Source organism: Boleophthalmus pectinirostris, unplaced genomic scaffold, assembly GCF_026225935.1.
Source record: "Boleophthalmus pectinirostris isolate CB_2022bp ecotype Guang Dong unplaced genomic scaffold, ASM2622593v1 HiC_scaffold_21, whole genome shotgun sequence".
Taxonomy (NCBI): Eukaryota; Metazoa; Chordata; class Actinopteri; order Gobiiformes; family Gobiidae; genus Boleophthalmus; species Boleophthalmus pectinirostris.
In genome coordinates, this window is record NW_026571175.1 from 11,041,235 (window position 1) to 11,185,413 (window position 144,179).

Here is a 144,179-nt window from a genome sequence, read left to right on the forward strand (position 1 = left end):
ATTTTAGAAGTAAAACCAACCTTGCATTTGAAGGATTTATGTCTGAGCTGCAGCAGTGAGTTGTATTTCCTGATAGAAAGCTTGACAGTGGCGGACTGATATCATCTAGCATCTGTCTTACCGGCAAAGTAAAATTCCGCTGCTGTTGAGAAAATAGTCCCTCGACTTGCGACGATTCATGTGATGCAAGGTTAGTTTTATTTCAAACAGTCTGGTGACAGTCTGGTGTAATGATAGATTTGTTTTGGGTGTTTTGTGGAGTGGGTAAGACTGTTTTAAGTGGCAGGGTAACTATGGACATTGACATGCACTAGCCTAGCACCAGCGACCTCTACAAATACAAGGACTGGATGGAATATTTCAAAAAGTGTCTCCACACGTCTCCAACACTCTGGCTCACTAGGAAATTAGGCCCTATGTCCAAAATTCTGAACTGTCCCTTTAAAAATTCATTATGGTGAATAATTAGGTAAGTGAGAATTTTGTCCTCTGCAAGTCTCATATCCTGAAGACAGTAAAAATCAGATACAGTGCTTTTAAAACAAAACACCTAAACGCAAACACTTGAACTCAATATTAGTAGATACTTTATTTCTAGAGTAGAATAACATTTTAAATTTATTAAAGGTGCATTATGTAACTCTTCTGGTGGAGGGTCTGTCACCTGCTTTTGTCCATGTAGATGTTATTTCTTTGTCTGGAATGTTTCACAGTATGGCATTAAACCTTTCTATCTTCACAGAGACCAAACCAGATCAAGTTACAGGTCAGCTCTGTGGCGAGACTGTCAGAATGCATGTTTTTCTATGAGCAAAAAAAAACCCATCTGTAATTGAATAAATAAAGTAGAGCTGTTTAATGTCATACTGTGCAAAGTTCCAAGCAGAGAAATGACATATCCATAAAAAGAAGCAGATGACAGACCCCCAACAAAAAAGTTGCACAGTGCACCTTTAAACTTAAAAAATAATTAAATAAAAATTACAGCTCCAAAATCAGACGCAGATGTTTGTCCTATTTACAAAAAGTATGAGGGGGCCTAGAGTGTGAATTTGAGCTTTGCCAAACGACTGTTAATTTTACAGCCAGACTTTAAAACAGCGCAAACCAGCGGAAAACACACAGCCAAAATACCACTTCAAATGCACTTCATAATTTCAGAATTTTAAACCAAAATAGCCACTTTTATGTTCTTTGAAGCTTCACTGTGTCTAGATTTAACGAGTCGCAGATTGGCAAAACTTTGATAAATAATAAATCAAATCAATAATTATCTATTTTCAAATTTAGCATTTCATGAATAATTCAGTTCATATTTGATAAACTGTGTACATTTGCATTAGTTATGTTTTACCACATGCAGACAAAAGTATCGGCCACTAACAATGGGGTAAATCTGTTTCTTAGAGGAAAACTTGGAAGGACAATGAAGCTCAGCAATGACCTGCTCTGCTTCTGAAAGTACATTTTCCATTTATTTTCCCAATACACTTTTCCAAAAAATCTAATATTAAGAGTTCAAAGACATCGCGGAGGCTAATCAGCTTGTGCCAACTCATATCCATAACGCGCTTGTTTTAATGTGGTTGTTCAGGGCAACAGTAGCTCAGCTGGCACTGTTTGTCCACTGATCCAAAGGTTGGCGATGCGATTCCAGTTCCTGCAGATGAATGCTGTTGTTGTGTCCTTGGGCAAGACACTTAACCCCCTTGGCTCCCAGTGTCTGTGTACACTGGTGTATGAGTGCGTGTGAATGGGTGAGTGGTTCCTTGATGTAAAGCGCTTTGGTGCCTTGAAGGTGGAAAAGCGCTGTATTACCATTTAAATCCAAAAACATGTTTAAAACACAAGATTCTTTGAAATGTTTTAATAACTTTGTGGTTAAAAAGTTGTAGAAAAATACTTAAAATGATAAGTTTTGTGCTCATTAGTCACCATGTAGCTGATTAGCCCTGCGCAAGAATAAACAGGGTGTGGGCGGTCACTGTTGAGCTCCATATAGCCCATTTAATGCAAACAGAATCATTTGGGATTTGGTCACCGATTAGTGCAAAATGTAAATTTTGGGGGGAGCAAAGAAAGGAGAGACTAACTATACTTTTTTTGGGTTGATTTTTACCCATGTATTTATCCTTGTATTGTGTAGCTACAATTCTAGGCACTTGTATTCGAGCTACAGAACACAAACCCCATTGTCCCAGTGCACAGTTGTCCCACCTCTGTCTCTGCTCCTTTCTGCAAACCCATTCGTAGCTGCACTGCACTGCCGACTCTAACTGGTCACAGTAAAGTCAACATGGAGTTTGAGGTTTAAAACAATGTATTCATCTTTAAACAGTTAAATGATGATGAGCTATAAGCCATGTTATCATGCTGTTACCTCCTCGACAACATACCCAGAGTTGTGTTATGTTTCATTCCCATATTTGAGTAACTCTTTAGTATTAGTCTGATTACATGTCCAAAGCACAAAATGCTCTGTTCCATCTTGTGATGTCATGATAGTTTTCAAGTTTTACCTTTAGTTCACTAGAGATTGGCATTTTCAGAGCTGAAATCATTGGAATGATTCCAGTGAAGGTGTATGGAGTTTAAAAACACAGTAGAGCACTTTCTGTATTACCACATGACATGAAGGTGGAACAGAGTGTTTTCTGTTTGAGAAGAGCCTAAATATGCAGGGTTTGTGTGTTAAACATATGTGAATAAAACAAACAAAACTCCAGGTCTGTTTGTGGTGAGGAAATATTATAACATAGATGAGAAAATTGTGAAATCTGGGCCCTTTAAAATTGCGAAAATAAAATAGGCCTATCTGATACTTTGACTTGCTCATGTAGCCTCTATACTTTTACTTAATTACAATTTAGGCAGTAGAGTGAAGGCTATCGAGCACATTTTTAGTTATATAATTGTGTAACTTACAGATTTTCAGTACTCTTCCACCGCTGGTATTAATAATGTAGATGTACATAATCTGGTCTACTGAGCATTTCGCGCAACATCTCCCCTGATTGGTCTTTGTCGGAGCTTTGTGCGTGTACACTGGCCCCGTATTCCGCCTGCCGTGCGCTCGCAGACAGCCCGGTGCTGTTGTGGAGGGAGGGGAGTGACTGAATCCGTGCGCTCGTCCAATTACACGGAGGCAGCAGCAGCAGAGCCACTTCTTTTCACTTCTTTCCCTTCAGCTTAAGTGGCTCCAAACCTTCCGAGACGCACACACACGCACGAACTTGCGACGCACACACGTACACGTACGCGCACATGCCGGTCTCGTAGTGGAACGGGGAGCTGCGTCGCGATAGGAGGAGAGCCGCTGCCCATGTGACACGTGCGCAAAGACAAAGGTAGATTTCTGTGCCTCTGTCAAACGGCGTGCTTGGATCAGACGCGCGCGGGGGGAAGATGCTCCAGCTCCAAAACCAACGGGGATTTTTGACGCTCGGAGCTGCGTGCGTGTATAGTAAATGATTCATGAGGTTTCTTTTAAAGCGCGAGGACTCGACTTGGAGGAGTAGAAACCAGTGAGAGAAAGAAAGAATAGTGGAGTTTGGTTCCGAGAGGTTTTTATCAACTGTTGCTGCGGACACGTTGAGTGATATTGTCGTGCGTAAGAGCGAGGCATCATGGAAGAGATTTTGAAGAAAGCGGTTTGGATACGCGTTCCCCTGCCCTGACGTGGTGGAGAATATCCCACAATTGAACAGATTTATAACGTGTGAACAATACAATAAGGACGCAGTTGTTTTCGGGCGTTTTGTGACAGTGACCTTGCCTCACACCATGCTCATGATGATGGAGAGCGGAGCGATGGGCGCGCACTCGGAATTCGACGCTCTCTCGCACTCGCAGCCGTGCGCTTGGCCGCTCCTGGACGAGGCCACCCGGGGTCTGCAGGGTCTGGCCACGGTCAAGCTGGAGCCGCCGGACCACCTCAGCTACGACGTGCCCTCCTCGTGCAGTCGCGCCGAGCGGAAAGGCGGCGCGCCGGCAGACATCAAGCCGCCCATAGTGGCTTCGGCTCCGGCCACAGCATCGTGCATGTCCGCTGTGGCCGCGCTGGACGTGGCCGGTCAGCTGCGTAAAGCCAAGTCGTCCCGGCGGAACGCGTGGGGGAACCTGTCGTACGCGGACCTGATCACACGCGCCATTGAGAGCACTCCGGAGAAGAGGCTGACGCTCTCGCAGATCTACGACTGGATGGTGCGCTTTGTGCCGTATTTCAAGGATAAAGGAGACAGCAACAGTTCCGCCGGCTGGAAGGTAAGGGTGCACGTGAGGCTGTCTGACTGTCGCACGCACGCACACACGAACAGGTTAATTACAGTGGACAAGAGGCGCACGTCCCCAATGACCAATCCACAATCAAACCGAATAACCCTTAGCACTAACAATAAGAATTCTTCTAATATGATCATACGAAGTCACACGCTTTATCTTTGTTCTGCGTAAATCCGGAGAGACGAATGCCAGGCTCATGTAGTGTGGACAAAATGGACATGTCCACAGTATGAATTATGAAATGAGTTATAAGCTTCTGTATTCTTCAGAAGAATACAACGTCTTACACAATGTTTATGACAACTAAAACACAGGCTATATTTTAAACTATATTTGGTTCTCAATGAAATGATTCCCATTCAACGATCTTCTACATAAGCACGTTCTGTTCCAAAGTTTATAATGCATTTTAATAAGACTTTGGTAACATCAGGACGTTGCACTTGCATGTGAAAACAAACTGTCAACCTGTTAAGCTGATTATTTTATCAGGTAAATCTACGTCTGTACCATTTTCCATCTTGAGAACTTAAATACTTTAAATGCAAATTACAACGAAAATCTGGCTTTGATTTTGAATATTAAAGACTTCATTTTGCCTTAGTTAAATCAGGAACAGATTGTACTCCTCATGAACTAACTTTGATTACACGCATATGATGTAATGTAGTTATTAAAATTAATTTGTCAACATTATATATTCATTTGTTGTGTCAGATATCTCAAATCATATCATCGAATGGCCTTTTTTCATAGCCGCTACACTGTCTTCTACTTTTCCAGTCTATAGGGAAAAGAAATAGACTTTATGGACATATGTTTTCAATGACTGTCAGAGTAAAATTAATTCTGGGTGACCTAGAATGACATTTCTTCTGTCAGAGGTACCATTTCAAGTAAAAAAGTGTTCTAAACTTGCCAGAAATAGTTGTCTCTCAATTCGTTGATTCTGCAAACTCTTAAGTGGTTTTGTCATGTGTTTCTGATATCAATGTGAATAACTATGTTTATTTGATTTATTTTTTAAATTTAAGAACAGATGCGCACAATATTTTAACATTTCAATACTCCGAAGTCATCATCTAAGACACTATTTTTGATTTCAACGTAAAGGTGCAGTGTGGAACTTTTATTTTGGAGGGGCTGCCACCTCATTGTCTTCATGGATGTGTTATTGCTTTGCTTGAAATGTTCCAGAATATGGCTTTAAACTTACCTTACTTAATGGAGACAAGTGGAGAACAACAATAGGCCAAGTGACAGGCCAGATCACATTTTTTCATGGTATTTTTCAGCAATCTGTAACAAATGCAAGAAAGAAAAGAGAAGTTTAACGCCAGATTGTAAAACACTCCAGGCAAGATACTAACATCACCAAGTTGATGACGGGCTCTCCACCAAAAAAGTTACATATTGCACCTTTAAAAAACATCACGCTTTCAACATTGCACTCATTCCACTCTGCTATTTGGACGCTAAACTGCATTAGAGTGAATGGAAGCCTATATTTAGTCTTGGCCTGCTGTCTCTTCCTACTATCATTTAGCATAGTTGTTGGCTACATAATGCAGGCCTTTGGAGGTATGGAGCGTGTGTGCGTGCTGTGTCCCGGTGTGACCAGGCCTGTGAATGTCTCCAAAGGTTCAATGGGTTCAGCTTCAGCTCCTTTAGCGTGAGGAGAGCGCAAGCCACAAGAAAGAAAAGGAGAAAAAAAAAGAAAAGAAACACTCCTCTCTCTGTCTGTTTCGTGCTCTGTCGCTTTCGCCAAGTCTTCCGATGCATTCCTTAAAGGTCCTGTACCCGATTTATTTCAAAATTGTTTTGTATTCCGGTACAGATATATTGTTTTAGGAGTGTTGCGTGGTGTCCGCTTCGAATTAGAAAGCGTTTTATTGTTTGATGATCAGGAAGTGCACATTAGCATGCTAGTTGTCACGTCCAAAAACTCCGGTCTCCGAAAGTTGCGAGAAGCACTTATAAACTCATTCCGGTTGAAATTTAAGACGCTCGGAATGCATAAGGTAAGTGAGGAATAACTTTGGATCAATGCAAAGTAAAACGAACTAGCTCTGTTTTTTCTGTTTTTAAGCTGGTAAAAATCAGGTACTGTGCCTTTAAATTGTGCTTAAGGGTTAGGGTAGGGACAAAATTATTGTTGTTCAACATCCGTCATTACGTAACCTTATCAACATGGAACAATGAACTTGATTTTAGACATTGCGTAATATCAGAGACTAACTGGCCTATTGTCCATTCCTTAAATTAGATTGAACAGAATATTTCTGTTTGCGACGTTTGACCAAGAAAATAATATAATACTTGCATGACCGCTAAACAGTTTCTCAGTTACCCGCAAGAAAGAAAGGAGAAAAAAAAAAAAAAAGAAAGAAGAGAAAGAAATATTACTCTGTTTTCATGCTGTCTCTTTTTCCAAACTATTCCGATGCATTCCTTAAATTTTCTGACCGGAGCGTTTGTGGGTCAGGGCAGAGACAGGGCAAGCCTCGGAGATTCCTGACCCCAGCGTCACCCTGTCTTCACTTGGCCCTGATCTCGGGATTAATCATTGCAGAAAAAGAGGAAAAGAAAAGGAAAACATCATAAACCACTGTCACTTCATGGCTGATAATAACACGGGTAACAGGGGTGTTCAAATGGGGTGGGAAAATGGGGCGCAATATAGGGTGCCCTTTTTTGTGTGTGTGTTTATCTTGTTTTGTCAAAATGTAGGGAGAGTAAAGTCAAGCGTTAGTAGGCACTAACGCTTAACTTTTTCACTTTTTTGTTATGAAAATTATGATTATTTATATATGTTGTTGTAGAAATTGGTTTAAGCAAGTGCAATTACACAATCCGCAATCACAATAAAACAAAAATAGATGTCATCACTTAGTTTATAATACATACATTTTTATTCCTGTCTTGTTTTTCTTAAGGATGTATAGAATAAATGTGCATCTATGGAGAAAACAATTACCAGAGTTTTTTTTTTTTAAATCTTGATATTTGACTTGATTTTATTTTGTCTTTTCAAAAATACAACTGAAATTTGAATGTGTGCTATTTAAAGAACAAACAAACAAACAAGAAAACAAAATCGATTATATGTTTAGACATCACAGACTCACAATCTTTCAATCTTTTACAATTTAATTAATCAACTGTTATTGCTAGACATGTTGTAAAAGTACAAGTACATTTTTGGGGTACGTTTTTTGGTATTAATGTATGTACTTATGTTTACCACCTTCTGAAAACTGACAGTGCATTTAACAAATTTAACAAAACAAAACAAACTAAAAAGAGTAAAACTGTAAAATTAAACTTTATTTACTCTTATTTATTATGACTTACATCCCACTTCCTGTCATTTCTACACAGTTTACCTCTAATGGACAATTTTCAAAGAACAAAAACAAACAGCACGACTCGGGTGTCAAGGCCAACAGATGTAACTCCAGATTATCCCTTAAACTCAAATTAATATGAGGTTAATCTAATAGATGACTGCCGGTAATCCCTTTAGCTTTACCACTACCCATTCTGCTCCTGCTGCTGTTACTGGATTAGGCTCTTTGTTTCCCATCTTGACTGTGCTCCGAGCTCGCATGGGAAAGTTGAGTTCCCCTGGTGTTCTTGCACTAAAGCACTTATTCCAGTGTCCGGTGCCAAAAACACTCACCGCCAGCTTCAATCAAGGCCCTATCGTAATAAACTGAGCGCTAACAGATGAGCTAATCGCGTAGCCGTCGTAAAAGCAAATAGGTGAGTTTACAGTAGTTTACAATGAAATAAAAATGCGTGCTAACTGATGTAGATGGCGCAATTGTTGTGGAGTGGAGTTTTGGCGATGTGTTCAGGGTTAGGCGAAAATTGGAATCTGCGCTGGTTTCCATTTCAAGGGGGGTTTGTACAATTTAACTACTTATTGTCGGAACGTTACAAACACAAAACCTGCACTTAACGACAGTGGATCAGTAGTTAAGAGCACTTGTCCAACCAACCTGAAGGTTAGAGGCTTGATTCCTACTTGGACCGAGTTATATCACTTTGTCCTTAGGCAAGACACTTCAGTGAATGAATGTATGAATGTGATGGGTGCATAAATGATTGGTGGTGGTCGCAGGAGGACGATGGCGTATTCATAATTTAACAGATGTGAAAAACTGTGCTATAAAAGCCAATATTTTCGACCTAAAGTGTGTACAGTTTGCTCCTGTTCCATGTCAAATGATGTCAGAATTGTTGGATTAACCCCATACAAAGAACTCTCTGTAAAGCTCCTAAAATTTCTAAAAACACTATACTAATTTGTCTCTGTCTCAAAAATTGTAACTTAACCAGGACATTGGGTTTTTTAAAATAAAAAAAAATAAGGCAAAATATTATTGTTCAACTCATTACGCGAACTTATATTTTTATCAGAATTTAGAGATTGCATCAAGTAACTCATAAATGGACTAATCTCCGTAGTCTATATCAAATTAAATCATTATCATTTTGATCGAACCATTGAAAAGATTGTAGTGTAATTATACAAGATATTTAGCATATTCCCACTTGCTTGATCACTACAACAGATTTAGTTAGCCTTATTAAAAGCGACATGTACCAAACCCATCATTAGATCCCTTACTCGCTCAGTCCCTATGGAAGGCCTCACCAGGGAGTGCTTCGTTTAAAGACAGCACCTGTGTACCGCGGAAAAAGTTCCCATGACAACAATGAATACAAATCGTTCCATGTCTCCTGTCACTTTAATTATATTGTAATTAACCAGTATGGAACCATGTTTAATAGCTTAAAATTACTTTTAAGTTTTGAAAGCATTAGCCTACGATACAAAAAATGAACTGCAAACCCCTATGACTTTTTAAAATGGCACTTATCTGTTTTTTGTTGTTGTTGTTATATATTGTTAAATTATAATTACAATTTGATTAGTTATTACTTTTTATTATAATTCTTAACATATATATATATATTTTTTTTTATTTTATTTTGCAGAACATTACCTCCAATAGCACCAAACATGCTTTATAATGAAGGTTCACCATTTAATGACGGTTGCTCTCCCTGTTTGTTTGGGTAGATTTCCTATGGGTGTTCTGGCAGCTAAACTAATCCTGCACCGTGGTACTCCTAACCAGACTGCTTATACAATAAGGGCAAAACAAAGTTTGCTCAAATGGAAAATGTAATGTTTTTCCCCAAATTATGCAAATTTTGTACGCTAAAAGACCACGTTTAAGATTTTTGTGACATAAAATAAACTTGTAGCGAGCGGTGTTGTTCAAAATTGGCTACTTTCGATCCCTTATTGACTACCAGTGGTGCATCCTAATGAAGTAAAAGTAGTAAAGTACTGTGCTTAAGTAAAAATTCTAGGTATCTTGAGTAATTTTTACTTTTACTTCACTATACAGAGAGCATGTATCTGTAGTTTCTACTCCACTACATTATGACAAGACTGAAAAGTAAAAATCTGTTGACCTGCTGAAAAGGCTGAAGGGTTTGTTTTTAACAGGTTTGTAATTTGAGCAAACAAAAAAATACAAATAAAAACACCTAGAAAAAAATCTATTGTTTCTGTTGAACAAAATTCAGCACGCATCTTTATTAAAATCACGAAATTTGAAGCCTTATAAGATCTCAAAATCTTTTCAAGCAGGTTCTTTAATACTTTTATTTAAAGTTGCACTGTGAAAGTTTTTGAGGGCAGGGTCTGTTAAGTATTTGTCTTCACGGGAGACATTATTACTTTGCCTAAAATGTTCCACCGCACGGCATATTTTTATTGTCTTAAAAACATGCATTCTTACTGAGAGCAGCGTCACTTATCCATGGATCTGACTTGTAACTTGGCCTAGTAGCGTCGCCTGTTTGAGTCCATGGAGATAGCTGGTTAATGTCGTACTATGGGACATTTCAGCAAAAACATTTCCATGAAGACGAGCAGATGACCTTCTACCAGAAAAGTTACACAATGCACCTTAAAGGATATTTTTCCATGAGACACTTTTACTTGAGTATTTTTTTATTTATTTTTTGCTCAGTTATCTCTACTTTTACTTTTGCAAAACTGAGCCTTTCTTTCACCTCTGTTGACCACCACACTCTCGTAGTTAGTTAGTCTTTTTAAATTGTCCACCGCAGCTTTGCCTCTACCTACAATACGAGGTGCAAACCGATTCCACTTTACACCCGGCCAGTGGCTCATTTTGGAAGCGAGCACTATCTGATGTGTCTGTGGGAGTTTAATCAGAGGACTACCAGGGTCAACAGCTCTGCATTAATAGGATTTTTAAAAAGGCTCCAACACATTGCTACTTTAATAAAACAACACAAGCCGCTCGCAGATTTTGATTAATTATGAAATTTGGCGAGGCTTACCGGTGCTGTTCTTTTATAAAAACCAGATGAGAAGTGGAGGAAGTGAAATAAGTTTTTGAATTGCAGAATTGTAATTATCAGACTTCCTTTTTTCAGAATGTGCTGGCTTTGTTTCAGCAACAACAAGCCATATTACAGTTATGTGAGGCTGTGGGGGTGAAGTGTCTTGCTAAAGGACATGGTGACACGCAATCTTCTGTTTCTTATCACCCTATTTATTTCGATACATACATTGGAATTTTAATGTACTTCTGAAAAAAAAAAAAACAAGAACATAGACATTTGATTTCTTGTGGTCTTCGCAGCACTTTTCTCATGGGATGTGGTTAGATGCTTGAGCCGGGGCATCTGGATTAAAACCTCTCCACCGACATTTGTTTTTTCATTGCTGCAAATCCTCACATCTGTTTTACTAAATGAGAAAAATCAAGACCTGAGCTGATGAGTTGGAGGTCGAAGAGAGGGTGAAGAGGCTGAGGGTTCTACTGCTGCTGCAGTGGTGTTTCAAAAATGAAAAGCTTGTGAGATCGTGATGTCTGTGATTGGCTTACAACAGCAGAAGTGAAGGGAGGCAGAGATGGGACGTAGAGAATATTGTTGATATTTTCGCACTAATATTTCTTTCTAGGCCACACTAGACTCTGCGTGTCCATGCGTCATTCCCCGATTGTCGTCAGAGCATCCGATGTGTCTTTTTGAACAGACTAATGAGCAAAATAGGAAATAGAAGAGTGTTATATGACTGTCTCATAGAACTATAATAAAATCTGGAAGGTGAACCCAAGATGGCGTTGTATTGTTTTCAGTGGCCTGTGCGCAAAATTCATTTTCTCTTCCGCATTTACATCCTCAATACGAACTAGCGCGTCCCAACCATGTGATACCTGTAGCGTGCACGGCGTGGAGCGTTTGGACCAATCAGAGCGAGAGCTGCTAGAGCGTGTCACGTTTAGAGCAGAAATGGAACCCAAAATGTAAGACTGCATTTCCGAAGTTATTTAATCAAACAAAGAATGACCAAACACAAAAATCCAAACAGACGTGAAACTGATCATGACAAATGAACCAACAAAGGACAGAGAGAACACAGGGTATAAATGCACACAGATAAATAAGACACAGGTGAGACACACTAGGGCGGGGGAAACAATCAATACAACAGAAAGAAAAACTCAAAAACACACAGCTGGAGAAATAACATACAACCAGGTCAAGAATAATAAAATAATTCAATGAAAATTAACACCATGACAGACACACAAAACTAACTTTTAGATTCTTTGAGGATTTAAAAATGTTAAAAACTTTATGTTGTGAAAATATAAAAGATTCCTACAAAATCCAGCCCTTTTGAAAATTGTGGATACCCTGTCAGCCAAACACGGGCAGTTTGAATTCCCAGAAAACGCATTCTGTATGAGAGAATTCTTTCTGAGCCCAAGCTCTCTGGAGCTGCAGTACCTGGAGCGGCCACTAGTCGGTCTGTAGCTGAGACAGAGGGGGAATTCCTTATCCAGGTTTTATTATATATCCATGGGTTGTATGTTTAATTAAGGCAATGTAACAAATTATTTTAAATACCAGATAAATTTAGTTGAGATTCACATTTTGACAAAAGTGAAAAGTGAATATGTGAACTTGACATACATTTGTAATCCTTGTCTCAATCTCTGTATCAGTATCAGCAAATATAGTAATATTGGACACAGCAAATATCTGCAAATATTGATTGTTGGCTCAAACAGCCCATATCAGAGAAAAGGATTGTTGTATGATAAATTGAAAGTAGCCTGACAGATCAGTACTCTCCATTCCAGTCTCAATCTCTCTATCGAGGTCGAAATGGAATCCATTAGTCCTTTGGTGAAATTTTATTTTATGTAGACAAAAATAACATTAAAAAGTGTTTCTAAAAATAGCTCCTCACTCGTGGACGGAGCAAAGTGAATAAGTTGATATGTATTTAAGTGGTACAATTAAACTCACAGGCTCACCCTCGCTCTCCCCTCTGCTATGGAGACGTATTAGGACTCCCATTAATCTCAATCAAATCACCATCCTATTCAGCTCAACAGCGCACTCCGGTCTTATCGCTGAGGGCTTTTTCAAATTGGATTTTAAGGCAGGGGCTTAATTCGCGGGGCCTTGTTTGTGTTCTGTCCCAAAGATGCCCGGCGACTGCCCTTCCCAGCTTTGAACAGGCCGTCTGATTGGTCAGTGTTTAGGCGGAATCTGATAGGTCGCGGAGTGAAAGCAAAACAACGTGATTTGGTGAAAACAACACAGCTTAATATTAACGGAAAAGAACTTGTGATGTCACTATTGGTGCAACAACATGTTTTGATGGTATCTGAATGTTTTTTGGTAGTTCATTGTAGATTAAAGCGGTATTTGGGAACTTTATGGTTAGCCTGTCTACGTCAAAACAAGAGTGTTATCTCTCTTTGTGGCGGTTGAGAAAAAGCACTATGTAACTTGAATGACTTCCTGTTTTGGGACTTAAAATTTTTTGGGGGGAATGTTCATAGATATTCTTTGAACATGTGATTCAAATTTATATATTTTGTTAGAATACATAGATACAATTGTCTTTGCCAAACAAATTCAGCAAATATATATCAGCGCCAGTAAACCAAAATATTAGTTTATTAGTTAGCCATAGTTTTGATGATTTTTTTTCTCAAATGTAGTCAGCAAACTCAACGCAAATCTTCTTATTCAATGTTAAATAAACCATAGCTGCGATGTCCAACTGTATTTCACAACTTCAAATGCACAGTGCAGTACATCTTATTTGCTCCGACTGAAGACTGGCATTGAGGGAGGAGAGGGGGTGGTCGGGCGCTGTACATGGGGCAGCGTGGGAGGAAAATAAGATCCAGTTGGTCTATTAAAAGCAGTCTTTAAGAGCGCTTGTGTAATCCTGTCTGAAAGCCCCATTCAGCCAAGGGCCCCTTTGTCTTCATCAGAACCAACCAGTGTCCTTGGAGCCGCCATAAACACAGACACTTTTACACTGTTCTAATCGTCCGTGCATACAGGAGCCACTCAGTCGCTTTGGTGTCATGAGCTATACGTTGATAGATAAAAAAAAAAAGTATTACTGTATTGCTCCATTTATTTCATTTTATTTTATTTGTCTATGCACTAATGTAATGAGTGCCAGCCACCTAATTTGCCCAGAATGTTGCGCAGTTTGGCATTAAACTTATCGATCTCCACTGAGACTAGAACGCGACACCACCAGGTCAAGTTACAAGTCAGATCTGCAGAGGGACGACCTATGTCGTGGTAAAAATTAATTTTTCAGCAATAAATAAATCATTTATTAAGTTAATAAAAGTTTATACCACTGTGGGACATTCGAGGTAAATCAATAATATCTCCATGGAGACATTTGTACCAGAAAAACGGCATAATGCAGTGGACCTGTCTTGTACTTTTTAGTACCAAGGTTTGAATTTATTTCTGAGATCGAATTGAAGCATCTGTAGTCTGCTGTTTTCAGATCTGTGTTATAATGTTGTTTCCTCATCACAAACATACATGGAGTTGAGTTTTTGTTGTGTTGTGTGTTGTTGGCAACGATTCCCGAGATCGAGGATTTAAAGCTGGAACAAAGAGAATGTTCAGTGAATTTTATCAAGGGAAAGACGTTATTGCCCTTCTTCCTACGGGATTTGGGAAAAACTTAATAGACTCTTTAGCGGTGCATTACATACGTCACGACCAAATAGCAGCGATTGGTTAATGAAAAAAAGTACCCGCCTACCGTCGAGCAAACAAATTCTAACGTTGTGAGGTCAGACGGTTTCTACGAAGTGAAACCGGCTGATGAATCAGCCTACCTTTTCATGATATCAGAAGGTGAAACATTGAGCAGTGAGCATTTTGAGATGTAGACAGACTCAGGGTCTGTTTACACGAGAACCCTTGTGGGTAAAAATGACAAAATATTTTAGACAGTGATGGCGTTTTGGGCCTTAGAAGCACAAAAATCTGAAACCACCCTCCAGAGTGGAAAAGTTGAATACACTCCCCTGTAGCGTTTCCGTCTACACTGCCCAAGACGTAGAACTCTGATCAGATCTGCTCACGTCACGTACACGTTTATGTCACATACATACAGTACACAGAAACAAAAATGTCGGATGGCATGCATACCCAATCCAATACCAAACACATTTGCATCACCGTATGCACGCAGATTTTCTCCTAAAAATGCTTGTCTAAATGCAGAATAAAAAGTGAAGACGCCACTTTTGCATCTTCTGTTCAGACTGTCATCATATAAACGTAGTCTAATAATAAAGAAATACTCAAACATGTGAATGAAAGAAAACACAACTCCAGGTTTGTTTCTGAGGAGGTAACACCGTTCTAACATGTCTTAAAGCTCACTAGAGTCAACTTTGGTAATACGGGACCTTTACACCCAGAGGTGCCACTCATTTGTTTGCGCGTTTTTTTTCCCACCCTCCTTTTTTCACACGTCACATTGTCTATCGCAGTGCCAGTGTTACACCTCATTGACTGCGGCTTGGCAAGTATCAGATTTACAAGTGTTAAGAGGTACCTTTACATAGCCCCATGCATCAATACCAGTTGGTTTGCCAGCGCTTGTCAGATAGGTACAGAACACGATTAGAGGTGTTTTGATTGCCAAAGCGGGCACTAGGAGTCGTAATCATTTCAGTTTGCAATATGGTCATACAGCTAAGCAATTTTTTGTTCGTTTTTATTGCTGCTATGAGAAGATTAAAGGCGTTGCACTTGTTTTTTTTTTATTGAACTATTTCATTTTAAAGAGGAGGTATTACACTTCTATTGAGTATTAATTGCTAGCAAATAACATGTAGATCATCATGTTATCTTTTATTGTTTTAAAAAGACAATATTCACCACAAACTAGAGATCTGTGCGGGACAGAATTCTCAGGCCCGTTCCCGCCCGTGCCTGCAAAGAATTGTAATTTTCATTCCCGCTCCCGCCTGCATCTGCGATATTTTGTCCCGCTCCCGCCCACAAGTCCCACAAGACGGGGACATTTGCTTTATTAAGCTCAATCAAACACAAATAAGTGGAAAGGAATTGTCTAAAATGTGCGCAAGATTGGACCACGTCTGCAAATTTAGGCTGCTTAAAATGTTTTTATTAATGTCAAATAACATATCCAGCACAAATGATGTATGATAGGCAAACATTAATCATTTGAATATTTTACTTTACACTCATTTAGTTTGCAGGACTGCAGTTTATCATCCCCCCCGCCTGCTCCTGCATATGCCCGCAATGAGCTTTCATAATGTGTCCCGCGCCGCACTGTTTTGCGTTGCGTCCCACAGGTCCTGCTGGTTATATCGCAAACAACATATGAACATTTTCAATAGGTTTCACTTTTTGCTGTCCTCGCTAAGTCATTTCCCATTCAGAGCGCTGTCACATTACAATCCACATGCATTCCAGAATAAAACTATTGAACATCACATCAGGTTTGTGAAGTTGTAGTGTATTTTTTATCTTTTTGTATCCTGCTTTTGTATATTTATGGGAAATTGTCATGCCAGAGAATAGGTGATATAACTTGTTGGCTGAGCACTGGACAGATCACAAGATTACTCAAACATGCATGGATGACAAATAAGATCACTCCGGACATGTTTTTGAGCAATGTTATAACTTAATTATTATAATTTTGCATAATACCACTTTTTTAAAGAGGTTGCGGCGGTCCAGTGTTACTCCTTACTTATCTTATATATTCTGAGCATCCTAATTAATCACCGCAATGAGTTTCTAAACACTTTCCAAACTTTTAGCAGAGTTTTGTCTTCAGAGTAACGCTAACAACAGCTTCGCAGCGCACTTCCTGATTCTCGGATTATAAAAGCGTATTATACTTACATGCAGACAGCGTTCAATTTACTTATTTTGACCTGAAGAGCTACTTATACAATATATCTGTACTGGGGGAAAATGTTACACAATTAGAGCAGTTCTGATTGCCAAAAGGGGCACTAGGAGTTGTAATCTTTTCAGTTTCCAATATGGTCCGTGCAGCTAAACATTTTTTTTTATTGTTACTCTAAAAAGATTAAGAATGCGGGCTTTGGCAGTCATGTGCGAAACATTTTGGAAAACAATGTAGGCATTATTAGCAACAGCTGTTTCCAGTCTTGGATCCAGTTGGCATGTTATTGGTTATGCCTGTTGAATTAAAAAGCCCATTTGATACATTGCAAAAAGATGAGAAGAGCTTCGAGCCTTGCCTACTGACACTGTGTCCTCTGGCAAGACACTTTATCTAGTTTGCGTGTGGAGATGTGTGTGTGATTGAGGCTAAAATAAAAATGCTTCTGTAAACTGGGGTATCCGATAAGCACTAAGGCCATTACTTTATTATTATTTGATCATATTTAAAGGTGCACTGTATAACTTTTCTGGTAGAATATGAACCACCTGCTTGTCTCCATGGAGATATTTTTATTGTTATTGTTATGTTCTCCACAGTACGGCATTCAATGTATTTACGGCATTTATTGTTTTGCTCAACTGTTTATCAAAAACATGTATTCTTACCATAGACTGTAGAAAGAAGTGGACAAAGGAAGTGTGGCGTTATCCCTAGCATTTGGTTCCAGTCAAATGAGGCTCACAAGGCTAGCATTTAAAGGGATTGATCTGGAGCAGAGTTACATGGTGAAATAAAAACATCAGGATAATGTAGAGAGGATTAATAGGAACATTTTAAAGGGACAGTTTGGAATTTTGGACATAGGACCTCATTTTCGAGATGTGTGGGAGACACTTTTTGAAATATTCCATCCAGTCCTTGTATTTGCAGAGGTCGCTGGTGTTAAACTAGTGCATATCAATGGCCATAGTTATCCTGCCATTAAACTTACCCACTCCACAAAACACCCGAAGCAAATATTATTATGCCAGACTGTCGATGTGAATGTCTGTGTTGATATAATAATGTTTGAAAAAAATAATAACTTCACATCGCATGAATCGTCGCATGTTGAGGGACTGTTTTCTCAACAGCAGAGGAATTTTACTTTGCCGGTAAGATAGGTGTGAGGTGATATCAGTCCGCCGCTGCCAAGCTTTCTATCAGGAAGTACAACTCGCTGCTGCTGCTGCTCAGACATAAATCCTTCAAATGCAAGGTTGGTTGTGCTTTTTAAATGATTCTATCGACACAGACATTTACATCGACAGACTGAAGTAATAATAGATTTGCTTCAGGTGTTTTGTGGAGTGGGAAATACTGTTTTTAGTGGCAGGCTAACTATGGCCATTGACATGCACTAGCCTATACAATATTCTATCCCTCCAAATACAAGGAGGGATAGAATATTTTCAAAAAGTGTCTCCACTTGTCTCACACTCTGGCTAACTAGGAAATGAGGTCCAAAATTCTGAACTGTCCCTTTAAGACCAAAATGACGAAGATGACTGGAGCAGTTACAGAGAGAGGGGTGACAATTTTTCAATGTAAAGTCACTTGGAGCCATAGTTGATGGAGCTGGAAGCACCACCATGAACACTTCCTATTTGGAACGCAACGGCCAGCGGGTTAGCAATGTCCATTTATTTATATAGTCTATGATTCTTATTGTGCCTCTCCGCAGATCTGTCTTCTAACTCAACTGTGAATCAATCCAATTTAGGCCTACATTCCAAATCATAATTTTCTTTTCATAACATTTGGTCTTTCCTAATAACATTTGGTTTTCTTGGACAATTTGACTTAATAATTTGGGGCTGGTCTTGCGATATTGCAAACAAAAGCCAGTATGCAAAATCACTATGTACAACAATTTTATTTCCAACTGTCGTATCAACCAATTATAAGTTAGTCAAGTGTGAACAATGTTAATGCAATAATAAAATGTGGTAATCAAACGTTACACCAAATTGTTCCATGGCAGTAGCATCCATTCCTGTTAACTGCCGTGGGCCATGTGGACTCAAGAATGGTGATTTGCACGTCACTTTATTTGTTGTTATCGTTGTGATTAATTATTACCTGATTTTTACTCTTAAAACGTGAAAAACAGAACTAGTTAATTTCTTCAGTCAGGATTCTGGGCATCCTAATTATTCAAAGTGATGAGTTTATAAGCTTTTCTTTCAAATTCAGAGACCAGAGTAAACAATAACTAGCATGCTAACTTGCACTTCCTGATTATGGGACAGTAAAAATGCTTAATGGTAACAGTAGAAGTACACAGTGGACATATTTGCTGCATCTATGCTGGGGCAAAACAAAAAATGGTACTTTTAATGATTTTCTTTATTAGAAGACAAAGCATTTAAAATATCAAAAATCTATGCACTAGGGAGCTTGTCTGTAAAAATTTTTTTTTAATCCAAATTTATTTCTGAGTACCTATTGTATTATGTAAATGTATCTTAAACCACGATCAATCCAATCCAATTATACAATATGGAGTATGCAGATGTTTGTTGTCTCTGCCAAAGAGTTGAAATAGTCTCATTTCAGACACATTCCTTTATTAATATAGATCTTTACACGCATCTGTCCCACTGTGATCATGCACTAATGGAGTTTGGGAAGAACATGGCAAATTGATGGGCAGGAGGATGCATTCAGATGTTATTCATGATTTTATTACAAGTTAGAAGAGGGGTCATCAAACTAAGGCCTGCGCACCGACTCCAGCCCTCCACACTTCTTTGAGCTGCTCCCACCACTTGAACTGGCTCTATGAGGCAATCCTCAAAAGTTGTCATGGCCTGTTTTTTAAAGACAAGTCTGTATCTTGCATTTTGTTGATTTTTTTCAATTTAAAAAATGATATTTATATAAAGTATTTATATTTATATTTAAATAATTATATGACGTATTTACATTTGCTGCCGAATTTTCGTGACCTGACAAGGTCAGTGAGTTGTGAGAGTGAGAGTAGTGCAGTGAAGGGCAGCAAAATGGCGAGTGTTAAAGTACGAAAACTTGACAGAGAGTGCTGAGTTTTAAAAGAACAGTGGATAACAGATTATTTTTTTGTTCAGTGTAAGAACTATGCAGTTTGTCTGATATGTAAAGAAAGTGTGGCGATTTTCAAAGTATATAATCTGCGTCCTCAGGGTCATACAGTTATGTTATACGGTCTAACCAACCCTGGCTCCCCATCACAGTCAGGAGAGATAATGTGACCTCTAGAGAAAAAAGTTTGGTGATCGTTGTATTAGAAGCAAGATTGAGAAAATTTATACTACCTCTAAAAGTCTACAAAAATATGTGATTATAGAATTGGTAAACAATATAGCTACATAAATTATGTTATTTTATTTACATAAAAATGTAGAAATGTAGAATCTAATATTGGTGACAGGGCTCTTTTTGTCCAAAAACACCACAAATATTTCACTGTCTCTTGTTAAAATTCACTGTTTCATATTGATTAATGTATTCTCAATTTACTTACCTGGTTAAATATTTAATAAATAAAATAAAATAATTAAAACAAAATTAGAATTAGAATCAGGTGATCTTATTATAATACAGCACAGCAATTCATGAGTCTCAGCTTTCTTCTATATGCAACATTTTTTACTGACCGAATATTTAATCACTATGGCAACTGTCCTAATTATTCATCATTCTGAAATCCATCGATAGAATGTTGTAATGTCAGAAAGAACAACATTTTATACACACACACACAAAATAATAATACTATTGTAGATACTGAAGTAAATAAAAAATAATTAATAAAAGCATTGTATTCTAAGCTATATTTATCCCTCCACACCACATAATCTGCATACTAACACATTTCTACCTGCCCCCATTGCAATTAAACACTACACACTTATACAGAACGCTGCAACACCAAACACAACCCACTAGCAAATCAACAACATCAGCGCACCAACTCTACTGTACTCCTATAGACCCAGAGTTACCTAATCCTTCTCACTGAGTAACTTTCACGACCGACTATTCGCGGGGTAATTGCGGTCAAGTGTGGTGTCCGTGTTTGTTATTTGAGGTGGAGAGGAGATCCGTAGGAGGACAGGGAGCAGAGGGAGGGAGGGAGGGATGAGAGAAGGGAGGGATGAGGGAGGAGGGAGGGAGGGGAGGGAGGGGAGGGAGGGCAGTGTGCGTGGGCCTGATGCGGTACAGAGCCAGTCCACAGTCCAGCCGGCAGGTAGGAGCGCACTGGCACCACACGAGCACCGCGCAAAACATGTGAAAGCCACCATTTGGTTACATAAAGCTGCTTTGTTTATAAAAGAGTTGATATGCAGTGTTTTTAATAACAGCGGTTGAAGTTATATTGTATTGTAAACTATTGAATGTATATACTGTATATTGAAGAGCTCATTTGCAAAAACAAGTGCCATTTGAAAAAGTCATCAGAGGCTTGTACTTAACTCTTAGTTTAGTAGTATTTTCGAAAGCCATATCTCTTTTACTGCTATCAAAATATAATTCCATTCTGTCTTGATAAAATCCACATTGCTAAGAAACCATAACAAAATGGTAAAAAAATAAATAAATAAAATTTAATCTTTGGACATTTTTCAAAACAGAGTGACTAACTGAAAAATCACTGGCAAATGGCAGCTAGTTTGGGATGTAATTTTCTTTGAGATGGACTTTTATAACAATTCAGAATCTGCTCACCTGTTGTAGTTCCAACTAAAACAGTTGTTTCTGGTCAGACTGAGTTGATATAAAATCTAACTGGAGTAATCTCAGACAGAGCAGTGCCTTATGTTGGCATCTTATCCCCGGAGAATGCTGATTACATCAAATGTAAGTACTTTTCGGTTTGTTTACAAAATGATTAAGTGACAGAACTACAATTGTGTTGCTTGTCTAGAGAGAGGAAATGAGTTTATGCAATACATTTGACATATTCATTGGTCGGATGATTAGTGACAGAGAAACTGTCTTTCTGTGCTGTGCCAGCCTCACGCTGCCAGCTCAGTCCTGCATCATCAGGGGTATAATACTCCCCACAACACAAGCATAGCCAGACTAGAAACTCTCTGCTACTTCAATTTAATCTGCAACAATTAGAATGCATGTATAACCACTTTGTGCAATGATCTTGTTAAAATGAATTTGGTTCTTAAAAGATCATATGTAAGACAAATGGGGGCTTATAGGAATCTTTTAATCCTGTTGGTAAATATATTTCACTTTCCCTTTGAATGCTTGGATGATGTGGTCTACTGGGAATGGCTTCAGATATGAAAAAATCATAGTTTAATAGTATATAAATAAGTACACTCCATTTGCTTAGCCTATTTATCTGATCCAATCTTATGTGAAATGCACTTACAAAACTCCGACCAATGTGTTATTAAGCCTCAGGCCTGTTAATTAGATGATGTATTTTGAAATTAGTTTCTCTCAGCCGCAGTCATTCTCTATCTGCTCAAGTTTTCTAATATGACGCACGCTCTAATTAGAATTTTATATTTATAAGTTAGAAATATATTACATTTACTCCTTATACTATTACTGACTGTAGTATAAAACATATACATCAGTGCTGGATCGGCTCAGAGGCAGCAAAGGTCGGGAAAGGTCTTCAGGCATATTGTTGTGGTTGTGTCTCTGGGCAAGACACTTCACTGTGTATCATAGTGTTAATGAGACTGTGACAACGGTGGCAATTGGAGGAGTCTTTGGCACATTGGCTGCCATGTTCCTCTCAATAGCCCCAAGGCAGTACATAGGAATAATACTATATAATACGCTTTAGTTATATAAAGACACTTCCCAAATCCCAGCAGTTAATACAATCATTACATAATTGTGCTCATTACAACTACATCAGTGGATGCACAAACTAAATTCCAATTCACAAACCTTAAAGGATCTGTCCCTGATTTTCTTAAAAACGTGAAAAACAAAACTAGTTCGTTTTAAACGGTTTGCAACAGTCCAAAGTTATTCCTCGCTTTCAAAACACATTCTAATTATTCACGGCATTCGCTACATTCTCTCCACTCACGGTAAAGCAGCTAGAGCAGGAACAACTAGCATGCTAACAGTGCACTTCCTGATTCTCGGACGTTAAAACACTATAATTGGATGCAGACAGTACACAGTGGCCAAATTTTGCTCAAAAAACACAGAGTACAGACACTAAATACTTCTAAATCTCTCATCTGTGTAGCTGCATTTTAAAAATAAAAATCAAGGTTACAAAATATCGATTCAGACAACCAAACTTTGCCACAACTGTTACTCAGAGGACATTAGGTGCCTCGAATGTAGATCTCATATCCAGTTAATCTTGTTTCAACTAGCTGAAGTGATCTATTAAAAGTGTTAGCCAAGCACTCACACTCCTCTGTATCACTCCAAAGATACACGGGCTAATCTAGCAACTTAACTTGATTTCCACTTGTCTGCGTCCTTAATTACCAGCAGCAAAGTGGATCTCTCCTTCTCGTGTGTCTCTATAATCTGTCTGTAGAGTTTTACAATAGGTTTGGTTCACAGGGCATCATAACATTTTAGCATCTCTGTAGCTTAAAATTGAGTTGGAGGACAGGTCAGGATTTTCTGTGGTGGAATTTGCTGTTTATCTGTCAGATTGCAGATTTGTTCACTTGGTTTGTGGGTAATATCTCTGTAATTACATGGCCTATCCACAAGAAACAAAAAGTGAACAAAAGAGACTTGACTTTTTCACAGTATCATCTGAAAGTTTTGCTTTTATTTAATCCCAAAGACAAGTTTGCAGAGTTGATTCTAGCAAATAATTATGAGGTTCAATTCAACATTTGTCTATCCTAACCATCATATCATACCAAAAGAGTGAATATTCTTCCAAAAACAGTAAGTAGGAGCAACAGTAGCTCAGGCTGGTTGAGTGTTTCAACCAGTGACTCGAATCCCACTCTCTTAAAAAACAAAACAAAAACATAATTGGTTGAATGTTCAGAGCCACTGCTCCCACAGATGAATGCTGTCATTGTGTTCTTGGGCAAGACATTTAACCATTTACCAATCTCCCAAAGTTATATAGCCCCTGAATCCCAATCTGTAACTATCCTGAAAAACATTTGACTAATACTAACTAGTTTGTGACTGCAATGTTATTTAAGATTACATTAATTCTTTCTGATCATATTGCGTCTAAGGCCCCATCCACAATTGGACGTATTTGAGTCTTTTTTGTTGTGGATGCAGTGTTCGTCCACACTAATCTGATGGAAAAAGGCTCCAGAGACAGAATGATCTGGTGCCACCAGCTCCCACAAATTCATCTGTGTAAGGATCTGATCCGGCACTGTGTGGACGCCTGAAAACGCTGATACTCTGACGTAAGTCTATGCGCCACAAAGTAATTCACCGCTAAAATGCTAAGAGGCTAGAATAAATGTCCATTCGTATATACGGTCTATGCATATGACCTGCAGACGTATAATCTCTGAAAACCATCTCTGAAGCGATAGAAGCACAGAACAGACTCACCATTAGCAGAACACCTCTCTGTCACAGAAAGAACACATATAATCCACTGAGTCGTGTCCTTTGCTCCGACAGAAGCTGAACTGCATCAGCGCACAATAGTGAGCTGCTTTTTGAGTGCTTATTTTATGCAAATGAGCCTTGCGGTTTTAAGTTTCGTTTCTGTAAAACATAAACAAATATGCACAAAGCTGTGTGGATAGGAAACACAGAAACGGCGTGTCTGGATGCAAATCGTTTCTGATACGGTGATACGGTGATTCGTTTCAGTGTAAGCGTAACCTTACTTGAGTAACAGAGCTTCAGACGGAGTAATACTTCCAGTTAGCATCACCCCAAAGGAAATGTTGACGACCTCAGCATCAAAGCATCAATGCGCCTGTCGTGAAGCGTGCCCACCTTTGACGACCGTTCCCTCTTTGCGAGTCCACATCCAAACAAGGTGAGCCGCCCTGCCAGGGTAGAAAATGAAAGGGGAAGGCCAAGAGACATTTTGCCGTACAAGGTATTATTTGTCCTGCCAGAAAAACCTCTTTGAATCGAATTCCAAATTGAGTGGGAGTGGGAGAGAAGCGGTGTCCCCCATGCTGCCACGCGCATTGATAGCGAGTCTTAGCGCCGTCACAGAGGGGGGAATCGCTTGGAAATGGTGGAACGCGTTTACCAAAAGGAGCTTCCCGTGCCAGGGTTGCTTTGGCACGGACTCAACCAAAAAGCCTTGCGCGCGCTGCTACACAGTTATTGTTATTATCACAAAGGCCCAGCAGAAGGAGAGACAGCACTCGAGTTGGCGGGCTTTAGCGCAGGGTTAACTGGGGGCGTCAAATGGGAAGATGGAATTTGGAAAGCAAAGAGGGGTGTGCTTGTTGAGACCGCAGTAAAAACGCATTTGATCTTGGAGGGTGAAAAAAAGAAAAGTGAAAAAAAAAAAAAAAAACAGTTGGAGAGAGTTGTTGAGGTTGTGAATGAGAGAGAAGACAGATTTGGATCCGGGAGAGAGGATCAGTGGATGCCTGAGCAGTTGACTTACAAAAAGCTTGTGAATAGAAAGTGGGCAGACATGGCTTCAATGAGGAGACGCGATGTAAACAAGGCATGGCAGTGGAAGAGGTGTTTTTTTTGTTGTTGTTGCTTTTTTGTGAATACACTTAAAAACTTTCATTTGCAACATCAGTTTACTAAAAAATTACTATGATTTTCAAAAGATCAACCCGGATTTGAGTTCTGAATCATAAAAAATAATACAGAACCACTTTTATGGTGCGGGTTTTCAAATTCAAAGTAATGATTTGGATTCCGTATAAAGTATTACGCATTTAACTTTCAAAACACTTGAATTAAAAGAACATTATGCTGAATATATCTTGTAATTTAAAAGTTCATTTGTAATAAAATTTCCCAAAATGTTAAGGCTGGTTAAGGCTGGAGATTTGGGGGCTCGTTTAGAATTAAATTAACTAAAAGTGTAAGTGAGACAGTAATACAAAACAAATATGAAAATTTTTTTGGTCAGTTGACTTGCAAAAACAGTTCCGTGTGGGGTAAAAAAAAAAAAAAGAAAGAAGAAAAAAAAGTTTCTTGTGCAAATTTTGGGCTTTGAAATCAATTTCAACTTAAAAAAATCGACCAAAATTACTCGAGTGAGTCAAATTTCACTTTGAAAGTTTGATATTTAGTAATTTTTTGGTGCTACTAACTGCTTTTGGAAATATAATCTATAAACCCATAAAATAACTTTTTGCAACCTCGTCAAGAATGCGATCTCTGTTCTTAGTTTCCTTTCCAAAACTTCCGTTACATAACTAACAACATCTAACATCCAGAATGAAATCCATTATATATTTAAACAATGATGTATATGTTAACTTTAAAGAAGCCTATATACAGTAGAAATAGCACAGCAAGTGGGCAGCCATGGCTTCCTTCCGTGTGGTGCTTGGATGTAAACAAGAGATGCTCGGTCAGTGGAGGCGGGGTGTGTCTTCATGACTCATATGGTCTGGAATAGAACATAATATTCTCCACACTTCAATCAGATGGAATAAATCAGATGCAATAAAATGCTAGGGCTGTACATGCGGAAATTCCAGCTTAACTTTAGACTCCAAGAAAACAACACTTAGACAAAGTACTCAGTCTGGTTACTAAAAGGCGCTGTTCCAGAATTTTTTTATTTTTATGCGAAAAACAGAACTAGTTCATTTTAAACGGTTTGCAGTTGTCCAAAGTTGTTCCTCACTTATTTTATCAATATTGAACATCTTAATTATTCACCATGATGAGTTTATAAGCGCTTTTCACAACTTTCAGAGACCAGCTTTGCACAAAAACTCCCCAAAACTAGCATGCTAACTAGTGCACTTCCTGATTAAGTCATTTCAGTGAAGAAGAAGAAAAAAAAAAAACTGTGAAAAGATGCAATTTTCTGGGCATAGAAACATATTTAAGTGAATAAATGCAAATAAATAAATAAAGAAAATAAATAAATAAATAAATAACATCATCATGGAGACAAACAGTTATTGGACACCCACCAAAAAAGTTACATAGAGCTCTTTTTTTTTTTTGATGGACGCTACTTTTTTTAAAACATGGAATTGTATTTAAGAACCTTTGAAAGTAGTGGTAGTAGTGACTTTATTTACCAAAAATATTAAGTACTCCTGGTAATTTTTTTAATGGAACACCTGACCTATAACATAGACATAACAGTGCTCCTTGAAAAACCAAAAGTTACTCAAGTAAATATAAAAATGCACATGATTGTACTTCGCTATAATCGGTTATTTTGTAGAATTTTGTTTTTGTAACTTGTGCTTGTCATAAAAAGCGTGTAGCATACCACTACATACATACATACATTCTTACGGCGCTTTCCATCCAAGTGTTTTCTGGACACAGCAGCAGAATGTTCCGTGCTCGGTGGCAGACAGCAGTGTCAGACAGTGACTAAACAACAAGTCATGAGTGGACCTCAGCTAACACGTCCTGGTCCAGCCACGGCAGTGAGAGCACACCTCCACGATCTTAATGTTACATGAATCATCACCTGCTAATAAGATCCAAGTTGGACCTTCGTCAGATGTACATAGGCTGGAACAAGAAACCTGATAAAATATTCAAATTGTATGTTTATATATTTCTTATCTATTACAATGTTCGTTTGTCTATATTTTATGTAATAGATAGGCCTTATTCAGGTGTTTTGGGACACTATGTATTTCAACTAGTGTAAGTATAAGTGTGAAGAAATGTTATGTGTCCTGTTGCTATACGAAGCCGTTAAACAAAGCTGCTGATCTTAAAGTTGATTATGGGTGACAGTAGCTCAGGTGGTAGCAGAGTGTTTGTCCACTGATCCACAGGTTGGCGGTTCGAATTCTGCTCCAAATATAAACATTGTTAGGGTGGTCAGATCTACTGATCCACAGGTTGGCGGTGTGATTTCAGATGAATGCTCCTTCAGATGAATGCAGTTGTTGTGTCATTGGGCAAGACACTCTCAGCCCATCTCACCCCCAATGTGTGTGTATATTGGTGTGTGGATGGATGAGTGGTTCCTTGAGGTAAAGTAATGAACCATCACGTGATTATGTAAAGCAATTGGTGTAGGACACTATCAATTTTCACTATAAATTGTCCTACTCTTTTCGAGCACCAGGTCCCAAGTATTTTCCGCACATATCCCTGTTTTTGTTATTGTTTCTGAATTGTGTTGTACCTTGCTCAAATGAATAAAATGAATGAAACAAAGAAAAAAAAAAAGTGCTTTGAGTGCCTTGAAGGTGGAAAAGCGCTATAGTAAGAAACGTGACCATTTACTATTTAGCTGCATAGTTGGTGCAATTTTAGGCTTGGAATGATCTGAACCAGTGTAGTGAAGGTGTATGGACTTTAAAAACGTAGAGGAACGTTTCCAGATTACGATGCGAAGCTTGGAATGGGAAGCACTTTAAATTCTCATGAGGAAGAAGAGGCATTACTACACAAAAATGCACAAAGCGGTAGATAATTTTGGGTTAGTGAATTCATGCAGATAATCTCTATATTTTACAAGTCCATTTGATTCCTTCACATTTGTGTAATTATTCACAAGTAATTACCAGTGTGGCTCCATAGAGGGTTCCATATTCTTAAGACAGACGCCAAAACCAATTTGAATTTGAGCTGTCGGTGCAATTTACTGGACCTTGTTTGTACATATTTATATTGCCTTTTAAAATTTGCCTTGAATGTAGAACCTCTGAGTAATGGCTGGATTTTTGCCAACATTTAACCAAAAAATATTTGAACTCTCTGTCAAGTGTGAAAAGTCATGAAGTGAGTTGTTAAATCCATGTTTTTTGACATTGCTCCCTCCAGTGTTGACTTGTTGACTGGCCGGACCTGCCAAATTTCATATAAAACTGGAAATTTTGACATCAACCCCTGTAGGAAATAGTTACTTCAAATATTAAAGGCGCTATGCAACTTGCCTGCTTTTCTCCATGGAGATGTTATTTACTTAAAATCACATTAAACTTACATTTATTCAATTACAGGTGATCTTATTGCAAAAAACAAAACATGCATTCTAATTGTACCTTTCTTATTGAAACGTCCTATATTGCGCAAAACTGACTCTTGTGCTTTTAGTCATGTTATAATGCTGTTACCTCCTCAAAAACTGACCTGGAATTGTGTTTTGTTTCATTCACACGTTTGAATAACATTGAATTATTGGGCTGTCTACATCTTCTAAGCTCAAAACGCTCTGTTCCAACTTGTAATGAAGCTGTTGTTTTCAAGTTAACAGCTACCTTTTATCTTTTATTCATAGATTCCTGCACTGAAATTATGTATGTGATTCTGTGGCATTTAAAATCACAACGGAACACTTCCTGCATTACCACATGACATCACAAGGTGGAACAGAGTATTTTCTGTTTTTGAGACAAGAACTCAGCCTAGATATACTGGGTTAAACGTGTGAATGAAACAAAACACAACTCCAGGGATGTTTTTGAAAATAAAATAATATGGGCGCTTTAATTTCTTTCACACAGTTTTCATTGCGTCTAAAAACACTAATGCCAGATTGGAGTCGCTGTAAATCCAAGCAAAAAAACCTCATCGTCTGAAGCCTCTGAAATGTGACTAAATGTTAATGTGATTAATGACGTAGTGATTCATAAAGTATTCAAACCCACAACTCTCTCATCATTCACTGCAACTATTTTAATAAATCATCATCCATTCTGCACCACTTATAACAGGCTTCTAATACCATGCAAGCTTTTTTCAGTTTTTCTTACGTCATTTCTTTTTGAGTTTTACATGGGCTGAAATGGAAGTATGTGTTTGTGTTGAGCCGCTCGGCCTGATGGGAGTTGAAGTCCAGGGGGTACAGCTCTAGTTAATAATTCAGATGAGGCTCATTATGAAGCGCGCGCTGATGCCGCTCTGATTCCACCTTAATTGCAGGATGTGCCTCTCAGACTCTCTCCCCCTCATAATGCAGATTACAATGGATTTTTGGATGAATTATAATAAGTCATAATGTCAGTGAATAGGCTTGCAAAGTGTATTGAGTTTGTGAAGGCAAGAATCCTTTTGAAAATGTCAAGTTTGTAGTGTCCTGATCAAATACTGCTCGTTAGTAAAATAATAATGAATATGCTGCCAAGTCAAGTTTGAGCCATAAATGACAGTAACATATACAAAGACAAAATGTGCAAATGCCAGAATTAACAAACAAAGTCCAGGTAAATAGGCAGTTTCAAAAATAGCTTAATTTAATGTATTGTTTATTATTGTGGATTGGGGTGCATGGATATTGTGGTATTGCAAGCTAGGATCCATTTACCAAGATGCATCTTGCACACCTCCTGTATATAGTCTAGATAAAAACATTTTACCGTCAATGGAAACAACAACTAGCATGCGAACACTGCACCAGTCTTATATTGTACCCTGAAACACCGCTCGAACTGGAACTGGTGATTCCCATTTGTGAACTGTGTGTTGATTGGAGGACTCCTGCTTCACCTACAAGATAAACAATGAGTGAGGTTATTAGTCATATCCCGGTTATGGCAGTATACAGGATACTGCATATACATGTGCGCTGGGATACTCATATCCCTGTATCAAATGGAATATCCCGGTTTCTTGACATCATCTTACAAAAATTTACTTAGTTTAACTTAATAAACCAGAAAAAATACAAACCATGAGCTCCTTTATTATAGGAAGCTCGGGAAGTTCTTAACCAGCGGTAAGTAGCTATGAGGTATCCCACAATCCACTGCACAGATTAAACCCAATGTTTCCAGACACACTGCAGCAGATTCTTAATTAAAATTCTGCATAAATAAAATAAACTTTACAACATATAAACCATAACCACTATAGAACCACATCAGCCCGTTTGATAATATAATTCAGCTTTGCACATTTGTTTACGTTTTACAGAAACAAAACTTAAAACCACATGACTAATTTGCATAAAGTGTTAGCGCTGATAACAACAGCTTTCTCCTTGTGCTGCTGATGCGATCAGCTTTTGTCAGACTAAAGGACATGATTCAGTGGAATATGTGTGTTCTTTCTGTGACAGAGGATGTGCTGATGACGGTAAGTCTGTTCTGTGCCTATATCATAGGAGATGGTTCATGTTTAACTTTTCAGTGACTTAAACTTTTCATATATGTGCAGGTCATACGAGTGCAGATTGTTCTCTGCAGGTTTTGTACCGTCATTTCACTCATGTATGGTCACTTTATTTATGTTGGTCACTTTATTTATCTTGAAATGATGAAAAGTGTTTGTCTTTAGGATGTATGCGCACTCAACTTTACGTTGCAGTAACCGGGATAGTGCATATACATGCACCATGACCAAACGGGGATACTCAAAAACCCAATCATAACCATGATACTCATGTAGATGTATACACACTCAGTGATTTATTACAACAGTGTAATCACCACAAATAGTGGATCTGCTATGTTCACCACCAAACCAGGTGCATATTTGATACAGGTCAAATCTGGTCATTTTCTGTTATTTAACATGTTGGAGACCTTTATGTAATGTTCACATTTCTTTTGTCTTTGGGTTAGCATGAGCCATATTGTTTATGAGAGAATTCAGCTGGAAATCTCTGAGGTTGGACCCTGTAACGTTCAAATGGATCAAATCCCAGTTACCAGTTGCCAGGAATGCAACATTATTTCCTGATTCATTGATGATAAAACACTTTATAATTCGATGCAGACACACAGCAGTATCATTTTGACCCCAAGAGCTTTTTAAAATATCTGTACTGAAAAACCAACAGCTTCATTACATGACTAAAATAGGATACAGCCCCTTTAATAAAAAGGCACGTTTGAATTCTTTTCATGTGCCATCTGTTAATGATCACTCACAGTGGAGATATTTAGGATTTTCTGGGAGGGTAAACATCATAAGGACATACACATATCCACCTCCATGTTTAGCTGAACCTTGTCTTGTCCTCCCATGGAGGTGATCCCAGGAGCACAGTGTGAGTATACTCTGTGTACACTAACCCTGGTTTCACTGCAGACAAGAGACACGCTGTCAGATTCCTGTTACATATAAATAAGAACATGCAAATTATAGTGTTGGTGGGCCATAATAGTCTGCTTTGTATCTCTGAAAGCCATTTGACACATTGGCTTGGACAAGTACAGTAAATTCAGTGTAGAATGTGATTTTCTTGTGTATTTGATATTAAAATATGCTGAAAAAGGGACAACACGGAAAGTAAAATCAAACAAAAATGAGCCATTAGACTAGTGGCTCAGTCTTTCATGCTGATAGGGAATATTGTTGTGTCCTTGGGCAAGACACTTAACCCTCCTAGGTAAAGTATGTTGCAGATTTGTGTCTCTGAGAGGTCACAGACGCAGAATGCCACTCTGCCTCAGAATGTATAGTTACCACCACAGTGTAACCACCGGGTGAATGAATAGTTTTACAAATTTAGCACTATAAATAAAGTTATTGTTGTTTACGGATATATTTCACCAGTAATTGTTTGAAACTACATCAAAACAATTACAAAATACATACATAAATATTTTAAATTTATGCAATTTATGATAGAAATGAGCATTAGCAAATATGGCAGAACGTTATGACCAGTTTTGTTTTGTTTTTTTTATAATTTTTTTTCAAAATATGAAAGAAAACACTATAAAAATGATTGATGGGTTACTTAAGTTATAGCTAAGTTCTGTTTCCATTTCTTATCTCTTTCATCATTAATAGGTTTTTTAGCCTAGAACTTTACAACAACAATTCTCTATAAATATACAAAATTATTATACAAAGCTGTACACAACCTCTTGACAAACCTGATGCAATCTGCAGTAGTTTCATCAGCAGGATACACCCTGAGTGCACTGTGATAGCACTCTGAAGGGGGAGTGACTTAGCGGGGAGAGCAAAGAAAGATGAGACTCAAAGCACCAAAAATGAAAGAGAAAATATTTTAATATGCTGCTTTCGGTGAATACAGCTTTTCCAAACAATAAAAGGTAACATGCTGGTAGTCCAACAAGGTTCATTTGGTCTTCCGATATTTAATGTTAGGTTCTTTTTTCAGAAAAGTTTTGACAGTTTCGACTGCTCACTAGCGGAAACGTGCCCACGGGACTATAAACTGGGACGAAGGGGCTTTTTTACTCTCACACACCTGGGATACTGTCCTGAGGAAGTCGGACTGCAGATGGCACTGTCATCCTTTTTCCACCGGTAGGAAGACAGAGCCAAAACCTGTATAAATCAGATGACCGGACACGTCACCGCAACATCACGTGACCACTCTGAGGAAGACCACTAGAGAGCAGTCGAAACTGTGTGAAAACAAACTCTTGGTCTGAAAAAAAACCCTAATAACATAAAGGTGATGCTGATCTAAATTTTGTATTAGCAATTAGAAGTAGCATAAAAGTATAGGCTGAAATTCCCCCTCTTTAAGATCACAACATTACAATTTTCATTTCATCCAGCAGTATGATTTGACCCAGCCCTATAACAAACCACGTGTTTTTGACCACCCTTTACTCCAGCCTAACTTCTTGTCTGTTGTAGCTGCTATTGAACAAACAAGTCCTCTTTTTCAATTAGTTTAAGTAACATTATTAGTACCATTACTCAACCAACAAGGGTGCAAATTAGCATAAGGCTGCACTATATCATCCCCCTCACCCATCCATCACAGCTAATGCGCCCTGTCCTCCGCCTGGTTCACTCATGTTCCGGTGATGTTCAGAATCCATCACGGCGTACTCTTTTTCTGACACTAGCATTCATTCTCATTACACGTGTCCATAATTACGCTTTGATCCGACTTGATAAAAGCCAGTTAGAAATGGCGGTTTTCTTTTTAGCTAAGTTTTGATTGTTGTGGATGTGTATGCCAACGGTGCCCAGACAAAGATATGAGAACAGCGTGCCTACTGTCTATTGTGAGTGCAGACGCGGGTCACAGGAAGAGTTAGCGTTTGGGTTTATGAATATGCATGAAGGTAACGGCGGGCAAATTACAATGAGAGTCTTTCAAGGCGTAATAGTGAAGAGCGCACTTAGCATTAGCGGTTTGTGCGGTATTAATTATGCTACGCGTCGTTATGAGTGCTACAGCTAACGTTAAAAAGAGTGAGTGCGAATGGCAGGGGTTAGCAGGGCAAGAGAAAAAAAGCAAACTTTATCTCAGTAGCTATTTTTAAAGTCACACGAAAGAAATCAAGATTCGCCTACATAATCATGAAACATATCAATGCACAATTAAATCTACTTACATTAATAATATTGTATGAATTAAAAGAAATAGCGAACACAGATCTGTAAGATAATTATTTTTTACGTATCAATGTTAATATCAAACAGGTATCCTTATTGAGTAGTTAAAAAAAAACACAAAAAATAAATCGAGATTAAAAAGTTTGCAGTCTTTGAAATTCAGGTGTAGCTGGTATTTAGCAATCAAAAAAAAATAAAAATAAAATGCCCACAGTGACATAATATACGCTATGTAATAACAATAAATAAAAAGTAATTTAAGAAAGCCACATAATGTAAGTAAATAGACTAAAATAGTTTAGTGCATTGAAAAACGTATACAAAAACATCCATCCTTATTGTAAACGGGCTTGTATCTCCACAAACCTGACTTTTATTTGACCTGGAGGAGGGCTGCCTCTTGCTTGTTTCCATGCAGAATGTTCTGATATGGTTTTAATGTTTTATTTCCATGTAATAGTGTGATGGGTCACCTCTAGAAGGTTACATATTTAATTAGAGTATGATAGAAAATCTTCATTAACAGGCCCATATTTCACTAGAGAGTTGTGTTTTGTTTCATTTACACGTTTAAAAAACACAAATCCTGCATCCTGAAAACAGAAAATACTCTGTTCCACCTTATGATGTCATGTGGTTATACAGGAACTGCTCCACTGTGTTTTTAAACCCTATACAATTTCATTAAAATCATTTAGATAACTTCAACACCGGAACTGCCAACTAAGGCTACGTTTATACGATGATGGTCTGAACAGAAGATGCAAAAGTGGTGTCGTGTCTTCACTTTTTATTCCGCGTTCACACAAGTGTTTTCGGGAGGAAATCTGAGTGCATACAGTGAAGCAAAAGTGTGTGGAATTCGATTGGGTATGCATGCCGGGCGGCAAGGTGGTGACGATAGGTGGTGATGTATATGATGTAAACTTGTATGCGACTTGAGCAGATCTGACCAGAGTTTTGCGTCTTGGGCAGTGTAGACAGAAACGCTACGGCAGAGCATATTCAACTTTTGCACTCTGGAGGGTGGTTTCAGATTTTTTGCCTTTTTAAGTCCCAAAAACGCTGTCAACATCTAAATGAAGGCACTTACAATAAAATATTTTATCGTTTTTACCTGCAAGCATTCTCGTGTAAACAGACCCTAAAGATGTAACAATAACCGAAATATCGTGATATCACATCATCAGAAGTCTCACAATGATATTGAATACCATCAAAATATATCAAATTACAAGTGTTTTTGCTTAAATTAAAAGTGATTTATATGTCTTTCCTTGTGATTTTAATGTCGATCTTGTTCTGTAAAGCACTTTGAATTACTTCAAAGTGCTTTACAGAACTGTGGATGAACTGTGCTATAGAAATAAACCTGCCTTGCCGTGGTACAGCAGAAATAGCTTAATAACATAGAGAACTACATAGACCATGAGTGCAGAATACATGAAGATATAACTATTATGAACCACTTTAAATCTTAATTCTTCGTATTATAACAGAACCAAAGACTTTTCAAGGCTTTTAAAAGGAAAAAAAGTTGTATATTCACAGTTTTGTTGGCTTCCTTAAAATATCGCAATAAATATTGAACCATGAGGTGAATTTCATGAAAATATCTTGAGGGATTTTGATATTGTTACATCCCTTCTGCCAACATCTATACTGAACAAAAGGTAATAGGTAGCTGTTAACTTGAAAACTTCCACTTCATGACATCACAAGGTGGAATGGAGCATTTTGAGCTTTGGCGATGTAGACAGGCTAATATTAAAGGGTTACTCAAACATGTGTGAATGAAACAAAACACAACTGTGGGTATGTTTTTGTGGGAATGTAACAAATTATAATACGATGTAAAACTCACAAGAATCAATTTTGTGTAATATAGCTCCTTTAAGTTGTTCTGTATATCACCGCATGCAAGCTGCAGCTAAAAGCGATCCGTTTTGTCATCACTTTGCGTTTAGGTCGATTAATAACCACAGGCTACTATTAGCGCTAAAGCTAATGTTGCAGTGATGTGGCTGAAGGCAGGCAGGGTTGAGCTGCGTGCTTCGGTGCATGTGTGTGTCAGCTCGACGGAAATAGGTCAGGATTCAGAGCTGACTTTAGCATTCCGCCCGACTGACGCTTCAAGACACATCCAGCCTTGAATGAACCCTCCCACTCACTACTCCTCACCATTCATCCCCCAGTGTACACGGATTCTAATCTGTAGATCTGTCCTATGAATGTTCTATGGAGAAATAGTTTGACAGTCATCGGAACTAGACCTATATAGTGAGTTGATTTTGTTTGTTAAGTTAAAGCTATGCCAGTTAGTATATCTTTTGAACACCAGATCAGTAGGTTGTATTTGTCCATGTCTAACCAGGCTATTATCAAGGCTAAGGATCTGCAAATCATTTAAAACTGGAGTAGGCCAATTTAAGGGTCACTATATTACACAAACTTGACTCTTGTGAGCTTTAAGACGTGTTATAATGCTGTTACCTCATCAAAAACATAACTGGGGTTGTGTTTTGTTTCATTCATGTCCAGAGGCGACGCTACCATTAGGCAAAAGTAGTCAGCTGCCTAGGGCCCCCAAACCTGGAGAGGCCCCAAACCAATTCCCCTCAGTGCTACTAATGGCCGAGGCCTCAGAGCAATTTGATTTTCTCTCATTATGACATTAAGTGAGAGTAGTTAACTTTTACACAATAAAAAAAAAATCATATGTTATGGAGGTAAACAAAATTGCAATTGTAGTGGCAAAAAAATGAAACTACTTTCAGCTCTGGTTATCTAGTAGGTGACCGAACTAATAAGACAAGTTATCAATTCACTATAATTCAAATAAATAGAGACGTACATGTCTCAAGAACGATGGGGAAAAACCAACAATAAATATATATATATTAAAAAATCTAAACAAAACAAAACCAAAAAAACGGTGCATTATAGTGAGGGCCCCAAACTCAATTTTGCCTGGGGCCCCCAAAGTGCTAACTCCACCACTGTTCATGTTTAAGTAACTCTTTGTTGTTAGCCTGTCTACATCTTCAAAGCTCAAAATGCTCTGTTCCACCTTGTGATGTCATGAAGCCGTAGTTTTCAAATGAGTATCTACTATTTCATTTAGTTTGTTATGATAAGGAAACATTATACCAGATCAGAAAATGAGGCCCTTAAACTTACTTTAAACTTCCAGACAATAACTAAACTTGAAATGATCTAAAGGTCATGATGCTGACTTATTTCTTTATCAATAGGCATGAATAGGATTTAGAATTTTGCACCCACAGCTTTCAGTCTTTTATATTGAGATATTTCAGGCTTTAAATTTTGAACATACATTTTGTTTTCACATTTTGTTTTCTACATTTAGGTGCCCACATCTCGTCTGTAACCATGTCACAGTTTAAGAGCAGCTAAACCTCAGACAGAAGCGGTGCTGCCATAGAAATGGTCTTTAATTCCATAATGCCCTGGTGACATCTATTTGAATGATCTGTGAAAGAAAGGACCATATATCAAACATAGTCAGCAGTGACCTTCATCGCTCTGGACTGCCAGGCCTTTCAAATGACTCTAGAATAGTTTAGTTTCCTTAGAGCTGACAACATGACATTATATAATACATAATTTAGCTTTAGCAACTCCTAGCCTGTTACAAGTCTTCCTAAATTAAAAAGCAAGTTTACACTGAACGCCAATTGTAACTATGCAGATCCAGATGAATAATTACATAACTGCTTATAAACATCAATAGGGGTGTGCAAAAATACTGAAATATCGAAATATCGTATCGTTTAATTTGATGTTACAGTATCGATATCGTGGGCTGCTGTATCGATATATCACCAAGAGTACTTTTAGGTATATTTTACTAAATTATTTTGTGTAAGAGCTACAATTGTGTTGACATTTTCACAGTTTTTCATATGAACTTTGCACAGACTTTATGGTTTGATAAAGACTTTTAGTGTCAGAGTCATGATTTAGCCTTTGTTTTTCACTGAACCGTATCGAATCGTATTGAATCGAAAGTGCACTGTATCGAAAAACGTATTATTTCGTGGCCTGTGTATCGAGGTTTGTATCGTATCGGCAACTTCTTAACGATACCCAGCCCTAGACTTCAATACAGAATTATAGAATACAGATAATAAAACAGAACAAAAAGTGATAATTAAAATAACGATAGTGAAAGAAACATATGCAAACCACTTTTATATAGAAAAAAAACGCACTTTGAGTTAAGGACTTGCGTCATTCTTCGCTCTCTTTCCCTTTTTGTAGCAACCAGTAAGTCTAAAAAATAAATATACGAAAACCTCAGAGACTAGGAAAAATTTGCTGTGCCAAGTCATACTTTATTTTGCCGACAGTTAGGCCAAAGTTGAGTTGTTTATTTGTCTGTCAATCAACAACTCTTAACCCAGAAAAAGACGGAATTTTCATTTATCAAATGTAACATCTACTGGGCACACTGCCATAAAATGAAACTAAAATGAACCGTGCGTATGTGGAGAGTCTGGATTTTCTGTGGCATTGACCAGAAATTTGGCTCCCAGCGTTTTATCGACAAAATAGGTGCAAAGGTTTCCGTGGTAATTATGAGTAATGTCACCTCATGGCCCTCTTTTACAAAGCTATGCTGAATGTGAAACTGGATGGACGAGTCAACTTCAGTAAGGTTTTCGATGTGGGTTTGAACCGTTTGAGTATAAAAGGAATAGGCCTAATAAATACAATCAAATTTGGCTACTGTAATCTAATATTTGCTTAGTGCTCTGCTAGATATGCTACCAATGTGAACAATTATTACTCATAATTTTGCTGTAAATATTTTGAATTAAATTTCTGGTCTTCAAAAGTGCCAAAAAAAAAAAAAAAAAAAGAATAAATGATGACACATTTTCATGAATTCACACAATTTGTATAACCAAAAGAAGTGGAATGGTGCTTCAGATGAGACTGGAAATGGCTAGTTTAAATCCTACTTGATCAAAAGCTACTGTTGATGTGTCCCTGAGCAAGACACTTGAAGAATAAAGGGAGTAGCGTGCACCTGATAAACACAAAATACAAAACTTGTTGCATCCTTAAGCAATACACCTTCAACTAAGAACAAATGGAAGCAAAAAAAACAAAAACAACAACAATTATTAACACTTTTTCCCATACCCACCTTTAAATACAGACGACTCTATGCCTATTGTTGTATCCCTGAGCAAGACACTTTCCCCTAAAGACTAAAAGTGGAGCCTGTCATTGTATCCCTGAGGAAGACACTTTCCCCTAAAGACTAAAAGTGGAAAGCACCCAAAAAACAAAGCATAAAAACAATATAATGAAGATTTTTTTCCCACACCCATCCTTAAAAGGTTTTCTGCCTGATTTTTACAGTCTAACAAACAGAACTAATTCAATTTAAAGCAGTGGTACAACGTTATTCCTCACTTACCTTATGCATTCAGAGCATCCGAATTATTCACTGCAATGAGTTTATAAGTGCTTTTCACAACTTTTGGAGGCCAGAGCTGAATTTTAATGCAACAGAAAAGTTAACGACAACTAGCATGCTGACAGCACACATCCTGATGATCTGACAATAAAATGCCTTATAATTAAATGTTAGATAGATCTGTACTGGTGCAAGACAATTTTTGCTCAGGGTACAAGGTCTTTAAAAGTCCTAAATTACACAAAATTTACTCTTGTGAGCTTTAAACCAGGTTATACATTTTTTACTTCATCAAAAACATACCTGTTTTGTTGCATTCACATATGTTTGAGTAATCATTTAGTATTAGTCTGTGTGCACCTCCAAAGCTTAAAATGTCTGTTCCACCTTGTGATGTCATGTAGTGGTAGTTTTCAATATTTAATACCTTTCACCTTTTGTTTAGTAAAGATGAGCAATTCCACAGTTGAAATAATCCAAATGATTCTAGTGAAAGTGTGTGGAGTAGAGGTCTGCGCAGGACAGAATTTTCAGTCCCTCCCGCCCGCGTTTGTGAAGAATTGTAATTTTCATTTCTGCTTCCACCCACATCTGCGATATTTTGTCCCACTTTTTCCCGCAAGATGCCGTTCACTTTCTTAAGTTCTATCAAACACGGAGAAGCGGAAAGGAACTGTATAATGTGCGCGAGATTAGATGACATCTGCAAGTTTAGGCTGCTTAAAATGTTTTTATTAACGTCAAAGAAAATATCCAGCACAAATGATGTATGATGTGTAATATTACACTCATATTTAGTGTGCAGGACTGCAGTTTATCATCCCACCTGCCCGCTCCCGCAATGAACTTTCAAAATGTGTCCCGCACCGCACTGTTTTGCGTTGGATGTGGAGTTTAAAAACACAACGGAGCACTTCCTGCTTTACTACATGACATGGTGGAAGAAGAACTCAGCCTAAATATGCAGGATTTGTACATTGAACATGTGCAAATGAAACAACAATACACAACTCCTGGTACGTTTTGACAAAGAATCATTATAACAGTGCTCAGAAAATAATTTGATTTGAACCCTTTAAAAACACAGACAAACTCCAGGCCCTGTATGCTCCCTGCGTTTGCCCCCACCCCACCACCCCTACCCCCTTCCCTCCCTCGCACTCGTGATAGATGGACATTGGATGACTCTTTTAACAGATTTATCGTCTCTCCCAAAGTCTGACTTCATCAAATCCTCGATACGGCCGCTCATATATACTGTCTCTGATGAGTGCCTGTGGAGTCTGCGCCTGCGTTTTAATAGGCGCATTAATCTGGCTGCTTAATGGCGCTGCTGAGTGGAAGGTGGTCACTGCAAGACGGGCACTAAAACATGAGTTATAGACCTGTGGAGGCGAATGAGGAAAGGGCAAAAAGTAAAAAAGAGAAAAAAAAAATAGAGGAGAGTGGTGGAATTAGCAAGGACTCTCCTGGGTGAACTTGGTTAATCTTGAAAGTTTTACCAATTTTGAAAGTTATTAAAAAGTTGCAAAAAGTTGGAGCGGAATTTTGGACTTAAATTTGGCGAGTCATTTGATTTGGGTTGTGCGAATTGGAATGTAATTTGGGAGTGTAGTTTAGTTAAATTTGCATTGTGTAACTTTTCAGGTGGATGGTCTGTCATATTATTTTCTTCATGGAGATGTTATTGGTTTGTCTGGAATGTTTCACAGTATGGCATTAAACCTTTCCATCTTCATGGAGACCAAACCAGACCAAGTTACAGGTCAGATCTGTGAAGAGGCAACCCTGCTCATAGTCAGAATGTCTGTTTTTCTAAGTATTTTTGAGCTATAAAACCACCTACAATTGAATACATGTAGAGCTGTTTAATGCCATACTGTGAAACATTCCAGACAAACCAATAACATCTCCATAGAAACAAGCAGGTGACAGACCCCCAACCCAACCATAAAGTTACATAATGTACTTTTAATATAAAAAAAATTTGAGTTACTTTTGGTCTCCATGTTTGCCTGGAGTGTTCCACAGTAAAGCATTAATTCACCCATCTTCCATATATTCCATAACTGTGAGCAGGGTTACTTCTCCACAGATCTGACCTGTAACTTGGCCTGGAGATACATTGACATCATGCAGGTAGCGGTAGCCAGGCTCAATTTCATTTCTCTCCAGCAAATAGGTCAGGAATCGGAATACACTAGACGGTTTTCAAGAACCCGAGAAGTTGTAGACCATGCACTGGCCAATCAACGAAGAGCTGTGAAGCCATGGTGTCAAACTCAAACGCCTGTCTGGGTCCCTTTTGTGGTACAGCACAACAGTAAACAAAGCGGTCGAGATGGATGTAGACACAGCCATACATTCTGTGTTGGCAACGATTCCATAGATTGAAGATTTAAAGCCGGAACAAAGAGAAAGAAAGACGTTATTGCCCTTCTTCCTTTGAGATTTGGCACATTACATACGTCACGACCAAATAGCAGCGATTGGTTAAATTAAAAAAGTACCCACCTACCGTCGAGCGAACGAATCCTAATGCTGCGAGGTCGGACAGTTTCCACAAAGTGAAATCAGCTGATGAATCAAGGTAGTGGAATCTCCACCAGAAAAATTACAGTGCACCTTTAAATTGATAATAAAAAGCAACTCAAGAAGAAAATCAAATTCTACGGTTAATAGGTTTGTTTTTTGTTGTTGTTTTGAGAAAATTTGAATTGATTGTGTTGTCAAATCTATTACAACTACCGTAAATTCTTCTATGTTGCTACTATATTTTTTGTTCTTGTGATGCAGTAAAACCTACCCTAACCTACTCAACTGCCATTTACATCAAAATCAATCAGTCGCTTAACACTCTCAAGGTGTTATTTTATTTCTTAGCTCTCTCTTTGTGTTTCTTGAAATTGATTAAAAATGGTATACTAATTTATTCTCCTGTGACGTTTTATTAGGCTCCACTGTAGCCCCGCTGAGCTAATGAGTCTGCTAAACCCAATCTAGACAAACCAGCGTGCAACATTCTTTAAGTGTATGGCACGTAATTGTTGTGGCAATTTTTGTTTAAGTAATTATGCCCTGAGAGGATTTGATCAGATTGGTTGGTTATATAATGGGATAGATACATACTGTGATTGTTAGTCGAATGTACAACAACCCTGAATAAAGTGTTGTTTGGTAATTGTTACCGAGTTAGCAAAAAAGAGCGTGTTTTTCATTTCGGTTGTTTTCGTTGCACTGAAAAACATAGAAAAACATGTGTACTTGCTCTGAGCGGCTTCCAACTCCACAAACCTGACTCTGCTTGTTTCTATGTCTTCCAAAATCTGCCAAAGCAACTTTTCTATCACTGTGGAGAAAGTTAAAAGCATAGTTTTAACTTTCTATTTGATATCAAGCAGGTGACTTGCCACAGTGGTGGTTTTTATTTATTTTTTTATACATTTATTGACTATTTTTCCCCATTGTTTTTGAGACTTGCACATCTCTATGTATTTTAATTATGTTGGATTGGAAACTTGTCTTATTAGTTCAGTCACCTACTAGATAACCAGAGCTGAAAGTTGTTTTATTTTTTTGCTATTACAGTTACAGTTTAGTTTACATCCATTACATATGATTATTATTATTTTTCTTATGATTATTTTTTTTTAAAGTAAACTACGCTCTTTAATGTCAGATTGAGAGAAAATCAAATTGCTCTGAGGTCTTGGCCATTAGTAGCAATGAGGGCAATTGCTTGGGGGCCCGTCCAGGTTTGGAGGCCCTAGAAAGCAGCCTGCATTTGCCTAAAGGGCCATTCACGTCAAAGCGTCAAAACATCGAGTTTATATGTAAAGTCTATGTGGACGCGAATTGAGTGTTTTGGCGTTGACGCTCTAGACGCACGTCCAAGGCATCAAAAGTTGAAAATGCTGAACTTTTCGTGTCCGACGTGCCGTGTCTACCAATCAGGGACGAGTATCCAGAGACGTAGCGACATTATTATGAGGAAGAAAGAGAAAGACCCGAGAACCTGAGCGAGAGCCATAAACATTAATGGAGCATAATTACATACTCCACAATCACCGAATGGATTGCGAGGACTACACCAGAACCGGACCAAGACTAGACCAGGACTAGACCAAGACTAGACCAGGACTAGACCAGGACTGAACTGGAACTAAACCAGGACTAGACTGGGACTAGACCAGGACTAGACTGGGACTAGACCGGGAATAGACTGGGACTAAACCGTGACTGGACCAGTGTCATTAGTGGAGTATACATATATATACACCGCAGTCGTCGAGTCGATCTCCTCTGCTGATGGTTTTATGTAATAAACACACTAAAGTCTCTCTCAATCTGGTCTGCCATCATTAAAGGAAAAGACCGGGACTGGGCGCTTGTTTCCAGGGCATCAAGTATTTTTCTCCCGTTCCTCCATGGCGTCCAAGATGTGTCGGGGATGTCTAAACTCAAATGCAAAGGTGTCCAAATAGAGGCATCTAGGGCATTTTTTGATGCTCTGGTGTGAACGGCCCTTAATGGTTGCGTCGCCTCTGACTTGCCAAAACCAGAAAGTTACATACAGTAAACCTAACTTTTAACTGGCAACAATTTTAAACATATATCATTTTATCTAACTAGCTTTTTTGTTCCCATATATTGCTATCTTAAATATTTTGCAATGGAAAGCAAAGTTTGTTCAAAATGATCCTTTAAAGACTTATGTCCAATATATAATATAATGGAATACTGAACAAATAAGAATAAAAGTAGGTTTAAATTACCTCCAGTGTAATAAGACTTCACCATGGCAATACAGATAGCCCATTTACTGTCTTGCTATAGCGTAGTGTCCGTACTGGGGCATTCGAGGACATTGTGAGCCTTGTGATTGCGTGACTGAAGAACATAAGCTCCCGATGTCATTCCCCCTGAAGAGCCGGAAATGCATATACAGCCCATACTATAAAAATACAATACAGCCCATTGTATTTTGAACAATAAGTCATGTTACAATAGATCAAAGGTGACAGCTGGAATCACATACAGGACATGTGATTGTATGACTTAACCGCATATGGAGCTGTCTATGTAACTCCAGTGGGGATTTTATGTTATGAATTGCACATTAAAAGCACACAATAAACAACAATCAATTTTGTTTCATTGTTTATTAAGATTAATTAGTTAGTTAATGAATGGCCCTGATTTTTCCCATGTATATTTGTGAAGAACTTGTCTTGCCCCAGTTTAGTATTGTATACGCAAATCTTGAGGTCGAAATAAGTCCCCTGCGTGCTGTCCACATCTAATTATAAATAACGCTATTATTTTCCAATAATCAGGAAGTGAGTATTAGCATACTAGTTGCTGTTAGCTTTATCACAGAGAAACTATACTCGAAACGTGCTTCTAAACTCATCAGAGTGAATAATTATGATGCCCACAAAGCATACGGTAAGTGAGATAGTTCTGTTTTTCAGGAAAAATCGGTTACAACACCAATTAAATATGGGTTACAAGTTTTAATTAGGTGGTTATTAAGCTTGAATCATTCTTAATAATCAATTTGTATATGAGTAATTGTCTCTAGTCATGCTTTATTAAGGCTATTCAATTCAAATTCAGTTCAAATTCAAAAAAGTGTATTGTCAATTCTTCATACCAAACATATGAAGACACAAAATTGTGTTGCATATAAATAAATAATAAGTGGAAAAGTCCAAATGTTTCTGTACATGTAGTTTAAAAGACAGTTCAGAATTTTGGACATAGGCTCTCATTTCCTAGTGAGCCAGAGTACTGTAGATGTGTGGAAACACTTTTTGAAATAATCCATCCAGTCCTTGTATTTGAAGAGGTCGCTGGTGCTAGGCTAGTGCATGTCAATGGCCACTGTTAGCCTGCAACTTAAAACAGTCTTACCCACTCCACAGTGTACCTGTGGCAAATCTATTATTACACCAGACTGTCAATGTAAATGTCTGTGTCGATAGAATAATTTTAGAAGTAAAACTAACCTTGTATTGCATGAATCATCGCATGTTGCATATTTTCTCTGTTAGTTAGCTGTGATGATATAAATGTAATAAATGAATCTTTCAACACAGGCATTCACATCAACAGTCTGGTGTAATAATAGATTTGCTTTGGGTGTTTTGAGGAGTGGGTGAGCCTGTTTTTATTGGGAGGCTAACTATGGCCACTGACATGCACTAGCTTAGCACCAGCGACCTCTGCAAATACAAGGACTGGATAGATTATTTCAAAAAGTGTCTCCACACATCTACAGTACTCTGGCTCACTAGGAAATGAGGCCCTATGTCCAAAATTCTGATCTGTCCCTTTAAGTAGTAGTAGTAGTATTAGTATTAGTAGAAGTAGTGTAGTATAAAGAGTTATGAGTTATGTATCTATTGTAAAAAAAATCTTTAGGCAAAATGTTAAAGCACGCCACTGTTATAAACATACCGACATGCATAGGAGGCCAAGATGCAATTGCGTGACCGATATATGAATCCGCCCATGTAATCCTCGCAACACTCCCATTAAAACGCCCGGACCTCTCCCTCCACTGCGTCCCTGCACTCCTTCTGTAATGTTATGCCTTATAATAATGATCCCGCTCCGACTGTCTGTCTGTGCATCCCGCTTGACGGATGCACGCCGACAGCCCCGCTCATGTGGAAAGCGCCATCACCCCCCCACCCATAACCCCCCCCCCCCAACCCCCCACTCCCCCCACGATACACAGTACTGCAGTAATGACCTATACGTACACAAGCACTCCAGAGCAAGATATATGAACGCACATTAACAAATCAGGGCCATTTGTTTGATCACATGTCAGCAGGCGTGTACGTGTGCAAGATGACACAAAATAGCCCGCACAACGCGCTTTTCTCGCCATCCACGGGGACCCACTACAATATAGCATCTGCGGCTAACTCTCGACGCGCGCAATTTTATGCTAATGGCCAACATATTGAATTAGACAGGCTGAATAGGGAAAGGGCATGAATGTATTAGGCTGGGATTCCGGTATTGTGGCAGAAGTAGTTATTTCTGCATGCTCCAGGCGGAAACTTTTTTTTTTTTTCCTTTTCTGATGGTGGAATTGTGTAATAAATAAAGATGCAAATGTGTATGTATTTAGCATGTAAATATGAAGCAGGGTTAGAATGGTTAGTGAGATTAAAAAATAAATAAATAAATGCATATGTCCAATATTACTTAAAATTGACTCTGGTGAGCTTTAAGCCATGTTAGAATACTGTTTCCTCATCAAAATCATTCCTGGAGTTGTGTTTTGATTCATTCACACATGCTTAAGTACCGTATTTTTTGGTCTATAAGGGGCACTTAAAATCCTTTAATTTTCTCCAAAATCGGTGGTGCGTCTTATGTATTAATTCTGATTGTGCTTACTGACCTCTAATTGATTTTATGTGGTACACGGTGCTCAAAAATCAGTTTAAATGTTTTAGTACAACTTTGGTAAGCTACGAAGCCACACCTCTTGATGGATTGTCGGATCATTACGGCTATCGTAGTCAGAAGCCTCGCAGAGTAACATAGTCCATCAGAAGCTGACCGCATCAGCACACAAGGAGCGAGCTGTTTTTTCAGCGCTTATAGTTTATGCAAATGCGACATGTGGTTTTAAGTTTAGTTTCTGTAAAACATAAACAAATGTGCGCAAAGCTGCATCAAACATATTATTACTCAATGTATATTTGAGTCCTCCTCATAGGAAAAAATCAAAAACAAAACAAACTTAAATTATCGACTCACAATCACATTCATAATACAGATTCACCAAGACAGGGACACCGGGCCAGTTAAGCCACGATCTGCCATCACGGATGCCTGGGCTAAGGGATCAGTCTCAAATATCGTCTGTTTGTTTCACTTAATGCTCCTCATAATCCAGTGTGCCTTATGTATGAAAATAGATGAGAGAATTCAGCATTATTGATATTGCGCCTTTTAGTCTGAAAAATACGGTAATCCTTTATGTATACATATCGCTGTAATGGAAATGGCTGTTAATACAGTATTTTGCGGTGAAATAACACAATAAAGTACTGTGAAATCCTAGTAATAATTAAAACAACAAATAATAGAGTAGTTTACTGTGATGGCACTGTTTTTATTGTAAACTTTGAAAGTACAGTCTCATACTGTGAATTAAAGTTAAATCCTGTAAAGTGATAATACAGCAATTTACTGTGAAATTTTACAGTTGAATATTGTGAAATCCTGGTAATATTTACAGTGTAGTATTAGTCTGTCTACATCTCCAAAGCTAAAAATGCTCTGTTACACCTTGTGACATCATGAAGTGGTAGTTTTCAAGTTAACAGCTGCCTCTTACTGTAATCCCAGGGCTGAAATTACCCAAACGATTTTAGTGAAAGTATATGGAGTTGATATTTTAATCACACATTTTTGAATGGACCACCTCCACCTTCTGCAACCATCAACCAAAATCCATGTTGCCGTTGAGGGATCCACAAAACACCTTAACAAAAAATGATACAAGCGAAAAATATTGGATTTTACAACTTCTTCCATGTGTTCTTGCTATAAAAGAATATTCATCAAAGAAAGCCCACTGAATCATTTCTAACCGCCCATATAATTACCACTGTTCCCTTACATTGTACTTAGCTTTAAATCAACCTTCACCTTGATTACAACTCCAATCAAAACATCTTAACCACTACTGACTGAAATCTTTTGCACAATTAAACATTCAGATACCATTATTAACTGCTATGAGATGTGTCCGAACTCTCCCATCAGAAATAATGGACCGCACTTCACTTAGAGCGGCTCCACTTGATAATTAAGGCTCGTGGCTGTAGCCTACTTTCACCATATAATAATGACTGAAGATTTCTCAAGCACCACACGCTCCTAATTACTAATTGGCCCTTGCTAATAATAAACAGTTATGCATATGGGGTTATGATTAAAATAGCAGATTTGGATCATTTCGGGGTAGTTTGTTCTCGTTGACGTGACTGCCCATGGTGAATGAAAAAGGAGTTAAACAATAGGTGAAGCTGACTTGTTCATGGGCTTGAGTGAAACGTCAATTTTACATAATCATATGGCCACGATTAACAGATACAATCTAAAATGGTTGTTTAAAAAAAGTTATAGTATTTACATTTAACTGTACCCATGAAGAGATTTTTTTTTCATTTCATAAAATAAAGTAAAAATGTTTTTGCCCCAGTACACATATATTGTATTTAGTGCGTCTTAGGGTAAAAATTAATCTGCTGTGTGCTGTTTGTATGTAATTATAAAGCAGTTTTATCACTGTATTTGTATTACTGTAGCTGTTTTTCTAGCCTCTAAGTGCTTATAAAGATGTTAGAAATGTTTCAGTATAGGAGTAATGTTTTTAAGTATAGTGCTTTTATAATGGGTGAAAGCGAGAGATCTTGAATAAACTCACATGGGAAAACTTTCTAACTCCACATAAAATGGCCCATACCGCCTGGGAATTGAACCCACAATCTTCTTGCTGAGAGGCAGGAATCCTAACCAATCATCAGCCGGGCCAATATCGTAAAAACATACATTGGCAGTCTGTATAGAGCACTGGATAAGAGCACTTTGATGGAGACTGTGTGGGGTAAGGTAATCAGGTCAGTAAGCACCGGCGCTGTACCTCCGGGCAAGCCTTGCTCCCCCGGTGCGATGCCTCACATGAGCACACACATGTGCTGTATGAGCAGGGGTCATGCCAGGCTACACTGTGGAGCTAAAACACACACACAAGCTCATCAGAGACTTTGAAATATGTCCAAGTTAGAATCGAGTATAATTAAAGCAGTTAAGGTTTACTGATACTGGGCATAAAAAAGAGAAGGAGAAAAATAAATAATAATAATAATAATAATAATAATAATAATAATAATAATATAATTATTATTAATTATTATTATTATATATAATATTATAATAATTTTATAATAATTTTATTGATGCCACTCTGGTAGCTCTCAGGTACTTTGAGAATTGGATTTATAATTGTATACCATCATCTGTTTTTTGTCAACATAGGGAATTTTTTTATTTTTTTTTTTAATCGCTGTATAATAATAAAATATATATAATGCAAAATTTTAAAATATAATATATACAAAAATTATATACTACAAGGAAAAATTTAAAAATAATTAAACTACATAAAAATGAAAAATATAAAAAATAAATATATAGCACATGCATACATATGTGTACTGTATACATACATATACATACAGACATACATACATACACACACATAAATCTGTTTAATTTTGAAAATCCTTTTCTTCTCCAAATTTAGTTTCAAGTGGATTCAGTAAGCCGTCATATTATGTTTTCACCAGTTCAGAGTTAAGTATATCTGTCTATCTCGTAATGGCCCTTCTGTCTCTAAAGAAGTGCTTCGAAGTTGTGTTCACTCCTCATGCGCGGTTGCCAACTTTTTGGTGGAAAATCTCAAATGAAAAATTTCAAAACGCCAAAGAATTTCTGAACTTTAGAAAACAACTGCCACAATATATTACAACAGCAGCATTAATCTTTCACCTGAGTTCAGACTTTCTCCTCAAGTTCCCTTATAAAAAATAAACTGTATGAATCATGCATTAGCGCACTATTCATTTTGTGTAATTACTAATCAGGTATGCATGCTAATAAACCACACACTTGAGCTCATTTATTAGAAGACGTTTTGATAAGCTAACTTTTCAGATCAATTATTGATAACATTTGTTGAAAAATCGCCACTAACTGTGTGTTTTTGAATTCTAAATCTTGCTGTTGTGTGGTCAACAGATCTATGAGCCCACCAGAGTTGATTTATGGCTGCTACTAAAAGCTATTACTTACCAGTTTGCTAAGGTTAACCACCAGGACCTTCCTAATGACCACTTTACAATGGGTTTCTACGGTTCACGGCGAATCCGACCTCTCTTTTTACAAGGAGAGCCTAATAGATGGTCCTGTTAACAACACAGGATCAATGTAGCACATGTAATGGGTCAGAGGCTTAAAAGTACATGGTTAGCATCTATTATCTGCAGGATATGGTCACTGTTAACAAATATAATCTAAGATGGATGCTTTAAAAAAGATAAGCTTGTGTTAAAGGTGCTATATTACACAACATTGACTCTTGTGAGCGTTAATCCATGTTAGCTTATCAAAAACATACCTGGAGTGGTGTTTTGTTTCATTTTCATATGTTTGAGTAATTAGTCTCTCTACATCTCCAAAGCTCAAAATGCTCTGTTCCACCTTGTGATGTCATGTAATGGTAGTTTTCAACAGTTTTAACAGCTACCTTTTACCTTGTGTTCAGTATCAATTGGCAATTCCAGGACTGAAATGATCCAAAGTGTTTAGAGTTTAAAAACAATGGAGCACTTCTTGTACAGTATTACCACATGACATCACACGGTGGAATAGAGTGTTTTCTGACACACACAACTCCAGTTATGTTTTTGGTAAAGAAACAACATTAGAAAATAGCGTAATATGGGCCCTTTAATATTTAATATGTTACTGAATAAATAAATAGATAAATAAATATCAATTATAGACATGACTTTTTTTTATATATAATTTTATTTATGGATAAGGTATACTTAATTGTACTTGTGAAAAAATATGTTTACTTTGTGATATAATAAGTAAAAATGTTGCACCAATACAGACAGACTGTACTGTAAAAGCAGCTCTTAGGGTCAAAATGTAACTGTTTTTAGCCTCTGAAAGATGAAAAGTGCTTCTGAACTCATCACAGGGAGTTATAAAGATACTTGGAAGAAAGGAAGCCTAAAAGATGGTTCTGATAACAACACAGGCTCAGTGCAGCACATAGTCTTAAAAGTACATGGTTAGGACACGACCGCGCTAAGACACTGGCATTATGTCACAATATTATTCAAGGAGTTCAGAATGGAGTATGAAATGTATGCGACACATTATGAAAAAGAAAAAAAAAAAACTAAACAAATCAAAATAAACAATAAATATTGAAAACATTTAAAAAACATACAAAATGTGTTTAAACTTTTGCCATTTATCAAGTTTTGGATAAGCATTTGAATTTCATGCTCAAAACCGCAGTCCATTTTTATTGTATTTTTGAAAACTTTGTTAGAAAAGTGAATGCAAAACACAAATGCACACTGACTTCTCAACACTTTTGCAGAATCATTACACAAGACATAATTTGTGACATAATAAAACTAGATAAATGCTTATTGAATCAAAAAGATACACAAAGACATTTGAAGTTCTGAACACACTGTAGTGTGTTTGTAGTTGCCTCGTGCTCCTCTGTTTATACCATTGGGCCGTATGAACTACTAGCCTACATTAACTGTCACTGTTCCACTGTAAAGTCTGCTGTGTCCGAGGCCACCCCAGCTCTTGGCCTGCTCCCTTTCCTGCCTTTCCTCCCCAAGGGACCATGCTACACTGCACTGGAATACTGCACACTGAGTTTATTAGGTATCCAAGGCAACTAAACAATTTCATTGACTTTTCCCCCCTCAAATGTACTAGATTTGTTTTTATACCTCGTACCTTGAAAATCACTCATCTAAACTCTATAAGCAACTTTTGAGGATCAGACTGAAAGCTGTTGCATTCACACACAAATTGGGAAAAGTGTCTTGCCCAATGACTCAATGGGAAAATAAATGGAGCATACCGTTCATTGCATCATTTGTCAAGTTGTGTACAGTTTTGTTTAATTTTTTTGTGTATTTATGGAGAATAGTCGAGTGGGAGCACAGGTGACATAGGCTTATGGGCTGAGCTTTGCACAGATTCGGATTCAGATAACAGCAAAGAGGGTTCAAATAGGGCCGAGGAGAGATCACTAAATTTCTGAAACATGCGTTGATGATGTTCAAAACCTCTTCAAACAAGTTCTTGAAGAGGGAGCAACATTATAACATGGTAGAAAATGTATTTCGAATAACACCCCCTCTTTAAGCTTAATGTAATTTTTTGGTTGCGGGTCCTTCACCTGTTTGTTTCTTTGGATCTTCATTGCTCTGCCTGGAATGTCCCACAGTATGACTTTAATCAGCACACCTTACATTTATTCATTTACTTAGTTCAAAGTACTTGGAAAATCAGGCATTCTGACTGTGAGCGGGGTCGCCTCTCCACAGATCTGACATGTAACTTGGTCTGATTTGCTCTCCATGAAAATAGAAAGGTTTAAAGCCATACTGTGTAACATTTCAGATAAAGCAATAAAATCCATGTATCATTTGTTAATTAGTTTTTCAAAATAAAACCAAAAATAAGAGAACAAAACAATAAAACAACTATTTTCTTCATTATTTATCACCAAAATCAAAATGGAAAAATTTGATAAAGATTTGTTTTTTCAGTTTTCGATTTTGTGTTTAAATGAATAATGGAAAAAACAGGTAACGGCTGCCTCCCGTTTTTTGTGACTTAAAGTGTTATGCAAGACTTTTGCACCACATGCAGACTGAACCAGGATAAAACCAGGTCTAAACCAGGACTTAACCAGGTCTAAGTCCTGGTCTGGTCCCAGTGTGGTCCCGGTTTCCTGATCACCTGACAGTCTACGTGGGCGCACCTCAGGGCCCATCCCTGGTTCAGTCCTGGTATAGTCCTAGTTTAGGACTGAGACCAGGACCAGGACCAGACCGGGACAGAGATTGGTTTAGACCCGGTTTAGACCTGGTTTAGACCCGGTTTAGACCTGGTTTAGACCTGGTTTAGACCTGGTTTAGACCCGGATTAGACCTGGTTTAGAACTCGTTTAGACCTGGTTTAGTGCGTATGCGGCGCAAAAGTCCGGCATCGCAGCTGAAGTCACGGAAATGGGAAATGGCCGTTATTCATTTAAATACAAAATTGAAAACTGAAAAAGAAAATCATTATCCATTTTTTTCATTTAGATTTTTATTCAGTTAGATTACAATTAAAATTAGATTCAATAATATCTCCATGAAGAAAAGCATTTGACGGACCCTCCACCAGAAAAGTTACACAATGCACCTTTGAGTAATTAAGGACTGCAAATGGAAATGAGCTTCCTATTAGGAGCTAGTAACAAAAAAATAAAATAAAAAGAAATTATAATAAATAAACAAACTTGACTGAAACAGACTTAAGGTTTGAACTCCAGACTTTCCTGTAATGAAGTTCCCGATCTCCTCACTTTTACTCCTCCCCTTTTTCTTCCATCTTGACCCCGCCCCTTATCTCCTATAGACTGTCTTTCGCACACAAACACACACGCACAAAACCCACATTCCAGCATCCTCATTAGCAATTCATGAGGCGCGTCTCATTAGACTTTAAGTTTTTACCATAGACCTCTGAAGTGTATGGCTGGAGCAGTTATTAATATTTCATAGTCTCCCATTGAGGAGCTAAAAACCGCTGCCGACCCGTTTCCGCTACAAAGTGTCTCGCGCTTGGGCTTTTTTTTTCTTTTTTCTTTTCTTTTCTTGTCGTTCTCCCCACTTCGTTAACAGCGCGTCTCTTCTTCTTCTCTATCCGGGAGTTGTTTTTTTTGTGTTTTTTTTTTTTTGCTGCCGATCGCTCCCTGCCACTCAGACCCTAACTCAAACTGACTTAATTGGGCTGTCTTTGTTGTGGGAAATGTAGGCATATACCTTATACTGTCTCCCAGGGCAGAGTGAAGAGAGGGAGGAGAGGAAGAGGAGGAGGAAGAGGAGGAGGAGGAGAGGAGGAAGATCACAGAAGGAAAAAGAGGAGAGGAGGAAGAGGGAGGAAAGAAGAGGAGAAAATGACAAGGAGGAGAGCAGAAGATGATGAGGAGGAGAGGGAGGAGAGGAGTGAACCCAGACTAGTGGAGGGGAACCTATTTTGGGAAGTGTACCGTAGTATCCAGATTTTGTTACCGCAAATTTTGAAATAACCATTCTTTGTATTCGTATCGTAGGAAACAAAGGTCTTTTAGTGATAGCGCTGATTGTAAAACACAGAAGAAACACGCTTACCAGAGATGTAGCGGCTGCGATTTAAGACTTGTTGTGTAGTGGCTTTCATCCCATGCGTCAACTTTTTGCCGAATGTCTCTACTCCTTCTCTTCAGGACAAAAAATGGAAAAATTTACAGTTTTATGATAGTCACATTCTTTTTCTTTTTCATACCATGTTGGTGTGCGTTGACGTTCTCACATAGAAACAGAATAAATCGATGAATCTTCAGGGTCGAGGCAACAACTGTTTGGATTGTTAAAAACTTGAAAATACAAAATAGCAACACAACCATACACTAATGGAGAGACGCTTTAGTCAAGGTAGTTTAAACACCAAAAGACAAAATGAAAAATGAAGGTATGGACTACCGTATTTTCCGCACCATAGCGCTCTTAAGCCTCCAACCCCATCAGAAAACGACTGAGCGTCCTGCCATCCAGAGCACCCTATACACGAATCCACTCGGGTGTCCCAGCACGACTTCAGTAAACTACAAAGCCGCACCACCCTCAGCGCACGCAAACACGCACAGAGCAGACAGCGACCTCGCAGCGAAAAACACCCGCAGCCACACTCATCGCTCCACGCTGACGAGGAACGGAACGGAGGAATGAACCGAAAAAGCAAGTGCAATGTGCCACAACTGAACAACCGAGTCACTGCGAACACGCCAACAATCCAGCGGTCCCAGACGGCACCCTCCCTACACGCCACAACTGAACAAAGCAGAGAGTCACCGTGAATGCGCCAAACAAAGTCCGACTGAGCCATCTAACTGCTGTGTTTCGTTTAAAGTCTGGTGCGGTTTATTTGTGAAAAAAGTTCGAAACTAGACCATTCAATGACAGTGCACCTTATAATCCAGAGTGCCTAATAGTGCAGAAAATACGGTAACTGGTTTTGTCATGTTTAAAGTTACAAAGGAGCGTTACTGTAGACAAATATATAGCGAAGGAGTTATCACAAATTTTCAAACTAAATGCTGGTGAGGAAAAGTAGATCCAGAGCTTGTCATCATTGAAAGAAATTATAGTCTGCATGAAAATTTGGTCTTCCTGATAATTGATGAAGGACTTGGGTTGGACATTATTGATGTAATTGCAGTGTCCTAACAAAGATGATTGGTAAAGGGTCCTTATTATGCTATTTTCTGATTTATGTTATAATGTTGTTTCCTTGCCAAAAACACGTTGTGCTAAATTCTTCTCTCAAACTAAAAACATTTCACCTTCACGAGAATCATTTGGATCATTTAAAACCTGGATTTCTACTGAACAAAAAATTAATTTAACTGTTAACTAATAATGCAGGAATACTCAAACATCCATCCAAGCTTCGTGGGGACCGTGCGTTTTCTGACGCCGCCCCTCGGCTGTGGAACCAGTTGTCATTAGAGATTAGACAAGCGAGATTAGACAAAACGCACATTTTATCACTGGCTTTTAACAAGTGACATGTACATTTCTTGTTGTTTTTTTAGTAGTTATATTGTGTTCATCTTGTGTATTGTGTTTTACTGCGGTTTTCCTTGTCTATCCTGTGTTTGTGTACAGCACTTTGGTCAGCTATAAAGTTTTTAAAGTGCTTTATAAAAAAAGTTGGTATGGTATGGTATCCGGGGCCAAGTTACAGAGGCAGCAGGGACTCGCACACTTCCTTCACCCCGAACACTTCCCCCAGCTCCTCCGGGAGGACCCCAAGGCGTTCCCAGGCCAGCCGAGAGATGTAGTCCCTACGGCATGTCCTGTGTCTTCATGCCCGGAACATATCCCAAGGGAGACGTCCAGGAGGCATCCGGAATAGATACCTGAGCCACCTCAGCACCTCAGCCATTACTCAAACATGTGTGAATGAAAGGAAACACAACTCTGGTTATGTTTTTGAGAAGGTAACAGCATTATAACATGGCCTAAAGCTCACGGGAATCATGAAAATAGCAAAAAGAACTGGACAAACGTTTAGTGTTTTGCGAGTGTCTGTTTCGCCACTGATCCAAGTTTCTTCTATAGTTTTGTTATAATGTAAATATAACAATTCATTTTAGCTTCAGCTTCCTACTCCTTGCCTTATATCTGGTTGAACAAATAGATAAAACAAAAAAAAAAAGTATTGTTTGTTTCTTATCTAAAAGTATTGAACATTTGAACAAACCCAAGACTCTTCGTCCATTTCTCAAAACTCATTTCAAATCCGAGCGCAAACTGATCCCACATCTCCGCTCAATGCACCGAAGTAGATTTGGCATATAGTCTATAGTAGTATATTGTGTGTATTGTGGACGTGAGAGAGGGGGCGGGGAGCGGGTGGCGGGTCCTCTGGGTGGGGAAGGAGGGGGGGCGGGACTGGCAGACAGGAGCGCTGCCCCCGAAACAAACCCATGCATGAATAAGTCAATAAAAGCATCTCTGTCTCTGTCTGAGGGAGAGGAGAGGAGGAGGAGGGGGAGGAGGTGGTGGAGGTGGTGGAGGAGGAAGAGGGAGGAGGGGGGCGATGATGAGGAGGAAGATGGGGAGGTCTTCGGTCGCCGGCGTCTGCGACTAAAAGAGAGAGAAAGAGAGAGGGAGAGAGAGACAGACGCCACGCATTCCCCCACAATGAGAAGCAGACGGCTGGAGAGGGGCTGATGAAAACCAGAGGAGAGGAGAGGAGAGAGGGAGAGACAGAGGCAGAAAGAAAGAGAGGGATAGACAGGAAGAAAGAGAGAGAAAGAAAGAGGGAAGGAGAGAGACGGAGAGAGATACAGAAAGAGAGAGAGAGACAGATATAAAAACACAAAGAAAGAGAGATAGGAAGAGGAGAAAGAAAGAAATAGAGAGGGAGAGAGAAAGAGAAGAAGAGGAGTGAGAAAGAAAGAGAAAGATAGAAATGATGAGAGCATAAGGGAGAGAAAGACTGAGAAAGAGCGAGAAAAAATGGGAGCGAGAGAAAGATGATAAAAGAGAGAAAGGGAGCGATAAAGACAGAGAGAATGCTGAAAAATTGAGAGAGAGAAAGATATATAATGTTGTCAAAAGTATCAGTACTAAACCTGTATGGAAACTAGTATTTATTTTAGTATTAGTATAGTTTTAGTATTTTTAGTATTGGTGTTATATTGTGGTAAATAACTCTAATTAGATTTTTTTATTTGATAACTTTCATTTCGAAATTTTAAAATGTTCATGTTCAAATGTACATCCTCAATTCTAAGGGGACAAAGGGGGCTGTTGTCTTGGGCCCCAGAGTTTTAGAGGCCCTGAATTGGACCCTTTTTTTTTTTTTTTTTTTAAATAAATTTATATTAGACAAGGGCCCCATGTGAGGCCTTTTAACCAGGACCCTGAAATTTCTGTGAACGGGCCTGCCATTCAGTATGTTTAAAACGCAGCAGGAAGAGGTCAAACCATTCTAAATCCTGCCATAGCATCTCGTAGATAGAAAGAAAGTTACATAGAGAGTGACGGGAGGAGAGAGAAAGAGAGAGATGTGAATTGGTCGGGACAGCGAGACTTGTTTGGAACTTGGTATCTAAGGAGAGCAGTATGTACGAGCATGTACAGCACTTGTGTAGGGAACAGAACATTTGACTGAATGATCTAACCTCAACTCACATGAACTCGGCAGGAAATCCAGACTCGGAACTAAGCCTTTGTTAAAGTCCTTTCTCTCAAATTAGCTCCACATACGGACTGAGTATAATAAAAGTACACATGTAAGTAGTTGGATTTTAGATTGTAGAATGAAATGATGTCACGTTCTCAGATGGGGCCAAGAGCTAGTATCCTGGCATTGACTATATGATTTTTTCATAAAGAATACTCTTCTTGTCATAAATGAATGATGATCTGTTGCATGCTCTAATTCTTAAAAAAAACAAAAAAAAAAAAAAACAAAACAACAATCTGGTTTCTATAGATCAAGATTTTCTTTTAAGATTTCTACTGTTTTAAAAACCTGAAAAAACAACTCCTCACTTACTTTATACATTCTAAGCATCATAATTATTCAGTTGTAAGAGCTTTTCACAATTATCAAAGACCAGAGCTTTGTGTGAGGGTAAAGCTAACATCAACTAACATGCTAACACACACTTCCTGATTACTATAAGATTAATTATTATTCATACAATTAGATGCAGACAGTACACAACAGATTTATTTTGACCTCAAGAGCTGCTTATACAATATATCTAACAAGTAGGTTTGCTCAAATACTAATAATTTGGGTACAATAGTAGTAGTAATAGTATTAGTAGTAGAAGTAGTAGTAATAGTAGTAGTAGTAGAAGTAGTTCTATCCCGAAAAACATGCAACAGGTCTCCAGGAAGAATAGAAGAATAGCTGATAGCTAATGGAGGTCAATTAAATACAACAGTTTACTTTACAATACAGGTCTGAAATGATACATATTCTCTTTCAGCAAAAACTGTGTAACATTTTTTTTTTAAGGTAAGTCATTTAAATGTAACAGATTTCTTATGTGGAAAGTCTGAGTACTTTTAGTAGCCACAGCTGCCCTTGGCCAGTTCTCAGGCTTTTCATATCAAGTTACATCAAAATATTTTTCCTTACACGTATCACTAGATCTTAATCAGGTCTAAAACAAAGCTCTATTCTATTAAACCAGGACACTATCCACACTAGTACGTATTTGAGTCGTTTTCGTTGCGGATGCAGTGTTCGTTCACACTAATCCAATGGAAAATGGCTCCAGAGATGGAACGACCTGGTGCCGCCAGCTCCCACAAATTCATCTGAGTACGGATCTGATCCAGCGCCTGAAAATGTTGACACGCTGACATAGGAGCTCTAGTTGCCGTCCTTACTGGACCACATCATTGTGACTTGCGCCTTCCTGATTTGCTGGGTTCGTGACATTGGTCATTTGACGCTACTGCAGAAAACAGTTTAAATAAACCATAGACAAACAGGAAACAGCGTCGCTAGAGTTACATGCACAGAACAGACTCACCATTAACAGAACACCCCTCTGTCACAGAAAGAACACATATATTCCACTGAGCCGTGTCCTTTTTAAGTCCGACCGAAGTGGAACCACATCAGGGCACAAGGAGTGAGCTGTTTTTTGAGCGCGTAGTTTATGTAAATTACCGATGTGGTTTTAAGTTTTGTTTCTGTTAAATGTAAATAAATATGTGCAAAGCTGTGTGGATAGGGAAGGCTTGTGGACACAGAAATGACGTGTCTGGACCAAACCGTTTCTGATACGGTGATACGGTGATACTGTGATTCAGGGATATGGTGATACATTTAACTGTAAATGTAACCCAAGTCTCTACCATTTCATGACATCACAATGTGGAACAGAGCATTTGGAGCTTTGGAGATGTAGACAGACTAATAATACAGAGTTACTCAAACATGTGTGAATGAAACAAAACACAACTCCAGGTCTGTTTTTCATGAGGCAACAACATTCTGAGATGGATTAAAGCTCACAAGAGTCAATTTTGCATAACATCTCCATGGATACAAGCAGGTGATGGACTTTCCGCCAGAAAAGTTACACGGAGTACCTTTAAAGAGTTACGCAAACTTCACTGCACTGTCATCCGATGAGTTTTATAGAACTTTTCACTTTTGTTTACTTCCAAAATGCCCGCCAAGATTTCACTTTAACCACATAAGCCCCCCACTCTGGCTCCGGCACTTTGAGTATCACCTTGGAAGCATTATCCGGATTAGCTATAAACTAACAGGTACCAGGTGCTCTCTTCCTCTCCTCTCCTCCTCTTCCTCCTTACAGGTGGACCCCAGTCAAGAGGGATGGAAAATTGCCAAAAGCATTCTCACGGCTCGCTGATTTCGGAATTGTTCTTGTTGCCGAAAGAGAGGAGACAGCCAACCACCCAGCCAGTGACACTTTGAGCAACGCAATAATTCTTTGTCCTTGGAAGACAATAAGGCTAATTTGAATCTAAATCTCTCTCTCTAGCTTCTTCTATCGCGCTTCGCCTCGTTTGACCCTTCGTTCGCCCTTCTTCGCCAATCAGTTTAATCTTTTTTCACTCTCTCTCTCCCTCTTCTCTCTCTCCTCTCTCTGCTCTGTCGTTCATTATGGATCTCTCTCGGCCAAAGCAGATTTTCTTCCATGACGGATGGGTTGGAGGAGAGGAGGAGAGGAGGAGGAGGAGAGGAAGCAGAGAGGAGAGGAGAGGCGTGCGGTTCAGTTGGGGACATGTGGCCAGTAATGAGTGGGAGATGGTTTCGGGCCATTTTGAAAACATGTTGCGAGCTACTAATAGATTGTTTTAAAGATGCGCTGTGTAACTTTTTCTCTCTCCATGGAGATGTTATTGATGTTCCAGGTTACATCTGTGGAGAGGCGTCCCAGCTCAAAGTAAGAATGTGTGTTTTTCAAGGTATTGGTGGTTTTCAGATTCCAGACTGTACTTTATCATGAAATATCCAAAAGGTAAACACACAAATATTTAACCTAATCATTTCTAATGGTGACTAGGCCCATGAACTCACTATATTACAACAAAAAGCAGAATTATATCATTCATTTTAGCTGCCCAACATCTGTATTACATAATATAGGCCTATACAACACTGTGATGTAATCTGAAACCCAACAATATTTGAGCAATATTTGTATTTGAATGGATGAAAGATAAATACATAAATAGGTATGTTCCAAAATATCACATTGAATTTATCTAGCTCCACAGAGACATGCAGCTAAGTTACAGGTCTGTTCTGTGGAGAGGCGACCCCACTCTCAGTAAGAGTGTGTGTTTTTCAAGGTATTTTTCAGCAATAAAAACACTTGTAATTGAATGAATGCAAGCTAGATAGATGTTTAATGCTGTACTTTGGCAAGGGCAAGGGCACTAGAAAAGTGCTCCTTTAAGACTAAAAGATATTCTAATGAGGTAAAGTAATTTTCAGAAAAAATCTCAAACTACTTGTATATGGCAAGGCTGTTTTCTTGCATTCCTTATTTGATCTAAATGTATCAAAATCTTGCTACTACTACTAGACATTAAAGGTCCTATATTATGCAAAATTGACTCCTATGAACTTTAAAACATGTTATAATGATGTTATTTCCTCAAAAACATACCTGGAGTTTTGTTTTGTTCCATTCACACATGTTTAAGTAATCCTGCGTTATTAGTCTGTCTACGTTGCCAAAGCTCAAAATGCTCTTTTCCACCTTGTGATGTCATGAAGTTTTAGTTTTCAAGTTAACAGCTCCTTTTACCTTTTGTTCAGTAGTAGATTGGCAGAATTTATTGAAATGATTCTAGTGTATGAAGGTGTATGGAGTTTAAAAACACAACAACATCCCATTATATTACCACATAACAGATGGGAAAATATTGTAATATGGACACTTTAAAGCAATATTTAAAAAAAATAAAATAAAGTGGGTACTGGTAGATTGTAAAACTTGCATATAGTACCTTTAATTCTAGGTGACTGGCAGGTGACTTTCATGTTAGAATTTCCTGAGCCAAAAAGTCACTTTTGTCAAAAACATGATATTGTACTTTAAATATAATGGACAGTTGTAATCCTTAAGATAAATATATTTCTCGTTTAGCTTTGATCTATATTATATTGATGTTTGCAGCTTCCAAAATAGCTGGACTCATGTATTACACAATCTGATTACGCAAACTGTTATAAAACCTTCCTATGAAGTACTGTTTACCTATTAGTGACTATGCTAATAAGCCTCTGTTAATTTTAAGATCTAAGTGAAAAATGATTTGAGAAATGTCCACAAATTTAAAAAGTCTTTGAAAAGATTTAGTTTTTGTTTTATTTGGAGGCATATTTATTCATGTTTCTGTCCTTCTTTGGGTTAATTATCAATTACCTAGTTAAGCTTAAAGGGCTCATACTGTGCTATTTTTTGGTCTAATTTTGTTTCTTCATCACAAACAGACCTGGAGTTGTGTTTTGTTTCATTCACACATGTTTAACACATAAATCCTGAATATTTAGGTTGTGTTCTTCTCTCAATCGGAAAACATTGTGTTCCACCTGGTGCTTTTAAACTCCATGCATGTTCACTAGAATTATTTGGATCATTTAAACCCTGGAATTTCCAATCTCTAATAAACAAAAGAAAAAAATTAGCTGTTAACTTGAGAACTACCACTACATGATATCACAAGGTGCTTTGGAGATTGAGACAGACTAATAATGTATGAATAAAACAAAACACAACTCCAGGTATGTTTTTAAAGAGGTAACAATATTCTTACATCGCTTATGGCTCACAATATTCAATTTTGCGTGATAAAGGACTTTTAATTTTAGGCCTAGACCTGATATAGTCCTGGTTTAGATCCGGTGGTGCTTATTTGCCTGATTAAACGCTGTTGATGTCTTAATAAATTCACAATTTGCAAGTAAGACGGTGTGCAAGATTTTTCTCTGTTGATTTTCTTTGGGCTGCTCCCTCTCCGCCAACTCTCCCATTTCGAAAAATTGATGTGCGGAGTTCACATTCATTCATATCGGTGCTTGGAAAGGCAATATTATAGGTGCTACTTGGTGTGAAAGTTTAAGAGCCACTGATATAGGACTCAAAATTTTCCCACAAGTTCTCAAGTACTTACAGCCCCTTCCATTCTTTTTTTTTTTCCTTTGCATGTTCAGTTTTTCTCCCACATCACATGCACAAAACAGCGTCACATCTCCGCTGTTTGCGTAATACAATCTTCGCAGTTCAAGCCGGGACATGCTTCCAATTACGAGTGCGCCATTGAAAACAGAAAAATGAAATATGAAAGGGGCCCTTATAGCGTCACTTTTTAATGGATTGTGATGTCGTGGCTACCACAAGCTAACCACGGAGCAATCTGGTCTTTTTTTTTTTCTTCTTTTTATTTCACCACATCAATTTCACCCAAGTCTTGTGGTCTGGTGCTCGAAGCCATCTTTACAACTCTTACAACATCTTAGTCCACCGCCCCGAAGAAATGTATTGCGTTGTTGTAACCTCACCATTCTGCGCCTTGGTCAGGTCTCTCGGGGGGGAGAGACAGTTGGCAGGATGCAGGCGATGCGCTGCCATGGCAACAGCATCCCTCCCTCTCCCTCAGGTCTCCTTAGCAACACGTAGCTTGGCATTGTAGTAATGAGGCAGCCCAGCATGCCACGAGGGTTGTGTGTGTGTGTGTGTGTGTATGTGTGTGTGTGAATTTCTTTGTCTTTGCCAGGGCCTTGAACGCACTGCGAGTGGAGTGAGGGCGCAGGCGACTTCTGGTGACAAGTCAAGATGCTAGCGCTTGTGGTGATTGTTGAAGTTAATTGGGTAGAATTTGAGATTCTGAGATTTGAGAGCAGATTTTTGGCGAATTTGAGGATTTGGTTTATCAAATGTAAGCTGTTCCTTTTGTCATGTGCAATTTCCAAGCATGGTTTAGAAGCATCCAATATGTTATAGGGGAAATAATTCAAATAGAGATATATAGTAGTAGCTCAGTGGATTTAAGAATTAGAATTTACGATTGAAAAAGACAAATTAAAATAAATAACATTAAATAAATGTTAATGTTAAATGCTAAAAGCACTGTACATGATTTTTATTGTCTTAAAAGTGTGACAAAACAAAACTAGTTCATCTGAAATGCTTGGTTTAAATTAATTTATTCCTTAAATTCCGAGCATCGTAATTATTCACCATGATGAATTTATAAGCACCTTTCACAATTTTCAGAGGTCAGAGTGACTTTTTGCCATCACGGTAATGCTGACAACAACTAGCATGCTAACAGTGCACTTTCTGACTATTGAACAATATTATAATTAGATGCAAATAGTTCACAGCGGACATATTTTGACCTCACTAGCTGCGTATACAATATATGTGTAGTGGGACAAGACAAATTGTGCTCAAATACATGGGGAAAAAATTGGCTACAGGCCCTTTAAAATACTAGCCAGGCTGGCGCCACCTAGTGCCTCCTCTCAGTTTCATGTCTTTCCAGTGACTAGGTCAGAAATCGAAATATACTAGACGGTTTGCAGATACCTCGGAAATGTGAGTTCGGGCACCAGCCAATCAGCAAAGAGCCACACATTCTGTGTTGGCAACGATTCCCAAGATCGAGGATTTAAAGCCGGTACAAAGAGAATGTTGAATGTGAATTTTATCAAGGGGAAAGATGTTATTGCTGTTCTTCCTACGGGATTTGGGAAAAAGCTTAATATACCAGTTAGTCCTGTTACCAGCACATTACATACATCACCCAAGTAGCAGCAATTGGTTAAATAAAAAAAGTACTCATCTGCCATCAAGCAAAAGACTGCTAATGCTGTGAGGTCAGACGGTTTCCACAAAGTGAAACCGGCTGATGAATCAGGCTAATAAAATACACCAATGTCTACAAAATGTTGAATGAACAGAATGATTATGATAGAAATCAAAATATAGGAACCATTAACTCATATAACTTCTATATTAATATTTTATTGATAGCCTATATAACATTTCACACTTAATTTCCATACCAGACTAGCGACCACGGAAACTAATGGGGCTCCAAATAAATAAACAAATATATAAATACTATAGGAAAAACTCAATACTGATTTGAATGCCACAGTTATAATAAAACACTTTTTAAACTTATATGTATATATAATCCTTATGTAGTTCAAGACTATTCTTGTACGGCTCTTGTACATACTTTCTGTGATTTTTCTGTAAAAATACTTTAAATAATATAATATCTTTGTTTTGATACTAATTTTACTATCAGTTTATATATGGGTATCACCTTTCAATAAAAGCATATCCTTGCATACTGATAAAAACACATTTTCATCATAAAAAAGTACAATAGATTGTTGAAGCTACATATTTCTTCCTCTAAGTAATCATAATGCTATTTCATTTTATTATCCCAGTTTATATTTGATTTTGTCACATTCAATAGTACTTATCAGGGACTTGAAAGCGGCACACAGAGGAAGATGCTGTGTGACAATGAGATTAGTAGAATAGCTTTGTGGAGTCAAAAAATCAATCTTTCTCTGAGCAGTCGGCAAAACTATCTCATAAACCTCTTACTATTTCTCTCATCTTTGGAATTCTTCAGTTAGGTCCTTGGTGTCTGGTTAATATGAGGCAATTAGTAGAAGCAGAGTAACAATAGTAGCATAAGTAGTCTGGGAAATTACTATTACTGGTACTGCTATTACATCCACCACTATTACTACTTCTTCCACTACTTCAATTGCTACTACTATAACTGCCTTTCAGGAATTACTACTGGGACTACTGCAAGTATACCACCGTGCTATGGATTTTATCAGTGTCCAAACTACACTGAAATTGCTGTTATTGCTGCTGCTGCTGCTACTACTACTACTACTACTACTACTACTACCAAACATCTTATTATAACTTCTACTGCTGCCACTTCATCAACCATGAGTGAATACTTTTATCTCTCTCTTTTTTTTAACATTCAAAACCAACACGGCCCCAAGAAAAAGCAATTGATAACAATCATGTATTAAATTAATGTAATAATAATAATAATAATAATAATAATAATAATAATAATAATAATAATGACTCCATAGTCCTTCAATTAAATTAAGCTTTCTTGCGTGACACAACCAGATGTTAACATGATTGTCTGATAATCAGGAAGTGCCGGTTAGCATGCTAGTCGGAGTTAGAGAGTTTTACCATCACAACGCTTCGCACTGTGCTCTGAGACTGGGCGGAGCTTCATAGTCAAGAAATTCCGTGCCAAAGGAAGCAGCATTTCTCAAATATGCATAAACAAAACAATATCAAGGTCCTATATCACACAGAATTGATTCTTGTGAGCTTTAAGACGTGTTATATTGCTTTTACCTCATCAAAAACACACCCAGAGTCGCGTTTGTTTCATTCACACATTCTGACACCTCCAAAGCTCAAAATAAACTGTTCCACCTAAGTAGTAGTTTTCAAGTTAACAGCTACCTTTTACCTTTAGAGATTGGCAATTCCAGGGCTGAAATCATCCAAATGATTCAAATGAAGGTGTATGGAGGTTAAAAACACAGTGGAGCACTTCCTATATCAAAGTACATCACAAGGTGGAACCGAGTGTTTCTGTTTGAGAGAAGAACTCAGCCTAAATATACAGGGTGACTGTGTTAAACATGTGAATGAAACAAAACACAACTCCAGGTCTGTTTGTGATGAGGAAACAATATCATAACAGATCAGAAAATAGCATAATATAGCCCCTTTAAACTAGGGATTTAACATTATAACACCCCTTTAATTCCACTTCCTTGTTAAGTCTCCTATAAACTTCACAGTGTCAATGTTTGAACAGTAAAAGCAGTTGCACTTTTCTTGATTTTCTTCACAAACATTTATTCCATTTGCCAAAGATTTAGCCACGTCGAGCATAGATAAAGTGTAATGTTGTGCTACCCGCTGCTAGCAAACATTACTGCTGCTTTCAAAGATGGAGGATATGATTTCACAGCTTGCGTTCTCACACAAACAGTGATTATGTTGAAGACAGACTTCTTTACCATAACTGCAGAGGTTACACAGACAAAAGTACTATAATAAAGAGCCCGGGTCACGCCATTTCCAAAAGACCATATGTTGTGTTCCCAGTTGAAAGATGGGGACTACAGTGCATTGGTTTCACTGTCAAAACAAGCTGCTCTTATAACATCAAGATTAGTTAAAGAGCCCATATTACGCTGTCTTCTGGACTATGTTTTAATGTTGTTTCCTCGTCGAAAACATACCTAGAGTTATGTTTGGATTAATGCACACGTTATCACACAAACCCTGCATATTTAGGCTAAGTTCTTCTCTCAAACGGAAGAGGCAGTTCCACCTTGTGATGTCATGTGGTAATATAGAATGTTCTTCACTGCACTGTAAATGTGAATAAGTTACCAGAACTCAAAAAAAAAAAAAAAAAAAAAGAGGCAATCGAATGCCTTAATTATTTTAAGTCACAGTTTTCCAGAACTTAACTTGTTACTTTTACCTTTTGATAACAGCTGAATTAAAAGTCATTTAGCTCAACTCAAATATTTGCAGTTAGAGTTTTCAAAACACTGGAATAATTACATTTTCAGGTTTATTTGTAGTTCATGATTTTATACACACATTGCACACACGATCCAGTATATCCAGTTGTAACTACACACATAGTACACATATAGACACATCATAGTATATTCACATTATACACACCTTTGGAGGGGGATTTGAACTCAGTCCCCGATGTGAAAGTCAAGAGATTTACCAGTTGAGCTGCCCAGCTGAATGCAAAACTACACACAGTAAACCATACATTATAGTATACATATATTAAACTGTAAACATGTTATTATTCATAGAGACACATTATACATATATTAGATTATTCACACCCTACCCTTTAAACCCAGGTTCATCATGTGAAAATCAGGGGATTTACTATAATCAACATTATATCATATGTATATAGTTTAATAATACATACATACTTACATACATTACACATTATAGAGTACACATAGTACATTATACACACATTACATATTATTATTAATGACTGAATTCTACTAAGCTGTACCTCACCTATGTTTTTACGTTGTGCTCACTTATACTCACAATACTTCCCTTTAATCAAAAAAATATTAGTTCAAATTACTCAAAAAGAAGAACGTGTTACAGCAACTTGACATAATTAAGTCAGTAGAACTATTTCCAAAACTTTGAGTATACACAGCTTAATCTTTTTAATTATTTTGAATGTTTACAGTGTGTGTGTTTTAAACTCCATACACCGTCATTAGAATCATTTGGATGAATTCAGACCTGGAATTGATATATACAATCTTAAATCAGATAAGTTAATAAGTGCTTGAATGAAGTAGTATTTATTTTGATTCTGACTCTCTTCAAATCGGATTTTCCAATAGAACAAATCGTTTTTTCAAGTGCAGTTTGTCTTCTTTTTTTCAAATGAGAAAATGTTTCGTTCTTGTTCCATTGGCAAATCCTATTTTATTTTATTTAAGATAATAATGAGAAAATGGGCTTTAGAAAATGGGGGCGGATGGAGGTTGTGTTTGAAAGGTTGTATTTGACATAAACTAGACTAGACTAGACTAAACTATTTAGTCTTATTTCCATTTGTGCTGCTAATGACCTGGACTTGAGTGCAGTGTTTCATTTCTGTGTATTTCTCTTACTGAAATGACAAATACATTCTGATTCTGATTCAAAAGACACAACTAAGTAAACTGTTCTAAAATGAGGATTGTCACTACTAGATTATTACTATTAGTGATGTAGAAAAACAACTAACCCTGAAACACACACACCAAATGACTTTCATAATACAGTACAAATAAATAAATAAATAAAATGTAATTACAAAATGGCTCTTCTCTAATTTTTACAAACTAGATTATTTTGCATTTTAATATTTACCTTTTAATTTAACCACTATTTCACTTTGACTGCAAACGCTTGGATTAGGCCTGTATACCTGCCGCCTTCGTGCTCTTAGCAACATGACCCAAACAGATAGCTGCTGTGTCTTAATCTTACATTATAGCTTTCTTCTCCCCCTTTGCTCCCTTCTTGTCTGTCTTGTACAGTGTGTCTCCATATGCTCTGTTTCCATGGTGTGGAATACTACGCTGGGTGAGACTGGGTTGTGTCTGCTCTCTGGAGACCATGAGAGCAGGTGTGATAAGGCCTCCTCCTCAGCTTCTCCAGCACCTCCCCATAGGTGTCACCCTCTGTCTCCATTGGGTGTCACCCTGTGTGTCTCCCATAGGTGTCATCCGGTCCACCTGGCGTGTGAACAGTCCGCTGGGATGGGTGGAGGCGACTGCTCTGCCTGGTAAAGGTGCAGAGGACAAAAGATGTGAGCTAATTGGACATGGCTTTCTTTAGGCTCAGTCTTGTTTTTAATGACCAAATAAAGTTTTAGAGCATGTTGTCAATAGGCTTAAATTAAAGGGTTCATACACGACAATGTTCAGGGTTTTAAACTGTATTGGGGCATTTGAGTACTGAGGTACTGGGGCTTCAGTATTTTTGTTTTATAACTTCTATTGTATTAACTGTACTATGTAACTTTTGGTTACATAGTGCATCTGGTGTTGAGTATGGAGCTCATACTTCTCTTTGTGGAGATGCTGTTGTTTTGCCTGGAATGTTCCACAGTATGGCATTATACTTTTATTTCTACAAAGATGGTTAGATGTGTGGCGAGGCAAGTTGGGCTGGGAGCCAAGAAATTAAATTTCAATTTTTTTTTTTTGCACAAACTAGATGATTATGATGATTTGCGTTAAAGTCAGAGCAGTGACTGTCTACGAAACATTCTCATTCTTATCATAGCCTATTATAATTGTAAACTGCCTTGTAATTACACTTGTATGGATATCTAATCAAATTTTAATATTTTAATTTCAAATTAGATTTGTATTTATTTATTTTTACAGTGTCAATTGTTGAATTGCACCATAGACCTGCTTTGTCAGTAAGAAAGTCAGGAGCAAACCTGTTTCATAATAATCCCTGATTTTATGATTTCGAAATCTTTCTAAATCTTAGTTATTAAAACAGAATTTATTAAAAACACAAATTATTAAAAACACAAATTAATCAAATGAATTTGAGCCCAAGAGGCAAGACACGGTAAAAATATCCCAGGCCACACAATAACATCTGTGTAAAGCAACTGTCAAACCATGAACCAGAAAAATTACATAGTGCAGCTTTAAATAAATTGTGTTCAAAAGTTGTGCATCCAGAATATCAGCAAAATAACCCCCAAGTTAGGTCAGAGGTTGTGGTTGAAATGGATTAACTGTGTAGTGACTACATTTCTTGAGTACTTATCTGAAAACACAAACACTTTGTTAGTTTTGGCCTATTGTGTATTTTGAAATTGATACCACATATTACACCACATATTAATATTGCTATTACCAATATCACTGCCACCACCACGACTATTACTACACAACAATCACTGCTACTGCTATTATTATTACTACTTCTGCTGCTGCTACTACTACTATTACCACCACTTCTACTACTACTACTACTACTACTACTACTACTACTACTACTACTACTACTACAATTACTACAGGTCCATTTGTTGTTCTGTTTCACCATCTATTTAGCTGTAAAGTATAAAGTGTACTTCAATACAAGTTGTGCCATTAGTGATTTAATTCTGTATAGTGTCCCTCTCTTATCCACATAAAACTGCAGAGTCCCTCCTTAACTTGGGCCAGTCCTCGTCCTCCTCCGCTCGGCACAGGCAGGACTTCCCGATCCCCTGCCCGCTCTCAGATGCTCGTTAATCTGCTGCAGACGCTATTTTTAACCCTTAGTCCCGCCCCCGGGCTCTCCACTTCCTCCTCCCATCACTCTTTCCATCCATCCATCCTACAGTACACGGGACACTCCACCGCTCCACACTCCCAATTAGTAGCTCCTCCTTTGGGATCCTCGGGGGCCCTTAGGCGATCCTGTGTCTCTCCTTTCAGTTTGGCCCCGTGCTTATACCTCTCTCTACCTCTTCGCTCGGCTGGATCGTTTGTGGATATGTCCCCTCTCAGGAGCCGTAGGGGCCCCCGGGGGAGCGGTGTGAAGTCGGAGGCCCTTCTGTCGCCTGCGGGGCCCGGCTCTGGTCCCTCGGCTGTGGAGCGAGGAGGAGCTAAGTGGTGCACCTTTCATGGAGGTGGACGGGGAGAGACGGTAGATGTGATCGTGGTGTCAGGGCAGAGGTGTTTGGGGACGTGGAAGTAAACAGGAGTGAGACGAAAGGAGGAGGGTGAGGATTTGATGGTTATACAAGAGTCTGCAGTAAAAGTTTAAAGCCACAGTATGTGACTTTTTGCCCACAAAAAATACACTATTCCTACTACTACCACAACCTACTATCACTAATACTAATACTACAATATCAGTACTATCACTACTACTGCTACTACTACTACCACTACCACCAACTACTTTTACTCATACTAATATTACTCCATTGCTACTACCACAACTACTCCTACAACTGCTATTACTGTAGTACTAGTAATAGCAGTTGTAGCGGTGCTTGTGCTTCTACTACTACTACTACTACTACTACTACTACTACTACTACTACTACTATTACTGCTACTACTACTACTATTACTGCTACTACTACTACTATTACTGCTACTAGTACTACTTCTACTACTGCTACTACTACTACTACTACTGCTACTGCTACTACTACTACTGCCACTACTGCCATTACCACCACTACCACTACTACCATCACTACTACTACTACCTACTACTACTACTACTACTATTACTGCTACTAGTACTACTTCTACTACAGCTACTACTACTACTACTGCCACTACTGCCACTACCACCACTACCACTACTGCCATCACTACTACTACTACAGCTACTACTACTACTACTACTGCCACTACCACCACTACCACTACTGCCATCACTACTACTACTACAGCTACTACTACTACTACTGCCACTACTGCCACTACCACTACTGCCATCACTACTACTACTACCACTACTACTACTACTAGTACAACAACTACTACTACTACTATTACAACTACTACTACTATTACTACTATTACTACTACCACTACTACTACTACTACTACTACTATTACTGCCACTACTACCACAACTACCACCACTACCACTACTACTATTACTAATACTACCACTACTACTATTAGTACTACTATTACTACTACAACTACTACTACTATTACTACTACTACTACTATTACTCCTACTACTGCTACTACTACTACTACTGCCACTACCAGTACTACTACTACTACTACCACCACTACCACTACTACCATCACTACTACTACTACTACTACTACTACTACTACTACTACTACTACTACCACTACTACCGCTACTACTACTACTGCTAATACTACCACTACTACCACTACCACTGCTACCACTACTACTACTACTGCTAATACTACCACCCTCACTACTAATACCTGATGTATTTAGCTGTAAAGAATAAAGTGTACTTCAATATAAGTTATGTCATTAATGATTTTCTCTACATACAATTACATTACATTAAAGGGGCACTATGCAACTTTTCTATCGGAGAAAAGCGATCTTCTTATTTCCATTATAATGCCATTGTAGTTTTTCATAAGAATAAGCCCTCATAGATAGTTTGCTTTCTGTATAATATTATCTTTATCTAATGAATTGCAGCGAGTCACCATTTTATAGAACTGCTTCTCATTGCGTTTACCCTCAGAGTGAACAAAGAGAGCAGAACCATCTTCAGCTTATTTAATTAATTAGTGTTAAAACCTTACTTTCTATGTGATTCAATTAAGTTTAAGTATACCTTAATTAACACTCTGAGAACACTGGGTCAGCGGTAATTTAATCAAAAGAAGCTAAATATAAATAAAGAAATCATGATTAAAAAAAAAAAAAAATTTTACAATCCATGTTATGAAGTTATTGTTATATTAAAACAAGGTTAACACTGAAACGCTATAGTGCTGCCAATATTTACTTTTAAATAGGAGAAGTTTTTGTGTCTGGGGATTGTCTGTTCCAACTTTTGCATCAGTTTTCTGGCCAGTTTCCATTTTGTGGCATTATGTGTATTGTTTATTGTGTATTATAATCTCATAACATGTTTCCGTTGCTGTCCTATTAACCTATTTACCAATATATACTTCTGAAAATATGTACTAAAATAAAAGTAAGGTTACATGCCTAAAATGTACTCAATTACAAGCACAAGTAGTACATACAGTCCGAACTTTTACACTTTTTTATGCTACTTTAGTAAAATTTTTTATCTTTTATTAAACTAATACCAGTTACATAGCTATCATCATACTCAATTACAAGAACAAGTACACATTTCAAAGTCTACTCTGTAAAGTACACTCACCCAGTACTCAATTAGTGTGTATTTGAAATTGTATTTGCAGTTATTTTCCACTTCTTGCATTCACATCTTTCACAATCACATTTTATTTCTCCATGAAAAAGCATGAAAATACCACTGAAAGTATATTATTTTAACCCAATTGTAGTAACACTTTATTAAAAATGTGAAATTAAGCAGTTTTAAGCCAGAACAGTTGACTGGGGGCCATTGGGACTTGCTGTACCAATGATAATTACATGGCTATAATTATACTCTTAAGCAAGTACAAGTACATTTTAAAACTCTACTGAAAGAAGTGTGGTTACTCTGAAATTCTACTCAATTATAGCGAGTATTTAATTGTATTGCATTTACTTTTTTTGCATTCACACCTTCCCCAATACATTCTATTTCTCCAATATAAAACGAATACAACATATAATACATAATAGCATCTTCGCCACTTCTTTACCCCCACCCTGAAATGAACTCTGTCACACCTTACCCTGAGTGGCTTATCCCCTCTCCTCCCCCTCCTCCACTCCTCTCTCTTTCTCTCTGTCTCTCTCTCTCTCCCCATCAAAGAGACAAGCGCTGCCCGTGACATCAGTGAATTCGGCGTGGGGAGGAAGTGAATCTTTAGCGTCGACTAATTTCCATTGATTGCCTCCAGACAGGCTTATATGGCAGATGAGACCCATTCCCACACACAGGGGCTGCTCTCTTGTCTACTCCCCTCCCCGACAAAAAAAAAAAAAAAAAAAAATACAATGAAGCTAGTCAGCGCTTTTATCTCCCCCCCTTATTCCTGCTTATTATCAAACAAATGCAAAGATGGCCATTGACGACAGCGTGCAAAATGACTCCTGGCGGTGTGAAATGGATTCATAAATTATGTTGAGGAGAGTCTGAGTGCTCTGCCGTAAGTCTACAATTCCTACAATTGCTATGTGTCAATAACACTACTCTGTCTTGTGATCGATTAGAAGTGGGTGGAGCAGCCAAAATTGTACTAAAAAAAAAAAAAAGTTATATTGAAATAATATTACTCGAGTAAAAGTACAAAATAGTGGTCAAAGAAATGACTCACGTAAGAGTGAAAAGTGAAGGGAAACTACTAATCCGTTAAGATAAATTGTAAGAGTAACTGCCAGGACAGAAGATTGGAAGGACAAAACAATGAATAATGCTCAAAATCTGGTATTTTCAAAAGATAGACAACAAAAATTAGGAATAATTTTCTTGCCTTCATATCTGAAAGAGAGGTGCAAGAAACACAAATGTTCATTTAAAATTGTCAACAAGTTTTTCTTACTTGTAGATTTTCTCAGTGGGAGGAGTAACCAAACCTTTTATTTTCCATCTAAAATCTTCCAGCCAAGGTGGTCTTAACCAACATCATGGAGATGGGTCCCTGAGCGCTGTATGACAGCAGCTCACTGCTGTGTTGACACGCAGCCCCAGCGGTACTGGCTGAAGGATGAAGTTAAATGCACGTAATTAATTTCCCTCTAAAAGGATGAATAAAGTATACTTTACCTTACTCACTCAAGTAATAGTACTACTGCACTTTCAAATACATGATGACTCAAGTAAGAGCAAAACTACTGAGAAAGACAATTTTTCTTAGTAAAAAGTAAGTGACCAGAAAGTATCAAAGTAATTTATGTCACAGATTTTTAGAATGAGCAAGTTTTAAACTTATTTAAATTCTTCCAATTAAATTATTTGAAAATTATTATTACATTTGAAAACCATAGAGTCAGTTCAAAATCTTTAAGAACTTTGGAACAAGTACTTTTATATCAATAAGGAGAAACTAAACTATAATAGTTACTTTTTAAAAGTTAAATTTAAGCTTATATTTATATATTTTCCACGTTTGATCCTCCTGTTTAAGCTTAGCTTGAATAGCCCTTTGTAACAGCGGAGAGAAGGTATTAGCTTAATGTCATGTGAATCCATGCATTGGTGGTACTACACCCTCTAACGGAGCGACGTCCGGGTGGAGTTTAAAGCGCCCTCTCCAATGCACCGTGGAACGTGTTGTAAATTAAGAGGTAGGCTGCTTAAAATGTGAAGCCGAGTGCACTACAAAATCCATTACATGATGTTTCATTGATTCGACTAAAGCTGGGTTTGCTACTATTCCTGCTACTACAGGCTCTGGAATAGCTATTGAAGTATGCTGGCTGGTTGGTTGTATTCTCATAAAGTACGGGCTAAGTATAGTTAAGTGTCTGGAAAGTTATTTTATGGCATTTGCATTCTACTTGGATGAATGCCTTGGGTTAGCTAATATTGACAGAACGAGCTTAGTGTGGGAACTTGTGAATAGATTATGTTGACTTGCTGACTATGCTAACTTGCTAACTATGGCACGAGTATATTAATAATAGTCAGATTCATATGTTTTATTGGCAAACTTAAGGTGACCAGACATAGGGTGACATCTTTATTTACCCAGGACAGTCCCAGTTTTGAGGCCTGTGTCCCCTAGCCCAACAGATTTATCCAGAAGCATTGATTTGTCCCAGTTTTATACAAGACATATCCCAGGTTTCCATATTTTTGACCAATCTGATCCCTGGCAACAGTACAGAAAAGCTGCTTAAAAATCATCAAAACACAAAGAAAATGTGACTATATTCCTGACTCATGAATGGGTCGAGTACATAATTTTCCTTAATTATGCACTCATTTCACAATTTTATTATTACCAACAACTCCAAACCTGGGGTGTCCCACTTTTTGATTTTGAAAATTTGGTCACGCTTGGCAAACTACAAAAGAAACAGCGGAGACAACATTCGCAGAACTCAGAATGCTACTCTATTAAGGCCTGGCAGTGGTGGCTTAGTGGTTACACTGTTTGCTCATCTACCACAAAGTTGCAAGTTCAATGTCACTTCAGTCTACTGATGTATGGTGGTGATGGGTGGTTACATAAAGGCCTAGTGCATTGACAAACGCTCATATCTGCTTTACAGTTCCATTCTCCATTCATACAAGGAAAAGGTGGGTAAAGTGCCTTGCCCAAGGACACAACAACTGTGACCTTTCATAATATCAATACACAACATCTATATTGCTAGGAACTATAGAGCTAACCTTTTACCATACACACACTAAATTAACAATGTCTGATCAGATTGTCACATTCTTTTCTTTCTAGTTTTATTTTTGCCTAGTTTCATTCCTTCAGGCATTAAGAGTCCAGCCTCAAGTGCTTTTAAGCAGAGATCACAGAAGTAAAGTGCTCTATAAAACAAATCAGGATCAGAAATAGAACTTCCCCTCTCGTAGCCAGCAGTTTATGGTAAAACTCTTTAGTTCAGTTCTCCAGAGGGTGAGGGCCGTTCCAGCTTTCACAGTGGAATATTGTAGCTCCTCAGAGAACATCAAACTCTTTCTCGGCAGGGTTATATACTGAGCTTTCCCTTCCGCTCTCTGTGAAACATCTTGTACTCGTGAAAAGGGATTAGTCTTTAAAGGTGCACTGTGTAACTTTTCTGGTGGAGGGCCCATCAAATCAAATCAAGCCTGATTCATCAGCTGGTTTCACTTCGTGGAAACTGTCTGACCTCGCAGCATTAGGATTTGTTCGTTCGTAGGTAGGTGGGTACTTTTTTTACTTAACCAATCACTGCTATTTGGTTGTGACGTATGTAATACGCCAAATCTTGTAGGAAGAAGAGCAATAATGTCTTTCCCCTTGATAAAATTCACCAAACATTCTCTTTGTTCGGGCTTTAAATCCTCAATCTCAGGAATCACAGAATACACAGAATGTATGGCTTTGTCTACATCCATCTCGACCGCTTTGTTTTCTGTTGTGCTGTACCACAAAAAACACCCAGACAGGCGCTGGAGTTTGACGTCTTCAAATCAGCTTCAATCATAAGCAATCGGCTTCACATCACATCTTTTTTGCTGATTGGCCGGTGTGCGGTCTACAACTTCCAGGGTTCTTGCAAACTGTCTAGTGTATTCTGATTCCTGACCTAGTCGCTGGAGAGAAATGAAATTGAGGGGAGGCACTAGGTGGTGCCAGCCTGGCTACGTCAAATTCTTTTCTCCATGGAGATGTTATTGCTTTGTCTGGAATGTTTCACAGTATGATGTTAAACCTTTCTATCTTCATGGAGACCAAACCATACTAAATTACAGGTAAGATCTCTGGAGATGCAATTCCGCTCACAGTCAGAATCCCTATTTTTCTAGGTATTTTTGAGCTATAAAACCACCTGCAGTTGAATAAATGTAAGGTGGAGCTATTTAATGTCATAATGTGGAACATTCCAAATAGAGCAATGACATATCCATAGAAGCAATCAGGGGACATATCTTCCATCAGAAAAGTTACACAGTGCACCTTTAATATTGGAGATTTGAGAATTCAAGTTCTGGTTGATGCTCTGGTAACAATTAGGTTTAAGTAAGCTGGAAAGTTAATACATGTAACGTCATTTGACACTGTGTTCACAAAATGGTAGTGAGTGATGTAATAAGCTACAACAAAATTTAGAAGTCCTATATTATGGAAAAAAATCAAAAAACAAATTACTCTTCTGAGCTTTAAGACATGTTACAATGTGTGGTAATAAGTTGCAATTTTAAAGTTACAGAAACAGCTACCTTTTACCTTTTGTTCAGTGAAGATCGGCAATTCCAGGTCTGAAATCATCCTAATGACTCTAATGAAGCACTTCTTGTATTACTACCACAGGATATCATAAGGTAGACTTGACATGTTTGACAGAAGAACTCAGCCTAATAATTATGCAGGGTTTGTGAATGAAACAAAACACAACTCCAGGTCTGGTTTTGATGAGGAAACAGCCTACATCCAAAAATAGTGTAACATTGCCCCTTTAAACTATTTAAATAGAGAACACGCTTCATAAAAACGATTTCTTATTGAATGCCGACAGCACACGGCAAGATCTGCTTTTACGTTACCTATCAGACTACATTTAAGCATCTTATTTATTACTTTATTTACCAAACATTTACGAAATCAAAGCCCTCAAAAATCTTATTCACCATTTTTTCACTTTTGATCTTCCTGTTAGTTTAGCGTGAACAGCCCTTTGAAAACGTATTAGCCTGGTGTCATTAGAATGCATGCGCCCGCTGTCTCTGTGGTGGAGTGGGTGGCTGCCTGCCTGTCAGAGCACTGAGTCAGGAGGGTGAGTAGGTCTCCGTCTCCTTAGCTCTGGATTAAGGAGCAGCTTGATCAAGAGGTCTTAAGAGCTTCATTTTGAAATCGGGATCAATAGCGGCTAAGACGAATTGAGCCAGCGCCGGGGCAGGTAGGGCTGATTGAATTGAGGCTAATGACTTGTGCAAAGCCTGTTAGCCCTGGAGCACTGCGGACAAATGTACAGTATGTGCCAGTGTCAGCCTATGAAGCCGACGTCAGTGTTCCTCATCTGTGCTTGATTTTTATAACATTTTAACATAGACTTTTCGAAAAAATCATGTACTAGTTTGTAGGCACGATTGAGACTTGTCAGCTTTGGGGGAATGTGTCATATTTGGGGTTGGTTGAAGTATTGAAAATCAAATACTACTCAATACTAAAACTAGTACTGAAACTAGATACTCATTTGAACAGGTATCAATACTAAAATATAGAAAATACTAAATACAAAAAATATAACTAAATAAATAAAATACTAAAAAAAAAAAAAACATAATAAATAATAATAAATAAATAATAATAAATAATAAATAAATAAATAATTATAAACAAAATAATAAAATATAACTAAATACAAAAAAATTTAAAACTAAATACTAAAATATAGAAAAAGATGGAACATACCTGGACACTTAAGGGATTACACAGCTATAACACTGAATGGTAATGTAAAAGGAAGTACTACAATTTAATGTTGCCTTTAACTAGTGTCTAAACAGTGTTTTTAATTACAATATTATAAAATACTACTGAACTAATATTGTTTGAAATGACGACAAGTTGAGTCAACACAATATTTTCTTATTATTACTTTCTAAATTAATGAAATGAGTTTTGACAAAAGAGATGTCAAAACAACAGGGTTAGAGTTAATGTACATAATATTTTAATATAATATATTAAACATAATAAGTTAAGGAAAGACAACTTTATGCTGAATCTTGTTAATTTAATTATTTTGTGTTAATATGCTCATATAAAAGTACATTTAAAGCTGACATTGAATTTAATATCTCACCACATAAAAATACATTGTTTAAACAGAAGATTTAAAATTGAACTGACAAGTTCCTGTTTACAATCCATCATTACACAACACAGCTGCAATACCTCTCCAGTGGTAAACATGTTTTGCACCTCTAATACTGTACTAACATTATGACGTAGGAGAGGTCAATCCGGACACATGTTAAAGACCCCGGAAACCTGCCCTTGTTTTTCTTGTCCTGCCCAATTTGAGGCGGTGCCAACACGGAGCACCCATGATCCCTCCAATCCCCACCCAGTGTCTGTGGTGAGAGGGTGAAACCAGCGCGGGAGCACCCAGCCCCAAGGAGTTAACCAGGATTAGCCTCGGATTGTCCAGGATTACTTGGGCTGGAGAGGGATTAGGTGTGATTGCCAGTTTAGGGTGGGGTAAGGGGGGCTGAAACTGTACAATGAGGCTAACATGTGTCCATATGTTAATAGAGTTCAATATGCTAACAGTGGCAGTGCTGATTAAACTTCCTGGTGATGTAACATTGTGTTGTAATTTCAGACTTTCTGACCTAAAGACCCAGATAATCGCAAACCATAATCTCCAACATCTATTCATCACATACTATTATACATTATATATGTATAGAGCTGGATATAATTACAGGGTAGCCGCAAAGTTTTAAAAGTCTTAAAAAGGTCTTAAATTTCATGTTCCTAAATTAAGGCCTTAAAAAGTCTTACATTATGCAATATTAAATGGAGGGAGGGAAAAAAAACTACGTGAAATAACGTAACATGAATGAACGTCTAATTTGGAGCATGCGCAAACAATACTTTGGTTTTTGGTGCCGGCAGCAATGAGTAAACAGTCAGTTCCGTGTACCCTGCCCTAGACGCAAAACTGTGGTCAGACCTGCTCACGTCGCGTACATGTTTACGTAACATACATCACCATCTAGCGTCACCACCGAGCCGCCTGGCATGCATACTCAATCCAATTACACACACTTTTGCATCACCGTATGCACGCAGATTTCCGCCAAAAACGCTCATCTAAACGCAGAATAAAAAGTGAAGAAGTGAAGCTGCTACGCCACTTTTGTGTCTTCTGTTAGGACTGTCATCATATAAACGTAGCCTTAGATTCTAGATATAGTACTGGTAGTTTGTTGGTCATTATTAGCATAGGTCTTAAAAAAGTCTTAAATTTGGGGTAATCAAACCCAGGATACCCTGCATTAAGACGTTGCTGATACATACCTTGATACATAGGCCATGGTACAATACAGTGCACTTTTGATTGGATACGATATATATTTCAAATCTATTTGATATGGTTAAAACAAACAAACAAATAAAGGCTGAATCATGGCTGCAATACAAAAAGTCATTGTTAAACCACTTCTTTTGCAAACTGAAGATGAAACATGCTCATTTTAATCATCAAACAGTGAAAATATCAATGGAGCTGCACAAACAAGTTTCCTTCCTCTAAACTAGCAACAAAACTGTAGCGCTATAAAAAATTCAATTAGTAAAAAAAATACTCTCACAATAATATATCGATACAGCAGTCCATGATATCGATACTGTATATAAAGGTACACAGTAAAGGTACACAAAGCAACTTTCCTGGTAGAGGTGTTGGCATGAAAAATATCTATCTCCTTGGAGACAAACAACTGATGCAACTAAGCCAAGTTACTGGTCTGATCTGTAGAAAGAATCAGTAAGAATACACATTTTCAAGGTATTTTTCAACAATAAAAATCCCCATAATGGAATAAATAAAATAGTTAAGTTTAATACCTTACTGTGGAACATGCTTGACAAAACATCTCATGGAAAAAAGAAAGTTGTAGACCCTCGACCATGCAGAAGATACCGAAGCTACATAGCGCATTTTTACAATTTTCAGCCAAAAAATCAGAATTACAGCCTGCTTAAGCCTATCCATCAAGAGTACCAATCTCAGTGGATAGGAGTGTACATTATAAGTGCTGTTACAGTGGAATAACAACATGGGAATATAGGGATTAGCTCCATCTGACATTGGATATCCATATGTTAGTGACTAGCCCCTCATTAAAAAGTCGTTTGAATATGGCAGCCTTTTATCTGTGCCCAATCCTCACAGAACTCACATGTGACAGTTGTTAGGAACATCAAGAGGGAACGGGGTCCAAAAGGTTACATCATACTGGTTTCCAAGTGACGCAAGCCAGATCATTTGTGAAAGCGTAATTAGCATTAGCTAGCAGAATAGAATATAAGGGACATAGACACATTTTTGATTTTGAGTGGATCTGAGAATGGATTAACTCTAGCTATACTGAGAAACATTTGACAAGTCACTAAGATGTCTTCAAAATGAACATAGTTTGGGACAATGGAAAACACAATTATAAAAGTTTAAACAAATTTTAAATGTTGTTATCTTGACCCGCAAAATCATATTGACCTTTTGTCTCTGTATCTTTAAAATTTTAAGATAGAAAAATATTGACAAATCTGCTTTAAAAGGACATTTAACAGATTATGCATAGTCATGGGTTTCCTCTTCCTGTGTGTGATACGCAGCATTTTGAGGACTTTTCTTTTAAATTTTTAATCACTAAGACAACAACTCCAATTTTCCATCATTCTGAAACTCATGGATATGCTATAGAAATGTACTTGGTTAACTTGTTATTAAACCCTTAAACACTTACACTGTCTTAGAAGTGACTGTAGGATTTCTCTGCAAGTCTAGTGAAAGCTTTGTGTACTTTTCTACTTCTTTTGCCAATTTGCAGTCAGTCAATACCCCAACTCCAGTTACTGCATAAAAAAACAAAAAAACAAAAACATCCCTAGTGAAAAGTATGCATTGCTCCTGGACCGATGTGCGTGTCCATGGACCATTAGCTGTCTGCTGGACTGGCTATCCCCTGACTCAGTACAATACAGGCAGAAGCATTGTGTCAGGGTCAGCCCAGTCACTCTTTATGTATGATAGACTGTGGAGAGGGCCCGCCGAAGACCCAAGTGTTCCCCATTACGGCAGGGGTGTCCGCTGTCTCCTTTACTCTTCATCTGTCCTGCAGGATGCGCTGGCGCAAAGGCACAAAGGTACGCAGCCAGAAGGGAACCGGCATCCCCGCACACAAATCCGTCTTTGTGACAAGTAATAACATTTAAGATGAGGTAGGGCTGGACATGGTGAAAGAAGTCTTGCTCAAATTAAGTCAGGAGAGGTTAAACTAATCTGAAGGTGCTGAAGGGTAGATAATAAGATAATGAGTGACTATCTTGGACAAAATGGATAAATTGTCTATTAAGCCCTATTATCCAAGGTGCTGTTCTCGCTTTTCGCAACTTACAGAAGCCAGTGTGGAATGTTGCCGTCATGATAATGTTTACAACAACTAGAATGCTAACAGCGTACCAGTGTTACTCCCTGGTTCATGAAAGCAAAAACTTCAGAAAGATGAATTTTGTCCCTAAGAGCTGCTTTTACAATACATATATACTGTGGCAAGACAATTTCTATTACACACACAACACGCAAATGAAGTAATAGTCCCATTATGGTGACTAGAGTGTCCTGTGTCTTGCCCAAGGACACAATGACAATATGTGCTTAGGTGAGGTTTGAAGTGGTCTCTTTCCGATTGATGAGCACTCAATCCACACAGTGCAATTCAAACTCTATTCAGCCTGAGCTATAATATGTGTTGGAATGTTGCATTTTATCTACTTTACTTTTCTATATTTCATGTGAATTAGTTGCTCCAAAATGTTTAATAAGAAATGCTGTATTTCTTCCTATTGTCCTATATGTCAAACATGCAACCACCAACGCCGTAATGACATTTTCTTTGCTTTTATTTTACATCTAATACTTTTTTTTTGCATCCCACTGGCAATGTATTGTTCTGTACTCAAGACTGTAAACAAGAACTTTAACTAAACTTTGAACTGAAATTGAAATGCCAACCTCTCTTCATTTGTAATTAAATACTATACAATGCAAAGGTGAAAGACTATCTTTAGAGCTTCAGAAATGACCAGTAACAAGTTGACCTTTATGTCACTATTGTACAGCGCCTTTGTCCAGCTGTAAATTAAAGGGCAAGAAGAAATGTGACATCCTCATAATGAACATTTTCACAGCTGCTCAAATTGAAAGAAAAAAAAAAAATTAGACAAGAGCATGTATAATTAATGTATAATAATGTATCAGATTCACAGCATTCTAGTATAAGCAATTTCTGTCATGATGTTTCTTATTCTTGACGAGAATATACAATTACACAAAATTAAAGAGGCTATATTACGGTATTTTCTGATCTATATTGTAATGTTATTTCATTATCCAAAGGAGAGAGAATCCTTGTTGCATCTGAAGTTTTGTTTCATTCACACATGTTTAACCCACAAGCCCTGCATATTTAGGAGTTCTTCTCTCAAACAGAAAACACCAAATAGTGATACAAGTGCTCCACTGTGTTTTTAAACTCCATGCATCTTCAATGGAATTTCCAATATTTAATGAACTAAGGTAAAAGGTAGCTTTTACCTTTAGAACTACCGCTCCATGACATCAAAAGATGGAACAGAGCATTTTGCGCATTGGAGATTGAGGGTTACTCAAACATGTGTGAAATATTTTTTTTTGACATTTCACACTTCATTGTTATTGATAGGACTAAACTATGGCAAGTTTGTGGACCTAATCTCACACAAATAACAAATTCAATAGTTGCTGTATTTCTTTAATTGAAAATCAGATACTAACCGATACTAAAACTGGTGTTGAAACTAGATTTGGGCAGGTGTTGATTGCAAGAAGAAAAAAAAAAGGCAGATTAACCAGACAAAATCAACCTTTCCTGAGCAGCTTTAGAATGATCTTGAGCTGTATCAGAACAAATATAAGAGCGCGTAAACTAGTGTAAGACCACTGTGGAACCTACCTGGACGACTGAGGGATTACACAGATATAGGCCCACATGGCAATATAAAAGAAACTGTCTGAAGAAGTCTTTTATCAGAATCAGTTTTGAACATCAAGTCTATTCCTTAGTATCATGAGAAGACTCCCATAGAGTTAAACAAGCTCATACCTAATTTCCAACACACCAACTAATGAAAGAAAAAAAATTCCCAAATCCACAAAGTGTCTGTCTTGGTCCAGTATACAGTCTGGTAGAATGGACTTGGGTGCAGTAATTGTTGCATGGATGCTCTCTCCTTACTCTGGCTCTCTTCAGCTAATCACGGTGCAGTGCAGGTAGTGAGGCGCTGGGACTGGTGCTGATTGAGCCTCCCTGGTGGGTTGGAGGCAGGATTCTGACAGGCACAGATAAAAGGCTGTTTGGAGTTGCCTGCAGCATCAAATAGCAACAAGCACCCCCCTCCTCCCCTCCTCTCTCTTCAATTCTCCCCCACTTTCTTTCTTTCTTTTTTTTTTTTTTTTTTTTGGTTTATCCTGTTGCCATGGTTACGCCCAGTCGGAGCCGTCATGTTCAGATCACCTGATGTGGGTCGCCTCAAATACTGGCCGGATTTTGAAACTGTAATTGGCATAGTGTGGGTATTATACGGTATGCACTTAAAATTTAGAATTTTAAAATTTTGAAGTTGAATCTACATTTTGGGAAAAAGTGTGTTCTATGGGCCTGTATTAACAAATTATATATTATCAGTGCAGTTCTTTAATATTTTTACTATATATCTTAAAACTATCTCAAATTGTTGTGTTTATAAGATCCAATATGCATCTGAATATGTGAAATAAAATCTGGATTAGTTACAGTTACAACAGTAAATTACAATATTATCTGACAGTGAAATTTTAGAGAGCCCATATTATGTAATTTTCATTTGTTTCCTTACTAAAAACATACCTGGAGTCATGTTTTGTTTCATTTACACATATTTAACACACAAACCCTGCATATTAAGGTTGAGGGTTTTTTTTTAGTTTTTTTTTTTTTTAATGGAACACACTGTTTCACCTTTTGATGTCAAGTGTGTGTTTTTACACTCTATATAATTTCACTAGAATCATTTGGGTGATTTCTGCCTTGCAATTACCCATCTCTACCGAACCAGGCAGGTAAAAGGTAGTTGTTAACTTTAAAACTACCACTACATGACATCACAAGGTGGAGCAGAGCATTTTGAGCTTTGGAGATAGCTGGACTAATAATAAAAGATTACTCAAACATGTTTGAATGAAACAAAACACAACTCTTTTGAGGAGGCAACAGCATTCTTACATGGCTTAAAGCTCACAAGAATCCCTTTTCGATTATTTGTCATAGTCGACTAGTCACGATGAGTCGATTGATATGCAGCCGTAATGACCAACACTGGTAAATAATCAAGCTTGAAATTGGAAACAAGTCAATTGAGCAAACAGTATTCAAATTATTCCTTAACTCATTTGTATATACATTCATTTCAGTTAGCTTTGACATGTTCCCACCATTGGTCCAACTTGTCACATTGTTAGATAAGTATCAGTTTTAGCCTAAATATCATAGACTGCAATTTAAGCCCACTGAACCAAGCTTAGATAACATGATGTGGCCAATTTCCACCTGTGCCTCAGTACATGTTGTCATCATTCAATTTCCCTTTTATCAAGTCCATGGCAGTGCGGCTATTCCTATGCGATTTTGCCCATTTTTGCCAGCCAGATGTCTGAAGAGGACCTTTTCGAATCGCATAAACACACTGATAATAATGTTTTGCATATGTGAGTCGTTCGTAGCCGTAGCGTCGTGCTTTGAGTGGAGGATTGGGTGAAATTACCTGTTCGGTGGCATGCTGAGGTTGCTAGGTGTGCTCCACTTTTCTCCATGAATGGGGATTGGAGCGGGGAGGACGTGAGACTCATCCGAGGGCCACTTAAAGCTCCAGATTCCCCGGTAAACATTTTGCGAGGGAGCCTATTACCTGCTGTTCCAGGACGCTGTGCTTTTCACGACGCGCGTTAGCAACAATGGGCCCCCGCCACTCCACAGCTGGCCAGACAGAATGCAGCCATGTGGTGTGCATAGGAGTAAGAACAAATAAGAAAAAAGGATGATGGAAAGAGGAAGTGTGGAACAGTGAAATACCTCATTCTGTGTTGAAAACTGATTTGGGTTACATTTTGCACAAAGTTGGCCATGTCAGATAGTGACCAAAAGGACATCTACTACTACTAATCCTCTAAGTTCTCCTAATCAAGTTCTAAAATGGATGCTGATCCAGGCTGGTTACTATGTCAACAAATATTGGTCCCTAACTTTTTATAAACAGTTATTTATCCTGAGACTTAAAAAAGGCTTTCAGTAATGAGTTCATGGAAATAAACAAGAAAGACTTCAAAGTTTGAACTTCATTCCAAACCACATGCTTTTACTGATGGAGGATTAGCTGTAGTTCTCTCCATTAAAATCACCAAACCATACTCGACATATTGGACACATTGGATGATTAGACATGATTGAACCTCAGTCAATGAGATTAACTGCCCAGCCCTACCTGAGTGATCCAAGGAATAAAAAATACATTAAATTTAATAAAGACAATATTGCTACAAGCAATCAGAGATTTGATTTTACTTGTTATTCAGAAATTCATACACAAAGTATGGTAGTAATTTGGTTTTCCATTCTCGCGTTCATATTCAGTGTAGTTCAGTTATTTTTAAGTTAACCTTTTTCCAAGGACACCATGGGACCACCCCAAAAATGAATTGTGATTAGGTCAATGCCCTATTTCCATTATTATTTCTCCAGTGAAACAGTTCACGCAAACACAAATTTGTAAAAATATGGATGAACCCAATATGGCACCATCTCCTCCAGTACTGACCCATAACATTTGAGTATTTCACCATGAAAATCTAAAACGTGCCTATGCTTACTCACCTTTGATCACAACCGACTGAATTCGATATTGGATTCAAAAGTTCTATGAGGTGATATGGACGTGAGAGTGGAGAGGGGGAGAAAGAATGAGCAATGTCGTGATCAGGAGAAGCCAGGACGGCGAGATGAATGGGGCTGGGCTGGGGGAAAATTGCATGGGAGGCGGTGAGAGAATGAAGATCGAGAAGGGCCGCAGATACCAGGAGACACAGATTGTGAGCTATGTGCGGGTAATAAACAAGGCAGAAATAGATAGATATCTCCAGAGAGGAAGAGGAAAGTGGGCGACGATAGCATACGCCGAAGGTTAGTGGTAGGTGTCTCAAAAAAGAAAAAGCCAAGGTGAAAGTGGACAGCCCTGTCTACCAAAAGAATGGATCAATGTTAGGTTTCACATCTCACCTTCACATTCTAACATCAGAGAAAAGAGATATAAATAAATAAAATTATATTAATGATAAACAGTAGAAAAATGAAAAGCGTGTTGAAAAGAATGTTATTGAGTTTTACTGAAATTTTTATTTTATGCCGAGGGTCAGAGCGAAGGTCAAGAAATATAGAATTATCTCCAGTAAAACGTTTTTCACTTTTATTCCTTGAAATTTAACTTTGAGTAGAAACATTTTATAACATTTTCACCACTATAATTTTTCTCTAAACTTTTTAATATGAAATTACATATTTTAAGCCATAGTCTGCTTGTACATTAGCGTGATTCATCAGCCAGTTTCACTTTCAGCTTTTCCCAAATCCTGTAGGAAGAAGGGGAATAACGTCTTTCCCCTTGATAAAATTCACCAAACATTCTCTCTCTTCCGGCTTTAAATCCTCAATCTCGGGAATTGTTGCCAACACAGAACAGGCTCTTCTCTGATTGGCTGGTGCCTGAACTCACACTTTTTGCGAACCGTATAGTGTATTCCGATTTCTGACCTAGTCTCTAGAGAGAAATTAAATTGAGCAGAGGCAGTAGGTGGTGCCAGCCTGGCTACTTGTACATTGCTTCAAATAACAATATATTCTCAAAGCAAATTTAGTCTAAATATCCTAAATACTGCATATCCTAACTCAAGGACCTGTAATAAAATTCTTTCCATGGATTTGAGAAAAATTGCCCGAGTACAGATATATTGTATTAGCAGCTCTTAAGGTCAAAATAAGCTGTGTACGCTCTGTATCTAATTATCAAGCATTTTATTATCTGAAAATCAGAAAGTGTGTGGTTAAAATTAGGTGTTATTCGCTTTAATGTGAAAGCAAAACTTCACTCTGGTCTCTGAAAGTAACAAAAACCTCTTAGAAACTCATCTCAGTGACTTAGGATGCTCACTATTAAGTGAAGAATAACTTTGGACCACTGCAAACCATTTGAATAAACTAGTTCTGTTTTTCACATTTTTAAGATAAGTACAGTACAAATCAGCTGCAGTGCCTTTAACTTTAACTTTTGTATCTTTACGAATTGATCCATTTGCTTCATGCATTTTGCCACAACCTTTACAAACTTGATTCCTCACAACAATCCCCCTATCCCCCAAATTCCATCCACCACTCCTACCTTCCCCGACAAAACGTTCACATAACAGCCACATTAAATAAAGATTTGCTCCACGCTACACTTTCAATTTCGCACCGGTTTGAAAAAAGACTTAGAAAATACAGCTCTGAAAAGGTAAAATTCTGTGAACTCGCGTTGAATAGGAGCTCGGTCTGGAGGAGGGGGTGTGAATAATGACACGAGGCAGAAAGACTTGGACGAACGCGCTGTGCTTAAACTCACTTGGCCAGCTGAGATGATGTGTATCCCCGCTAAGCTCTTCCTTTAGGCAGGTTTAGATCTCATCAACTCTCTCCAGGTTGGCACTGGCTTCAATCGCGTCTACTGCTTCTGGATTAACTATACAGCCGTCACTCAGACACTTAAATGGAGGTCTGGAGAGGCTTATTCCGCCACAGACTCCCACTTACTGCACTTAAAGAAATTTTGGGTTGAGAATCTGAAAGGTGCAAGTTAAGATTTGGGGAGAATTTAGAGCTTTGTCTTTATTCGGGTCAGTTTGCTGCAGAATTGATAAAGGTATCTGATGGAAATTGAAATGTCTTGTCAGAAAAAAACCTTGCCCAGTTGATAACATTTTTGAACCTTAGTTGCTGCAGTAATTTAAGAGTTAATGGTGGTAGAAGCAATTTTGGTGCAATGGTAGAGGGGTCAGGTCCACTGAACAACAGGTGCAGTGCAATTCCAGCTCCCACAGATGAATGTTGTTGTGTCGTTGGGCAAGACACAAGGCAATCCAACAAGTTAGAGTCCTGGTAAATAATTGGTTTTACAGACATTGCAAATGCATGGAAAATGAGAAAAAGGGCCAAATGTCCTGGAAAATATATATTTTGACCTTGAAAATGTCTCCTCTCTTAACTGTGTTATTGGATAAGTAAGAAAGACTATTACTGCCATCACTGTAAAAAGGAGCAGTACAGATTTTTAAAACCTCCGGTAAAACCCACTAAAATGCAAGAAATTACTAGCCTCATTCATCAGCTGGTTTCACTTGGTGGAAACCGTCTGACCTCTCAGCATTAGGATTAGTTCGCTTGACGGTAGGCAGGTACTTTTTTCATTTAACCAATCGGTGCTATTTGGTCATGATGTTTGTAATGCGCTGCTGAGGGGGTTAACTGGTATATTAAACTTTTCCCAAATCCCCTAGGAAGAAGGACAATAACATCTTTCTCCTTGATAAAATTCACGAAACATTCTCTTTGTTCCAGCTTTAAATCCTCGGTCTCGGGAATCGTTGCCAACACAGAATATATGGCTCTTCGCTGATTGGCTGGTGCCCCAACTCGCACTTCTGGGGTTCTTTCAAACCGTCTAGTGTATTCCGATTCCTGACCTAGTCGCTGGAGAGAAATTAAATTGAGCAGAGGCACTAGGTGGTGCCAGCCTGGCTAAGAAATTACACTTCTTTTGTAGAAAATTTCTAGGGAGGGAACTTTTCAAACCCTTCTCCATCTTTCTGTATCTTTTTATGTGTAAATATACAATGCAATCATACTACAATATAATGAAAATATATATTGAAAAAAGGGAGTAATCTATTTGTAGACGCCATCATTACATAATTCAACGTCCTGGAAAAGTCCTGGAGAAGTCCTGGAAAATGATTTCAAGCAACTATGGGAATCCTAAAAGTGTTTTGGGTGACTTGAAGGTAGAAAAACACTTTATAAATGTGACTATTTTCCATTTATTTACAACTTAATAATGATTATTCTTTAATTAGTTTAAAAAAAACTACTTAATTCACCATCAACAGTTGATGATTCAGCTTTAAAGCTGCTGTGTAACTTTTCGCCACCTGTTTGTCTCCATAAAGATATTATCGCTTTGCCCAAAATTCTCCACAGTACAGCATTAAAACATAGCATCTCCATAGAGATAAGTGGTTGGTGCCAGCAAGGCAAGTTATTATTGGTCAGATCTGTGGAGAGAGTGACAATGCATGTTTTCAATGTATTTTTGACCAACACTGGTAAAGCGAAAAAAATGCTGGATATATGTTTAATGCCTTAGTGTTGAACATTACATGCAATGCCATAGCATCACCATGGAGACAAGCATGTCTGACCTTCCTTCAAAAAGTGACACAGTGCACCTTTAAATTACTTGAACAAAGGGTTAGGAGCTGCGGTATTAATCAAGTCATTATTAATCGTTATCCTGAATCTAAAAAAATGAACTGCTCATGATTTATTATGGCTAATTAAAGGGTAGTTACTTTAAAGCATTACCGCCTAGTCTGTACATAGAATTTTTCAGAATCAACAGGTTATAATAGGCTACAACATGGTAGAATTAGAATTTACTTGTTTTCCAAAGTTGTTTTGTAAGGATTTGGCTTGTATGGCAGTCACAATTTGAGTGCACATTTCCTGTCCCTCTCCTGCTAAGTACTGAAATGTCATTAGATTTTCAACCCTCAAATATAGGAAGACTTCATCATGGCGTTGAGAAATCGCTCACAGCCATGTTAATTACGCCAAGGATTTTCAAAGAGGTTAAATAAGCATGTCTCTGCCTAACCACCCATTCACTTCCTCTCTGTCTTTTTGGTACCGATCCAGATCTTCTAGCCAAAAAATTCACCTCCCTCTCCTCTTTCCCCCCCTCCTACTCTCTCCATCCTTTCTTCCCCGGTCTCTGGCTAAGATCGCTCATATTTGGAGGGGCCTTTGCAATCGATACTGGCCGTCTGTGATTGGGTTGCGGCGCGTGATTCATTTCGGTAACCTTGGTGATGGTTTGATGTGGAGGCTGTACGCATGTTGGTAATATGAGTCAGTGGTGAGCGTGTGGAGAGGAGAGGTTTGGTCAGGAGGAGCTATCGATTGGCTCCTTCACTCCACCTGCCCTCTCTCCTTTTTGGCCTGCGTAGTTCATCTCGTTTTTTAAGATATCTTTTATACTCGCTAATGCGCACTCACCCCTGCTTGTCAGCTCATTCATTTGAAGGGCAAGATGGATTTTGGTAATGTTCATGAAGGGTTATATTTTCTCTGCTGGCTTTGTTTTTTTAAAGGACCCATATTACTCTACTTTGTGATTTTTGTTATTATGTGTTCTTGTTTTCTCATTAAAAACAAACCTGGAGTTGTGTTTTGTTTCATTCACACGATTAACGCACAAATGTGACATATTTAAGCGTTATGAGTTATTCCCTCAAACAAAAAAACATTCAGTTCCCCCTTGTGATGTCATGTGGTAATACAGGAAGTGACCGTGTGTTTCTAAACATCATACACCTTTAGAATCATTTGGATAATTTTAGTTTACTGTCTCTACTGAACAAAAGGTAAAAGGTAGCTCTCTTGAAAACTACCACTTCATGACATCACAAGGTGGAACAGAGTATTTTGAGCTTTGGAAATGTAGAACGTGTGAATGAAACAAACCACAACTTTGGGTATGTTTTTGATCAACTTTGCATAATATATTACCTCTAACCGTAACTTACTATTTGTGCAGCATTTGTGAGTGCTTAGAAAAGAACAGTACAAATAAATTGTATTATTGTTGTTAATGTTTAGAAAATTACATACAATGATACAGTGACTGACAAGTATAATATGAAGTGAGTTGACTCCCTCTTGGTTTTTAAACTTAATTTAACAAAGAATTTAACAAATACCACAGATATATTTATGTAGTCAAAATTACGCTTTTGTAATACATCTGTTTTGGGTTTAGAGAGATCAGTATGACCCAAATCATATTTTCTTGAGAAATCAAATTGCAATTTATCTGGCACATTTTAATATCTTGTGTTCACACTTGATTTGGTCCCAAGTTTATATTAGTTTATCCCTGATTTAGACTTTGGCCCCATCCTCACTAGTATGTATTCGAGTTGTTTTCGCTGCAGATTCAGTGTTCGTCCACACTAATCTGTTTGAAAAAGGCTCCAGAGATGAAACGATCTGATGCCGCCAGGTCCCACAAATTCATTTGAGTACAGATCTGATCCGGCACTGTGTGGATGCCTGAAAACACTGATACGCTGACATAGTAGCTCTAATTGCCGTCCTTATTGGTCACTGTGACTTGCGCCTTCCTGATTCTCTGAGTTCGTGACATTGGTGATGTGACACTATTGTGGAAAACTGTTTAAACAAGCCATATACAAATGGGAAACAGCGTAGCTAGAACTACTTAGTACTTTCACACTTGCCATATTCCTTGGCTAGAAATTGGCCGCTGCAACTTCAGACACGGTGCTCCACTTCCTTCTTTTTACCACCCAAATGACGTCATGACAGCGTGACACCAGCCTAGTCATGTGACTAGCGTTTCAGGCACACAAATCGTTTCTGATAAGGTGATATGGTGATTCGTTTCAGTGTAAACATAACCTTTGTTTTGGTCCTGTTCTAGTACTTGTTTAGTCCAGGTTTTGTTCTAGAACCAATTAAACCAATTGTGATGTGGTGTATGGATGCAACCATAAAGGAATGCTTATATTAAAAATTATATATTGGATTTTCTGGTCTTTTTTTTGCTTTTTTTACAGTAATAAATATAACAGCATTTAAGTCGGTCCATTAACTTAGATTTAATTTGTGGAAAACCAGTCATACATTTCACACTGCAGGACATGGCACATTGACTAGGAGAAATCAGTAGTGCTCCTTTGATTTGAATGATCAAGGTAGTAATGCTTTTGAACACTGTAGATTTCAGGTCAAGGTAGTGACAGTATCAGAATCACTGTAATTTTTTCTCCTCATTTCTAATCAGGATCTCGGTTTCTGCACATCTTTTTTCAAGATGACTCTTTTATAGAATTGACAAAAACTTTCTTTGCTCAAACATATCAGATCACTTGTCATTTGTGAAGATCCTACTTTTTGCACATCCAATTTACCGTTTCTTTTGGAGATGAAATAAATTAACTTTTAGTATTCTCAAGTAATTCAATGATAAATGTTCCCTCAGGCACTAATGTTCTTTTGTTTCTCCTCTTTCTTTTTTTGCCACAGAACTCTATCCGACACAACCTATCCCTGCACAGCCGCTTTATCCGGGTTCAAAATGAAGGCACGGGGAAGAGCTCCTGGTGGATGCTGAACCCAGAAGGAGGCAAGATGGGGAAGGGTCCCAGGAGACGAGCCGCTTCTATGGACAACGGCGCCCGCTACCTGAAAACGAAAGGTCGAATCAGCCGGAAAAGAGCTGGCGCCCTTGGCCTCGGTCGGGTCCCTATTCACGGAGGAGGTGGACCGGCGATGCAGGGGTCTCCGGAGCATGGAAGCCCAGCGGGGAAGGGAGCAGTGGGCATGGTGGGGGAGGAGTATGATACCTGGACAGACCTTCATTCCCGGACCTCCTCTTCTGCTTCCACTCTCAGCAGCTGCCTGTCCCCAATTTTGGCTGAAGCAGAGGCCGATGAACCGGAAGAAGGCGGGCTGTCTTGTTCGGCATCTCCAAGGCTGTACCCGAGTCCTACCAGCACGCGCTCGCCAGCTCTAGGCACTGGTGGGCACTGTCCCAACGTGGAACTGCCCCAACTGACAGACCTAACCGGGGCTATTAATTTAGATGAGAGCAGCTACGCACAGTCGCAAATGAAATGCAACGGCTATCCTTACGTGCCTGGGCCTAAAGCAGAAGGTTCCTACTGCGGGCCCATGTACAATCAGGGCTCTATGGGGATGCTCCGACACCACGCGCCCATGGAGACCATCCAAGGAGAATAAACCTGCGAGTTTCCAGAGTCAAATGAGGGGTTACTCGGAAAACAATGCACTGCAAAGTCTTCTCACGAGCTCTGCATATTGCAAGGACAGTCTAATGACACAGGGGGTGAATGGGGTTCATAGGCAACACAATCAGAGTCGCGGTCACAATCAAGATGGTGCTAGCAGTCTGCACAATGGCCACAGCTCTCACGACCAGAGCCATAATCAGGGTCACAAAGCCAGCCTCGACTACAGCCACAAACCCCACCCTGCCCACGAGTACATCCCGGGTCAAGAGCATGGTAAAGTCAGTTCCAACCATGACCACAACTCGAGGTCTGTCCCGAGCCACATGCACAATCATGCCACACACAACCCCCTCACCCCTGTGCACAACGGGCCGCACCCCCAGGCTCTCTCCCCACGGGTGAGCTCTGACATCCTGCAGCCCTACAGCCTCAAGTCCTCGAACCACTATGCTCCCCGGCCGCACCTCGCCACCTCACCCAGCCTGCCGCCCAATCCAGCCGGAGTTCTGGATGTCCCCCAGGATCCCTGTCGCCTGGCATCTGCCCCTCATCCACGGCACCAGTCGTACCATCAGGGACTCACTGACTCCTGGCACGGTTACTATCACAACAGCCACCAGTCGGGGAACAATGGTTACCCAGGGCAACAACAACACAATTCCCACAGCCGAATGACAGCCAACCTGGAGATGGAGAACGTTCCCAACAGCCTGGACTGTGACGTGGACTCCATTTTGCTCAGTGACTTTATGGACAGTGAAAACATGGACTTTAACTTTGACGGTTCTCTGTCGCAGGGTGTTGGAATGGGGATGGGCATGAGTTTGGGGGCATTTGCGTGCCCACCCTCAATGCACAGTAACCAGAGCTGGGTCCCAGGGTGAAACCGGACCTGGAGCTTTTCATATTGTGATACATTTTGCCGGCAAAGCTCACCATCTGGGCGAGTCTGCTGGTGGGCTGAACCCTTCTAACTGACTGTGATTCTGTGGAACAAATTCATATTGTCATTTTGTTAACTAGGGAGTACCTAACCCTCTTTCTTTATGCCCGCCCATTTTATTATGAAGCTCTGTGTCTGCATATTGAACCTGCCCGTTCTGAGCCCTGTGGTAATGCCCTCCTCTCTATGCCTTTTTAGTTTTTATTTTCATTTCTCTCTATCTCCTCCTGCCCGTCCTAAGCTCTCAAGCACTTTACATCCATGCTTTCATTCTGATATAGTCACACAAAGACCACGCAGATTCACGTTGTGTGTTGGCTTAAGTTTAATGTATGCAATCCACTTTTAAGTATTATCTCCACCCACAAAGGAGGCGTTGTTTTTGACACGAGAACATGATCAAACAGCTGCATAAATATATTTCGATGTAGAGGTGCGCTCTTTTGGGGGTTAAAAGGAAGAGGAAGCTTTGAGGTTTAGGTAAAAAAACGGGATTTTAAAAGAGGGAGAATTAGTGGTTGGGGTGAAAGTGATGAGAGGGGATATGGAGGTTAGCCTGACTTTCTCTCCTGGTGCTGTCCGGTGTAGGGTTAAAAACACAGGGACGGTCATCTATCAAGCGACCATCAACACCACTCCATTGAAATGCGACATCCCTTCTTTAATCTCCAAAGTAACGCCAGAGTGATGCATCACTGTTGCAAATCTAATGTGTTTTTTCAGCCCCCCCCCTCTCTCTCTCCATCTCTCCTTCTCTCCTTCCCTCTCTCCAACATCGGACACACCGGCTTAATGTGTTTTGGCGAATGTGATGATTAAAGTCACTCCGCACTAAACGGGGGAGGGATTGAAAGGGGTGATGTGGCAAACGGGAGGAGGGAAGAGGGGCGTTCGGAGGTAGGAGAAAATGCAAATACTCCCCGCGTGCCTCTTCCTCTCCATTTTGTGGATTTATGTAGCTTTCCCCGTAATGAAATAAGCAACGATCCGAGCTTGCCGTACATCCAGAGGAGTTTCCCCCCGTCGGCCTCCGTGTGAAGGGCTACCTCCTTCAACCGTCTGACCCCAGAACGACTTAGCGAGCGCGGAAAGCTGTTGATGGAGATGCTGTCCTCGGACCCTGGGCACCCCCGCCTAATTCACAATGCCCAGGTTCATGCTAGCTATGCGGTTGTTTTTTTTTCCAACTCCTGCGTATTGCCCACTGATGAACGGCGTCAGCAGATTACTATTTGGTGCTATCTCCCCTTGCCAGGCGCGCTCCTATCACGGCGCCCCATCCCGAGGTTACTCCGAGGGTAAACAAGAGTAATTAACAGCCAAACAAGATGGATGATTTATGCAAGTGCGTGTATTCGCTCATCTGCACAAAGTCATAATTCTCTCCCTCCCACCTTACGCGAAATGGGTGATCTTTTTTTTTTTGGGTGTGTTTTTTTTTTTTTTTTTTCAAAGGTGGTGCCCGGCGACAAGGTAAAGTGGCTGGCTAGCGGAGTGTGCTTTGTAGTGTCCTTCAAGTCCTCACCCCCTCCTTGCCCGCCCCATCCATCGGTTTTACTTTGCTTGTCGTCTTATCGCGTTCTTGTTCCGTGATTGTGCCGTGGTCCGTCCGTCCGTTTCTATGCAGCGTGGATTGGAGCTTTCGTGGCGCGTTTTAGTTGATTTCATTTTCGCTCTTCAGACAAAAAACTAAGGGGAGAGGGGGCACACTTGGCGCGTCTCCCACTTGAGATAAAGGGAGAGGAAAGGTAGACTACTGATAGGGTGAATGAGAGAACGGGGAGGGATGGATGAGGAGGCAGGATCTGAGAAAGGGTGTTGTAGAGATTTTCCAGTCCGGTAGCTTTTTGGAGAATTGGCTGTTTGAATCGGGCCAAAATGTCAAGTGCTACTCAGCCAGCTTGGGTGACCAGAGCACTACTTCAACTTTCTCTTTTCCTGAACAAGGACAATGACGGGTATTTTTCCATACACTTTTCTTTTTGCTCTTTTTCTTACCTTCCATGAGATAAGCTGTAACCCATCTGTAGTTTGTTTGTTCTACGGCCTGTGCGCTATCGTGTGTCCAATTTGAGCTTCTTGTGTGAATGTGTGTGAACCGCACAATCTACATTAGTTAAAGTGACTCAGATTCAGAAAGTATCTTGATGAGTTTGACTTGTTTAGATTGAACATTTTATCCACCATATCATTAGGCATCATGGGTGGTTTCTGAACATAATTAATAATTTTAGAAAATGTACAATTTAAAATAAGAAAAAACTAACAAAAGGAAAGAGCCAAACCTATTAGAATACAGTTGGGCAAAACTAACAAAAATGTATATCTTGATTTTTAAATGAAAATATTAACAATCTCTCAGAAATGTGCTAGAACAAATATGGTTGAGATTCAAGAATTGACCAAACGTGAAGGCACTCTAAAATTAACCACAAAGAAAGAGAAATATACTTGGTTTTAAACTTTTCTATCTTCAGTGACTCCAAACCAGACCATGGTACAGGTCAGATCTCTAGAGAGGCAACCCTGCTTGCAGTCAGAATATATATTTTATTGTTCTTTTTGAGCTATATAACCACCTGTAATTTAATAAATGTAAGGTAAAGCTGTTTAATGTCATACTGTGGAACATTCCAGAAACACGCAGATGACAGACCCCTAACCGTGAAGTTATATAGCACACTGTTAAAGACTTAACTCATAATGAACAACTAGTCGACTAAAAATGAATCAGTCTCACTAACTGCTTAATTACTCCTCTAGCCCTAACTCTTAACCTTACCATCTTAATTAAGTAGTTACTAAGCCTGAATAATTTTAATACACTTTTGATTTGATTATTATGCTTTATTAACAATAGTTAATGTGTAGTGGGACCGAAATATTACTTCATACAAGGTTTGTTTTGAGTAAGTACAGATCTAAACTTGTCATAACTTCTAAAATAAAGATAGAAATTCTGAGTTTGAGTCATCTCCACTCACGTAGATCTTTGTTTCTGCAGTGTGGTTATAAGGGAATATTGTGGAGCTCTAACTTGCCCTGGTATATTGTCCATGCCTGGTTGAGTACAGCGTGCATAATATATACGGTTTATATTTATTGGTTGGGGGTTTTGGTCTGTGAAGTTTTGATCTAACCCCACATTGCGTTGTCTTCTTGATGACAGACGCAGAATGCTATTTCAAGTTGTACTACATTTCATTTTGTAAATAGTCTATATTGAGAAAATTGTATTATAATTTTTTGCAAATATCAGTTTCTTTTCTAAAATGATGTATCTGCTCATCTGGTAATCGTAAAATAATAATAAAAAATGAACATGAAACGTGTGTCTGTCTTTGCTTGGTGAATTTCAAAAATAAGGCCGTTGAATATTCTTCATGGAGAGGCCACAAAGGTAAAATGGAAGCACGCGTTGGATGATGCAACATAGCCACAATCCTGTTGGTAGGCAGAAAAATGATCGTCCCCTCAAAGTCAGAAAGTAATCTAATACTTGTTGTTTTGTTTTTTATATTTTGCATTCAAGGAACACAACTAGACTAGACATTTTAACATTTAGTAAAATTAAGTTACAATATGTATGATTTTACAAAAAAAAAATCTTGCCTTGTTTTTGAATTTTATCTGCTGGTTGGATACAGGGAGCAGACGTGTCGTACGTATAGTTAATTCCAGTTCTGTTATATTGTAATCAAAGGCCAAAACTTGCCTGAATGCACAATATTTATGATTAGACTAATAAAAAAGATTACAACACTTTATTTGTCAAATCAATGTTGTCTTCCTTGCTTGTAAATTGGTGACAGTTGATGACTTAGGTTTTCAGTTTTAGAACTCACTGCTACTTCCTGTATTTTTGTACTTTTTTAAAATACAGATTCTAAAAACATGAAAACAGTCAAAAGAGTAGTAGCAGTCAAAAGAATAGACATAACTTCTTTTTCAATTTTAAGAGAAGACATGTTCAAACTCTTGACTAGTGATCAGGACAAAAACTCAAATGCTAGCTGTCAGTGATCAGCTGAGTGGGTACTCAGGGAAAAGTGTTGTATACATGAACATTTTACTTTAGACTTTATTCCAGAGCATCACAAATCGACAGATCAAACCAATGACACCCCGAGGAAATCAAAGGTCACATGTGAGCGCCAAAACAAAATGAGACAAACATTTCACCAAAGTGTCATAGACGGCTGGTGTTGTAGTGTTACAGAGCAAGGCTAACTGTAGCAGATTATGACACTGATGGGCCTTAGCTAAAACTATTGTGTACACAATGTCTAGACTTAAAGCTACTACCTGTAATTTGACTGGCCAACCCACCCCTGTTGTATTCTCACACTTCATCACTTCTCGAGCTGTCTACATTACTGCTGTCTGATAATGTGCCAGCTTTAGCCTGACAGAAAAAAGTCATATAAATGGGTTAGAATTTAAGGGGATAAGGATGCTTTAAATTATAGCCCGTTGGGCTTTTATAGTATTCATTTAGGTTTGTGAGATAATTCAATAAGGTAATTTTCTTTTAAAATATGCAAAAATTGTTTAAATTACAAAAAGTGAATTTCAACATAAACCTTGGGCTAACCACAATTATATTTCAAAAGTGTGGTGAATTTAATACATCTTTATTGATTGACAGCAGTAATTAAAATATATTTCAGTATTCAAGGTGTTTTTAATCAAGAGAACACCTGAAGCCAAAAATCTGAACAGTGTTGCTAAAAATTCCATACAGTTCACAGAACATGATGTGATGTTAATTGCTTAATTGCACCACGCAGCGCCGCGCGGAAGCATATTTTAGGTTTACTTTTCAGTACTTTGACATTCATTAAAAACAGCATGTTTTCACAGCTCATGTACAATGTCAAAATGCTATGATAAGCAAAGTGAGGGTATCAGTAAGACAGTAAAACAGTAATAAGTAAAACAGACCTATTCTGAAAACTCGACTTTTCAAAGCATTTCACCATGCCATGTTGTTTTCCCTTCTTATTTACCTACTTGAAATAGTATTTGGAGTGATTCGTGCATTCAAGCAATCTTTAATCACTTACTTTAAAGTTGTCATATTGTGGATCATATTGCCCATTTTCACCTCCACTGGCATACCCCCACTGTGCTTACTTCGTTCTCCAATTTTATTTTCTTACTCGGTGATACATGTAGGATCCACTACTTGCTAGTGTGATCAGCAGCTACCAATTGGAATTTCCAACTGTTTGTTGTAATGACGTTTATTGCGACGTCTGCTCCCAGTGGACTCCCGAGTTTTCCAACACAAAAGTCAGTGGTTTTGTTTCAGGTGAATATTTCCATTTAAAATGGAAAATAAAATGTAAAATATAACACAATGATCCAATCTATGACACCCCTTGATCATTGTGTTATAATTAACCCCCAGCACAAGCATAATATGTGTTCTTTAATATAAACTGAATATTCTGCATAACTGACTAACTGTAACCAAGTGTGGATATGTCCATGTAATAACTGAAATATGAACAATAAAACAAATCAAGCCAGTAGGAGTGGTTATGTTAGTAGCGTTTTTAGCACTATAGTAGCAGTAGTAATGACACATATTGCATTATTATGTGGATATAATAAAAAAAGTGAAATCCAAAGCTGACCTCAGTACTCTGTATGTGTGAGGGCAGGTATACATCACATTGTGGGGACAAAAAATTACACATTTTTTTAATATTAGGAACATTAACATGAAGTCAGGACATGAGCTAATTTAAAGTAAGGTTAGGGTTTGGACTAAGGTCAGGCAAGTAATAGTTGTATTGTATAGATTATGAATGTAAGGTGCTCACACTTGTTGTGCCCTGGTTTGGGCCCCGTTCAGTCCAGATCTAAAATTAGTTTAGCCCTGGTCTAATCCTGGACAAGTCATGGTCTAGCCCCAGTTTTGTCTATTTTAATTTCCATGTTCCATATGTGTACGTGTGAACGCACCTGACGTCAATGTAATACGTAATGTCCCCAAAAGCGCGGAATCCTCACATGTGCGCGTTGGTTTGTGAGCGTGTGCGATAAGGCTCGTTAGCAGCCCGATGCCGTGCCACAGCTGCCTCTGTCCCAGCGGAGTATCCTCCCGCTGAGGGACTATACCGGCATCTGCCCCTCCACGCTACGCCACACACACACCTATACACACACACGCAAACACACAAACTCACGTGTCTGTCCTCCGCGACCTCTGACCTTCTTTGTGTGAAGTCTACCAAGCGTCAAACTCGGAGCCCGTGTGCCAATGCAGCCCTGATTAATCCTTTGTTTACCTTGCAATTAGCTTACAAAGAGATAAGATATAACGCTCATTTGGATGGAAAAATGGTGTTAACAAAATGGGGAAGATGTTAGAAATGAACTAGCTAATGAAGTTAAAGATGACGTTTTATGCTTTTTGGGGTATTTAGTATTCAGCTGTAACATATGTAGATCATTATTTTACATTTTGGTTCATTGTAAACTGCAATATTGCTCTAAAATATCTTAATATTTAAAAAATGGGACTTCCTGTTTAAAATTGCTGAACTGAGAAGTGGTATTTCACTGTAAAAGGCAATGTAGTCATTGTTGAAAAATGGCTACTTGACATTTATTAACCCTACATTTATCACCTGACGTCTTCATTTTTCAGTGTGTGGAGATAGGGGGTAGGGGAAAACAAGAATTCACCAGAACATCAAATGTAGGACAATGCAGCATTACTCAAACACAAAGGATAATAGCAGTGTTGGGATTGACACGTTATAAAAGTAACAAATTACTGTAATGTATTGCTTTTTGCTGTAAAGCAGTAATGTAAAGCATTACAGGGGGAAAAATGGTAAGATTTTACTCGGTACAAATGTCAGTAACGTGTGTTACAAAGCTTTTTTAACCTGGATTGAAGTGGTGGTTATTTCGTTTCTCTTCATCCAAATTTGCTAAAATCACAGCGATATCAGCAACGGTGAAACGCCATCGTTACTGTTCCGAACGTCAGGATGGGCCCGGAGGTGCCAATGTGTAGACCGTCAGGTAACCGTGGGTGAAAGGACCGGCGCAGAGCTCCACACACCACGGGGGTTAATCGTAGCTGACGGGCTCGGGGTTCTCTCAGGGGCGGTCCTAGATTCCAAGCTCTAGTCCAAGATTAGTCCTGGTTTAGACCTGGTTTAGATCATATATGCCGCAAAAGTTTGGCATCTTCGCTCATTAGGTGTTATTTGACAATCAGCGACAGTTATTTTGGTGAGAGTAACTTAATAGTAATTTAGATTTTAAATACATAAATATTGTATTGTAACAAATTACTTTGAAATGACAGTAACAAGTAATAAATAACACATTACAGTTTTGAAGTAACTTGCTCAACAGGATAATAGTGAGTTTAAAGATAGCCAAATACACAAAGCTGTACCAACATGGTGCTAGCAATTAGAAGTTGCTACTCTCAAGATAGAAAGAAAGAAGGAGAATATGGCCGATACATATGATAATAATTCAAAAATGAATATGCCGTGTGGGGACAACCACAAGAGTTGCCTTCATTTTTTGCAGCTTATAGCCTGTATCTGTGAGACATGTGTGATGATGTAAACCTCAGGGCAGTGCTGAAGGTCCCCACGTGGAAAACAAGTCCCCACATGACTTGCTGAACATGTACACAAACACATGTCAGGGTCAGTCTTTATTGTTGTCCATTTATTTTCAGCACACTACCCCATCTGCTGTTATCCCGACTGAATTCAAATCGACGTGCTTTTATGCAATACAACCATAACCAATTTGATACTTCAATCCATGAGCAATACTTCTTATATCCTTATGGTTTTTCAGTATATCCACTATCTGCTCGGTCTCCATCAGAAGCACAGACCCATGGGTGACTGTCTGAACAGGTTTGCGTCCCCACATGACTTGGTAAACATGCACACACACAGTGTCAGAGTCCCACCTCTCCATCATGGGCTGCCTGTAAAAGATGCTAGTTAGCTGGTGTGCAGAGAGTGGAGGTTAGTGTGAGACAGAATGTATAATAAGGACAGGCTCCTGCTGCACTCCATGCAAATGTGCAGCTCCACGTGTCAGAGCAGTGATGGATCTGTTCTGACAGACACAGTGACAGCCCGCTGACAGCAACTTAAAAAAAGCCAGCCTCCTCTCCCTGTGTGCGCCTCGCTTGTATATATTTACAACCTGAGCATCTTAATGCACTTTTCTCCCTAATCTCCGTGTTCCTCTCCTGCTAGTTCACACGCACGCCGTATTTCACAGGATATAATATTTTGTGATCAGAAGAAGGTTGTAGAGCGATACATGGGCTCTCTACCTGCGCGTGATATCTGCATAAACTGTGTGTGCTGCTGTTTAATGTGTACAATCTGTCAGTGCGTATTGGGGAGTCTCAGCTAAAGGCTCAGCGCTAATGCTAAGCATGCTACGCTCATGCTGATAATGAATTCCCTTTGGAATTAGTCATGCCATTCAATGTCAGAGTTCTGCAAAAGAGCAGAAAAGAACATGATTTGGGGAGTCTCATTGTTCTTCTGTGACAGTATGAAGTAGTCTAAATGGATTACATTTGGTTTGAGGAGATTTTTGACAGCTTGATTAAAAACTGCTTTTATTGTTACATTGAAACTACTGCTGAAGCATATCTGCTATTGTAGTGATGCTCGTGTTTTCACCTGACAACGCCCGGATCTCTTTATTTGATAAATGCTTCAGTGTTTGTTAAAGGAAAGACACATTTATATTTGAGGAACGTAACATGGAATACAAAGAGTAACATACGGTGTATTACAATTTCAATGTTTTAACTGAATTAAGTTTCTGTAAAATCTGTACAATTCATGAATTTACTGTATAATCTAAAATTTAAATTTAAATCTAAATTTACTGTATAATTCTAACATTCATTCATCATTTTAGTATATTATCAGTGCATTTTATTAATGCAATTTAAGCATGATTTATCTATCAAATGAATGTTATTCCAAGAAACTGTCCCTAGAACCTGTCCGTTTTAGATAAAACCTATTGCCTTCTACTATAAACAAACAAAGGCCTAAGTATTGATCAGATTCATCAGCCTCAAAATTGTTTCCTCTATATATGCATTCATTTGGAAAACTAAAATTTTGCACACATTCTCCCATATTCTTCCAATCTAAGCTGTCTACTCAATTACAACACAATTACAGGCTTTGAGCCGGGCTATAAAGTTTGCACATGTGCTCACCACGTTCTGGCCCTCTCACTGTTTGGCTGGAGATAATTGTAGTCTCCATCCAGAGTTGTACTTGTGACAGTTGGATCTAGTTTGGGTCATTTTAGCCCTGGGTGGAAAAACAGACAGCCGGCCCCACTTGCAAAACACACATACACTGGCATGTCATGGCTGAGTATGTGCTAGCCATGTTGGTGCCTCAAATTCTGAATAAATCAACAGCAGTGTCACCCGCAAACCAGTGGCACCCTATGACATCTCCTTCAAGTCTGCAGCTGAGAGCCAAACATGCATATATCAACTGTCCTGCCGCTAACAATAGCACAAGTGTCCATTCCTCAAGTTTTCCCAAGCCCAAACTCTATACTTGTTAGAGTGGTTATTATTTTGGTGGTGTCTTTATTCCAAATATGCCATGGGGTGGACAATTGAATGGACACACAGTGAAGGCAGGTTTAATCCAGGGTTAGGTGGTGTAAATGTTTAATGAGCTATAATATGTTCTGCCAATGTCAAGTCTCAAAGATGTGGTTCTAGTTATGGCCACAAGGTCTATAATGTCAACCGTATTCAGGTATTATTGTTGGGCAGTTTTTGACAATTCTAAATATTTGTACAAAACTGAAATTGCTATGCTGTTTTTACTGCATTGACAGATACATTTAGTCCAAGGCAAAGCAATCAGATTTTTACTTCTAAATATTTATAAGCGCTTTTACAAATTTCAAAGGAATATTGTAATTTTCTGACAGTAAAACCCTTTATAATAATAAGATGCTGACAGTAAACAGCTTATTTTAACTTTAAGAGCTGCTTATACAATATACGTATTTGTACAAAAAATGGACACAGGGCCTTTTTTCACAATATGTGGCAGCAAATGTTGCAGAAATCCTTGTAGAGGAAACATTCTCAGACCATCCAGAGGAAACACTTTAAGGGAATGAACCATTTCATCACTAACCACAACACCAGAGTGGAATAAGAGAGGCGTTTCCTGTTGTGTTCTCCCTGGACGCCGCTGTGATGCTGCAGGACACCGAGGAGGGAGGGCGCTTCCTTTCTTTAAAATTAGCAAAGCATATGTGGATTGACTTAAGTTTTCAACGTGTCGGAAGAAACAGCCTGAGTAACCTATAAACAAAGTCCATGCCTATAAAAAAGGTAGGAAGAACATTATTAAAACATTATGACACTGTTTTCTTATCCACGTTAGACGTTGTTTCCCCATCAAAAACTGCTGGATTTGTGTTTCATTTACACAAGCTTAACACACAAACCCTGGAAATTAAGGCTGAGCTCTTCTCTCAAACGGAAAACACTTTCTTCCACCTTGTGATGTCTTGTGATAATACAGGAAGTGCTCCACTATGTTTTTAAACTCCATACACCTTCACTAGAATCATTTGGATAATTTCAATCCTGGAGCCCTGGATTTCCACCTATTAACTTGAAAACTACCACTTCATGACATCACAAGGTGGAACAGAGCATTTTGAGCTCTGGAGATGTAGGCAGACTAATATTGAGGGGTTACTCAAACATGGGACAGAAACAAAACCTAGATCTGGGGATGTTTTTGAGGACGTATAACAGCATTATAACACGGTTAAAAGCTCAGTTTTGTGTAATATGGGACCCTCAAAGGAAATACAAAGGCTATGGTGTCTAAAATAGTTTTAAAAAGCCAAAATAATGCAAAATATATAGTCAATTTAAAAAAGTTTAACAAAATCCATGGCCAAAACTTCCAGACTGGCAAACAGATTTGATTATTTTCTCCTCATGCCACAATGCCAGTGCTCCCAGACATTTTTTCCCCCAATGTCTTGCAGCTGCCCATTAAAACCATGTGGCACACCTCAAACAAAGCAATTGTAGAGAGAAAGACTGCCCTGGTCGCTATGGCAACCGCACATATGTTTGACGCCGTGGTATTGGACAATCTCGCCAAAACACAACCATCTATCAATTAGGTCCAAGTATTAGAAGTCGTGTTGTTACAATATTAAAATTTCAAACTCTATTCTGATCCTAAGGAACAGACTTGATACTCAATACCCATTCCAATACTGCAATAATAATAAAAACTCTTTATTTAGACAAGAAACTGTGATTTCCAACATTAAATAATAGTAGTTTCTTTTACATTATCATGTGGCCTTGTACTGTCATCACTATGTGTTGGATACACTGTGTATGTGAACACAGATCAAGAGCAATCCAAACTCAGTTTTCACAAGCCAGGAAAGTGAACATCTTGCTCCTTTAATGCAGTCTTTCTGGACAGCATACAATTCTTTACAATTGTGGCGTGAAAAGCTCGAGTGAAACTGGAAAACAAACATAAATAAAATGTACATTAGCTTTGTAATATAAAACAGAAATGCATCAGAAAATACCACACACACACCACAAACTGCTACTTTAACAAGTCATTACATTTTCACAATCTGATACTAATTAGATCATTAATACAAGTGAATAGAGGTAGTACTATGCTAATAGATAGTGCTCCTGAGCTAGCAAGATCATGGGCTAGGTCTAATTCTAGGTAATAACGTGCAAAAAATGATCTCTACAACAGAATTGATAGAACTTCTTTAAGTCACCAAAGATATTAAACTTACAGCCATTGCTTTTGTCGGAGTAGATAAGATTGAACACACAGGATGAGCAGTTTGGATATCAACAAACATGTTTTCTGTAACATGTTTTTCATCTGAATGAGTTCTGCTTCTGTTACCCATAATGCATTATGACCACTTCCTGGGGCCTTCAGAAAAAGATGCAAGTAAACCACACCCAGAGTGCATAGCGATTATTTTGAACAAATGGCAAGTTTTTTTTAGCATGAAATTATAACAGATGAATTCTAACATATTTATTACTAAATTATTATGAACCTTTTTAACCCTTCACTTCAGCAGAACAGGCCTTACATCTGTGTAATCCCCCAGTGTCCAGGAAGGTTCCATAGTGGTCCATGGACGTTTACTATTCTATGTTGTCTTGATCATTCTAAAACTATTCAGGAAAGGTTCATTTCTGTCCTGTGAATGTGACTGTTTTAGTATCGATACCCCCTCAAGTGAATAACAAGTTTCGATACTAGTTTTAGTATCGTTTAGTATCTGAATTTCGATTCTTTTGACAACCCTAATTAGAAGATCTGAAACATGCAATGAGCTGTAAAAAGAGAAGAACACTTTTCATTAATTTCTACAGAAAAATATGATAAATACGATCAAAGGATGCAGTGAGTGGTTCAAAATGGTGGGTTCTCTTCCACAGATGGTTTATGGGTACAAGAAAGCTTTATTTCGGTCTTGGTTAGTGGTGGTGTCATAAGCTCACCACTCTGGGTCTATTTGTGTGGTGCAGTCTGTGTGGGAGGCCACCAAATATTCCCCAAACACGTTTTTTTCTGAACTCTCAAACCAAGAACGCCACAAAGTTTCAAATTTATTGTTCTAAACCAAGCCAGCCCGTTCTCCAAAGGCATGGGGCAGATGGTTAGAGACAGAGTATCATATTAGTTATATTCCATGCTAAAAATGTCCATGTTTTATGTTTACAAGGGGATTTCTACAACCTTTTTCAGAAATAGATTTGGCTGTTTCATTGTTTGCCACTGCTACTTGCCATGTTATTTATCCATCCAAAAAAGGATTTCCCCCAAGAAGTTTTGTAATTTACATTTCTATAAGGTTTAATCTAACTGATGTGTTATAGAAAGTATCTATCTCTCTTCTTCACAGTGTAACCTGCCTGTTGTCAGCCAACCACAGTGTACCTCTCAACCAATCACCTCTCCAGCTCAAATTCACCCTTTCTCACCTCCTTCATACTGCAGTCCCAAGGAGAATGTTAGGCAAAACCAGCAGCCTCCTCGGCCTCTTTAACAATCAGAACTGAAATTGTCCTTTTATTGTATTTTATCACCCATTTTGTGAAACATAAAGTTGTAACTTTACTGTTGCGAGGTCTACTTGTCTCTCCATGGGGATGTCATTTTTTCCCCCTGAAGTGTTCCAAATGAAACCTATCTTGCTTTTGGTCAATTACAGGTGTTTTTATTGCCTTGAATAACATGCACTGATATTGTGAGCAAGGGCATGTCTCTACAGATCTGAGGCGGCTACAGGCCTGATTGCACCATATGTTATACTGCGGAATATTCCATGCAAAGCAATAGGATATCCATAAAGACTAATAGGTGCCGAACAATCTACCAAGTTACATAGTGGGGTTATAAATTAGTAACCAGGCTGGAGCCACCTAGTGCCTCCACTCAATTTAATTTCTCTCCAGCGACTGGGTCAGGAATCAAAATACAATAGACAGTTGGCAAAAACCCCAGAAGTGCAAGTTCAGGCACCAGCCAATCAGAGAAGAGTGATATATTCAGTGTTGGCAACGATTCCCAAGATCAAGGATTTAAAGCTGGAATAAAGAGAATGTTTGGTGAATTTCATCAAGGAGAAAGATGTTATTGCCCTTCTTCCTACGGGATTTGGGAAAAGCTTAATATACCAGTTCGTCCCGTTAGCGGTGCTTTACATATGTCACAACCAAATAGCAGCAATTGGTTAAATGATAAAAAGTACCCACCTACCGTCGAGGGAACGAAATCTATGGCTACAAGGTCAGACGGTTTGTACGAAATGAAATGAAGTCTGATGAATCAGGCTAATACGTTAGTAAGTAAAGAACCTTATGCCTTTTCTCACCAACTTTCCAAGCCATTTTTCAAACTAAATTATAAAAAAGGAGTTCTAAAAATCCAGTGTCAGGAGATGGTTTCATCTAAATACATTTTCATAAAATGTGTAAACTGTGTAATTTTTCATGAACTTACCATGACATTTCATTTAAAAGTCATATATTGCATAAAATGGAGCTTTTAGTCATGTTAAATAACCCTTTATTATTAGTCGGTCCACATCTCGAAAGTTGAAAATGCTCTGCTCATGTAGTGGTAGCTTTCAAATTAACAGTAACCTTTTACTTCTCTGTAGAGATTGGCAATTGCAGGACTGAAATCATCCAGATAATTCTAGTGAAGGGGTATGGAGTAAAAAAAATAAAAAAACATAACAGTGCACTTCCTGTATTACCACATGACATCACAGGGCCTAAATATGTAAGGTATTAGACATGTGTGAATGAAACAAAACACAACTCTAGGTATGTTTGTGATGAGGAAACATTAACACAGATCAGAAAACAGCATCATATGGGCCTTTTAATATAAGACACAATCTCCCACATTGTCGTTACAGCTGAGTTACAGTTCTTTAAATTACAATGTACACGTCGTGGGATGTTTTATGAAAGAAAATACAGTTTCATTACTCTGCACCAATTAGATATAACACATTTCCTCTGCTAAAGTAGACTGATTTACAATTGACTAATTCTGGTGATAAAAGCTAACATTTACATCAACATTTCTGTGTTATGCTAATTCCCGTCTTTGTTATTTCCCTGTGAATAATTCTCACTCAGTAAATAAAATATTAAACTCCGCCACCAACTGTGACTGACCTAGACTTTTTTTTTTTTTTCCCTCTGTATCGCATTGTTCCTCCCCCACACCCCTCGCAATCAAGTCCCATCAATTAGCCCGCGCGATCACATATTTTCTCCTCCATTGAAGGGATAATTGTCATCTTGCAGTACTTTTTGAAGTCTCTGAGCTTCGCCGACTGACACCGATACATACATGAAGAGTAATTACAAGTAAAAAGACACATAAAGAATTGACTGACACCCGTAATTAACACGCGCGCAACATCGTCCTTTCTTGTGCCGTTTAGCCGGAGAGGCCCGCGGTTCGGAATAATCCATCTCCATCAAGTCCGGGCTTTTCGCGAATTGTCACACTCGCTAATTACTCCTTAAGATAATCAGGCTGTGTGGCTAGAGAGATCCTTTCCGGGGACTGAGATAGAAGAGGAAAGGGGGTTTAATCTAGCCATGAGATCAAGAGCTACCGGGTGCATGGTTGAGATGGGAACTTGGGGGGGAGGAGAGATTTGGAAAATGAGAAGGAATTTGGGCATCTTAACAAACTCTTAATTACATTCTCTCTCCTCGGTTGGTGGCGGGCGTAAATGACGGTCCCCAGGGAGGCTCTGATCCACTTTTCTGATCTGCGGAATTCACAGGCGAGGCGCTGATCAAAAAGACGAAGTCGGCCTAGATGCTTCAAACACGCGGGACCTTTTCTCGACGCGCAAGACTCGGAGCGCTTGTCATTGAGCGGAAGTTTGAATTGTCGAAAATCGAAAAAAAAAAAAAAAGAAAGAAAAGAATGAGCACATTAAAGAGGAGAAATGGTGGAGTTATGAATTGATAATGAGCGCCTGAGCGTTTGTCCCATATACCAGGCAGAATTCTTTAGAGATGACCTCCGCCCACGTACGCTCCGCTTCTAATACGCGCGGAGCTGCTTTGATGTGGGCCGGCAGCTGGTTCCCCGGGGAGGCTGGGTTATAATAAAGCCTATACCGCGTACTGTAACGGGCGCGCAGGAAGTCCCAATCGCCGAGCCGGTGCTGCTCAAGGGGGGGGCGCCATAAGGTCAAGGCGAGAGGCGCGCTGGAGTGTGACCCTTCTGACCGGCAGCTCTGTGGAAGGGATCAACTGCATAATGATATGGCTAACAAACCACTTTTCCTTCTGAGCCTGTGGTTAAGTCGGAGGGCGTGCGGAGTGACTTCATATACGCTCAATGTTCCCACAGCATGGAGAAGAAATAAGTTCAGGATCAGTGAAAAATATTGTGATGATAGGCAAACGAGCATCAGTTAAAGGGCCCATATCACTCTATTTTCATCAAAAACATACCTGTAGTTGTGTTTTGTTTCATTTGTTTCACACGTTTAACACACAAATCCTGCGTATTTAGGCAAAGTTCTTCTCTCGAACAGGAAACACTCCACCTTGTGATGTCATGTGGTAATACAGGAAGTGCTCGACTGTGTTTTTAAACTCCATACACCTCCACTAGAATCATCTGGATGATTTTAGCCCTGGAACTGTCTTTCACTACTGAAGGTTAAAGGTAGCTGTTAACTTGGAAACTACCACTTCACATCACAAGGTGGCACAGAGCATTTTGAGCTTTGGAGATGTAGACAGACTAATAATAATGAATTACACAACTCCAGGTATGTGTTTACAAATTAAAAAATATTCTAACATGGCTTAAAGTTCACAAGAGTCAATTTTGCATAATACAGGACATGTTACAAGGGAGTAGCAACGAATGAGGCTCTTATTTTTTATTTTTCAGAACTGAATATGAGTCATGATGGTTAATTTGGTTGATGAAGAGTTACGTCCAATTAGATAGAATTACTTATCCCTGTCAGTTGTTCCTTTATGGTCTTCATCCAGCAAAATATAAACTTTTTTAAAGTGTACAGGCTAAATCGTTCAGTCCCTTTCTTTCTGTATGCAGTATGAGGCATCTTTCTGAACTTGAAGAATCTGTATTACCTGCTTGTCTCCACAGAGATGCTATTGCTTTTCTGGAAAGTTCAGCTGTATGGCATTAAACTTGTCTATCTGTCATGGTTCATGTTTTGGAGTCGTTGTTTTTGCTTATTTTGATATCTTTTTCCTGTAGTGTAGTGTGCCTTTAGTGTTTTATTTTGACATTTGTCCTGTCAGCTTGTAGTTTAGAGTTTTACTTCCTGTCTTGATTGTTTGCCCCGCCCTAATGTGTTTCACCTGTGTCTGTGTGCATTTATACCCTGTGTTCTCCTCTGCTCTTTGTTGGTCCATTGTCTCTGTCACAGTTCCATCTTGTCTCATGTCATGGCTGTTTAGTTTTGAGTTTTTGGATTTGTCATTAAATACTTTGAAGCAGTCCTGCATTTTGTGTCCTCCCTCTGTTTCTACGTGACACTATCTAAAAAACAAAAAACTATAACTGTAATACCTGCTTGTCTGGTATACGTCTGCATAATTCCATATTGTGAAATATTAAAGACAAATCCATTTCCATTCTTTTTTTTTTTTTTTTTTTTTATAATTGCCATTGTAATGATCTGAGAGGTTCTGAGGCTACATTTATATGGTGACAGTCTGAGCAGAAGACGCAAAAGTGGCGTCGTGTCTTCACTTTTTATTCCGCGTTTAGACGAGCACTTTCGGGAGGAAATCCGCGTGCATATGGTGATGCAAAAAGTGTGTGGAACTAGACTGGGCATGCTTGTACTGAAAGCAACAAGGGCGTCTTTGGACATACGGAAGTTTTCACGCCACACATTTTCATCAGCTACTCCTTCCACAAAGTTGTCCCAAGATCGACTGGACAGGTTTGTCAATATCCGTCTGGTTCGCCTGCGATGAACTGGTGCATCCAGAATTTGACAGAGGTAATTGCAGATCCTTCTCTGTTCACTAATAGTATCTCTGCAGATTCTGTACATTTGTTGGGATGCCTCCTGTAAGTTTATTAGAGCTGCCAGACCAGACTGAAGGTCCGACGCATGGAAATGATCCGACATGTTTATTTCTGTGTACTTTATGTATGTGATATAAACGCGAATGCAACGCCAGCAGTTCTGACCAGAGTTTTGCATCTTTGGCACGCTATGGCAGAGCGTGTTCAACTTTTCCACTCTGGAGGATGGTTTCTGATTTTTGCATTTTTAAGCCCCAAAAATGCCATCACTGTCTAAACGAAAGGCACTTCTGATAAAATATTTTGTTGTTTTTACCTGCAAGCGTTCTCTTGCCCTAAAGCAATGTCACACTGCTATATTTGTACCTATCATGATAAATACTACATCAACAACAGTTTTTGTGGTTCGGTATATATCGTCTGACCTTTTTCTGTCTACAATTAGGGAACGTTTTGTTATTTTTCCATATTACAATATGATTTGAGGGTTGAATAAATAACTACTGCTCTTCATACACTTGAAATAACGACCACTATAACTACTAAGTGTTTCATTCTGCTCTTTATTTATTGCAGCTCTTTTTTTTTTTTTACATTCAGTTTTGAGGGGATAATCCCGCTTAATTAATTTCAGTATTATCACTTATTATCTTTATTTTCTTCAGCAATATATCTTATTCTGACAGGCCTATTTGTGAAATATGAAAAATGCATTTGCAAAGTTCACATTTAATACCTAAGCTTCTAACACTAGGTTGTACTCGCGCAGTAAGACCACTTTCTTCAGCCCTGGGAGCCTTTCTTGTTGACTCCATGTTCAAATGCCAAAACAGGCGTGAGAGAAAACAGATCAATGCTGCTCCATATCAGATGATGGGAAAGCTGTGAGAGGCCAGTGTTTGTGGAGAACATCAAACCGGCCAAACACCAGTGACATCATCATCCCGCGCCGACCACCGTGACAGCTCCAGGGCTAAAACTAACTCTCTCTGATCACAACTTTAAAGAACTGTGGTTTACATATAATGGAATATGTTTGTTATGGCTTTTCCCACATGCTCTTTGCTGTCTCAAGCAGTTAACTAAATAACTAACTAACCATTTCTTCATATTTCTTTTTAATTAGGTGGTATGAAATATGGAAATAAATCAACAAATGCATAAATTAAAAAAGAAGTTTGTGCTAATGTAACACGGGATTGCTCAATATACATTTTTAAAATTTTTATTTCTATTTTAGTGGTTATTCACAGTTATTGAGAACCAAACCAAAACTCTTTCTCTCACATTGTCTAATAGATCAGGATTCACATGTGCCCAGCTTAATGAAATCAAACTGAATGTCAGATAAAAAAGGCAAGGCAAGGCAAAGACAGTTTATTTATATAGCATAATTTGTACACAAAGTAATTCAAAGTGCTTTACAGAATAAGAAATACATTAAAATCACAATACAAGCAAATAAACACATAAAATTAAAAAAGAGACATTAAATTTGAGAGAAGAGTGCAGAATGAAAAATGAAAACCTTTCAGTTGTATGTGCAGCAGAACTGTTTTGAGCCTGGATTTAAACAGTGTTAAAGTAGAGTCTGTCTCACAGGAAAACTGTTCCAGGTTTTAGCTGCATGAATCTGAAACGCTGACTCCCTGTGTTTAGTCCTGACTCTGGGCACCAGCAGGAGGCTGGTCCCTGAGGTTCTCAGAGTGCGAGATGGTTCATATGGCACTAACATATCAGAGATGTACTTTGGTGCTCGGCCATGGAGAGACTTATACACAAGCAGAGCTGCTTTAAAGTCTATTCTCTGAGCCACAGGAGCCAGTGCAGAGACCTGAGCACAGGACTCATGTGCTCGTACATCCTAGTTCGAGTCAGTTCGTTTGGAGAGGCCAGTGAGCAGACCATTACAGTAGTCTACCCTACTAGAGACAAACGCAAGGATAAATCTCTCCAAATCTGCTTCAGACAATAAACGTTTAATTTTTGCTATGTTTTTTAGATTTCAAAAGGCTGGAGATGTTATTGATTTGGTGTGATGTTTTTAAGTTCAAGTCTGAGTCCATTATTACCACGAGATTTCGAGGGCACTTTGCATTTGGGTTAACTTTTTAGAGAATTCAGATAGCAGTGAAATAACATATTTTTTTCTTCTTTAAGTCATGTCTTTGACTCTAAGTTATAATTACTGTTGTTCTCATGATTGTATTGTGACCTGAACTACTAATGAACTGAATCATCTTCACATTCCTTACTCTAACCATCTTGTCATAGTAGATCTGTTTCACTTCATGGGGCTGTACACATGTTTTGTCTATATTGCAAAAGCAGCTCTTAGGTCAAAATGAGATTACTGCCTGCTTTCTCTATCCATTTATAACGCATTTCTATCCACTGCAAACCAGGAAGAGCACAGTTAGCATGTTAGTTGTTGTTAGAATTACCGTGATGGCAAAGCTGAGCTCTGGCCTCTGAAAGTTGTGAAAAACTCATTGCTATGAATAATGAGGTTCCAGGAATGTGTTTAAGAAAGGATTAACTTTGGACTGCTGCAAGCTGTTTAAAATGAACTAGTTTGGTTTTTCGAGGTTTTAAGGCAGTAAAAATCATGCACATCACCTTCAAATATTCTCCAGATGCTAACACGTGAAAAGAAATTATTACCTTCATTCAAATATAAATAAATAAAAATAATAATAATTTTAAAAATACATTCCTCAAACAACCTTGGCTGTTACTGTGTTCAAAGTATTCACGGTTCAAAGTCTGCATTCCTAAATAAACCAATTTGATAGTAATGATTTCATCTGAGAACATTATATTATGTTGAGAGATTTGCCACAAAAAGTCACAAAAATTAGCACTAAGATCATGAAAAGCAGGTATTTATTTTTAGGTACATGACATTTCCTTGAATCGCATAGCTTCAGAACTTCACAACCTCTTTGAAAACCTGCTTTACAAGGTAACACTGATGAAAAGCAATCAAAGACCTTATACCATATCTCTAAACTAAATAAATCTCACTCCAGAATCATTTAAAAACAAAAACGATGAAGAAAATCAAGGTACAAAATGTATGCAAGGACAGACAGGTCAGAGCATCAGACAATTATAACTGTCCCATCGCAATGTGCAGGATCACTCCAATATCTGATCTATAGAAGAAGTGGAACACAACTAGCCTTTCCAACCAGTCGCCCCAACTTCATTTTTCAATAGCAGGAGCATCTAAGAGTCTTTCAAACAATTAACCCTCTGCTCTCAAACTCTCTTTAAAGATTACACATGTGCAAAATAACAAACATGAAAAGGGTATGCCCAAAGTGGTCCGTTCAATCTGAATAGAGAATTTGGTATGTTGTGTGAAAAGATCTGTGGCCTTCTTTTAAGGGTGTTATAGGGCTGTTGCTACTTGTGTAAATATTAAAATTAAAGGTTCTTAAAGGGCCCATATTAAGCTATTTTCTGATCTATGTTATAATTTTCCTCATCAAAAACGTACCTGAAAAACCATACCTTGTGTTTTGTTACATTCACACAGCTTTAACAGAAAAATCCTGCATATTTAGGCTACGTTTATATGATGACGGTCTGAACAGAAGATGCAAAAGTGGCGTCACGTCTTCACTTTTTATTCCGCGTTTAAATGAGTGTTTTCGGGAGGAAATCTGCGTGCATACGGTGACGCAAAAGTGTGTGGAATTCCAGGTTTCTGTGTAATGTATGTACCGTATTATCCGGACTATTGAGCGCACCTGAATATAAGCCGTGTCAACAAAATTTTTACAAACTCTTTAAATTGTGCATCTATAGGCCGCACCTGAATAAAAGCTGCAGGTTTCCACATCTTCAAGAACGTTTTCAAGTTCGGGCCGTCTGCTTTTATCGCCACAGTTCGTGTTAGTCAGTTTGTCACGGTGCTGTCGCCAAAATCTCACCATCGACTCATTGATGCCGAGCTCACGTGCAGCAGCTCTATTTCCTTCTTTGACAACCACATCAATCGCCGTTAACTTAAAAGCTGCATCATCTGCATTTCTTCGTGTGTTTTCCATGAGGAGGGTGTGTGTATAAAGCGCAAAATAACTGTTCAAAACAGAATCAAATGAGCATCTTTCTTGGTGCATTACCCCCATCTCTCTCTACTGTGCATGTCTCCTGCAAGAGCCTCTGTCCTGTCTGTATCATGTCAGTGTCTTGGAGGATTTCAGCAGATTTTTGCAGTCTCTCTCGGGGGGGCTAGAGTCAATCAATCAGGTGTGAGTGGATGTCCAGCTACTGAAGTTTGAGACACTTCTTCTCGTCATTTACGCATACGGGTAAGACGTATCCCCCTCACTAATGTTATTTTAGCATCGAAACTTATTTTATCACATGGCGATAAACTATTTGAGTGCATTGGCAATATCACTAGCTAGTGTAGCACAGACAGCGATGCTTTCTGTACTCAGGCTGCCTGAAGATTTGCTGTGTTACCAAACCATACACCGTATATATGAATGGACAATGTGCCAAAAAAAGAATCTGTCCATATATTAGCCGGATCGTTTTATTCGCTGCAGGGTTCAAAGTGTGTGAAAAAAGTAGCAGCTTATAGTTCGGAATTTATGGTATGCGACGTAAACATGTACGTGACGTGAGCAGATTTGATCAGAGTTTTGTGTCTTGGGCAGTGTAGATGGAAACACTATACGGTGGAGCGTATTCAACTTTTCGCACTGGAGGATGGTTTCAGATTTTTGTGTTTTTAAACCCCAAAAATACAGTCACCGTCTAAACGAAAGGCACTTCCGATGAAATATTTTGTCATTTTTACCCACAAGTGTTCTTGTAAAAACAGGCCCTTAGGCTGAGTTCTTCTCTCCAACAGAAAACACTCTGTTCCACCTTGTGATATCATGTGGTAAAACAGGAAGTGCTCCACTGTGTTATTAAAACCCATACAAATTCACTAAAATCATTTGGATAGTTTCAGCTCTGGAATTGAGAATCTCTACTGGATTGAAGGTAAAAGGAGCTATTAACTTGAAAACTACCACTTCATGACAGCACAAGGTGGAACAGAGCATTTTGAGCTTTGGAGATGTAAACAAACTACTGGTGAAAAAATGTAAGTAGGAAGTAAAAGCTGTGAGTGTTTGTGTTCCACCTCACTTCACTTTGTTGTCTAAAAAAAGCTGTTCTAGAGCTGTGTACAATTCATGTATGTAAATACCACAGGACTAACCACATTTAAAAAACAATGACTATGCTTTTTGCTCTTTTTGTGTATTTTTTTTACTATTTCACAAATCACATGTAATACAGAGTTGTGGGCAGAGGTAGGGGGTAGGAGAAAACATAGATTTCGTGAAGTTGCAAATTCAGAACTATACAGTATTTCTCAAATATGCATAAATCAATCCAACTACAACTTTGAGTAAACCATTGACAAGAGAACACCACTCATAAAAGTCAATTTTGCATTACATGTCTCCTTTAAGTACATGCTTCCTTGTTTTGTGGTTTGAAAATGAGGTAGTACAGCTTAAAAAAACATCTCATTATACTTATTTTTAACAAACAGGTCTTACAGGGTGGTCAGGGTAACAAATTGTACTTATGTTTTGCGTAATTCACAGCAGAAATAAGTTTGTGTGCCCTGCATTTTGGTTGCACCAGTGGAAGAGGGATGAGCTGAAGACCCTCTCCCTAGCAAAAAGCAGCTGTTATCTGGCACCACCTGCTTCTCTGGAGGGAGTGGGTCTTTGCACAGACCCCCGAGGCATCACCCGGGGCTACATGTGTCAGCCATATGCCCCCCTCCACCTCAAGGACTGTTCCAACCACACCAAGAATGACTTCAGTGTTAGAAAAGACTCTCCCCAGCACAGACGACACCAGACCAGGTCAACGCAGGACCACAGAGCAGCTTAGGCCTTGGATATTTGCCTTTAGCTCTGCAGCCAGCCGTTTTGATGTTCGACAACCAATGATAAAAGCACTGCCACGGGATGCGAACCTAAAAGCCCTGGGTAACACGGCGGAGTGACGCGTGCGGAAATTAATTAACGCGGACCAAAGCCAACGCCGTCAGGCTAACAGCGGGATCAGTGGAAGAGCGGCGGCGTTTTCGGACCAGAAGGCCAGCCAACCTAAGGCGGTCCTGCGCATCTGAAAGTGTAATGAGTCCTCCATGCCCTCGCGCTCTACGTCAGCCCTGTTTGAAGCTATAGCCAGTTTTCTGATATGATAGCTTTGCCTGACACCTGGGGAATTGCGCGGAATTGGCCCCCTTAAGAAAAAAATGAGAATGTAGTTTGCAGGCGGACAGTGTTTTGGGGTGGGAGATGATTCCTTTGTGATAGAAACAATCTCGCTCGCCATCCAATCTAACGTTAGCGGGCGAGAGCTATGGGCCCACTCACACTTTCTTTAACAATAGCACAGAAAGATTTCATCTTTGGCCGGTGACATATGCAAACAGCACTGTGACAGATACTGTAAATGATTGTGTGAAATGGTTTGGGGCTGTATTCCACTGAGAGGAGGTGCCAATCAGAGGCTCGTACAATACACACAATACATACATATTCTGAATAAATAAAATAAAAAAAAATTGGTCCCTGGGGATTGTTAATAAACATGCCGGTTATTTTCCTAATACAAAACACAATACAACTACAGCAGTTTCTTTGACAATGTAATCCTTCATACGCCAAAAAGTGGTCCATGGTCATCAGAACAATGTTTTTGAAATGAAGACGTTTTGGCTGCCATCTGGAAACCATCAATTCTTCGTAATGACAATTCAGAATGAATTACAACTGTAACTTTGTCTCTTAAGGTATACTTTATGGATCCTTCGTCAAAAAAACAAAAAAAAACAAAACAAAACATTCACTACATTTGACCCATCCTTCAAGATTGCTGGGGCAAATTATCAGGAGAAGAGAGCAGCTCATGGACAGTGCTTGGTTACCCATCTCCAAATCTTGAGTTAGGTTTGGTCAGGGCTGCCTTAGCTGGATGATTTTACATGCAATTCTCCAATTAGTTAAGCAAACTGTCAATCACCCTCATCAATCTCAAGAGTATGAGTCAGGATCCCAGACTATAATTCTTTGTATAGTAGAAAGAGTGTGTAGTCTTTATTTATCAGGCTGAGAGTTTCATTTGCAAGAGCTGAAAATGCAAACACGTGGCCCACAGCTACAGAGGAAGTCTAGAGAATTCGTAATATGTAGTGATTCATATTAACAATCTCTATGACTTAAAGGTGCACTAGTTTTCCTGGTTTGAGGTTCACCACCTACTTGTCTGCACAGAGATGTTATTGCTTTTTCTAGAATGGCCCACAGTATAAAAATGAAATGTATCTATGTTAAATGTATTCAAATATGTTAGTTTTCATTGCACAAAAATACACAAAAAACATGAATTCTTACTATGAGCGAAGTGCCTCCACAGATCTTACCTTTAACTTGGCCTGGTGGCATCTCCATGGAAATAAATACATTTAAAGATGGGATATTATGCAAAACTGACCTTTCAGAGCTTTCTACCAAGTTTCTACCAACATGCCTGAAGAGGTTTTAGATGCCATCCATGAATGTTTAAGTAATCTTACAATCTCTCTAAAGCCAAACCTAAATCCTCCATATTTAGCTCTGCGATCCAATCCAGAGCTCACAAAGCATGATACAAAAGCAGTAGTTCAGTAGTTTCATGAATCTAATGCACGCTGATTGTAATGTAATCGCATTCTGAAGGGGTGTGACTTAGCATGGAGGGCAAAGTGGGGGGCAGAATCCGTGTATCATTCGTTCATTTGTTTTTCAAAATAAAACCAAAAATAAGAAAACGAAAAACAACTATTTTCTTCATTATTTGTCTCCAAAACCAAAATGAAAAAAATGGAAAACGATTCGTTTTTTTCAGTTTTCGATTTTGTGCCTAAATGAATAATGAAAAAAAAAAAAAAAAAAGAAAGAAAATGGCTGTTTCCCATTTCTGTGACTTAAACTGTGATGCTGGACTTTTGCACCACATACAGACTGAATCAGGACTGAACCAGGACTAAAACAGGACTACACCAGGACAAAACCAGGACGGAGTGTCGGGACAGGCCCGGAGGTGTGTCTGCGTAGACCATTGGGTGATCAGGACTGAGACCAGGACTAAAACAGGACTACACCACGACTAAACCAGGTCTAATCCAGGACTGAACCAGGACTGATCCCAGGACTAAAACAGGACTACACCAGGACTAAACCTGGTCTAAACCAGGACTGAACCAGGACAGAACCAGGACTAAACCAGGTCTAAACCAGGACTAAACCAGGTCTAAACCAGGTCTAAACCAGGTCTAAACCAGGACTAAACCAGGACTAAACCAGTCAGTCCTGGTCTGGTCCTGGTCTTAGTCCTGGTCTCAATCCCAGTTTATAGTAGTCCCGGTCTCAGTCCCAGTCTCAGTCCTGGTCCCGGTCTCAATCCTGATCCTGGAGTCAGTCCTGGTCCGGTCCCGGTCTCAGCCCCAGTCTGATCCTGGTCTGTTTTTTTCATTTTGATTTTGGAGACAAATAATGAAGAAAATAGTTGTTTTATATTTTCTTTTTAGTTTTATTTTGGAAAACAAATGAACGAATGATACATGGATTGGGGAGCATAAAAAACAAAACTATAATTTATTAATCTAAACATGTTATGTGGTAAAGTGTAATTCTCGTATACACTATACTCTTTAAAGTATAGTGTTAGAATTTTATTATCTCATCAAAAACAGACCTGAGTAATCCTTTATTATTAGTCTGTCTACATCTCTAAAGCTCAAGTTAACAGCTACTTTTTACCTTTAGTTCAGTAGAGATTGGGAATTCCAGGACTGAAATCACCCAGATAATTCTAGTTGAAGGTGTATGGAGTTTAAAAAGCAATGGAGCACTTCATGTATTACCACGATATCACAAGTTAGAGCAGAGTATTTTCTATTTGAGAAGAACACAGCCTAAATATGCAGAATTTGTGTGTTAAATACGTGTCAATGAAACAAAAGACAACTCCAGGTATGTTGGATGAGGAAACATTAAACATTATAGATCAGAAAATAGAGTGATATGGGCCCTTTAATGTCACAATATGGAACATTCCAGACAAAGCAATAACTTCTCTACGGAAACAAGAATGTGGCAATCCCTCCAGCTGAAACATTGCATATAGTTAATTATTCCATGATTGATCTACCTCATTCTCTTCTGTATGCCATTTTTCTTTTCCCACAATTCCTCACACCGCCCCACTACTTTACAAAACCATCCCCGCGACACCTTTGATTGAAGAGAGCGAAATGGGTTTAAGAGTGGAGCTGTGGCGCTGCACTTCGTATCAGTGAGACAGAGCTTGTGTTTAAGGCTTTCAGATAAAATCATGTAGAGATCCATTTGCTCTCTGTCACTCGGCGTGCTCACTCTCTCACAGGTACTCCGGCTCCACTCGCTCTGCACACGACACTACTGACGGATGATAGTGCGGTTTCCCGGGAGACGCTCAGGAGGAAGAGGAGCGATGGAGGAGCGAAAACCTTTGCTGTGACTAAAATTAGCTGCAACACGCTCCACAGAATATCGTCTCACCTTCTTCTGAATGAAAAGTTTTACCCCATTTTTAGCTTTTTTTTATGTATATGCATGTTTTTTCTTTTTTTTAATGAATTTAATCATGTCACAAACAACATCTTGATATTAATTAAGCAGTAGTGGAAAGAGAACTGAAAATTAAGTAGATTTTCATTACAATTTTAGATCAAACTTTTATACAAAACACACACACAACGTTTTAAATTTGAATTATCTCCAAATTACAAGTACAGGTTTAAAAATCTATTAATAAAAGAACCACTACTTTAGATTTACTTTAAATTACTTTAGACTTTGGATTTTTAGTGTAGATTTTTTCCACTCCTGAATTTAAGGTCAAGGGAATCCACTTTCTCCCGTCTTCTTTGCAGATGGATACTTCATTGTTGAGTGATTACTTCAGTTGCAATATCTTAATAAGTGAATAGAAAAAAATCATGAACAGAGAAAAATTCTGCACACTGTCTTACTTGCAAATATCTTATAAGTACAATCATTTTTGAAGGGCAACCTGTTAATTGTTGTTAGCAGTGTTGAAGACTGAAACTCCGCTTTGGCCACAGAAATTTCTTCTAAACTCTAGTGATGGGCAAATGAGACGGAGCTCTGGAGCACGTCTCGTTCTTTCTGAAACAAATTGCTCCGAAGCACTGCCTCGCAGCTTGTCTCGCAGCAGCCGCTCACGTGACCAAAGTGTGGAAGTGTCGGTCCCTCCCCCTACTGCGTCGCTCTGCGTGTCAATCGCTTCAGTGTATCAAAGCGTTTCATTGGCTCAGCGAATGTTCCGCTCTGCGACTGGTTCAGAGTGCTTCAGAGTGTTCAGCGCACTTCTGTGGTTTGACAAGCGCTAAACTACTACAGTATAAAAGATGCACCAATATTTCTTAAAAATGTTGGGTAGTGAGGAGTATTGTGCGATGTTAGTGGTGATTTTGGTGACTTTTGGGATGTTTCATTTTCGATGGCATCTACAAGTGGAAAAAAGCGATCCATGGCTTGAGATTACTTTGATCTAATTCCACCTAACAAGGTAACTTATTTTCTTATTTAGGCAAGGCAAGGCAAGTTTATTTGTATAGCACAATTCGTACAAAAAGTAATTCAAAGTGCTTTACAGAATAAGAAATACATTAAAATCATAATAAAAACAAATCAAAACATAAATAATCATGAAGATTAAAATTTTAAAAAAGAGAGACATAAATTGGAGAGAAGAGTGCGGAATGAAAACCTTTCAGTTATATGCACAGTTAAACAGAAATGTTTTGAATCTGGATTTAAACAGCGTCACAGAAGAGTCTGTCTCACATGTTCAGGAAGACTGTTCCAGGTTTTAGCTGCATGAACCTGAAACGCTGACTCCCCTTGTTTAGTTCTGACTCTGGGCACCAGCAGGGGGCCGGTCCCTGAGGTCCTCAGAGTGCGAGATGGTTCATATGACACTAACATGTCACAGATGTACTTTGGTGCTCGGCCATGGAGAGACTTGTACACAAGCAGAGCTGTTTTAAAGTCTCTGAGGCACAGGAAGCCAGTGCAGAGACCTGAGCACAGGACTTATGTGCTCGTACTTCCTAGTTCGAGTAAGGACCCGAGCTGCAGCGTTCTGGATGTTCTGCAGCGTCTCACAGCTCGTTTGGAGAGACCAGTGAGCAGAACATTACAGTATCTAACCTACTGGAGACAAATGCATGGATAAGTTTCTCCAAGTCTACTTTAGACAGTAAACCTTTGATTTTTGCTATGTTTTTTAGATGGTAAAAAAACACAACAGCTATTTATGTTGCTCTTTACATATAATTTTAAATCATCATTATTATTGTTGTTGTTAGGTACAGTGTATGCTCTGCACACAAGTATTGTCTTACACTAACAATACTTCATCGATGCTGAGACACCTGTGTGCCAAGGGTTAAATTTGTCCACTAGAGGTCAGTGTTTCTCCGAGGCCTCAGACACGTTGAACCATTTGAGACAATATTGCGACTGAGGTGTCAATGCTTCACGAGGCTCCATTCACCCATCACTGCTAAACTCCTTACACTGAGTTAGGAAGAGTTAGAAAGCTATTAGGAAAGTGAGGAATGAGTTTAGACCAAAGTTAACTGCCGTTTTATGTGTTTTAAAATGGTAAAAATGGCGTACATTGTCTTTAAAACTGACAAAAAATGAAACAAGAACCATCTCTCACTTTGAAGTATGCTACAGTACTAAACATTCTCAATTCTCACTCTTTTTTTTTTGTTTTTTTTTTGTGGAGAATGACTGAGCCAAGATCCTGTGGGACTTCCAGCTACAGACTGACAGAATGGTGATGGTGAACCAACCAGATATAGTGGTGCAGGATAACCAACACAACAAAGCCATGGTGGTGGACATTGCAATTCGAAGCGATGGTAATATCAGGGGCTCAAGGAAGAGCTGGAGAAAGCCTGGAAGGTGAAGGCATCAGTGGCGCCCGTGGTGATCGGAGCAGTACTGGGAACAGAGGGAAAGAGAGACCAACCACCGTGGAAGGTGAGGATCATAACTAAATATTAAACAGCCACATAGTTCAATGTTCAGGTAATGCTCATTTGCTCATTTTAAACCATTCTCTTTGAGCTGATGAGACATTTTAACTGACTTTTTCTTTATTAATTGCTGTCATTTACACTTATCACAGGGAGACAAATGATTGATGGTCTAATGTCAAAATCTCTCTCGATTGTGCACATTTTCAATCCTGTATAAACTGTTTATTTTGATTTATTAGATACAAAATGCAATGCAAATTTCTTCATATATTTTTAATGTGTCATTTTTTTTACTCTTTAATCATATTTTCTCCCCAGCAGAGACCTCTATTGTGCTTGTGTTGTGTTATATAGCTATAATCTGTAACACCCGTGAATCATCATGTTATCATTTTCACATTTTAAATTGCTATATACTTTTGAAACAGCTTAATAAAATAAACAAGTCCGATGTCTAAAAAAGTTAAATTTCTGGAAAGTCAATTTTGCACAGTAGGTCTGCTCTTCAAGTAATTTCTTGTTCTTGATTTGTTTGTCAATTCAGTTACCTGTCATCCACCACTGCCATTGTGAAATGAGCAGAACTGATGATTTCCACAATCATCTATATCCAGTGTTGGGAAGGTTACTTTTAAAATGTATTCCCCTACAGATTACAGATTACATACCCCAAAATGTAGTTTGTAAGGGAATCCATTAAATTACTTAAAGTGAGTAACGTAATCTGAATACTTTTGGATTACTTGATATTGTCATGTTTTTTAAAACGACATGAATGTACCAAACACATCCTGCAAATTCTTGTCTGTTCACTCTTTATTTGACCAAATTTAAAATATTATTGATAGAGAAAAGTTTTTTATATGAGATCACTGCTGCTTTAAATTATGCCCACCTACTGTTAATGTCATATTGTATTAGTTTAGTCCTGGTTTTAGTTCTGGCTTAGACCTGGTTTAGTCTGGTTTTAGTCCTAGTTTAGTCCTGGTTTAGTCCTGGTTTTAGTCCTAGTTTAGTTCGGGTTTAGTCCTGGTTTTAGTCCTAGTTTAGTCCGGGTTTAGTCCTAGTTTAGTCCGGGTTTAGTCCTGGTTTTAGTCCTAGTTTAGTCCGGGTTTAGTCCTGGTTTTAGTCCTAGTTTAATCCTGGTTTAGTTCTGGTTTTAGTCCTAGTTTAGTCTGGGTTTAGTCCTGGTTTAGCCCTGGTTTTAGTCCTAGTTTAGTCCTGGTTTAGTTCTGGTTTTAGTCCTGGTTTTAGTCATAGTTTAGCCCTGGTTTTAGTCCTGGTTTAGTCCTGGTTTAGTCCCGGTTTTAATCCTGGTTTAGCCCAAAATGTGAAAACAGGAAAATACCGCCGTGTAATCCATTTATTTCAACAAAGTAACTGTAATCCAATTACCACTCACTGAAACAGTAACTGTAACTGAATACAGTTACTCATAAATTGTACTCTGATTACGTAAATCCAGTACATGTAATCTGTTACTCCCCAACACTGTCTATATCTTCCATATAAAACACTTTTGGTTTGAACTTAAATCAGACCTATTGCATAATAACCTAATAATCTACTATGGCTAGACAATCACATTCATAGCCCAATTTGCCTCTTCCTGTACTTCCTATTGGAACAAGTGGCTTTCATTATGGGAGTGAACTTTGTCTCTTACTCACAGACTATTTATGCAGAGCTCATATGCTTACAGTAATATTGTATATATTAACATACATTAATGCAAATGCAATATGTGGTGGGATTCAACTCAATTCCAGCAAAGATAGATAAGCCTACCGTATCATATGTACTTTTAGGGCATTTTAGTGCTATACCAGATATTTTCTTTTATTAAAACTAAATACATTTAAACCAGGTTGCAGCACTCCAAAATAGTTTCTAACTTTCCTTACGCATTCCTTGTAAATGCGTTACAGTTTCCTGGCAAATCCAGAATATGACTTTTTTTTTTTTACAGTCTTGTCTCCATGTCCTCTATTGCGTCTCAAGTTCAATCAGATTTCCAGTGACATGAAATGAAGGAGTTCACTGGTCACATATCATTTATAAAGAAAATCTAATTTATCTAACCTCAGATTAACAGAGTTTGGTGCTTTGCTCATTGATTCAGCAGAAATCAGTGTTTTTTAGCCCCCTGTGATGTTTTTTTCGAGTGAGATTCATCGGTAACCAAACTCATCTTCGTATTTCGTAAGTATTGAAGAAGCTTACCAGGGTCAAAATGAAACTTGGACATCACAACATTGCTTATAACAACCACCACCAACTATACACCCGCGGTCAGTCAATCAGTTGTTCTTTTGTCTCAATTGGAGCTTGGATCAGAACATTTTTACTACTAATATTAGTTTGTAAGGATCACTCGCATCCTTTACCAATGTCTTATGTTGTTTTCTTTATTCTCATGGACCTAATCTGCCGAATACATAATGCATAATAGGTCAACCCTCCATTTAGGATCATGATCTCCCACCATCAAAATCTGGAGAAGGATTTTGGGCACAGCATTTCGGTGGCCCCACTACTTCCTCAAATTGAATGGGTCAAATACAGAGTGCTCCAACGTTTACCCAATTTGACTAAAAACTTTGCACAGTCCAAACTCTCCACCTTATGTAACCTCAAAGTACTCTACCTAAACAGTCTCAAACCAACTTCTTATCTCCACAAAACATCTTTACAAACACGTCCACGCCTCTACCCATCCGCCTCACAATTTGCCATTTGCCTTTTGCACCGAGATCAGTCAAAAACTCCTAAATTGACTTTCCCTCCGAGGAAGAAAGCCTATTTTCCTTTTTTTTCCTGACCAATAAATAAAAGCTCTCCTTCCATGTGGCACCTCTTGATAAATTACAGCGTGCTTGAGGTTTAACACATTAAAAATAACCTGTGCATTATGTAGATGCAACAAGCCAGGCGGCGGTGCTGCTCTGCTCCGGGCCAAAGCAAACAGACTTTATGATTGCAAACACCTTTAAAAAGCGGGAGAGGCCATTATCGGACCGCGGTGACCTGGAGCAAACCCTGCCTCTCTCTCCGGTTCTTTCTCCCCTATCTGCGCCCGTGTCTCTCTCCCGCTCGCCTGCTAATTGAAAGGCCTGTGAAATATAGATGAGTGCAGGAAGCGGGGCGGGTTGGAGCTTCCTGTTTCTTCTCCGGCTCTCTCCATCTCTCGTCGCTCCGGAGGCTTTTATCTCTTTAGCCGATGATTGTCCTCTGTAACTGGGAAGGGTCTCGGCATGGTTGTGGCAGTTTCATTTAGGTGCACAGACACATGAGGAGTTGGAGGAGATGTGTCAGTGCGAATGAAAGTACGTTTTTGATGCGCACGATTGCAGCGGGTGGCTCAGTTGAGTAGAGGGTTCTCACTCTGACCAATGTGCACTGGTGTTGTGTTCTTGTGCAAGGCGCTTCACTGCCTTTGCGTATGTAAGAATGTTTCGTCAGTTGTGGTTTCAACGATCGAAGATCTAGTGAATAAATAATGCAATATTTTCATACAACCATAAAAACTACTGAGGATTTATTTATTTATAGGAGGAGTCATAGTGGAACGTTGGTACTAAATCATATAACATGTATGTCTTTATCATTTGAGATTAGTTTTATATTTTATGTTCACATTTCTTTTATGTTTTGTCACCCAAACATGCAAGATTACTCAAACATGCATGGAAGAAACACAAACACAGCACAACATGATATGGAATATAGGAGAATTATGATAATTATGTCAGAAGCTAAGGTTGTTTAGTATGTTATAGGGGTGTAATGGTACATTGTATTAGTGTTGAATCATTTTGATACAGTACGTTCGGCGCAGGCCTGTCCACGAAAGAGTGAGCGCAATTTGTGTGTATTTACATTCCACCACTACATGTGCAGCTACATGGATAGGCTTACTTTTTAATATTCACGAGAGAACTCGTCCATGATTGGGGTGGCAGTGTTTTATAGTTAGGGCAGCCACCTTGACAACAATTGCCCCTGCCTTGACTACGTCCATCCGAACCACATGAATCCTAGCAAAACTACAGCCGTCGCACCACAGTCCTCACATTCGCCTTTCGCCAACATGGAATCTCCCTGGGACCTCTATTATTTTCAACTGCTGGGGACATTGTAACAGCAGCAGATCTGCACCTGCTGCAGACAATGTGGACAAGTTGGTTTATCTGGCCAAAAATATAAATAATGAGTAAAAGTTCATCCTGGAACTGTTAGTACTGCGCTTTACATTTTGAAAAGTTTTGTTTCCTGTTTATTTATATTTATTTAGTTTTAATATTTCATACATTTGTTGCCTATTTGAGAATATTTTATTTAACTTATTAGTATTACCAAGCAGCACTTTGTATTTATTGTATTTTCCTGTTTGTGTAATGTTAAAACTAATTGTTGTTTTAATAAACACACAAATAAACAACAAGCAAATGGTTTTGCATTTTGTTCCCATACTGTACCGAAAATAAACTGAACCAAGACCTCAAAGCCGAGGTACGTACCGAATCGTGATTTTTGTATACTGTTACACCCCTAATACTTTATAATTAAAAACTTTATGTTACTTAATATAATGGTTTCAGACACAGAGTAGCAGAAAAGAGATAACTGCGAGCTAACATTTCTAGTTGAACTACATTTCACTCTCTAACCTGTATGACTATCAAAAGCTTCATATGATAAAAATATAGTTCAAGTTTTAAAAAATGAAGAATGCCTTGTTTACTTTTGTTTCAACCATGGGAGATTTTCCGCTCATTGGAGGTCACCACCCTTTGGTTCTTGGGCTTCAACCCGACGGACCACCTGCGGCCTGGAGGTGGGCTGTGATTGGCCGACTGTACTCACCGAAAAGACTTCAAGGTTAGCGCGTCCGCGGGGGCCAGCTCTGCTCCAAGAAAACCTCTCCCGTCAGCACTTTCTCTTCATGACTGCCCGAGGACACACAGCCTGTAGCTACACCATCATTTGATATGGTTATCTGTTTAAACTAACGTTCTGCGTCGTTGCTAGCGCCAATGATGTAAAAGAAAAATGAAAATAAACGCTCGCTTGGGTTTTGAGTTGATCCCTGCGAAAGTCACCTCTGATGCCCATTATACACACCCACACGCACAAATATCCCTCAATTTCGTGTACCCCCTACCGGCTCTACTCCCACAACATTGCACGCTGAACTGACATGGCTTGTTGCAATGTTTTCCCCTGATTTGCAAGGGATTTCCAACAGTGGCACGGTCGAATTAAAAACTGGGGGGACGAGGATTCAAGGACTAGCTGGTGGATCTTAAGCACAGCGGTACATCCCTCGCGCACCACCAAATGAGACTTGGGGAATCAAAAATTATTCTGACCATCCGTTTTTTTCTTTATCCCTGTATCCAAGACTGAAGCGTGCTAGTTTAGAGGCGGCACATGAGACGGACTTTTTTGGATCAGAAACAGGATTTTTAAAAATGTCTCATGCTGAGCAGGACTAAAAAGTGGATACAACTAAATAATTTACTTTCAAACTTTTTATATTGAATGTCTTGTCTTTAAAATATTGATTATAACTGTGCACAATGCTAGTAGTGTTTTGCATTTGTTAGAAAATTGCATTTCATGTGTTTTTGGAAGTTGCTACAGTTATTAAAGGTCCTGTATTACGCAAAATTGATTCTTTTAACCCTTACATACTGTTCATTTCTTATGCTTTCACAGTATGGTCCAGGTCAAATTTGGCCCGGACCAAGAATTCCCTTACAGTAAGTGTCTATACCAAATAAATAGACTGTCCCACATGAATAAAAATATGCAATATATAAATATAAAGTTTCAGAGCGCAGGAAGAGCATATTTTTGTAAGTTTTACAATACTCGTTTTTTGAGAAAAACATCTGCTATCACACAGTATCATGTCCTGTTTTACAAAACAAATAAAAACATAAAAGCCAATATCATGATGATATTTATTGCATTTGAAACTGACATGAATGTTCCGGAACTGTTGGAAATTATAATATAACCATTTTTATCCACTGCAGCCATTACGCTTATTTCAAACTAGTCAATGCATTCAAAGCAGTGGTATAGAAAAGTATAACATTTTAAAATATTTTCATTTTTGTGTATTTTGGCAAAATTTAGGAAAAGTCATCAAATTTCAGGATCAAAGAATGATGTTTAGAGTATTTTTACTACTGTCGAATGTCAAAATGAACCCGAATAGTATGTAGGGGTTAAGTAAAGTTATGCTATTTTCTGATCTATGTAGATAATGTTGTGTCCGCATCAAAAACATACCTGGTGCTTTGTTTCATTCACTTAACCCTTTATTAGTAGCCTGTCTACATCTCCTAAGCTCAAAATGCTCTGTTCCACCTTGTGATGTCATGAAGCAGTAGTTTAAGTTAACGGCTGCCTTTTATCTTTTATTCAGTAGAGATCGGCAATTCCTGGGTTTAAATCATCCAAGTGATTATAGTGAAGAGGAGTTAAAAAGCAGCTTAAAATCACAGTAGAAAAAACTAAATAAATATATAAAGAGATCAGATTAAGCAGCTACAAAAATATCTCATTGTGCTATTGGAACACTTATTGGTTTGGTATCAACACAGATGCTAGGAACTTTTTCTTTGTTGGTTTGTGCACTGTGAGATCCCTTCCCAACCTTGACTACTTGATGAATGTGTCCTCTGCTCAAATACTCAAATAGAAATACAAAGTGTTCAAAAAAAATATTCAACTAAGTCTAAAAAAGATCTGGTTAAACTACTACTCAATTAAAAGTATTTGAAAGATTAATTGTCTCTAATATCTGATTTATGATTTGAAGAAAATATAAGAGTAAATTTAATCGTAAAACATCAAAAAATGCACAGAATCTAGCATTTTCAAAGGACAGACTGCAAGCATAAGTAAAATCAATTCCTGTTAATGTGAATGTTAATGTTGTAGGGAGTATTATACCTTTCATGATGTAGGCCAAGATAAAAAGAACTGAGGCGGCAGTGTTCTTGCCACAAAACTGCATTGTAATTCCTCTACCAAAAAGTTACATAAATACTTGAATAACTGTATACTGCTAGTATTACTCATCTTACAAAAAAGTAACATTACAAAAACAAAAAAAAAAGACAAAGTTTTTAATCTTAACATCTGCGACTTACTTATGTTTAATAAGTTAACTTTAACTTAAACTGAAAAGTGTCATTTGTTGAAAAATGTTGAAAAGGTAGCGACACGTCAAGCGTATAATACCGATATTAAGCCATAATTCTGCTGTGTTTACTATTCCTCTCTATATGTTTGTGTAAAATCCTATAAATAACACCAGAATCCAATTCCACGACGATTGTCACCATCAATCCACAACGCAATATCCGCCCAGATTGAATTAAACATGTGGCCTTTTGTTGCGCTGATAAATTTTATGTATGATTCCTCGTCTTTGAGCATTATGTATGTATGTAACTTTGATATCTGCAGATGTATGGACGTGGCGTTTGGTAGGAGGACATGTCCGCGTTTATTTGTGAGCTGTCCGATGCCGTAAATCACCTCTGTGCCACGGCTGCCTCTCACTCTGTGTTCTGTGATAGGTCCTGACAAGCCGCGCTCTGAATTATTGATTCTCTGATCTGAAAGTTTGATGCTTCGCCCGAGGGCTGGATTAACCTGCCGACAGCCCGACGCTTCTACCCCCAAAGAACGCGGAGAGGAGCAGCGCAGGGGAACACAAGAGAACACTGCATATTCATGTGGACCTATAGCCTTGGCTACAACTGTGAATGGTCATATAGAATGGATTGCAATTGTATAGGTACAGTTTCATCAGCAAAAGTGGTTTACAGAAAGTGAACAGCTTATTTTGTGGGTTCGGTTTAAATGTGTGACCAGCTTTATAAGTCCTATATTACACAAAATTGACTCTTGTGAGCTTTAAGCCATGTTATAATGATGTTACCTAATCAAAAATATACCTGCAGAATATACCTGGAGTTATGATGTGTTTCATTCACACATGTCTGAGTAATGCTGCATTATCAGTCTGTCTACATCTCCAAACCTCAAAATGCTCTGTTCCAACTTGTGATGTCATGAAGCAGTAATTTTCAAGTTAAAGAGCCCATATTATAGTATTTTCTGATCTATGTTATAATGTTTCCTGATCACAAATGTACCTGTAGCTGTGTTTTGTTTCATTCACACGTGTCTATGATGAGTTTGCAGCTGTTCTTGTTAGTTTACATGTATGTCCTAAGGGTCCTAAGTGTGACTTTTTTTCTTATCTTTGATGCTGCACAAAAACTAATAGTGCCACAAACTTCAAATTTTAGGACACATATAAAAAATGCAGCCCATTATAACCTGGCTTCAATTTTCTGGAAGATATCTCAATTTTAGAGGTCATTTTTTCACTACATGTGAAATTCAGGTTTTCAAACTCTCCTCAAGGTCACATTGACCCAAATATATATTTTTTCCTTCCTGCTCTCTTGGAGCGGGTCAATCAGACCCAAAAATGTATTTTCAAATAAATTCTCGACAGATGAGAAAATGAATTTTTGGGTCTGAGTGACCCGCCCAAGAGAGCGGGAAAAAAAATAAATCTTCGAGTCAATGTGACCCCGAGGACAGCATGAGGGCTAAAGGGTAAACAATTACGTTTTATCTTTTGTTTGCTAGAGAGGGGCAAGTCCAGCTTTGAAATTATCCAATTAATTTTAGTGAAGGTGTATAGAGTTTAAAAACACAATGGAGCACTTCCTGGAGTGTTTTGTGTTTGAGAGAAGAACTCAGCCTGATAAATTGTGTGTGAAAAAAACAGCATTATAACAGACCAAAAAATAGTATAATATGTTGTGGTTTTTTTTTAAGAAGTTGGAGTTACTTTTGTGTGTTAAGTGAAGAATATATATAGAATAGTTTGGTTGAAGTTGAAGGATAGTACAGTACAACAGCAGACAAAACAGGGCTTGTTCTTGATAATTGAGTTTGTTTTAATAATTACAAAGAGAAGGTGAAAAATCTATCTGGCAGATTCGATGAAGACGTCAGTGGAGCCTACGCATACAAGAATATGACAAAGAAACTAAGCTGACTGATGTTGTTTGTGACAAGACATTGTTTTATGAAGAGTATATTCATATTAAGGTCTTGAATGAAATCGTGCTCCTCAATTGGAGTTTAGATTCATTTGGATTGCACCGTAACTTTTCTGGTTGAGAAAGGGAATGTTCCACAGTATGACATCAAAATCTTATATGTTCATAGAGTGAAACAGGTGTCACATGATCACTATGTATGTATTTTTAATTTTATTTTAATTTTTTTAACCTATAATTACACCTGAAATTTAAGTGTAATACAGTAGAACCTTCTCTCCATGAGGATTAATAGGATGTTGAACCTCCACCAGAAAAGTTACATACTGCACCTTTAAGTCGATGTATAATTCTGAATAAACAGCAGTACTGCTTGCATATGGCCACATTTTTATATAGCGTTTTTCCACCTTCCCTCAAAGCTCTTTACAGGAACCACTCACACATTCACACACACACATTCATACACCAGTGGACATGTACACTGTACATGACCAGAGCAGGATTCGTACCACTGACCTTTGGATCAACTACACTACACCAACAATACCAACTGAGCTACTGTCAGCCATTAATGAACGAAAAATATTCTTTCTCTATTAAATAAATACTACACTGTATTTTAAATTAGAGCAAATACTTACTGCTAATCAAAATAACCTGTACACTTATGTAACAGTCAGCTCTAATGGTAGGTAAAAATGGGAAAATAAATGGAGCACAAAAAGCCTAACCATAACTTAGCTCATAATATTCTTAAAGGGCCCATCTCATGCAAAATCAACTTTTCAGAGCTTTCTGCCTTCTAAGAGAGATGTGTGGGCGTTGTGATGTGTGGGCCTTGTATGTTGCCGAAGTGGTTGTTAGATTGATTCTGCATTTTTTTAAAACAAATTGAAGCATAGATCTGCCACCCTCCCACATGACAATGAACTAAAGCTGCTACAACGATGACGCAGCCTGCCACACCTATGACGTTTGAAGTAACAGAAAGCGCTTTGCACCCGCCCCTCACAGTGTATTGTTATACATTGCAGTGTACACGATATAATAAGTTTATCTACTAGCGTTTATTAATACTTATATATACAGCTGATGCCAACGCGGTGCTTGCGCTTCGTGCACCTCAAAGTCCTGGTCCGATTCTGGGTCCAACATATAAGGCTGAATGCGCTGTATCGCCACGATGAATAAAAGTTTATTCCTACCGCTATCAGACCGCTAAACGGGTTGTGTGGCTGCAGGGCTGTACACTTACGCCACAGGTGCACGCCTGTCTCTTCCTCCCTGAGATGGGCGGAGGAAGGGCGGCTCACTCAGAACCTATGTCATGTTTGGAGGGCGGAGCCTGTGCTTTCTCAGGACGGATGGGGGGATGAGCAATAGCCTGCCTTTCATAGTACCTGGTTTGTGACTGCCTCCAAGAAATTTGTAAGATTTCATAACTATTGTGTAATGGATGTTCTAAAACCCAAATTGTACTTGTATATGTGCAGGAGACACAATGTGAAAAAAGTTATTTTGCATGAGATGGGCCCTTTAAATGCCGCACATGGTCTTGTAACAACTGTAATTTATTGACCTTTATTTAAAGTGTGTTCTATGTAATTTTTTAGTTGGTTGTCCATCACCTGCTGTTTCTTTGGAGATTGCTCTTCCTGGAAAGTTCCACAGTATGACATTAAACAGTTCTATCTTACATTTATTCAATTACAGGTGGTTTTATAGCTCAACAATACCTAGATAAAACTGCATTTTTACTCTAAGCAGGGGTTGCCTCTTCACAGATCTAACCTGTAACTTGGCTTTGTTTGCTCTCCATGACGATTTAACACCGTAATGGAAAACAGTCAAGACAAAGCAATAACATCTCCATGAAGAAATGCATTTGACAGCTCCTCCACCATAAAAGTTACACAATGCACCTTTAACCATGATACTCCCACTGAGCACCCAGAGGTAACAGGCATGAGGAGAACGTGCAAACTCCATGCAGAAAAATCCTGTGCCGCCCCCAAATCAAACCCATTACCTTCTTGCTGTGAGGCGAGAGAGCTAACCACTGTGCCACAGCGCCACCAACTTTGTATAATCTATTGCATTCGTCTCAATCAAATATCAAATGTATTTCTGTTCATTTTCAAATTTCCACCGATGTCAAATCTGAGTGAATCTTTTATCATTGATTTTTTTGGCTGTTCCCTCCTGCTGTTCCATCTTGTCTTTCTCCCTGTGTGACAGACAACCACTTTTACTCTGCTTCCGATTGAGTGATAAGTTACAAATAAGATGTTTTTGACTGAGCATGTTACTTTACGCTCCAGTCATATAAGGAATCGACTGAAAATACACATAACTGCACAGTTGAGAGCTATTTCTATAACAGCAATTAAAGACAGCATGAGGACGTCACTTTTATAGATTTTAACCATGTCATTGCTGAATTCATTGATGAACTCAGTGTTGGAAAGTAGCAAAGTAAAAGTACTGTACTGTATCTGTACTTTACTTAAGTACAAGTGGATATTTTTTTGCTTTTACTTCACTACATTTGAGAGCAGGTATTTGTACTTTCTACTCCACTTCATTTTTGAACAGGACTGAAAAGGAAGTAGTAAGTTTTTTTTTTAAATTTAATTATTTTTTATTTTTTTGTGTGTGTGAGACCTGTTGAAAAGCCTGAGAGGCTTATTTTTATTTTGTAGTTTGAACAAGCAAAAATATACAAATAAAAGCAACTAGGGAGAAAATAAGATAGTTGTTTCTATTGAACAAAATACTGCACAAACGTTTAAAAAAATGTGATTCTGATTAAAAAAAAAAAAAAAGTATTTTTACTTAAGTAGATTTTTTCATGTGATACTTTTTCTAGATTTTTCTTTTTTGCATCAGTATCTGTACTTTTTTAAACAATGTTTTTATTTAATTTTTTGTACATTATGAAAACATAATTACAATCTATTTACCAGTCATGTACATGAAAACAAACAAAAAAAACTAAACAAACAAACAAACAAACAAAAAAAAAAAAAAACAGGACAAATCAACCTCACAGTTAGAAAATTAACTTATAGCCATACATACATAATTTTGTTTCCCCCCAACCTAAATATAAATATATAAACATACATACATATATTTATATACATACATACACTTATAAAAATATTAAATGTATATATACATACATAAGGTTTACAGAGTAATCTCAGTCATCCTCAGCACCATCAGTCAAAGTAAGATTCAGTACAAACCTGTTAAGATGACCCCACACCTCAGTATCTGTACTTTTACTTAACACAATTGAGTACCTTTACCACTAGATTAACCAAACTTTATAGTTGAATTTATGCTATTGTGGTAAATCTGTAAATGTACATGTATAGGTTTTCACTCTACCAGCAATTATCTGTTATAATTTTATCAGCCATGTTGCTAATTGTTCATATCAAAATACTTCACTCCTCATTATTGCCCGTGTTGAAGAGACCATATTATGGAATTCACTGATCTATACTCTTATAATGTTGTTTCCTCATCACAAACATACCTGGAGGTTTGTCTCACACATGTTTAACTCACAATCGACTAATAATAAAGAGTTATCCAAATAATTGTGGATAAAAGAAAACACAACTCTAGCTCATGAGTGCATTTTGCAGAATATAGAACCTTTAATGACGATATGCAAATGTGTAAATAAAGGCAATGCACATGAAACGCCAACGTACATGTCCAAATACATTTTCAAAGCCACAATGAAACCTGTGCCCTCTTTAATTCAGCGCAGTAATTACTCTGTTGCATATCGTAGCTAACATGAGTAGTTTAAAATGCACCTGATTATATTTACCAGGTTCATCTCTCCCTCTCCCCCGTGCTGTCTCTCTTTGCTGGCTGTCACGGAGCTGAGGTGAGTCTTCTGTCTCCTGATTTATTCATGATACGACTTTTAATATCATTCACTATGACACCGGAGTCTGCATCTCAAATTAAAATCCTCCAGGCTAACTGCACCTTGCTGTCTCCCTGTGTGTGTGTATGTATTTGTGCATTTCGTAAAAGGGGGAAAAAACTCTAGAAGATCTCCAAGGGTTTATGGTAGGGTGGTGCTTAAGTAGTCCCTTAGTTTGTTGTAAAAGAGAGGGTATTTAATTTCTGTGGGGTATTAACTGCTAATGCAAAACTTACTGTATATAGATCAGCATTATGCCTTTTATTGTTTTGAAAATGCTGTATTCACCGAAAACAACATATTGACATGTTTTATAAGTTTCACTTTCTTTTTTGATGCTCCGTAAGTCTCCCCTCCCTTTGCTCTTCGTGTTAAGTCACTCTCTATTTAGAACGCTATCCAAATGCAGTCATTGTGTGTTCCACTGATAAAACTACTGCACATCACATTGGGTTTGTAAAGTTGCTGTGTACAGTTTGTATCACGTTTTGCTGGCGGAATTGTGGGCTGGGCTTTGGACAGAATCTAACGGTCAGAAGGGTTTGAATAAGGCCCTGGAGAAATCACAAAAATGCTCATTTATAGAAGACATCTAAAACCTTTTCAGGCATGTTTTTGATGAGGGAACAACATTATAACATGGTAGAACGCTCCATAAAGTTGATTTTGCATAATACATGAATCATGAATCATTAATGAATCTGTGGATGTCACCAGATTTATAGACTTTTGGTCACAACAGGCTATGTAGTTTAATTCACAACATTTTATACACTTAATTTAAATGTGTAGCATTAACTACCATACAGGCCTGTTAAATTCCAGAGAAGGCCTGGCCTGGCAAGCCAAAGCAAGATTTTTCATGCTATATACACATTTATAGTCTGGGACCAAAAGGGATGATTGACTGGTGTCAAAACAAACATGGCTGTGTAGAAGTAAAAGAAATGAAATATCACACAGAGGACAGAGAAAGATTGCTTGTTTCTGCCAGAAAAATGGGCGAGGTACTAAACACCATAAATATGAGGTGAGAGAAGTTACAGATTGAATATATAACTGCAAATGTCTACAAAGTAGGAGCCAGGCTAGAATAGATCTAGTTTAATCTAATTTATGGTGCATTCACACTCAACACACACTGTTTTGAGTCTAGTTTAGTCCTCATGTAGACTTTGCTTGGTCCTGTTTGGTCCTGGTTTAGAGCTGGTCTATCCCAGATTTTGTTTTAGGTTTAGTCAAGGTTTAGTTCTAGTTTTGATGTGATTTAGACATATTTCATACTAATATTATTCTTACACCAGATTCAAGACTCATTAGAATTTTGTCTTTAATCTAGTTTAACCCTAGTGAAACTCAGCCCTCATTTAGACATGATTTTATAGCATTTTTTCATGGTCAGATCTATTCCTCACCTTTGATTTGATTTGTATTTAAGGCCATTGCTGTTGGGTCACAGTTTCCCATTAGACACAAGTTCATTTTATCTTTACCTTGTTTTGCATTTTCCAGATACAATCAACGACACAATTTAAAGCCATTACACTGTAAAGTCCTTTGAGATACTACGTGGGTATGTTCACCACTTCCATCCACGGCAATTACATGCAAACTTATCCTACATTTGTCCCTCATAAATATTCCAAATGACGAACTCTACGAGTCGCAAACCGCATGACTTGTCCCCTTCTCAGTTAATGCCACGTTTCGACAATTAGCCAGGTGTAATTGAGTTGGAGGGAGGGAGGTGGGGGGGTTTGTAATTGTCAACTTACAATCGTGGTGATGGAAAAGCATGGGAGAGCGTGCGCGTGCGGAGGCGGTGACTAGCAGTGCGACGTGTGTCTCTGTGTTTTTAATGGGGGCCCTATAAGCTTTGATGGAACATTACCAGTTTGTTCACGAGAGTATGTCATCGCACGTGGGAGGAAAAGGTGCGTTCGTGAAGTGCTCGCTCGGTTTAAACATGTGGGCGGGATTTAGCATGTGTTATCGTCGCGGCGGTGTGGAGGGATGCGTTCGGGGACTGACAGCAAAAAGGGGAAAAAGCCAAGCGAATGTTTCTTTTTCTCTTTCTTTTTTTCTTTTGCGTTCTTTTCGCCCAGCCTCCTATACAGTACGTTTGGCTCGCGTTGAGCTTTCCTGGCGCGCCTGTCACCTCACACCTCATCCTATAGCTTCTCCTTTTAAACTCAACGCTTGCTTTTGCCATCGCTCTGAAGGTGTCTTTAGCATGTTTTTCTATGGATATGACAAGATGTACTTATGTAAGTTTGCTGGGATAAGTACTCGAGTAATGCTGCAAGTACTTCAAAACCACAATAGATAGAAACTGGAATACTCTTTACATGTTGTTCTGGTGTAAAAAGAGGCCAAACACTTATATGCTGTTGCTTTCCAGAACACAAGGAGATTTATAGATTGTATATTATTCAAAAGTTATAATGCTGTTTCCTCATCAAAAACGCATCCAGAGTTGTTTCGTTTCATTCACACATGTCTGAATAACTTTTTTATTATGCTGCCTGTCTACATCTCCAAAGCTCAAAATGCTCTGTTTATAGAACGCAGAACAACAAGTTCACACGCTGGAATGGGGATGCCACTGAACTCAGGAAACGAGGCACGGACAGCATTAACCGTGATAACAGAGCGTTCCTCCTTTCACACACCTGGGACACCCTCCTCCAGAGTGTACTGGGCGAGGGGAGGCGTGGTCAGTCTGAGCGACCTGTCCACGTCTACAGGAAGTAACAACAGCTGATGTACGGCACATCACCACCAACACTGGGGACAGTTCTGAAGATGGCTGCAACCAGCAGCTGAAACCTGTCAACAAGGCAAATTAACTTTACTGTATTAAAAAAACAATAAGTTAAAGTACATAACAAAGGAGAAATTCAATTAATCAAATGGACAAAAGTTTATTTGGATGAATACATTTCACAGCTCATCCAAGCTGCTTCTTCAATTCTGAACTGAAGAAGAACTGAAGAACAGTTGATAGCCAAGGTCAATTAAATACAATTGATAAATGAACCTGGCCAACTTTTACCTTTAGTTCAGTAGAGATTGACAATTGGCTGAAATCATCCAAATGATTCTAGTGAAGTTTTATGAAGTTTACAAACACGTTTGAGCACTACCCATATTACCACATGACATCACAAGGTGAAACAGTGTTTTCTGTTTGAGAGAAGATTACAGCCTAAATATGCAGGGTCTGTCTGTTAAAAATGTGTAAATGAAACGAAACACAACCTCAGGTATGTTATGGATGAGGAGCACTGAAAAAGTGCTGGAAGAAATCTCGATAAACTTCATTTTAATTTATTATTAAATTAGATTATGAGATTATAAATAGAAAGAAAAATGTTTGACCTGAGTATTTTTCTTCCGATCTTTGAACAAAAGTTTGAGAAACCCCAGTCCAAACTTCCTCATCACTTAGTATCTGGGAGTACACAGAGCTCTTACAAAACCAGCTCTAATACCTCTGCTGCTTCCTACCTTCATACACTATACCTTTATTATTAGGCGATTTCCTCCATAGTCCACACACTGCGCCGGAACCACTGTGCAACTCGGAGACAACTTTGTTCCTCTTGTTCCTTACTCTCGGGCCAGTAAGTCATTATGTGCCTTACCACCTGGCCTTACCCATAATTCCTTGCTGCTCCGGCACAAACACATACCCCAAGGACGCTGGGCGAGGGGACGACAAAGGCTGCAGATGAAGGGGGGGTCTGCCTGCGAGAGAGGGCACAGCTCAGCGGGCTAACCAGTGTCCCCTCCGTTCCCTGGTTTTGATGTGGAGGAGCTCGGAGTGGGCATGCTTTTTAATGTTATGCAACTTTGAAGATGGCGTGTTTGAAGTTATGCATGAGTTGGACTCATTTCCAGCTTCTTCCTGATTTGTTTTTGTTTTTTCCCCCCTCCTCCTCCTCCTCTTCTTCTTCTTCTTCTTCTTCTTCTTTACCAACTCTTTCTTCTCTCGGAGCGCTTTTTTTCTTGGCGCTATGAAAGGCACGAGTTATGTGTTTGAAGTGAAAGAATGTTTCAAGGGTATCCGCGGCGGCGCCCGTTGTGGTCGGTGCTGTGCTAAGGCGCTAATTGTGTCTCTTAAGTAATTGTTGCTGCGCGTTTCCTCACTCCATCTTTTTCCTACAGAATCTATATCCTCGGAATTACCACATCTATCAATGCACTATGGCACCAAACTTTTTTACATGAGAGAATAGGCAGTCACTCAAATCTCACTGCAAGTGTTTGTAAGCGAAGGCATCGTGGCTTCAGATATATTCAAATATACGTTTTATGCATAAAGTTGTACCCGCTCTCAAGAGGCATTTCTTTATATCAGTAAAGAATGGTGTTTGACAGGGATTTAGAGTTTCGAATGGTGATTCAAATGTTAAGCCTTGGTATTTGCGAGTAGTTTTATAACATTTGAATGCCGTAAATTAGATTTATCTACAGAAGAAATAAAGGCCACAAGACTATATAGGTTAAACAAGGATTACACCAGTGCACATAAAGAGACATGGTACATTTTAGAGATCAACAGATTATTATTTTTTTCATGGCTGATTGTTTAGAATCCAGAGAAACTGACAGCTGATCAGTCAGGGTGTAACGATATCCAAGTCTCACAATACGGTATTGTCACGGAATGAACCTCACGGTACGATATTTATTGTGATATCATGAGAAAGCTCACGATATGGTGTGGAGGCTCACGATTAGAAATGTAACAATATTCAAATCCCTCAGAACGATATTTTCACGATATAAATCTCATGGTACGATATTTATTGCGATATTTTGTGGAGGCTAAACAGCTAAAACTGTTAATATGCTACTTTTTCCTCTTAAAATGCCTTGACAAGACTTAATCCAAAGAACTAAGACTTAAAAGTGCTTAGAACTGTTATTTCTTCATGTAGTCTGCACTGAAATGGAGCAAAGGATCATGGTCTATGTAGTTCCCTCTGTCTTTTTTTTAGCTATTGCTGCACCATAACTCTTAATTTAAGCAAAGAGACTTGCAATTCAATATACTGTGATGGCCGACGACATTATTGTGAGAACTTTGACGATATGATGTCACAATATTTCGGTTATTGTTACATCCCGACTGATCAGCTCTGCCGATATTTCTAGCCTAATATGAAAGGCCAATTTTGATTATTTTCCCCAAATTATATGATATAAAATGGTTACAAATTAATTCACAAATCTGTTTTAGAACACAGTGGAATACAAGAGCTATAGAGTCATGTTTTTGTGCGGTGTATCTTTGTAATAAAGTGTTTGGGCATTTTCTTTAGGCATATTGGCCCCTGCAAGAGATTTAAGGTCAATAGCCGATATGTTAGGGCAAATATCAGCCCGATATACAGCAATATATTGGTTTGTCTCTAATTTTATTGTCTCCATGAGGAAATTTGTACTTTGCATTTGACTCATCCTTCCACCAGTAAAGGCAGCATGTGAAGAGCTGTACTAAAGCCCACTGGAGTACTGGAGGACCCAGAGCTTGGATTTTGTGGCAGAATGTTTTTTTAAGAGTTCCTAGCTTGCTTTCGGTTGGTCAAAACCCAAGAACTTGGGAAGACCAGGTGACACAGTATGAATGCAATGACTCGAGCAAACTGTTGTTGTGTCCTTATGCAGG

At 38.5% G+C, this 144,179-nt stretch overlaps 1 protein-coding gene across 1 annotated transcript; it reads left to right on the top strand.

The window, feature by feature from the left end:
• Nucleotides 1-3,783: 3,783 nt before the first annotated feature.
• On the top strand, nucleotides 3,784-95,585 carry foxo6b (forkhead box O6 b). The gene is given in 3 exon segments (XM_020917688.2): nucleotides 3,784-4,263; nucleotides 93,974-94,681; nucleotides 94,683-95,585. Coding segments are annotated over 3 exon segments (2,091 nt in total).
• Nucleotides 95,586-144,179: the final 48,594 nt, after the last annotated feature.